The sequence below is a fragment of the Oncorhynchus masou genome, chromosome 2 (genome assembly GCF_036934945.1).
Source record: "Oncorhynchus masou masou isolate Uvic2021 chromosome 2, UVic_Omas_1.1, whole genome shotgun sequence".
Lineage (NCBI taxonomy): Eukaryota > Metazoa > Chordata > Actinopteri > Salmoniformes > Salmonidae > Oncorhynchus > Oncorhynchus masou.
The window spans coordinates 7,133,346-7,266,626 of record NC_088213.1 but is presented as its reverse complement, the minus strand read 5'-3'; the positions used below and the strand labels follow the sequence as shown (position 1 = coordinate 7,266,626).

General features: G+C 47.5%; 3 protein-coding genes and 1 pseudogene across 3 annotated transcripts in view; 2 read left to right on the top strand and 2 right to left on the bottom strand.

Moving 5' to 3' along the window:
• The window catches only part of LOC135552370 (centrosomal protein of 89 kDa-like), a 205,842-nt gene extending 198,105 nt beyond the window's left edge, over positions 1-7,737 (top strand). Inside the window, exon 22 of the mRNA XM_064983947.1 lies at positions 7,278-7,737. Within this exon, the coding sequence (XP_064840019.1) occupies positions 7,278-7,635 (358 nt within the window). The 3' untranslated portion in view covers positions 7,636-7,737. The remainder of the gene's footprint in view (positions 1-7,277) is intronic.
• A 10,477-nt stretch (positions 7,738-18,214) lies between these two features.
• Positions 18,215-95,587, bottom strand: LOC135554770 (b(0,+)-type amino acid transporter 1-like). Its single transcript, XM_064987205.1, has 14 exons — positions 95,507-95,587; positions 84,192-84,264; positions 72,061-72,189; positions 54,880-55,027; positions 44,870-45,112; positions 44,086-44,211; positions 32,738-32,837; positions 31,155-31,199; positions 28,251-28,374; positions 27,775-27,878; positions 27,428-27,524; positions 22,480-22,629; positions 20,575-20,749; positions 18,215-20,094 (listed from the first exon to the last, which is right to left on the bottom strand). The coding sequence occupies exons 3-14, from the start codon at positions 72,181-72,183 to the stop codon at positions 20,033-20,035; spliced, it is 1,497 nt and encodes a 498-aa protein (XP_064843277.1). The 5' UTR covers positions 72,184-72,189; positions 84,192-84,264; positions 95,507-95,587; the 3' UTR covers positions 18,215-20,032.
• Positions 84,208-129,384, bottom strand: LOC135552364 (basic proline-rich protein-like; annotated as a pseudogene).
• Positions 129,385-131,811: 2,427 nt separating this feature from the next.
• The window catches only part of LOC135552353 (b(0,+)-type amino acid transporter 1-like), a 7,412-nt gene continuing 5,942 nt past the window's right edge, over positions 131,812-133,281 (top strand). The window contains exon 1 of the mRNA XM_064983924.1: positions 131,812-131,849. Within this exon, the coding sequence (XP_064839996.1) occupies positions 131,812-131,849 (38 nt within the window). The remainder of the gene's footprint in view (positions 131,850-133,281) is intronic.

The following is a 133,281-nucleotide window of genomic DNA, read 5'->3' as shown; positions in this document are numbered from 1 at the left end:
TCTTTCCCTGCCTTTTCTCTCTCTCTCCTCTTTCCCTGCCTTTTCTCTCTCTCTCCTCTTTCCCTGCCTTTTCTCTCTCTCTCCTCTTTCCCTGCCTTTTCTCTCTCTCTCTCTCTCTCCTCTTTCCCTGCCTTTTCTCTCTCTCTCCTCTTTCCCTGCCTTTTCTCTCTCTCTCCTCCTTCCCTGCCTTTTCTCTCTCTCCTCTTTCCCTGCCTTTTCTCTCTCTCTCCTCTTTCCCTCCCCTTTCTCTCTCTCTCTCTCTCTCTCCTCTTTCCCTGCCTTTTCTCTCTCTCTCCTCTTTCCCTGCCTTTTCTCTCTCTCTCCTCTTTCCCTGCCTTTTCTCTCTCTCTCCTCCTTCCCTGCCTTTTCTCTCTTTCTCCTCTTTCCCTGCCCTTTCTCTCTCTCTCCTCTCTCCCTGCCTTTCTCTCTCTCTCCTCTTTCCCTGCCTTTTCTCTCTCTCTCCTCTTTCCCTGCCTTTTCTCTCCTCTTTCCCTGCCTTTTCTCTCTCTCTCCTCTTTCCCTGCCTTTTCTCTCTCTCTCCTCTTTCCCTGCCTTTTCTCTCGCTCTCCTCTTTCCCTGCCTTTTCTCTCTCTCCTCCTTCCCTACCTTTTCTCTCTCTCTCCTCTTTCCCTGCCTTTTCTCTCTCTCTCCTCTTTCCCTGCCCTTTCTCTCTCTCTCCTCTTTCCCTGCCTTTTCTCTCTCTCTCCTCTTTCCCTGCCTTTTCTCTCTCTCCCCTTTCCCTGCCTTTTCTCTCCCTCTCCTCTTTCCCTGCCTTTTCTCTCTCTCCTCTTTCCCTGCCTTTTCTCTCTCTCTCCTCTTTCCCTGCCTTTTCTCTCTCTCTCCTCTTTCCATGCCTTTTCTCTCTCTCTCCTCTTTCCCTGCCCTTTTCTCTCTCTCTCCTCTTTCCCTGCCCTTTTCTCTCTCTCTCCTCTTTCTCTGCCTTTTCTCTCTCTCTCCTCTTTCCCTGCCCTTTTCTCTCTCTCTCCTCTTTCCCTGCCCTTTTCTCTCTCTCTCCTCTTTCCCTGCCCTTTCTCTCTCTCTCCTCTTTCCCTGCCTTTTCTCTCTCTCTCCTCTTTCCCTGCCTTTTCTCTCTCTCTCCTCTTTCCCTGCCTTTTCTCTCTCTCTCCTCTTTCCCTGCCTTTTCTCTCTCTCTCCTCTTTCCCTCCCCTCTCTCTCTCTCTCTCTCTCTCTCTCTCTCTCTCTCTCTCTCTCTCTCTCCTCTTTCCCTGCCTTTCACTCTCTCCTCTTTCCCTGCCTTTTCTCTCTCTCCTCTTTCCCTGCCCTTTCTCTCTCTCTCCTCTTTCCCTGCCTTTTCTCTCTCTCCTCTTTCCCTGCCTTTTCTCTCTCTCTCCTCTTTCCCTGCCTTTTCTCTCTCTCTCCTCCTTCCCTGCCTTTTCTCTCTCTCTCTCCTCTTTCCCTGCCCTTTCTCTCTCTCTCCTCTTTCCCTCCCCCCTCTCTCTCTCTCTCTCTCTCTCTCTCTCTCTCTCTCTCTCTCTCTCTCTCTCTCTCTCCTCTTTCCCTGCCTTTCACTCTCTCCTCTTTCCCTGCCTTTTCTCTCTCTCCTCTTTCCCTGCCCTTTCGCTCTCTCTCCTCTTTCCCTGCCTTTTCTCTCTCTCTCCTCTTTCCCTGCCTTCTCTCTCTCTCCTCTTTCCCTGCCTTTTCTCTCTCTCTCCTCTTTCCATGCCTTTTCTCTCTCTCTCCTCTTTCCCTGCCCTTTTCTCTCTCTCTCCTCTTTCCCTGCCCTTTTCTCTCTCTCTCCTCTTTCTCTGCCTTTTCTCTCTCTCTCCTCTTTCCCTGCCCTTTTCTCTCTCTCTCCTCTTTCCCTGCCCTTTTCTCTCTCTCTCCTCTTTCCCTGCCTTTTCTCTCTCTCTCCTCTTTCCCTGCCTTTTCTCTCTCTCTCCTCTTTCCCTGCCTTTTCTCTCTCTCTCCTCTTTCCCTGCCCTTTCTCTCTCTCTCCTCTTTCCCTGCCCTTTCTCTCTCTCTCCTCTTTCCCTGCCTTTTCTCTCTCTCTCTCCTCTTTCCCTGCCTTTTCTCTCTCTCTCTCCTCTTTCCCTGCCTTTTCTCTCTCTCTCCTCTTTCCCTGCCTTTTCTCTCTCTCTCTCTCTCTCTCTCTCTCTCCTCTTTCCCTGCCTTTTTTCTCTCTCTCTCTCTCTCTCTCTCTCTCTCTCCTCTTCCCTGCCTTTTTCTCTCTCTCTCTCTCTGTATCTCTCTCTCTGTATCTCTCTCTCTCTCCTCTTTCCCTGCCCTTTCTCTCTCTCTCCTCTCTCCCCGCCTTTTCTCTCCTCTTTCTCTGCCCTTTCTCTCCGTGTCTCTCTCTCTCTCCTTAGCTCATACTATTTTTGATTTGGGCGATTCTGAGAGCAGTCAATCATATTGTGTATGTCGATTTGGCTTGATCAATTTCTCCCTGAGATGTAGTTGCCCTGTCTGTCTGTGATTGTTTGTCCGTCTATCAAGTCGGTCGAGCTGTCTGCCTGTCCATCGGTCTGGCTGTCTGCCCATTTGTCTGTCTGTCTTTCTATCTATAGGGAGATACCTTTAGTCTAGAATGCTCTCTGCTGACATCTGTAGTAGTTTATATTTGAATAATTGTTTATTTCGGATGTTATTTATTACATTTGTAAATGATGACTTTTCTAGTAGTGGTGTGACAGAGACCAGGTCATTTCACAGGACCACAGGTAGTTAACTACTGACGACAGCACTAGTCTCTGTGACTGTGTGTGACGGTGTGTGTGTGTGTGTGTGTGACGGTGTGTGTGTGTGAGGCTACAGAGACCAGGTCATGTCACAGGACCACAGGTAGTTAACTACTGACGACAGCACTAGTCTGTGTGACTGTGTGTGTGTGTGTGACGGTGTGTGTGTGTGTGTGTGTGTGTGTGTGTGTGTGTGTGTGTGTGTGTGTGTGTGTGTGTGTGTGTGTGTGTGTGTGTGTGAGGCTACAGAGACCAGGTCATGTCACCAGACCACAGGTAGTTAACTTCTGACGACAGCACGTGTGTGTGACTGTGTGTGTGTGTGTGTGAGGCTACAGAGACCAGGTCACATCACCAGACCACAGGTAGTTAACTACTGACGACAGCACGTGTGTGTGTGTGTGAGGCTACAGAGACCAGGTCACATCACCAGACCACAGGACAGAACACGGGTAATTTGCTAATGTGATGGACGTCATGCTGCTGTCTTAACAATAGACCTTCCTATTCCCCCCTCACAGCCAGACTGGATCAATAGGCCTTCCTATTCCCCCCTCACAGCCAGACTGGATCAATAGACCTTCCTATTCCCCCCTCACAGCCAGACTGGATCAATAGACCTTCCTATTCCTCCCTCACAGCCAGACTGGATCAATAGGCCTTCCTATTCCCCCCTCACAGCCAGACTGGATCAATAGACCTTCCTATTCCTCCCTCACAGCCAGACTGGATCAATAGACCTTCCTATTCCTCCCTCTCAGCCAGACTGGATCAATAGACCTTCCTATTCCTCCCTCACAGCCAGACTGGATCAATAGGCCTTCCTATTCCTCCCTCACAGCCAGACTGGATCAATAGGCCTTCCTATTCCCCCCTCACAGCCAGACTGGATCAATAGACCTTCCTATTCCTCCCTCACAGCCAGACTGGATCAATAGACCTTCCTATTCCCCCCTCACAGCCAGACTGGATCAATAGACCTTCCTATTCCCCCCTCACAGCCAGACTGGATCAATAGACCTTCCTATTCCCCCCTCACAGCCAGACTGGATCAATATGCCTTCCTATTCCTCCCTCACAGCCAGACTGGATCAATAGGCCTTCATATTCCTCCCTCACAGCCAGACTGGATCAATAGGCCTTCCTATTCCTCCCTCTCAGCCAGACTGGATCAATAGGCCTTCCTATTCCCCCCTCACAGCCAGACTGGATCAATAGACCTTCCTATTCCCCCCTCACAGCCAGACTGGATCAATAGACCTTCCTATTCTTCCCTCACAGCCAGACTGGATCAATAGACCTTCCTATTCCCCCCTCACAGCCAGACTGGGTCAATATGCCTTCCTATTCCCCCCTCACAGCCAGACTGGATCATTATGCCTTCCTATTCCCCCCTCTCAGCCAGACTGGATCATTATGCCTTCCTATTCCCCCTCCAGTGAAAGGGTACCAATCCCCACGGGTTACACCAACAGCAGCAAGGGGATAGGGGTGTTTCAGCCTCGTATTCAGCAGCTCAGTCCACTCTCAAAAAACCTGGAGTTTCACTCCAGGATGAGGGAGAGGAGGAAAGGACAAGGGAGAGGAAGAAAGGAGGAGAAGGAGTGAGGAGGAAACGAGTGAGGAGGAAACGAGGGGGAGGAGGGAAAGGAGTGAAGAGGGAGGGGGAGGAGGGAAAGGAGTGAAGATGGAGGGAGAAGGGGAGAGGAGGAAAGGAGGGGGAGGAAGGAAGGAAGGAAGGAAGGGGAGAGGAAAGGGAAGGGAAGGAAGGCATGAAGGAGGGAGGGAGGGAGACACATCCTGGTTCAGTGGCAGCTGGTGAAATGGAGAGGCTCCTTGTTGTGCAACAAGAACACACTACTTGTGACAGGTCCTTCATTGGTTTTTGTCAGATGAAGGGGAAATGCACCCTATTCCCTATGTAGTGCACTACTATTGACCAAGGGGAAATGCACCCTATTCCCTATGTAGTGCACTACTATTGACCAAGTGGAAATGCACCCTATTCCCTATGTGGTGCACTACTATTGACCAAGGGGAAATGCGCCCTATTCCCTATGTAGTGCACTACTATTGACCAAGGGGAAATGCGCCCTATTCCCTATGTAGTGCACTACTATTGACCAAGGTGAAATGCGCCCTATTCCCTATGTAGTGCACTACTATTGACCAAGGGGAAATGCACCCTTTTCCCTATGTAGTGCACTAATATTGACCAAGGGGAAATGCACCCTTTTCCCTATGTAGTGCACTACTATTGACCAAGGCCCACATGTAAAATGATGCCATTTGGGATGCACCCTATAACAACCCACAGCAGCAATTACCTTCTCTGCTCCAAGAGCTTCACTTCTCTATCCCTTATTCTCCGTTCTCTCCCTTCTCCTCTCCCTTCTCCTCTCCCTTCTCCTCTCCCTTCTCCTCTCCCTTCTCCCTTCTCTCTCCTCTCCCTTCTCCTCTCCCTTCTCCTCTCCCTTCTCCTCTCCCTTCTCCTCTCCTTTCTTCTCTCCTCTCCCTTCTTCTCTCCCTCTCTCCTCTCCTTTCTTCTCTCCTCTCCCTTCTTCTCTCCTCTCCCTCTTTCTCTTCTCCCTTTTCCTCTCCTCTCCCTTCTTCTCTCCCTCTCTCCTCTCCTTTCTTCTCTCCTCTCCCTCTCTCTCCTCTCCCTTCTTCTCTCCTCTCCCTCTTTCTCTTCTCCCTTTTCCTCTCCTCTCCCTTCTTCTCTCCCTCTCTTCTCCCTTTTCCTCTCCTCTCCCTTCTTCTCTCCCTCTCTCCTCTCCCTTCTCCTCGCCCTTCTCTCCCTCTCTCTCCTCTCCATTCTCTCTCCTCTCCCTTCTCCTCTCCTCTCCCTTCTCCTCTCCCTCTCTCCTCTCCCTTCTCCTCTCCCTTCTTCTCTCCCTTCTCCTCGCCCTTCTCTCCCTCTCTCTCCTCTCCCTTCTCCTCTCCCTTCTCCTCTCCCTCTCTCCTCTCCCTTCTCCTCTCCCTTCTTCTCTCCCTTCTCCTCGCCCTTCTCTCCTCTCCCTTCTTCTCTCCTCTCCCTCTCTCTCCTCTCCCTTCTTCTCTCCTCTTTCTCTTCTCCCTTCTCCTCTCCTCTCCCTTCTTCTCTCCCTCTCTCCTCTCCCTTCTCTCCTCTCCCTTCTTCTCTCCTCTCCCTTCTTCTCTCCTCTCCCTCTCTCTCCTCTCCCTTCTTCTCTCCCTCTCTCCTCTCCCTTCTCTCCTCTCCCTTCTTCTCTCCTCTCCCTCTCTCTCCTCTCCCTTCTCCTCTCCTCTCCCTTCTTCTCTCCCTCTCTCCTCTCCCTTATCCTCTCCTCCCCCTTCTTCTCTCCTCTCCCTTCTTCTCTCCTCTCCCTCTTTCTCCTCTCCCTTCTCTCTCCTCCCCCTTCTTCTCTCCTCTCCCTCTTTCTCCTCTCCCTCTTTCTCCTCTCCCTCTTTTTCCTCTCCCTCTTTTTCCTCTCCCTCCTCTCCCTCTTTCTCTTCTCCCTCTTTCTCCTCTCCCTCTTTCTCTTCTCCCTCTTTCTCCTCTCCCTCTTTCTCCTCTCCCTCTTTCTCCTCTCCTCTCCCTTCTTCTCTCTCTCTCGTCTCTCTTTTTCTCCCCCTATCCCTTCTCTCCCTCTTCCCTTCTCTCCATTTCTCTCATCTCCTTTCCTCTCTTTTCTCCCTCTCTCTCCCTGTGGTGCTGAGACATAAGGTCTGGTTCCTGGGCACACCATGGTGCTGAGACATAAGGCCTGGTTACTGGGTCCACTAATGTAATATACTTTAGGGTGTGTTGACTCACTCATCAGTATTGCCACTGAGATTCTGTGACATTTTGCCGTTAGTGTCTGAATCGCCTTAGTGTCTGAATCACCTTAGTGTCTGAATCGTCTTAGTGCCTGTATCGTCTTATTGTCTGAATCACTTTAGTGTCTGAATCGTCTTAGTGTCTGAATCACCTTAGTGTCTGAATCACCTTAGTGTCTGAATCACCTTAGTGTCTGAATCACCTTAGTGTCTGAATCGCCTTAGTGTCTGAATCGTCTTAGTGTCTGAATCACCTTAGTGTCTGAATCACCTTAGTGTCTGAATCATCTTAGTGTCTGAATCACCTTAGTGCCTGAATCGTCTTATTGCCTGAATCGTCTTATTGTCTGAATTGTCTTAGTGCCTGAATTGTCTTAGTGCCTGAATCGTCTTAGTGCCTGAATCGTCTTAGTGCCTGAATCGTCTTAGTGCCTGAATCGTCTTAGTGTCTGAATCGTCTTAGTGCCTGAATCACCTTAGTGCCTGAATCGTCTTATTGCCTGAATTGTCTTAGTGCCTGAATTGCCTTAATGTCTGAATCGTCTTAGTGCCTGAATCACCTTAGTGCCTGAATCAAAGGTTTGAATATGCAGGTTTTGTCTGTTTTCTGTGATAATGATTTTTGACTAATGGGAACATTTTTTTGTGTAATCACATTTGTGTGACTGTTTGTATCTGTCTCTCAACTGTCAATAACACAATAGATAAAACGTTCATTCTCACACTCTCTCTCTTGCTCTTTCTCTCTCTTCTCTCGCTCTCGCTCTCAATTCAATTAATTCTCTCTCTCTCCTCCAGAGAGGTGGAAGGTGAATTGGAGGTGGTGTGGGAGGCAGCGACCAGAGAGAACCAAAGAATTAGGGAGACCCTTCAGGACTCCAGCCCATCTCTCCCCTCCCTCAGCCCAGCCAGAGTGCACCATGGCAGGGGTCTGAGCGATGGACCCTCCCCCAGCTGGCTCTCCAACCGCCAGGATGAGGTGTTCTACCCCCGTCCGCACCCTGACAGCGCTGACCCGCCTCCCTGCACCTCCTCTCCCCAGAGCGGCGGCAGGGCCGGCCTCCACCACAGCCCTATGTTCGAGTCTGACTCGGACCAGCACCAGAACCCCTCCTCAGATGAGAGCGAGAAGAACGGCATGGACTTCTATTCTTAGTGTCCTGTTTTGTATTGGTCTTACAGAAGACAAGTAGCCTGGTCCCAGATCTGTTTTAGTAGCCTGGTCCCTGATCTGTTTTAGCAGCCTGGTCTCAGATCTGTTTTAGTAGGCTGGTCCCTGATCTGTTTTAGTAGCCTGGTCCCTGATCTGTTTTAGTAGCCTGGTCCCAGATCTGTTTTAGTAGCCTGGTCCCTGATCTGTTTTAGTAGCCTGGTCCCAGGTCTGTTTTAGCAGCCTGGTCTCAGATCTGTTTTAGTAGCCTGTTTTAGTAGCCTGGTTCCAGATCTGTTTTAGTAGCCTGGTCCCTGATCTGTTTTAGTAGCCTGGTCCCTGATCTGTTTTAGTAGCCTGGTCCCTGATCTGTTTTAGTAGCCTGGTCCCTGATCTGTTTTAGTAGCCTGGTCCCAGGTCTGTTTTAGTAGCCTGTTTTAGTAGCCTGGTCCCTGATCTGTTTTAGTGGCCTGGTCCCTGATCTGTTTTAGTAGGCTGGTCCCAGGTCTGTTTTAGCAGCCTGGTCTCAGATCTGTTTTAGTAGCCTGTTTTAGTAGCCTGGTTCCAGATCTGTTTTAGTAGCCTGGTCCCTGATCTGTTTTAGTAGCCTGGTCCCTGATCTGTTTTAGTAGCCTGGTCCCTGATCTGTTTTAGTAGCCTGGTCCCTGATCTGTTTTAGTAGCCTGGTCCCAGGTCTGTTTTAGTAGCCTGTTTTAGTAGCCTGGTCCCTGATCTGTTTTAGTGGCCTGGTCCCTGATCTGTTTTAGTAGCCTGGTCCCAGATCTGTTTTAGTAGCCTGGTCCCAGATCTGTTTTAGTAGCCTGGTCCCAGGTCTGTTTTAGTAGCCTGGTCCCTGATCTGTTTTAGCAGCCTGGTCTCAGATCTGTTTTAGTAGCTTGTTTTAGTAGCCTGGTTCCAGATCTGTTTTAGTAGCCTGGTCCCAGATCTGTTTTAGTAGCCTGGTCCCAGATCTGTTTTAGTAGCCTGGTCCCTGATCTGTTTTAGTAGCCTGGTCCCAGATCTGTTTTAGTAGCCTGGTCCCTGATCTGTTTTAGTAGCCTGGTCCAAGATCTGTTTTAGTAGCCTGGTCCCAGATCTGTTTTAGTAGCCTGGTCCCTGATCTGTTTTAGTAGCCTGGTCCCAGATCTGTTTTAGTAGCCTGTTTTAGTAGCCTGGTAGCCTGACATGACACTTCCATAAAGAGTTGGCAGGAGAGTAGAACCACCCTGACACCAGGCTAGAAGACCAGGTCTGCATTGGTCAGACTAGAACCACCCAGATACCAGGTCTGTTTTGGTCAGACTAGAACCACCCTGACACCAGGTCTGTTTTGGTCAGACTAGAACCACCCTGACACCAGGTCTGTATTGGTCAGACTAGAACCACCCTGACACCAGGTCTGTATTGGTCAGACTAGAACCACCCTGACACCAGGTCTGTATTGGTCAGACTAGAACCACCCTGACACCAGGTCTGTATTGGTCAGACTAGAACCACCCTGACACCAGGCTAGAAGACCGGGTCTGTATAGGTCAGACTAGAACCACCCTGACACCAGGCTAGAAGACCAGGTCTGTATTGGTCAGACTAGAACCACCCTGACACCAGGTCTGTATTGGTCAGACTAGAACCACCCTGACACCAGGCTAGAAGACCAGGTCTGTATTGGTCAGACTAGAACCACCCTGACACCAGGTCTGTTTTGGTCAGACTAGAACCACCCTGACACCAGGTCTGTTTTGGTCAGACTAGAACCACCCTGACACCAGGCTAGAAGACCAGGTCTGTATTGGTCAGACTAGAACCACCCTGACACCAGGCTAGAAGACCAGGTCTGTTTTGGTCAGACTAGAACCACCCTGACAGCAGGTTAGAAGACCAGGTCTGTTTTGGTCAGACTAGAACCACCCTGACACCAGGTCTGTATTGGTCAGACTAGAACCACCCTGACACCAGGTCTGTATTGGTCAGACTAGAACCACCCTGACACCAGGCTAGAAGACCAGGTCTGTTTTGGTCAGACTAGAACCACCCTGACACCAGGTCTGTTTTGGTCAGACTAGAACCACCCTGACACCAGGTCTGTATTGGTCAGACTAGAACCACCCTGACACCAGGTCTGTTTTAGTCAGACTAGAACCACCCTGACACCAGGTCTGTTTTAGTCAGACTAGAACCACCCTGACACCAGGCTAGAAGACCAGGTCTGTTTTGGTCAGACTAGAACCACCCTGACACCAGGCTAGAAGACCAGGTCTGTATTGGTCAGACTAGAACCACCCTGACACCAGGTCTGTTTTGGTCAGACTAGAACCACCCTGACACCAGGCTAGAAGACCAGGTCTGTTTTGGTCAGACTAGAACCACCCTGACACCAGGTCTGTTTTGGTCAGACTAGAACCACCCTGACACCAGGTCTGTATTGGTCAGACTAGAACCACCCTGACACCAGGTCTGTTTTAGTCAGACTAGAACCACCCTGACACCAGGTCTGTTTTAGTCAGACTAGAACCACCCTGACACCAGGCTAGAAGACCAGGTCTGTTTTGGTCAGACTAGAACCACCCTGACACCAGGCTAGAAGACCAGGTCTGTTTTGGTCAGACTAGAACCACCCTGACACCAGGCTAGAAGACCAGGTCTGTTTTGGTCAGACTAGAACCACCCTGACACCAGGTCTGTATTGGTCAGACTAGAACCACCCAGATACCAGGTCTGTATTGGTCAGACTAGAACCACCCTGACACCAGGTCTGTATTGGTCAGACTAGAACCACCCTGACACCAGGCTAGAAGACCAGGTCTGTATTGGTCAGACTAGAACCACCCTGACACCAGGTCTGTTTTGGTCAGACTAGAACCACCCAGATACCAGGTCTGTTTTGGTCAGACTAGAACCACCCTGACACCAGGTCTGTATTGGTCAGACTAGAACCACCCTGACACCAGGTCTGTATTGGTCAGACTAGAACCACCCTGACACCAGGTCTGTTTTGGTCAGACTAGAACCACCCTGACACCAGGTCTGTTTTGGTCAGACTAGAACCACCCTGACACCAGGTCTGTATTGGTCAGACTAGAACCACCCAGATACCAGGCTAGAAGACCAGGTCTGTATTGGTCAGACTAGAACCACCCTGACACCAGGTCTGTATTGGTCAGACTAGAACCAACCTGACACCAGGCTAGAAGACCAGGTCTGTTTTGGTCAGACTAGAACCACCCAGATACCAGGCTAGAAGACCAGGTCTGTATTGGTCAGACTAGAACCACCCTGACACCAGGTCTGTTTTGGTCAGACTAGAACCACCCTGACACCAGGCTAGAAGACCAGGTCTGTTTTGGTCAGACTAGAACCACCCTGACACCAGGTCTGTTTTGGTCAGACTAGAACCACCCTGACACCAGGCTAAAAGACCAGGTCTGTTTTGGTCAGACTAGAACCACCCTGACCCCAGGCTAGAAGACCAGGTCTGTTTTAGTCAGACTAGAACCACCCTGACACCAGGCTAGAAGACCAGGTCTGTTTTGGTCAGACTAGAACCACCCTGACACCAGGCTAGAAGACCAGGTCTGTTTTGGTCAGACTAGAACCACCCTGACACCAGGCTAGAAGACCAGGTCTGTTTTGGTCAGACTAGAACCACCCAGATACCAGGTCTGTATTGGTCAGACTAGAACCACCCTGACACCAGGTCTGTTTTAGTCAGACTAGAACCACCCTGACACCAGGCTAGAAGACCAGGTCTGTTTTGGTCAGACTAGAACCACCCTGACACCAGGCTAGAAGACCAGGTCTGTTTTGGTCAGACTAGAACCACCCTGACACCAGGCTAGAAGACCAGGTCTGTTTTGGTCAGACTAGAACCACCCTGACACCAGGCTAGAAGACCAGGTCTGTTTTGGTCAGACTAGAACCACCCTGACACCAGGTCTGTATTGGTCAGACTAGAACCACCCTGACACCAGGTCTGTTTTGGTCAGACTAGAACCACCCTGACACCAGGTCTGTTTTAGTCAGACTAGAACCACCCTGACACCAGGCTAGAAGACCAGGTCTGTTTTGGTCAGACTAGAACCACCCTGACACCAGGCTAGAAGACCGGGTCTGTATTGGTCAGACTAGAACCACCCTGACACCAGGTCTGTTTTGGTCAGACTAGAACCACCCTGACACCAGGTCTGTTTTGGTCAGACTAGAACCACCCTGACACCAGGTCTGTATTGGTCAGACTAGAACCACCCAGATACCAGGCTAGAAGACCAGGTCTGTTTTGGTCAGACTAGAACCACCCTGACACCAGGTCTGTATTGGTCAGACTGTTCAAACATTTACCAAGGCATTAATTAACTTGATTTACACAGTTAAAATCAAAGTAGTTTATTTACAAAAGCTCTATTTTGAATGTTGTATTGATTTTTTTGTTATTAATTAGATTTGATACGTGTGACTGACTGTGTCTCAATCAAACTGTTTTACTGTGCGTCTATTCGCCAATTTAGCTTTAAAAACATTCTATTGAAATAACAATCAACTTCATATGTGTTACAGTAATGATTGTATGTCACAATCTCGCTCTTTACAAATAAATGTGTTTTCTTCTGTTCACCACTGTCCTCTTGTTCATCCATTTAACCACAATTACCAGGGTTGTGTCCCAAATGACCCCCTAGTCCCTAGGTAGTTAACTACGACCAGGACCCATAGTGAATAGGGTGCCCTAGGTAGTTAACTACGACCAGGACCCATAGTGAATAGGGTACCCTAGGTAGTTAACTACAACCAGGACCCATAGTGAATAGAGTACCCTAGGTAGTTAACTACGACCAGGACCCATAGTGAATAGGGTACCCTAGGTAGTTAACTACGACCAGGACCCATAGTGAATAGAGTACCCTAGGTAGTTAACTACGACCAGGACCCATAGTGAATAGGGTACCCTAGGTAGTTAACTACGACCAGGACCCATAGTGAATAGGGTACCCTCGGTAGTTAACTACGACCAGGACCCATAGTGAATAGAGTGCCATTTGAGACAAGCCAGATTAGAGGTCGGCCGATTAATTGGGGCCGATCTCAAGTGTTCATAACAATCGGCATTATGGCCGATTACATTGCAAACCACTAGGAGGAGCCTGCTGACGACCTGTTACGAGAGTACAGCAAGGAGCCAAGGTAAGTTGCTAGCTAGCATTAAACTTATCTTATAAAAAACAATCAATCTTAACATAACCACGAGTTAACCACACATGGTTGAGGATATTACTAGTTTAACAAGCTCGTCATGCGTTGCATATAATCAATGCGGTGCCTGTTCATTTATCATCGAATCACAGCCTACTTCTCCAAATGGGGGGTGATTTAACAAAAGCACAATCGTTGCACCAATGAACCTAAACATAAACATCAATGATTTTCTTAAGATCAATAGACAAGTAAAAAAATTTAAACCTGCATATTTAGTTAAAATAAATTCATGCTAGCTGGCAAAATTAACTAGGAAAATTGTGTTGCTTCTCTTGCTTTCAGTGCAAGCAGAGTCAGGGTATGTAGCAGTTTGGGCTGCCTGGCTCGTTGTGAAATGTGTGAAGATAATTTATTCTATTTGCCAGAGAACACCAAGATTGACAAATTCGCCACTGGCGCCCTGTGCTCTTCACAGATGAAAGCAGGTTCACACTGAGCACATGTGACAGACGTGACAGAGTCTTGGAGACGCCGTGGAGAACGTTCTGCTGCCTGCAACATCCTCCAGCATGACCGGTTTGGCGGTGGGTCAGTCATGGTGTGGGGTGGCATTTCTTTGGGGGGCAGCACAGTCCTCCATGTGCTCGCCAGAGGTATCAGGAGACATGTAGGAGGGCAACAACCCAGCAGCAGGACCGCTACCTCCGCCTTTGTGCAAGGAGGAGCAGGAGGAGCACTGCCAGAGCCCTGCAAAATGACCTCCAGCAGGCCACAAATGTGCATATGGGGTGGCATTTGTTTGGGGGGCCGCACAGCCCTCCATGTGCTCACCAGAGGTAGCCTGACTGCCATTAGGTACCGAGATGAGATCCTCAGACCACTTGTGAGACGATATGCTGGTGCGGTTGGCCCTGGGTTCCTCCTAATGCAAGACCATGCTAGACCTCATGTGGCTGGAGTGTGTCAGCAGTTCCTGCAAGAGGAAGGCATTGATGCTATGGACTGGCCCGCCCGTTCCCCAGACCTGAATCCAATTGAGCACATCTGGGACATCATGTCTCGCTCCATCCACCAATGCCACGTTGCACCACAGACTGTCCAGGAGTTGGTGGATGCTTTAGTCCAGGTCTGGGAGGAGATCCCTCAGGAGACCATCCGCCACCTCATCAGGAGCATGCCCAGGCATTGTAGGGAGGTCATACAGGCACGTGGAGGCCACACACACTACTGAGCCTCATTTTGACTTGTTTTAAAGACATTACATCAAAGTTGGATCAGCCTGTAGTGTGGTTGTCCACTTTAATTTTGAGTGTGCCTCCAAATCCAGACCTCCATGGGTTGATAAATTTGATTTCCATTGATCATTTTTGTATGATTTTGTTGTCAGCACATTCAAGTATGTGAAGAAAAAGTATTTAATAAGAATGTTTCATTCATTCAGATCTAGGATGTGTTATTTTAGTGTTCCCACACACACACAGAGAGACATGGGCTATGGTCATTCTCATTCAAACAAACAGACCCTCACTCACAATGACTAGTGTACTTTACCCATTTCATTACGTCTTTATATATTGCAAATAAAATGTAAAAACAATCACAAATAATATTTTATATTCATTTCAAACAACGGCATTAGCATGAGAGCAACTCCTCCAAAATTGTTTCTACATTTCTACATTTCGTATATCCAGTCTTAGAATTAGCTTTCCTTGACTTATTCGCCATGATGTTGGATAAATAAACAGCTGAAGATGCAAGTCACCGAAATACTGCTGTGCGTAATAAGCGTTGATAACCCTGTGTTACAAACAAACCGTTGATTGCAAGGAAACCAAACATGACTGGATAAAGTCAGGGAAATGACTGGATGAAGTCAGGGAAATGACTGGATGAAGTCAGGGAAATGACTGGATGAAGTCAGGGAAATGACTGGATGAAGTCAGGGAAATGACTGGATGAAGTCAGGGAAATGACTGGATGAAGTCAGGGAAATGACTGGATGAAGTCAGGGAAAAGACTGGATGAAGTCAGGGAAATGACTGGATGAAGTCAGGGAAATGACTGGATGAAGTCAGGGAAATGACTGGATGAAGTCAGGGAAATGACTGGATGAAGTCAGGGAAATGACTGGATGAAGTCAGGGAAATGATTGGATGAAGTCAGGGAAATGATTGGATGAAGTCAGGGAAATGACTGGATGAAGTCAGGGAAATGACTGGATGAAGTCAGGGAAAGTCTGTCTATGTTACGTTGGATGTTAAGTCGAAAATTGAGTTACACGAGAGCAAAATGTTTCGTGTTAGGCTATAAAAAATGGATTTAACCGAACAAAAGACCATTCATTGTGTAACAATGAGCCTTGGGATTGCAACCAGAGCAAGATCTTCAAAGGTAAACGATTTATTTCAATGCAATCTGTGATTTTGTTACGCAAGTGCTGGCTGAATAAGTAGTTTGATATGGGGGTCTGTGCTCAGATAATCGCAGCGTATTCTTTCGCAATAAATCATTTTTTAAATCTGACAACGCAGTTGGATTAGCAAGATTCTAGGCTTTCGAACCATGTGAGATATTTTCATGAATATTTAATATGACTATTTATGTAGCGATCACCGTATGTTGTCAAATTTAATCCCGCTAACGGGTTTGGTGCGCAGAGAGGTTAAAACCTAATGACGTCATTTTCAGTTTATAACCTGTTGTAAATTGTATCATGTTCAGTACTCTCCAGAATAAATGCTAGTGCTTGATTTTGAGACTGGTCTCCGCCCATTTTATGCAAATGAGTATCTTACAAATCCTTAGAAATGGGCGGAGTGTATTCATTGAATTGGGTAATAAACATATAGGAATTTAATTCCTCTAACAATTGGTCCTTCGAACGCTGGGTCTAAATAACTGTCTCTGTCATCTGAAGGTCGTACGCCGAAAACCACGGGCGGGCGGGTCTAGTCCCGTTATTGTAAGACCTGGCCTCTGAATTGAGGTTAAAGAACAGGCCGGTGTACACCCCCGACCAACAGGGACGGGGACTAGATCCAACGATCAGCTTTTCCCAGTCGGCGACAAGGTCAGTGGCCTTTATTCTCGATTCTGGGGGGAATGATTTAAGTTATCTTTGATTTAATGTTCTAAAATGTTCAGAATTGATCAAGAATAGGAGCTTTGCTATTCCAAACAGATCCAATGGGTTGTGTATGACCGATATACACTGGGTTATTTATAACCCTGGCAGGTTCGAGATAACCTGGGGTAAGTGCACACCATAAATAAACCAGCTTAATGGATTCGGGTGCCTTGGAGGCCAGAGGTGTTATTAAGATGGGACAGGCAGTCCAAATGAGGAGAGGGAAGCCTAAATCTAGAGGTATGGGATAAAAGCCAAATCTATAGACAAGAGGTTCCAGGAGAGAGGGAAGCCTAAATCTAGAGGTATGGGATAAAAGCCAAATCTATAGACAAGAGGTTCCAGGAGAGAGGGAAGACAAAATCTAGAGGAATGGGATCAAAGCCCAATCTATAGACAAGAGGTTCCAGGAGAGAGGGAAGACAAAATCTAGAGGAATGGGATCAAAGCCAAATCTATAGACAAGAGGTTCCAGGAGAGAGGGAAGCCTAATATAGCGAAGTGAGACAAGATATTGGTGTCCTTTAAAAGTCCTATGAGGCAACATGAAATAGGAGGTTAACTAGGGATTTGCGACCCTCTGGGTAATAGCTTATAGCTGTAAGGGTGAGACATGGTATCTGATCGAGAGTCAACGCTATAGACAACGTTTCCACAAAGGAGAAAACAAAGGAGAGAACTAGGTAATGGTAAACACATACATAGAACATAGAAATACATACACATAGATAGTGATGAATACCACGCTATAGACAACATTTCCACAAAGGAGAAAAAGAAGGAGAAAACTAGGTAAGGGTAAACAACACATACATAGAACATAGAAATACATACACATAGATAGTAAGTAGGAACATTGCTACTAGGAGCGGCAGGGATTTATTAAACATGAGTAGTAAATCCTCAGAGGAGGAAATGAACGGGAGATGAGAAATATATGCAGGAAGAAGATGAGGAACACCTATTTTAGCCAGACATGGAGGAGTAAGTACGAATTTGATGGACGTTTAAATAAAGAAAAACTGGAATCAATGATAGCCCCTCTGTCCGTTGTTTATTTGTTCTAACAGAGAGTGGTAACTCCCACAGCTCCTCTGGAGGGCTCTCATAAGCCTAAATTATACCCAACCCTGGTAGATTGCAAACTTCCGGTTACTAGTCCAACGCTCTAACCACGAGGCTACCCTGCCGCCCGATGATGGGGTCGTGGTGGTGAGACGACGGCAGCCAGAAAAAGAGTCAAGGCTGAGAAAGGAGAAGAGGTCAGTCAATATCCCCTAATTGCCTTACTGAACCCACGGGCAGGGGAAGAAGGACAAGAATCCATTTTAGAAGTATATAGGGTCAGTCAAGAGAATAAGAAAGATGAGTTCTTAATGGCAGTGCTAGAAGACAGAGCAACGGGAGGTAGAAACAGAAAGGACGAGAGAAAGAGGGGGCTAAAATGTTACAATTGTAATAAAAACGGACTTTTCGCTAGGGAATGCGAGGCTCCATGTGGATAAAAAAAATCAGCGCTGCGATTGTAAACAGAAACTCCAGGGAAAGATGGGCAAAAAGGGAAGATGGCGTCTGACTCAGACAAAGACGATGATGAACCCTGAATGGAAGCTGATACTGCTAAAATAGTCGGGAAGGGTTTAAATTAGGACTATTTTCTGGGAATTCTCGGTGCCGGAGTTGGCGACTACAGACAATTATAATAACATCGTTATTGGCGAGGAAACTTTCAATAGCGTTGGTGGTTCAGCGGTAAAGTTTTTGACGACAACGTGGGAGACTGAGGTTCGTATCTCAGCCTTGAGACCGATAGACTAAAATTGATTTTAGATTGTAATTCAACTATTTGTATGTTTTGCCTGGAAAAATACAGTCGCTAGTGTTTGTATAAGATATGAACTGAAAGTTTTTAATCGGTTGTTTAGGTTGAATTGAGAGAATAATTCATTTAAAAAATATTGGCGAGGCAATTTCAATGTAATACGTTGTGTTGCCCAAAATGATCTGCTGGAATAATATATTGAGATGGGAGTCGTATTTAAATAAATGTATCATAGAAGAGAAACCTAAACCGGATGAATTCTAAGGAATAACAGAGAAATACGAGTTTTGTGCAATCAGGATTTTACATGTTTAATGAATCGACAGACATACGATATAAATTTAGCGGAGCACATGGTACGTTTACATTTTGGAGACGGTTGGGAAGTTCGGATGGTTTAACTTTTTCGATAGAATTCAATGATGCTGTTGGAGTAGAAGAGAAAGTTAATTGAAGGGTAAACTGTTTTATTCACAAACACAACAACTCACTATCTACTTTTCAACTCGGAGAAGAGAAGATGTTTTGAAACTGTTGAAGTCAGTAGTATAAAATCTCCATTGAGTTTAGAGTGACACGAATACATCACACAATAGGCACTATAAGATGAACCGTGTCCCCAGGTTCAACTGGCAGCTGGTGGAGAGATAGAAGACAACAAGGGACAAATGTCTTTTAACTTGTCAAATACAATTTAAACCTTAGATTATATACAAGTGCTTGAACAGCGCAAACATGAGGGATTTTTAACAATGTCGAGGACAAATAAAAAGCAAGAAAATATGACATCATTTTGGTCTCTTATGTTCTCACTAGTCATGTACAAGAACAGCATATTGTCAGGGTCTCCAATGGCACCCCGTTCCCTAGGGCATAGGGTGTGATTTGAGATGGCACCCCGTTCCCTAGGGCATAGGGTGTGATTTGAGATGGCGCCTCGTTCCCTGGGGCATAGGGTGTGATTTGAGATGGCACCCCGTTCCCTAGGGCATAGGGTGTGATTTGAGATGGCACCCCGTTCCCTAGGGCATAGGGTGTGATTTGAGATGGCACCCCGTTCCCTAGGGCATAGGGTGTGATTTGAGATGGCGCCCCGTTCCCTAGGGCATAGGGTGTGATTTGAGATGGCACCTCGTTCCCTAGGGCATAGGGTGTGATTTGAGATGGCGCCCCGTTCCCTAGGGCATAGGGTGTGATTTGAGATGGCGCCCCGTTCCCTAGGGTGTGATTTGAGATGGCGCCCCGTTCCCTAGAGCATAGGGTGTGATTTGAGACACAGACCAATGGCGCCCCGTTCCCTAGGGCATAGGGTGTGATTTGAGATGGCGCCCCGTTCCCTAGAGCATAGGGTGTGATTTGAGATGGCGCCCCGTTCCCTAGGGCATAGGGTGTGATTTGAGATGGCGCCCCGTTCCCTAGGGCATAGGGTGTGATTTGAGACACAGACCAATGGCGCCCCGTTCCCTAGGGTGTGATTTGAGATGGCGCCCCGTTCCCTAGAGCATAGGGTGTGATTTGAGACACAGACCAATGGCGCCCCGTTCCCTCGGGCATAGGGTGTGATTTGAGATGGCGCCCCGTTCCCTGGGGCATAGGGTGTGATTTGAGACACAGACCAATGGCGCCTCGTTCCCTAGGGCATAGGGTGTGATTTGAGATGGCGCCCCGTTCCCTAGAGCATAGGGTGTGATTTGAGATGGCGCCCCGTTCCCTAGGGCATAGGGTGTGATTTGAGAAGCAGCCATTGACCTCCTATATCCAGTCAATTAGTTTGGGATCCAGACCATGTAGACGGCTGATGCCAACCTGCTAAGCAGAGCCTCTATGTCTTCAATATAAATTGGCAGTATCCTAAAAGCAAATATGTCCTCCTAAGCAGAGTTTAAACACAGAGGGGCATTAAATAGACAATCTATATTGGCGAAAGTCTCATGGGAGAGAAACAGACAGGATTCCAGCATTATGACACAGTACAGAATGTTCATTATGAGACAGGACAGTACCTTCATTATGACACAGTACAGAACGTTCATTATGACACAGTACAGAACGTTCATTATGAGACAGTACAGAACGTTCATTATGACACAGGACAGAACCTTAATTTCTAAGTCTGTGTCTCAATTGGCACCCTATTCCCTAAGTAGTGCACTACTTTTGACTAGGGCCTATGGGGTAGTGCACCACATAGGGAAAAGGGTACCATTTGGGATGCACCATACATTTGTCCACATCAGTCAGTTTAGGCTGTTTATTATCTTCCTCTATTCGTTTTTCTCAGGAGGAACAACCTCCATCAGCAGCTGGAGATGCATGGTGATTGGCCCTGCAGGGGAGGTGAGAGGTTAAAGGTCAGATTGGACCAATCAGGCTAATTAAAAGGTGAATAATAAATAAATAAACTTTAATAAAAAGGTTGATAAAGGTGACATCAGCCCAATCACAGCATGATCTATAGGCTCTGTGACCTTCTGAGTTGAACTCCACAATGACTGTAGTTATGTAAAGGGAAGAACTCCACTAAGGCTCACTGAGGAATACAACATTTTGATACATAAAGACCCAAGTTGCAGAAGATAATAGTGTCTGCTTCCCAAATGGCACCCTATCCCCTATATTATAGTGCACTACCTTTCACCAGGGCCCATAGGGTAGTGCACTACACAGGGAATAAGGGGCCAATTTAGGGACATAAGCCAGCGTTGTCTTCGAGTGCACTCCAAAGGGAATAGGCGGCCATTTTGAGATAAATGCTCTCTCTCAACACTCGAGTGTCAACAACTCTGAGCAGTGGGTAGTTACTCACTCATGACCCTGTGTGTCCAGCTGAACCTGCGATGAACGAAGGGGAAGTAGAGCAGCAGACCGCTGAGGATGAAGATGGTACAGTACAGATACTCCAGCTCTGGCTTGTCTATGATCGGTGCTAGGACCAGGTAGCAGGACACGATCACCACCAGCACTGCTATGGGCATGGGACACTGTTGGGGGACAACCAGGACATAACCACCTGTCAGTCTCACAGGAGGGATCTGGGACAGTATTGCTCTAAAAACAGGTTACCACCCCATTTGTTGTGGTAACCAGCTGAGGGATGTGACTGGAGAAATGGAACCACTCTAAAATGTATAGACAGAGCTATGGATGTAACGACTGACTGTCCACGAGCTCAACATGATATTTTTAACCTGTTGAAACTCTGGGGGCGCTATATCATTTTTGGATAAAAAGACGTGCCCGTTTTAAGCGCAATATTTTGTCACAAAAAGATAATATAATAATAATAATAATAATAAAAAAAAGATGCTCGACTATGCATATAATTGGTAGCTTTGGAAAGAAAACACTCTGACGTGTCCAGAACTGCAAAGATATTTTCTGTGCGTGCCCTAGAACGTGAGCTACAGGCAAAACCAAGATGAAACGGCATCCAGGAAATCAGCAGGATTTTTGAGGCTCTGTTTTCCATTGTCTCCTTATATGGCTGTGAATGCGAGAGGAGTAAGTCTGTCCTTTCTGCCATTTCTCCAAGGTGTCTGCAGCATTGTGACGTATTTGTAGGCATATCATTGGAAGATTGACCATAAGAGACCACATTTACCAGGTGTCCGCCCGGTGTCCTGCGCCGAAATTGGTGCGCAAAAGTCAGCTGCAAGTATTTTTCCATGGAATTCAGAGAAGAATGCAGGCTTCCACGAACGATATATCAATGAAGAGATATTTGAAAAAACACCTTGAGGATTGATTCCAAACAACGTTTGCCATGTTTCGGTCGATATTATGGAGTTAATTCGGAAAAAGTTTGACGTTGTAGGTGACTGAATTTTCGGTTCGTTTCAGTAGCCAAATGTGATGTACAAAACGGAGCGATTTCTCTTACACAAAGACGCTTTCAGGAAAAACTGCACATTTGCTATGTAACTGAGAGTCTCCTCATTGAAAACATCCGAAGCTCTTCAAAGGTAAATGATTTTATTTATTTGGTTATCTGGTTTTTGTGAAAATGTTGCGTGCTAAATGCTACTCAAAATGCTAAGCTAGCTTAGCATACTCTTACACAAATTAGTGAATTGCTATGGTTCAAAAGCATATTTTGAAAATCTGAGATGAAAGTGTTGTTAAGAAAAGGCTAAGCTTGAGAGTAGGCGCATTATTTTCATTTGATTTGCGATTTTCAGAAATCGTTAACGTTGCGTTATGCTAATGAGCCTGAGGCTTTAGTCACGATCCCGGATCCGGGATGGGGAGTTTCAAGAAATTAACTATGTTCTTCCAATAGCCAAGAGATGAGGGGCTGCAGGTAGCCTACTGGTTAGAGCTTTGGGCCAGTAACTGAAAGGTTTCTAGATCGAATCCCTGAGCTGACAAGGTAAAAAAATATGTCGTTCTGCCCCTGAACAAGGCAGTTAACCCACTGTTCCCCTGAGCAAGGCAGTTAACCCACTGTTCCCCTGAACAAGGCAGTTAACCCACTGTTCCCCTGAACAAGGCAGTTAACCCACTGTTCCCCTGAACAAGGCAGTTAACCCACTGTTCCCCTGAACAAGGCAGTTAACCCACTGTTCCCCTAAACAGGCAGTCAACCCACTGTTCCTAGGCTATCATTGAAAATAATAATTTGTTCTTATCTGACTTGCCCAGTTAAATAAAGGCTGAATACAAAAATTAATATACAGGACTTGGATGTATGACAATGTGAATCTAGTCTTACCTTGACGGGCCTCTTGAGTTCCTTCCTGGTGAAGCGCATGACGATGAGAGCGAGAGCTGTGAGTCCGTAGATAGCCCACTGGGCGAAACTGAAGTAGTTGATCAGGGTGTTGATGTCTGCCGGGATAATGTAGAGTACGGCCAGAATACCCTACAATCACAACAACCACCACAACAGGGTAAACTGAAGTAGTTGATCAGGGTGTTGATGTCTGCTGTGATAATGTAGAGTACGGCCAGAATACCCTACAATCACAACAACCACCACAACAGGGTAAACTGAAGTAGTTGATCAGGGTGTTGATGTCTGCTGTGATAATGTAGAGTACGGCCAGAATACCCTACAATCACAACAACCACCACAACAGGGTAAACTGAAGTAGTTGATCAGGGTGTTGATGTCTGCTGTGATAATGTAGAGTACGGCCAGAATACCCTACAATCACAACAACCACCACAACAGGGTAAACTGAAGTAGTTGATCAGGGTGTTGATGTCTGCTGTGATAATGTAGAGTACGGCCAGAATACCCTACAATCACAACAACCACCACAACAGGGTAAACTGAAGTAGTTGATCAGGGTGTTGATGTCTGCTGTGATAATGTAGAGTACGGCCAGAATACCCTACAATCACAACAGCCACCACAACAGGGTAAACTGAAGCAGCACATTTAAGGAACTTGAGAAAAAAAAAGGTCACTGGGGGGGTCAGTAATGTATAAAGTGATGGGTCAGGTTATAGGTTAGGCCACTGGGGGGCAGTAATGTATAAAGTGATGGGTCAGGTTATAGGTTAGGCCACTGGGGGGCATTAATGTATAAAGTGATGGGTCAGGTTATAGGTTAGACCACTGGGGGGCAGTAATGTATAAAGTGATGGGTCAGGTTATAGGTTAGGCCACTGGGGGGCATTAATGTATAAAGTGATGGGTCAGGTTATAGGTTAGGCCACTGGGGGGCAGTAATGTATAAAGTGATGGGTCAGGTTATAGGTTAGACCACTGGGGGGCAGTAATGTATAAAGTGATGGGTCAGGTTATAGGTTAGACCACTGGGGGGGGGCAGTAATCTATAAAGTGATGGGTCAGGTTATAGGTTAGACCACTGGGGGGCAGTAATGTATAAAGTGATGGGTCAGGTTATAGGTTAGACCACTGGGGGGCAGTAATGTATAAAGTGATGGGTCAGGTTATAGGTTAGACCACTGGGTGGCAGTAATGTATAAAGTGATGGGTCAGGTTATAGGTTAGACCACTGGGGGGCAGTAATGTATAAAGTGTTGGGTCAGGTTATAGGTTAGACCACTGGGGGGGCAGTAATGTATAAAGTGATGGGTCAGGTTATAGGTTAGACCACTGGGGGGCAGTAATGTATAAAGTGATGGGTCAGGTTATAGGTTAGACCACTGGGGGCAGTAATGTATAAAGTGATGGGTCAGGTTATAGGTTAGACCACTGGGGGGCAGTAATGTATAAAGTGATGGGTCGGGTTATAGGTTAGTCCACTGGGGGGGGGGCAGTAATGTATAAAGTGATGGGTCAGGTTATAGGTTAGACCACTGGGGGGCAGTAATGTATAAAGTGATAGGTCAGGTTATAGGTTAGACCACTGGGGGGGGGCAGTAATGTATAAAGTGATGGGTCAGGTTATAGGTTAGACCACTGGGGGGCAGTAATGTATAAAGTGATGGGTCAGGTTATAGGTTAGACCACTGGGGGGCAGTAATGTATAAAGTGATGGGTCAGGTTATAGGTTAGGCCACTGGGGGGCAGTAATGTATAAAGTAATGGGTCAGGTTATAGGTTAGAACACTGGGGGGCAGTAATGTATAAAGTGATAGGTCAGGTTATAGGTTAGACCACTGGGGGGCAGTAATGTATAAAGTGATGGGTCAGGTTATAGGTTAGGCCACTGGGGGGCAGTAATGTATAAAGTGATGGGTCAGGTTATAGGTTAGGCCACTGGGGGGCAGTAATGTATAAAGTGATGGGTCAGGTTATAGGTTAGACCACTGGGGGGCAGTAATGTATAAAGTGATGGGTCAGGTTATAGGTTTGGCCACTGGGGGGCATTAATGTATAAAGTGATGGGTCAGGTTATAGGTTAGGCCACTGGGGGGTCAGTAATGTATAAAGTGATGGGTCAGGTTATAGGTTAGACCACTGGGGGGCAGTAATGTATAAAGTGATGGGTCAGGTTATAGGTTAGGCCACTGGGGGGCAGTAATGTATAAAATGATGGGTCAGGTTATAGGTTAGACCACTGGGGGGCAGTAATGTATAAAGTGATGGGTCAGGTTATAGGTTAGGCCACTGGGGACCAGTAATGTATAAAGTGATGGGTCAGGTTATAGGTTAGGCCACTAGGGGGCAGTAATGTATAAAGTGATAGGTCAGGTTATAGGTTAGGCCACTGGGGACCAGTAATGTATAAAGTGATGGGTCAGGTTATAGGTTAGACCACTGGGGGGGCAGTAATGTATAAAGTGATGGGTCAGGTTATAGGTTAGACCACTGGGGGGCAGTAATGTATAAAGTGATAGGTCAGGTTATAGGTTAGGCCACTGGGGGGCAGTAATGTATAAAGTGATGAGTCAGGTTATAGGTTAGACCACTGGGGGGCAGTAATGTATAAAGTGATGGGTCAGGTTATAGGTTAGGCCACTGGGGACCAGTAATGTATAAAGTGATGGGTCAGGTTATAGGTTAGGCCACTAGGGGGCAGTAATGTATAAAGTGATGGGTCAGGTTATAGGTTAGGCCACTGGGGGGCAGTAATGTATAAAGTGATGTGTCAGGTTATAGGTTAGGCCATTGGGGGGCAGTAATGTATAAAGTGATGGGTCAGGTTATAGGTTAGGCCACTGGGGGGCAGTAATGTATAAAGTGATGGGTCAGGTTATAGGTTAGACCACTGGGGGGCAGTAATGTATAAAGTGATGGGTCAGGTTATAGGTTAGACCACTGGGGGGGGGTAATGTATAAAGTGATGGGTCAGGTTATAGGTTAGACCACTGGGGGGCAGTAATGTATAAAGTGATGGGTCAGGTTATAGGTTAGACCACTGGGGGGCAGTAATGTATAAAGTGATTGGTCAGGTTATAGGTTAGACCACTGGGGGCAGTAATGTATAAAGTGATGGGTCAGGTTATAGGTTAGACCACTGGGGGGCAGTAATGTATAAAGTGATGGGTCAGGTTATAGGTTAGACCACTGGGGGGCAGTAATGTATAAAGTGATGGGTCAGGTTATAGGTTAGACCACTGGGGGGCAGTAATGTATAAAGTGATGGGTCAGGTTATAGGTTAGACCACTGGGGGGCAGTAATGTATAAAGTGATGGGTCAGGTTATAGGTTAGACCACTGGGGGGCAGTAATGTATAAAGTGATGGGTCAGGTTATAGGTTAGACCACTGGGGGGCAGTAATGTATAAAGTGATGGGTCAGGTTATAGGTTAGACCACTGGGGGGCAGTAATGTATAAAGTGATGGGTCAGGTTATAGGTTAGGCCACTGGGGGGCAGTAATGTATAAAGTGATGGGTCAGGTTATAGGTTAGGCCACTGGGGGGCAGTAATGTGTTAGTTGGTAGTTGATCATTGCTATAATATATAATGTAATTTATCAGACACTTTTATCCAAAGCGACTTACAGTCATTCATGCAGACATTTTCTGTTTGTTTCTTCCTGGTAATTAAACCTACTGTCTTTACACTGCAAGCACCATGCTCTACCAACTGATGTGCAGAGATTCTCAACACGATTTAAGTCCAAACTGTAACTAGGCCACTCAGGAACATTCAAAGTCTTCTTGTTAACAACATCTTAAGGGTCCGCCCCTTTTTGTTCAATGTTTTGCCTAAAACCACATACCCAAATCTAACTGCCTGTAACTCAGGCCTTGGAGCAAGCATATGCATATTCTTGGTACCATTTGAAAGGAAACACTTTGTAGTTTATGTAAATGTGAAAGGACTGTTGGAGAATATAACACAGTAGGTCTGGCAAAAGATAATACAAAGAAAAAATACCCTTTCTTTTTTCTTTTTTTTTGACCATCATCTTGGAAATGCAAGAGAAAACCCATAATGAAATATTCCAGCCCAGCTGCAATTTAGATTTTGGCCACTAGTCAGCAGCAGTGTGTGTGCAAAGTCAGACTGATCAAATGAACCTTTGCATTTCTGTTCAAAATTTGTCCTGGCAAATTTTCTTGTTTACTTACAACCTCATGCAAATCACATTAGCCTACGTTAGCTCACCCGTCCCCTGAAAGGATAAATGATGATGCAGCGACCACCATGCTGGAAAATATGAAGGCTGGTGCTCAGTCATGTGACGTGTTCAATTTGCCCCAAACATAACGCTTTGTATTCAGGACAAAAAGTTAAGTTCCTAGCCACATTTTTTTCAGTTTTACTTTAGTGCCTTATTGCAAACAGGATGATTCCATACATAGTTTGACATGTTTCTCAAGGACTGTAACAGAATTGTTCTAGTTTTTGTCTGGACAAAGTGCCTGCGCCTCATGAAGATGGATTACTGGGCTGAACACGCTAACAACAAGTGGCTATTTGGACATAAATGATTGACTTTATGGAACAAATCAGTCATTTATTGTGGAACTGGGATTCCTGGGAGTGCATTCTGATGAAGATCAAAGGTAAGTGAATATTTATGGTGTTATTTCTATCTTTGTTGACTCCAAAATGGCGGACATTCCACTGGTTGTTTTGGGTTCTGAGCGCCGTTCTCAGATCATGCTTTTTCCTTAAAGTTTTTTTGAAAGGTTTCAAAATAAGAGATTCACCAATTTGTACTATTTTGTGTATGTCCATTACATGAAATCCAAATAAAAATATATTTAAATTAGAGGTTATAATGCAACAAAATAGGAAAAACACACACCAAGTGTGATGAATACTTTTGCACTGTATCTCCGACTTACATTGAAGATGATGGCGGGGGAAGGAGTGTAACGCTTCAGACTGATGTAGGACAATATCTTTACCATGTGACCCTCTCTTCCTGCCACATAGGTCAACCTGAGGTGGGACAGAGCACAAACATGTTAGTTCAGCATAATATTGGCAATATGTTGAACCTGAATTTGGTTTTCTTTCTTTCTTCTCACCATTTTTAACTCTGCTTGTGCTCTGTTCTTTTAGAAAAGCAGATTCAATCTGTTAAACACTTTGTGACAACTGCTGATGTAAAAAGGGTTTTATAAAATACATTTGTTTTGATTAAATTTGATGAGCAAAAAACAATGTCTTCCTGAAGTTGTCCCTTTACCTGCCGGCTGTGAAGCAGCTCCCATTGGCCGCTCCGAAGGTGGAGAAGACGACAAACACAGGGACTACCCACGACAGGGGGTACAGCACTCTGTCACCAAAAGTCTAAGGGGCAGAAGACGACAAACACAGGGACTACCCACGACAGGGGGTACAGCACTCTGTCACCAAAAGTCTAAGGGGCAGAAGACGACAAACACAGGGACTACCCACGACAGGGGGTACAGCACTCTCTCACCAAAAGTCTAAGGGGCAGAAGACGACAAACACAGGGACTACCCACGACAGGGGGTACAGCACTCTGTCACCAAAAGTCTAAGGGGCACAAACAAGTCCCTCCGAGGACACGGTGGGGGGGGGACAATAAATAAAATGTAACTGTTTGTTATTGAAAGAATGTGTCTTGTTCTTGCTAAGGGAGATATGATGAGCCACACCAATGGCTTCCTCTGTCTATCTCCATGACGACCCTCTTACCACAGCAACAGCGGGAGACTGCAGTAGTTCCGTAGTGGTCATGGCGCTGAAGTAGGCAATGTTGACCAGCACATAGCTCACAGACACCAAGGGAATACCAATGATAATGGCCAGGGGAAGGTTTCTGTTAGAGTGAGATAGAGAGAGAGAGATATATATATATAGAGAGTGATATAGAGAGAGAGATATAGAGAGAGTGTTAGTGTGAGATAGAGAGGATTATGTAGCACACAGATGGAGACAGAGACAGAGAGTTAGTGTGAGATAGAGAGACTACAACCAACACATGTTACACAGAGACCAGTGTTAGTGGATTATATAGCACACAGATAGAGACAGAGTTGATTAAACTCTTGTTGTCTCCCCACCAGGAAAGGCAGTGGTGTGTGAATGCCAAGGGAACCCAGGCTTCCCCGAAAATCAGACCAATAAAACAAATACAATTATTAAATCAATTTATCTGTGGCTGAATCAATTGAAGTGGCTGAATCAATTGAAGTGGCTGAATCAATTGAAGTGGCTGAATCAATTGAGGTGGCTGAATCAATTGAAGTGGCTGAATCAATTGAGGTGGCTGAATCAATTGAAGTGGCTGAATCAATTGAGATGGCTGAATCAATTGAAGTGGCTGAATCAATTCTTAAGTGGCTGAATCAATTGAAGTGGCTGAATCAATTGAGATGGCTGAATCAATTGAAGTGGCTGAATCAATTCTTAAGTGGCTGAATCAATTGAGGTGGCTGAATCAATTGAAGTGGCTGAATCAATTGTGATGGCTGAATCAATTGAGATGATTGAATCAATTGAGATGGCTGAATCAATTGAGATGATTGAATCAATTGAAGTGGCTGAATCAATTGAAGTGGCTGAATCAAACATTCTCACAACCTCAAGTGGCTGAATCTATCTCATCAGAGAAATCATGAGAGCGAGGGAAACAGCGCCCCTCTGTCTCAGTATGTGTAGCAGATGTATCTGATGCTGTCTGGCCAAAATGAGTATGACATGTTACCGCAGGAGCATTTGATTGATTGATGCCAGCGAGCATTTGACTTCCTTTGATATTTTTTAAAATAAAATAATTAACCAATCATCATTGAGATGAGCTCAACTGTGGATAGTCCTGGTGCAGCAAAACCACCCCACAAGGGAGGCCACTTTGGATTTGGCTTCACACCAATCAAATCACATCCTAGGCAAAATGTAATCATTGTCAGAAAAACTTGTCTGTTTCTGGTTTTCTTCCGTCGAAAGAGAGGAGGACCAAAATGCAGTTATTTGTATACATCTTTAATAAACACAAACAGTATACAAAAACAATAACCGTGAAAACCCAAAACAGCCCTATCTGGTGCAAACAAACAGAGACAGGAACAATCACCCACGAAACACTCAAAGAATATGGCTGCCTAAATATTGTTCCCGATCAGAGACAACGATAATCACCTGCCTCTGATTGAGAACCACTCCAGGCAACCATAGACTTTTCTAGACAACCCCACTAACCACAATCCCATAACCTACAAAAAAAACCTAGACAAAACACACCACATAAATAATCCATGTCACACCCTGGCCTGACCAAAATAATAAAGAAAACACAAAATACTAAGACCAGGGCGTGACAGTGTCCTGCAGTAGCTAGTTAGCTAAATCAGCCCTTTCCTAAACCATGGATAGATGGACACGGAGATTTGGACTGGTTTTTACTTAATTCTCTGTACAGGCCAAAGATGATAACAGCGATTCTGATCAAGCCATAAATGCACAGGTTGTGCCACTGGCCTGAGACGATGTTCAATATGTAGCCTAGATATTACATTACATTAACTAGCTAAATAACGTAGCTGGTTCATTGTTGCCCAGCGAGGAAGCTAGTCTAGTAAGTTTTTTAGCCAGGTTGCCTCGTCTACAAACTAAAAGCGAACATGAAAGAGAGGAGGATGGCACTGGTGTTCAACTCGTCTACAAATAGGGTGAGTCAACAAGTTTTTTTATACTTGAACACACACACAAGTACTTTGGATAGTCACATGATATTTAGCTATGTTGATTGTACTAATTTGTTTAATGGCTTTTAAACTGGCTTGGCTTCCTCAGTGATATTACCCACACTTGGCTTCCCCAGTGATATTACCCACGTTTGGCTTCCCCAGTGATATTACCCACACTTGGCTTCCCCAGTGATATTACCCACACTTGGCTTCTTCAGTGATATTACCCACGCTTGGCTTCCTCAGTGATATTACCCACACTTGGGCCGTCATTGAAAATAAGAATGTGTTCTTAACTGACTTGCCTGGTTAAATAAAGGTAAAATTAAAATTAAAATTGGCTTCCCCAGTGATATTACCCACACTTGGCTTCCCCAGTGATATTACCCACACTTGGCTTCCCCAGTGATATTACCCACACTTGGCTTCCCCAGTGATATTACCCACACTTGGCTTCCTCAGTGATATTACCCACACTTGGCTTCCCCAGTGATATTACCCACACTTGGCTTCCCCAGTGATATTACCCACACTTGGCTTCCTCAGTGATATTACCCACACTTGGCTTCCCCAGTGATATAACCCACACTTGGCTTCCTCAGTGATATTAGCCACACTTGGCTTCCCCAGTGATATTACCCACACTTGGCTTCTTCAGTGATATTACCCACGCTTGGCTTCCTCAGTGATATTACCCACACTTGGCTTCCCTAGTGATATTACCCACGCACTGCTACTAGTGAGCAGTATATGATGCACTCACTGCACTGGTAGTCACTTTGGAGACTCTGATGAATGAGTGGAAATCCAGTCTAAGTCCCAAATGGCACCCTGTTCCTTACATAGTTCACTACTGTTGACCAGGGCCCATCGTGGACGCACCCTAAATGTCAGCTGTATGGACACTCACCTGTATGGGTTTTCCAGCTCCTCTGTTATAAAGTTCAGCTGATTCCTGAGAGACAACACGTGTTTATAGAACCATATATAAACAGATTGGGTTGACATTCAAAACAGAAATCTCAAAACCATAAAACTGTTTTATTGAGGAAGTGATAAGAACAGAGAGATAGGATACATCCCCAATGGTACCCGTCCCCCTACTTAGTGGACTACTTTAGGCTAAAGCTCTATGGGCCTTGACTAGAACGCTACGGGCCCTCCTGACGAGAGCGCTACGGGCCCCCCTGACTAGAGCGCTACGGGGCCCCCTGACTAGAGCGCTACGGGGCCCCCCTGACTAGAGCGCTATGGGCCCCCCTGACTAGAGCGCTACGGGGCCCCCTGACGAGAGCGCTACGGGCCCCCCTGACGAGAGCGCTACGGGCCCCCCTGACTAGAGCGCTATGGGCTCCCCTGACTAGAGCGCTACGGGGCCCCCTGACTAGAGCGCTATGGGCCCCCCTGACTAGAGCGCTACGGGCCCTGACTAGAGCGCTACGGGCCCCCCTGACTAGAGCGCTATGGGTCCCCCTGACGAGAGCGCTACGGGCCCCCCTGACTAGAGCGCTACGGGGCCCCCTGACTAGAGCTCTACAGGCCCCCCTGACTAGAGCGCTACGGGGCCCCCTGACTAGAGCTCTACGGGCCCTCCTGACGAGAGCGCTACGGGCCCCCCTGACTAGAGCGCTACGGGGCCCCCTGACTAGAGTGCTATGGGCCCCCCTGACTAGAGCGCCACGAGCACTGACTAGAACGCTACAGGCCTCCCCTGACTAGAACGCTACGGACCCCCCTGACTAGAGCGCCACGGGCCTCCCTGATTAGAGCACTACAGGCCCCCCTGACTAGAGCGCTATGGGCCCTGACTAGAGCACTCCGGGCCCCTCTGACTAGAGTGCTATGGGCCCTGACTAGAGCACTATGGGCCCCTCCTGACTAGAGCGCTACGGGCCCCCCTGACTAGAGAGCTACGGGCCCCCCTGACTAGAGAGCTACGGGCCCCCCCTGACTAGAGCGCTACGGGCCCCCCCTGACTAGAGCACCACGGGCCCCCCTGACTAGAGCACCACGGGCCCCCCTGACTAGAGCACCACGGGCCCCCCTGACTAGAGCACTATGGGCCCCCCTGACTAGAGCGCCACGGGCCCCCCTGAATAGAGCACTATGGGCCCTAACTAGAGAGCCATGGGCCCCCCTGACTAGAGCACTATGGGCCCTGACTAGAGAGCCATGGACCCCCCTGACTAGAGCGCTATGGGCCCTGACTAGAGAGCCATGGGCCCCCCTGACTAGAGCGCTGTGGGCCCCCCTGACTAGAGCACTACGGCCCCCTGACTAGAGCATTACCGGCCCCTGTGACTAGAATGCTATGGGCCTTCCTGACTAGAGCGCTACGGGCCCACCTGACTAGAGCACTACGGGCCCTGACGAGAGCGCTACGGGCCCTGACTAGAGAGTTACGGGCCCTGACTAGAGTGCTACGGGCCCTGGTCAAAAGTATTGACCTATTTAGGAAGTAGGGCGCCATTTGGGATGCAGATGTAGTCTTACCACCCATCGTAGGCCCAGAGCCCATTGTAAAACGCCAGTCCAATGGATCCAAAGGAGGTTGAGGCTCCTTCAAATGGGTTGGACAGATTCTCAGTGTTTCCTGGACACAAACGTGACAGTATATACATTTTAATATTCATTCTTCTGACCAGGGCCCATAGGGTGTACCCAAAAGTAGTACACTACACAGTGATGAAACTTCTGCATGATAACACAGGGTGGGGACTGGAATAAATGGAAAGGATTTCATCCCAAATGGTACCCTATTCTATACAGAAGTGTCCTACATTTGACCAGGATCCATAGGGCTCTGAGGGATATATACTGGGCGGCAGGATAGCCTAGCTATTAGAGTGTTGGACTAGTAACCGAAAGGTTTGCAAGATCGAATCACCAAGCTGACAAGGTAAAAACCTGTTGTTCTGCCTTTGAACAAGGCAGCTATCCCACTGTTCCTAAGCCATCATTGAAAGTAAGAATATGTTCTTAGCTGAATTACCTAGTTGAATAAAGGCGAAATACAATTAAAATCAATATACGGCTCTGAGGGATCTGTGGGGCTCTGAGGGATGTCTGGTTGGATTCTAGAGGATCTTACAGGGCTCTGGGGGAATCTACAGTATAGGGCTCTGGGGGATGTCTGGTTGGATTCTAGGGGATCTTACAGGGCTCTGGGGGATGTCTGGTTGGATTCTAGGGGATCTTACAGGGCTCTGGGGGAATCTACAGTATAGGGCTCTGGGGGATGTCTGGTTGGATTCTAGGGGATCTTACAGGGCTCTGGGGGATGTCTGGTTGGATTCTAGGGGATCTTACAGGGCTCTGGGGGATCTACAGTATAGGGCTCTGAGGGTTCTATAGCGATCTGAGGGCTCTGATAAATCTGAGGGATGTATAGGGCTCTGGGGGATCCGTTGGGATCTATAGGGCTATCGGCGATCCGTAGGGCTCTGGGGGATCTGAGGCATGTATAGAGCTCTGATGGATCTATTGGGCTCTAATGGATCTATAGGGCTCAGAAATCTGAGGGAAGTATAGGGGTCCGTAGGGCTCTGGGAGATCCGTAGGGCTCTTAGGGGATATATTGGGATCTATAGGGCTCAGAGATCTGAGGGATCTGGTAGGATCTGGGGGATCCGTTGGGCTCTGGGGGATCTGTTGGGCTCTGTAGTGCTCTGATGGCTCTGGGAGATACATTCTGCTCTGGGGGATCCATAGGGCTCTGGGGGATCCGGGGGACCTATAGGGATCTGTCGGGCTCAGAAATCTGAGGAGTTTTTAGGGCTCTGATGAATCTATAAGGCTCTGATGGATCTATAAGGCTCTGATGGATCTATAGGGCTCTGATGGATCTATAGGGCTCTGATGAATCTATAAGGCTCTGATGGATCTATAGGGCTCTGATGGATCTATAGGGCTCTGATGGATCTATAGGGCTCTGATGGATCTATAGGGCTCTGATGGATCTATAGGGCTCTGATGGATCTATAGGGCTCTGATGGATCTATAGTGTTCTGATGGATCTATAAGGCTCTGATGGATCTATAGTGCTCTGATGGATCTATAGGGCTCTGATGGATCTATAGGGCTCTGATGGATCTATAGTGCTCTGATGGATCTATAGGGCTCTGATGGATCTATAGGGCTCTGATGGATCTATAGGGCTCTGATGGATCTATAGGGCTCTGATGGATCTATAGTGCTCTGATGGATCTATAAGGCTCTGATGGATCTATAGTGCTCTGATGGATCTACAGGGCTCTGATGGATCTATAGGGCTCTGATGGATCTATAGTGATCTGATGGATCTATAGGGCTCTGATGGATCTATAGGGCTCTGATGGATCTATAGGGCTCTGATGGATCTATAGGGCTCTGATGAATCTATAGGGCTCTGATGGATCTATAGGGCTCTGATGAATCTATAAGGCTCTGATGGATCTATAGGGCTCTGATGGATCTATAGGGCTCTGATGGATCTATAGGGCTCTGATGGATCTATAGGGCTCTGATGGATCTATAGGGCTCTGATGGATCTATAGTGCTCTGATGAATCTATAAGGCTCTGATGGATCTATAGGGCTCTGATATCTGAGGAGTTTTTAGGGCTCTGATGAATCTATAAGGCTCTGATGGATCTATAGGGCTCTGATGGATCTATAGGGCTCTGATGGATCTATAGGGCTCTGATGGATCTATAGGGCTCTGATGGATCTATAGGGCTCTGATGGATCTATAGTGCTCTGATGAATCTATAAGGCTCTGATGGATCTATAGGGCTCTGATATCTGAGGAGTTTTTAGGGCTCTGATGAATCTATAAGGCTCTGATGGATCTATAGGGCTCTGATGGATCTATAAGGCTCTGATGGATCTATAGGGCTCTGATGGATCTATAGGGCTCTGATGGATCTATAGGGCTCTGATGGATCTATAGGGCTCTGATGAATCTATAAGGCTCTGATATCTGAGGAGTTTTTAGGGCTCTGATGAATCTATAAGGCTCTGATGGATCTATAGGGCTCTGATGGATCGATAGGGCTCTGATATCTGAGGAGTTTTTAGGGCTCTGATGAATCTATAAGGCTCTGATGGATCTATAGGGCTCTGATGGATCTATAGGGCTCTGATGGATCTATAGGGCTCTGATGGATCTATAAGGCTCTGATGGATCTATAAGGCTCTGATGGATCTATAGGGCTCTGATGGATCTATAGGGCTCTGATGGATCTATAGGGCTCTGATGGATCTATAGGGCTCTGATGGATCTATAAGGCTCTGATGGATCTATAGGGCTCTGATGGATCTATAGTGCTCTGATGGATCTATAAGGCTCTGATGGATCTATAGGGCTCTGATGGATCTATAGGGCTCTGATGGATCTATAAGGCTCTGATGGATCTATAGGGCTCTGATGGATCTATAAGGCTCTGATGGATCTATAGGGCTCTGATGGATCTATAGTGCTCTGATGGATCTATAGGGCTCTGATGGATCTATAGTGCTCTGATGGATCTATAGGGCTCTGATGGATCTATAGTGCTCTGATATCTGAGGAATGTATAGGGCTCTGATGGATCTATAAGGCTCTGATGGATCTATAGGGCTCTGATGGATCTATAGGGCTCTGATGGATCTATAGGGCTCTGATGGATCTATAAGGCTCTGATGGATCTATAGGGCTCTGATGGATCTATAGTGCTCTGATGGATCTATAGGGCTCTGATGGATCTATAGGGCTCTGATGGATCTATAAGGCTCTGATGGATCTATAGGGCTCTGATGGATCTATAGTGCTCTGATGGATCTATAGTGCTCTGATGAATCTATAAGGCTCTGATGGATCTATAGGGCTCTGATGGATCTATAGGGCTCTGATGGATCTATAGTGCTCTGATGGATCTATAGTGCTCTGATATCTGAGGAATGTATAGGGCTCTGGGGGATCTACAGCATAGGGCTCTGGGGGATCTACAGCATAGGGCTCTGGGGGGGATCTACAGCGTAGGGCTCTGGAGGGGGATCTACAGCATAGGGCTCTGGGGGAGTTGTAGGGCTCTGGGGGATCTACAGCATAGGGCTCTGTGGGATCCGTAGCACTCTGGGGGAGTTGTAGGGCTCTGGGGGATCTACAGCATAGGGCTCTGGGGGATCTACAGCATAGGGCTCTGGGGGATCTACAGCATAGGGCTCTGATGGATCTATAGGGCTCTGATGGATCTATAGGGCTCTGATGGATCTATAGGGCTCTGATGGATCTATAGTGCTCTGATGGATCTATAAGGCTCTGATGGATCTATAGTGCTCTGATGGATCTACAGGGCTCTGATGGATCTATAGGGCTCTGATGGATCTATAGTGATCTGATGGATCTATAGGGCTCTGATGGATCTATAGGGCTCTGATGGATCTATAGGGCTCTGATGGATCTATAGGGCTCTGATGAATCTATAGGGCTCTGATGGATCTATAGGGCTCTGATGAATCTATAAGGCTCTGATGGATCTATAGGGCTCTGATGGATCTATAGGGCTCTGATGGATCTATAGGGCTCTGATGGATCTATAGGGCTCTGATGGATCTATAGGGCTCTGATGGATCTATAGGGCTCTGATGGATCTATAGTGCTCTGATGAATCTATAAGGCTCTGATGGATCTATAGGGCTCTGATATCTGAGGAGTTTTTAGGGCTCTGATGAATCTATAAGGCTCTGATGGATCTATAGGGCTCTGATGGATCTATAGGGCTCTGATGGATCTATAGGGCTCTGATGGATCTATAGGGCTCTGATGGATCTATAGGGCTCTGATGGATCTATAGTGCTCTGATGAATCTATAAGGCTCTGATGGATCTATAGGGCTCTGATATCTGAGGAGTTTTTAGGGCTCTGATGAATCTATAAGGCTCTGATGGATCTATAGGGCTCTGATGAATCTATAAGGCTCTGATGGATCTATAGGGCTCTGATGGATCTATAGGGCTCTGATGGATCTATAGGGCTCTGATGGATCTATAGGGCTCTGATGAATCTATAAGGCTCTGATATCTGAGGAGTTTTTAGGGCTCTGATGAATCTATAAGGCTCTGATGGATCTATAGGGCTCTGATGGATCGATAGGGCTCTGATATCTGAGGAGTTTTTAGGGCTCTGATGAATCTATAAGGCTCTGATGGATCTATAGGGCTCTGATGGATCTATAGGGCTCTGATGGATCTATAGGGCTCTGATGGATCTATAAGGCTCTGATGGATCTATAAGGCTCTGATGGATCTATAGGGCTCTGATGGATCTATAGGGCTCTGATGGATCTATAGGGCTCTGATGGATCTATAGGGCTCTGATGGATCTATAAGGCTCTGATGGATCTATAGGGCTCTGATGGATCTATAGTGCTCTGATGGATCTATAAGGCTCTGATGGATCTATAGGGCTCTGATGGATCTATAGGGCTCTGATGGATCTATAAGGCTCTGATGGATCTATAGGGCTCTGATGGATCTATAAGGCTCTGATGGATCTATAGGGCTCTGATTGATCTATAGTGCTCTGATGGATCTATAGGGCTCTGATGGATCTATAGTGCTCTGATGGATCTATAGGGCTCTGATGGATCTATAGTGCTCTGATATCTGAGGAATGTATAGGGCTCTGATGGATCTATAAGGCTCTGATGGATCTATAGGGCTCTGATGGATCTATAGGGCTCTGATGGATCTATAGGGCTCTGATGGATCTATAGGGCTCTGATGGATCTATAAGGCTCTGATGGATCTATAGGGCTCTGATGGATCTATAGTGCTCTGATGGATCTATAGGGCTCTGATGGATCTATAGGGCTCTGATGGATCTATAAGGCTCTGATGGATCTATAGGGCTCTGATGGATCTATAGTGCTCTGATGGATCTATAGTGCTCTGATGAATCTATAAGGCTCTGATGGATCTATAGGGCTCTGATGGATCTATAGGGCTCTGATGGATCTATAGTGCTCTGATGGATCTATAGTGCTCTGATATCTGAGGAATGTATAGGGCTCTGGGGGATCTACAGCATAGGGCTCTGGGGGATCTACAGCATAGGGCTCTGGGGGATCTACAGCGTAGGGCTCTGGAGGGGATCTACAGCATAGGGCTCTGGGGGAGTTGTAGGGCTCTGGGGGATCTACAGCATAGGGCTCTGTGGGATCCGTAGCACTCTGGGGGAGTTGTAGGGCTCTGGGGGATCTACAGCATAGGGCTCTGGGGGATCTACAGCATAGGGCTCTGGGGGATCTACAGCGTAGGGCTCTGGGGGATCTACAGCGTAGGGCTCTGCGGGATCTACAGCGTAGGGCTCTGGGGGGGGATCTACAGCGTAGGGCTCTGGAGGGGGATCTACAGCATAGGGCTCTGGGGGAGTTGTAGGGCTCTGGGGGATCTACAGCATAGGGCTCTGGGGGATCTACAGCATAGGGCTCTGGGGGATCTACAGCGTAGGGCTCTGGGGGATCTACAGCGTAGGGCTCTGGGGGGGGATCTACAGCGTAGGGCTATGGGGGATTTACAGCGTAGGGCTCTGGGGGGGGATCTACAGCGTAGGGCTATGGGGGATTTACAGTAGAGGGCTCTGGGGGATCTACAGCATAGGGCTCTGGGGGATCTACAGCATAGGGCTCTGGGGGATCTACAGCATAGGGCTCTGGTGGGGATCTACAGTGTAGGGCTCTGGGGGATCTACAGCATAGGGCTCTGGGGGATCTACAGCATAGGGCTCTGGGGGGATCTACAGCGTAGGGCTCTGGGGGGGATCTACAGCGTAGGGCTCTGGGGGGATCTACAGCGTAGGGCTCTGGGGGGGGATCTACAGCATAGGGCTCTGGGGGATCTACAGCGTAGGGCTCTGGGGGGGGATCTACAGCGTAGGGCTATGGGGGATTTACAGTAGAGGGCTCTGGGGGAGGTATACAGTATAGAGCTATGGGGGGAGATCTGCACTTTCGGGCTCTGGGGGATCTAGAGTATAGGGCACTGGGGGATCTACAGTATAGGGCTCTGGGGGAGGTCTACAGTATAGGGCTCTGGGGGGGTCTACAGTATAGGGCTCAGAGGGATCTGTGGGGCCCTGGGGGATCCATAGGGCTCTGGGGGGATCCAATAGGCTCTGGGGGTTCCATAGGGCTCTGGGGGTTCCATAGGGCTCTGGGGGTTCCATAGGGCTCTGGGGGATCCATTGGGCTCTGGGGGATCCATTGGGCTCTGGGGGATCCATTGGGCTCTGATGGATCTATAGGGCTCTGATGGATCTATAGGGCTCTGATGGATCCATAGGGCTATGTGGGATCCATTGGGCTCTGGGGGATCTATTGGGCTCTGGGGGATCTATTGGGCTCTGGGGGATCTATTGGGCTCTGGGGATCCATTCTGATCCGATGGATCTATAGGGCTCCGATGGATCTATAGGGCTCTGATATCTGAGGGATGTATAGGGCTCTGGGGGAACTGTAGGGCTCTGGGGGAGGCGTAGTGCTCTGAGGAATGTATAGGGCTCAGAGATCTGAGGGATGTATATGGCTCTGAAGGATCTGAAAGGCTCTGTGAGATCCATAGAGCTCTGGGGGAGTCGTAGCGCTCTGGGGGGTCTACAGTATAGGGCTCTGGGGGATCTGTAGGGCTCTGGGGGATCTACAGCGTAGGGTTCTGGGGGATCTACAGTGTAGAGCTCAGATGGATCTGTCGGGATCTGGGGGATCTACAGGATAGGGCTCTGGGGGATCCGTAGGGCTCTGGGGGATGTACAGTATAGGGCTCTGGGGGATCCATAGGGCTCTGGGGGATCCATTGGGCTCTGGGGGATCCGTAGGGCTCTGGGGGATGTACAGTATAGGGCTCTGGGGGATCCATAGGGCTCTGGGGGATCCATTGGGCTCTGGGGGATCCGTAGGGCTCTGGGGGATGTACAGTATAGGGCTCTGGGGGATCCATAGGGCTCTGGGGGATCTATAAGGCTCAGATATCTGAGGGATGTATAGGGCTCTGGGGGATCCGTAGGGCTCTGGGGGATCCGTAGTGCTTTGAGGGATCCGTAGTGCTTTGAGGAATGTATAGGGATATAGATATCTGAGGGATGTATATTCCTTTGATGGATCTGTAATGCTCTGTGAGATCCGTAGCGCTCTGGGGAAGTCGTAGGGCTCTGATGGATCTGTAGTGCTCTGGGGGATCTACAGCGTGGGGCTCTAGGGGGATCTACAGTGTAGGGCTCTGGGGGGGGAATCTACAGTATGGGGCTCTAGGGGATCTACAGTGTAGGTCACTGGGGGATCTACAGCGTAGGGCTCTGGGGGATCTGCAGTGTAGGGCTCAGATGGATCTGTCGGGCTCTGGGGGATCTACAGGATAGGGCTCTGGGGGATCCGTAGGGCTCTGGGGGATGTACAGTATAGGGCTCTGGGGGATCCATAGGGCACTGGGGGATCCATTGGGCTCTGGGGGATCCGTAGGGCTCTGGGGGATGTACAGTATAGGGCTCTGGGGGATCCATAGGGCTCTGGGGGATCCATTGGGCTCTGGGGGATCCGTAGGGCTCTGGGGGATGTACAGTATAGGGCTCTGGGGGATCCATAGGGCTCTGGGGGATCTATAAGGCTCAGATATCTGAGGGATGTATAGGGCTCTGGGGGATCCGTAGGGCTCTGGGGGATCCGTAGTGCTTTGAGGAATGTATAGGGATATAGATATCTGAGGGATGTATATTCCTTTGATGGATCTGTAATGCTCTGTGAGATCCGTAGCGCTCTGGGGAAGTCGTAGGGCTCTGATGGATCTGTAGTGCTCTGGGGGATCTACAGCGTGGGGCTCTAGGGGGATCTACAGTGTAGGGCTCTGGGGGGAATCTACAGTATGGGGCTCTAGGGGATCTACAGTGTAGGTCACTGGGGGATCTACAGCGTAGGGCTCTGGGGGATCTGCAGTGTAGGGCTCTGGGGGGGATCTACAGCGTATGGCTCTGGGGGATCTACAGTGTAGAGCTCAGATGGATCTGTCGGGCTCAGATGGATCTCAGATGGATTTCAGATGGGCTATGGGGGGGATCTACAGTATAGGGTTCTGGGGGAGGTATACAGTATAGCGCTATGGGGGGAGATCTGCACTTTAGGGCTCTGGGGGATCTAGAGTATAGGGCACTGGGGGATCTACAGTATAGGGCTCTGGGGGAGGTCTACAGTATAGGGCTCTGGGGGGGGGGGTCTACAGTATAGGGCTCAGAGGGATCTGTGGGGCCCTGGGGGATCCATAGGGCTCTGGGGGATCCATTGGGCTCTGGGGGATCCATTTGGCTCTGGGGGATCCATTTGGCTATGGGGGATCCATTGGGCTCTGGGGGATCCATTTGGCTATGGGGGATCCATTGGGCTCTGATGGATCTATAGGGCTCTGATGGATATATAGAGCTCAGATATCTGAGGGATGTATAGGGCTCTGGGGGATACGTAGGGCTCTGGGGGATCTGTAGTGCTTTGAAGAATGTATAGGGCTTAGAGATCTGAGGGATGTATATTCAGATCTGTAATGCTCTGTGAGATCTTTAGCGCCTTGGGGGAGTCGTAGGGCTATGATGGATCTGTAGGGCTCTGGGGGATCTACAGTATGGGGCTCTGGGGGGGATCTACAGCGTAGGGCTCTGGGGGATCTACAGCGTAGGGGCTCTGGGGGATATACAGTGTAGAGCTCAGATGGATCTGTCAGGCTCAAATGTATCTGTCGGGCTCAGATGGATCTGTCGGGCTCTGAGGGATCTATTGGGCTCTGAGGGATCTATTGGGCTCTGGGGGATCCATAGGGCTCTGGGAGATCCATAGGGCTCTGGGGGATCTATCGGGCTCTGGGGGATCCATAGGGCTCTGGGAGATCCATAGGGCTCTGGGGGATCTATCGGGCTCTGGTCTACAGACCAGTAGCCTGTTCTATAGTGTTCTACCCTATTCCCCTATATTTGCCATGCAAATGAACTGAATCGCCAAACATTTCCACTGCGTTTCAGTCCTGCCACAGAAGGACCAGCTGACATCATGTCAGTATTTATCTCATTAACACAGGTGTGAGTGTTGACAAGGCTGGAGATCACTCTGTCATGCTGATTGAGTTTGAATAACAGACTGGAAGCTTCAAACGGAAGGTGGTGCTTGGAATCATTGTTCATCCTCTGTCAACCATGGTTACCTGCAAAGAAACACGTGCCGTCTTCATTGCTTTGCACAAAAAGGGCTTCACAGGCAAGGATATTACTGCCAGTAAGATTGCACCTAAATCAACCATTTATCGGATCATCAAGAACATCAAGGAGAGCGGTTCAATTGTTGTGAAGAAGGCTTCAGGGCGCCAAAGAAAGTCCAACAAGCGCCAGGACCATCTCCTAAAGTTGATTCAGCTGCAGGATTGTGACACCACCAGTACAGAGCTGCTCAGAAATGGCAGCAGGCAGGTGTGAATGCATCTGCATGCACAGTGAGGCGAAGACTTCTGGAGGATGGCCTGGTGTCAAGAAGGGCAGCAACGAAGTCACTCCTCTCCAGGAAAAACATCGGGGACAAACTGATATTCTGCAAAAGGTACAGGGATTGGACTGCTGAGGACTGGGGTAAAGTCATTTTCTCTGATGAATCCCCTTTCCGATTGTTTGGGGCATCCAGAAAAAGTTTGTCCGGGGAATATAAGATGAGCGCTACTATCAGTCCTGTGTCATGCCAACAGTAAATCATCCTGTGACCATTCATGTGTGGGGTTGCTTCTCAGCCAAGGGAGTCGGCTCTCTCACAATTTTGCCTAAGAACACAGCCATGAATAAAGAATGGTACCTACACATCCTCCGAGAGCAACTTCTCCCAACCATCCAGGAACAGTGTGGTGACTAACCATGCCTTTTCTAGCATGATGGACACCTTTCCATAAGGCAATAGTGATAACTAAGTGTCTCGGGGAACAAAACATCAATATTTTGTGTCCATGGCCAGGGAACTCCACAGACCTTAATCCCAATTGAGGTGGTCAATCTTTAAGAGGCGGGTGGACAAACCAAAACCCACAAATTCTGACAAACTCCAAGCATTGATTAGGCAAGAATGGGCTGCCATCAGTCAGGATGTGGCCCAGAAGTTAATTGACAGCATGCCAGGACGGATTGCAGAGTTCTTGAAAAAGAAGGTTCAACACTGCAAATATTGACTTTTTGCATCAACTTCATGTAATTGTCAATAAAAGCCTTTGACACTTATGAAATGCTTGTAATTATACTTCAGTTTTCCATAGTAACATCTGACAATATTATCTGAAGACACTGAAGCAGCAAACTTTGTGAAAAGTAATATTTGTTTAATTCTCTAAACTTTTGGCCATGACTGTACTATACAGGGAATAGGATGACATAGGGCTATGCACTATGTAGGGAATAGGGATCTGGTCTAAAGTAGTGCACTATATATAGGGAATAGGGTTCTGGTCTAAAGTAGTGCACTATGTAGGGAATAGGGTTCTGGTCTAAAGTAGTGCACTATATAGGGAATAGGGCTCTGGTCTAAAGTAGTGCACTATATAGGGAATAGGGTCCCATAGGGCTCTGGTCTAATGTAGTGGACTATATAGGGAATAGGGTTCCATAGGGCTCTGGTCTAAAGTAGTGCACTATATAGGGAATAGGGTGCCATAGGGCTCTGGTCTAATGTAGTGCACTATATAGGGAATAGGGTGCCATAGGGCTCTGGTCTAAAGTAGTGCACTATATAGGGAATAGGGCTCTGGTCTGAAGTAGTGCACTATATATAGGGAATAGGGTGTCATTTGGCAGGCAGACAGAATGTGTAAAGTACCAACCTTGTGCCAAGAGGACGATGCCTGCCACTATGATGACCAGGATGATGAGAAGCTTGGCTGCAGTGAAGAAGTTCTGGACATAGTTGGCTAGCTTCACACTGAGACAGTTCACCGACACGATCATCACTGTCGGGGGAGGAAGAGGAAGGAAGAAGAGAAGGAATATTTAATTAATCCATACGAGACAGAAGTTGGTCTTCTGCTGTAGCCAACCCCTCCGACACACACACACACACACACACACACACACACACACACACACACACACACACACACACACACACACACACACACACACACACACACGAGGCTGGAGCAATGGGCAGTACAGAACTAGTGTACTGCTAGTGTAGTGCCTTGGGATCAGTTTAGGGGTTGAAAGCCTCGTGAGCAGTTTAGGGTTTAAGAGCATGGTGAGCAGTCTAGGGGTTAACTGAACAACAACAGTTGATGGTATCTATGATACTAGAGGAGCAGGAGGCGGAGGAGGCGGGAGGAAGAGAAGGAGGAGGAGGAGAAAAGGGGAAGAGGAGGAGGAGGAGGAGGAGAACACAAGGCAGGAAGAGGACGGTGGGGGCCAAGTCATGTTACTCGATCCCAGGCATCCTCTCTTCTCAAAAGGCATTGGAGAAGAAGGTCAGAGGGGAGGGACCTTGGATCTTCTCCTCCAATAAGATTGGAAAGAAAATTGAGATTTTGAGGTTTTAATTAAGTCCATTCAGGAAGTGCATGCCAATTGTTTTCTATTGGGATTTTTCATAATTCTAGAAGTATTTACACTCACATATGCACGCTGCAGCCAGGCACTTGGTGACCACAATGGGAGGAGTGCATCCTGGGTAGAACGGCGTGGAGGCATACTCTGCGAAGCTTAGGGCGATGATGGCGAAGGCGGAGGGCTTTAGGACCATGATGGTGCTCCATGAGTAGAGGTAGGCCATCACTGACCCAAAGGCCTCCATCAGGTAAGAGTATTCCCCTCCAGACTTAGTGATCATGGTGCCCAGCTCCGCGTAGCACAGCGCCCCTGCAGGCAGACAGGCAGGCTCAGAGACAGGCAGTTAGCTGACACTAGTCCTGCTTCAGGGGATTTCCTTCAGGGGATTTCCTTTCACCTGGTTATCTAGGTCTTATTTGACTAGTTAGGAACTCACCTGGTTGTCTAGGTCTTAATTGACTAGTTAGGAACTCACCTGGTTGTCTAGGTCTTAATTGACTAGTTAGGAACTCACCTGGTTGTCTAGGTCTTAATTGACTAGTTAGGAACTCACCTGGTTATCTAGGTCTTAATTGACTAGTTAGGAACTCACCTGGTTGTCTAGGTCTTAATTGACTAGTTAGGAACTCACCTGGTTATCTAGGTCTTAATTGACTAGTTAGGAACTCACCTGGTTATCTAGGTCTTAATTGACTAGTTAGGAACTCACCTGGTTGTCTAGGTCTTAATTGACTAGTTAGGAACGCACCTGGTTATCTAGGTCTTAATTGACTAGTTAGGAACTCACCTGGTTGTCTAGGTCTTAATTGACTAGTTAGGAACTCACCTGGTTATCTAGGTCTTATTTGACTAGTTAGGAACTCACCTGGTTGTCTAGGTCTTAATTGATCAATCAAATCAAATGTTATTAGTCACATGCACAGTGAAAGCTTTACTTACGAGCCCCTAACCGACAGTGCAGTTTAAAAAAAAAATGGTGTGGAGAGGGGGGGGGGGGGGCGGGGGTTCAATGCAGATAGTCTGGGTAGCCATTTGATTAGATGTTCAGGAGTCTTATGGCTTGGGGGGTAGAAGCTGTTTAGAAGCCTCTTGGACCTAGACTTTGTGCTCCGGTACCGCTTGCCATGTGGTAGCAGAGAGAACAGTCTGACTCGGGTGGTGGAGTCTTTGACGATTTTCAGGGCCTTCCTCTGACACCGCCTGGTATAGAGGTCCTGGATGGCAGGAAGCTTGGCCCCAGTGATGTACTGGGCCTTCCTCTGACACCGCCTGGTATAGAGGTCCTGGATGGCAGGAAGCTTGGCCCCAGTGATGTACTGGGCCTTCCTCTGACACCGCCTGGTATAGAGGTCCTGGATGGCAGGAAGCTTGGCCCCAGTGATGTACTGGGCCTTCCTCTGACACCGCCTGGTATAGAGGTCCTGGATGGCAGGAAGCTTGGCCCCAGTGATGTACTGGGCCTTCCTCTGACACCGCCTGGTATAGAGGTCCTGGATGGCAGGAAGCTTGGCCACAGTGATGTACTGGGCCTTCCTCTGACAAAGCCTGGTATAGAGGTCCTGGATGGCAGGAAGCTTGGCCCCAGTGATGTACTGGGCCTTCCTCTGACACCGCCTGGTATAGAGGTCCTGGATGGCAGGAAGCTTGGCCCCAGTGATGTACTGGGCCGTTCGCACTACCCTCTGTACCAGGCAGTGATGCAACCAGTCAGGATGCTTTCAATGGTGCAGATGTAGAACTTTTTGAGGATCTGAGGACCCATGCCAAATCTTTTCTGTCCACTGAGGGGGAATGGATTTTTTCGTGCCCGCCTCACGACGGTCATGGTGTACTTGGACCATGTTAGTTTGTTGGTGATGTGGACGCCAAGGAACTTGAAGCTCTCAACCTGTTCAACTGCAGCCCTGTTGATGAGAATGGGGGCATGCTCGGTCCTGTTTTTCCTGTAGTCCACAATCATCTCCATCTCCTTGATCATGCTGAGGGAGAGGTTGTTGTCCTGGCACCACATGGCCAGGTCTCTGATTTCCTCCCTAATAGGCTGTCTCGTTGTTGTCGGTGATCAGGCCTACCACTGTTGTGTCAGTGGCCCTATGGCACCCTATTCCCTATACAGTGCACTACTTTATACCAGAGCCCTATGGCACCCTATTCCCTATATATAGTGCACTACTTTAGACCAGAGCCCTATGGCACCCTATTCCCTATATAGTGCACTACATTAGACCAAAGCCCTATGGCACCCATAGGGTTAGGGTGCCATTGGGATGCAGTTCCAGTCCTCCTCACACGGGGCCCTTCTCACACGGAGCCCTTCTCACATGGGGCCCTTCTCACACGGGGCCCTTCTCACACGGGGCCCTTCGCCCTTCTCACACGGAGCCTTCTCACACGGGGCCCTTCTCACACGGGGCCCTTCTCACACGGGGCCCTTCTCACACGAAGCCCTTCTCACACGGAGCCCTTCTCACACGGAGCCCTTCTCACACGGGGCCCTTCTCACACGGGGCCCTTCTCACATGGGGCCCTCCTCACACGGAGCCCTCCTCACACGGAGCCCTCCTCACACAGAGTCCTTCTCACACGGGGCCCTTCTCACACGGAGCCCTTCTCACACGGAGCCCTTCTCACACGGAGCCCTTCTCACACGGAGCCCTTCTCACACGGAGCCCTTCTCACACGGAGTCCTTCTCACTTTGGTCATTCCTGATTTAGGAGATTCCTATCATTCTTTCCGACCACTACTGACTGGTTAGAGATTACCTAGGATAGGGTTAGTCAAGGAAATCTATCTCAGTTTATGGTGTCATTTAGTGTCTGGTTAGAGACTAATAATAATAATAATAATATATCCCATTTAGCAGACGCTTTTGTCCAAAGCGACTTACAAGTCGGCTGGGGCCACTACTTTTACATATGGGTGGTCCCAGCGGGAATCGAACCCACGACGCTTGGCGTTGCAAGCGCCATGCTCTACCGACTGAGCCACACAGGACTACCTAGGATAGGGTTAATCACTTAATCTATCTCAGTTTATGGTGTCATTTAGTGTCTGGTTAGAGATTACCCAGGTCAGATCAGGTTATGTGTGTGTCCTCACCCAGTGTAGCCTGTGTGTGTGTCCTCACCCAGTGTAGCCTGTGTGTGTGTCTCCTCACCCAGTGTAGCCTGAGTGTGTGTCTCCTCACCCAGTGTAGCCTGTGTGTGTGTCTCCTCACCCAGTGTAGCCTGTGTGTGTGTCCTCACCCAGTGGAGCCTGTGTGTGTGTGTCTCCTCACCCAGTGTAGCCTGTGTGTGTGTCTCCTCACCAAGTGTAGCCTGTGTGTGTGTGTCTCCTCACCCAGTGTAGCCTGTGTGTGTGTCTCCTCACCCAGTGTAGCCTGTGTGTGTGTCTCCTCACCCAGTGTAGCCTGTGTGTGTGTCTCCTCACCCAGTGTAGCCTGTGTGTGTGTCTCCTCACCCAGTGTAGCCTGTGTGTGTGTCTCCTCACCCAGTGTAGCCTGTGTGTGTGTCTCCTCACCCAGTGTAGCCTGTGTGTGTGTCTCCTCACCCAGTGTAGCCTGTGTGTGTGTCTCCTCACCCAGTGTAGCCTGTGTGTGTCTCCTCACCCAGTGTAGCCTGTGTGTGTCTCCTCACCCAGTGTAGCCTGTGTGTGTGTGTCTCCTCACCCAGTGTAGCCTGTGTGTGTGTCTCCTCACCCAGTGTAGCCTGTGTGTGTGTCTCCTCACCCAGTGTAGCCTGTGTGTGTGTGTCCTCACCCAGTGTAGCCTGTGTGTGTGTCTCCTCACCCAGTGTAGCCTGTGTGTGTATCTCCTCACCCAGTGTAGCCTCTGTGTGTGTGTCCTCACCCAGTGTAGCCTGTGTGTGTGTGTCTCCTCACCCAGTGTAGCCTGTGTGTGTATCTCCTCACCCAGTGTAGCCTCTGTGTGTGTGTCCTCACCCAGTGAGGCCTGTGTGTGTGTCTCCTCGCCCAGTGTAGCCTGTGTGTGTGTGTCTCCTCACCCAGTGTAGCCTGTGTGTGTGTCTCCTCACCCAGTGTAGCCTCTGTGTGTGTGTCCTCACCCAGTGTAGCCTGTGTGTGTGTCTCCTCACCCAGTGTAGCCTGTGTGTGTCTCCTCACCCAGTGTAGCCTGTGTGTGTCTCCTCACCCAGTGTAGCCTGTGTGTGTTTCTCCTCACCCAGTGTAGCCTGTGTGTGTGTCTCCTCACCCAGTGTAGCCTGTGTGTGTGTCTCCTCACCCAGTGTAGCCTGTGTGTGTGTGTCCTCACCCAGTGTAGCCTGTGTGTGTGTCTCCTCACCCAGTGTAGCCTGTGTGTGTATCTCCTCACCCAGTGTAGCCTCTGTGTGTGTGTCCTCACCCAGTGTAGCCTGTGTGTGTGTCTCCTCACCCAGTGTAGCCTGTGTGTGTATCTCCTCACCCAGTGTAGCCTCTGTGTGTGTGTCCTCACCCAGTGTAGCCTGTGTGTGTGTCTCCTCACCCAGTGTAGCCTGTGTGTGTGTGTGTCCTCACCCAGTGTAGCCTGTGTGTGTGTCTCCTCACCCAGTGTAGCCTGTGTGTGTATCTCCTCACCCAGTGTAGCCTGTGTGTGTGTCTCCTCACCCAGTGTAGCCTGTGTGTGTGTCTCCTCACCCAGTGTAGCCTGTGTGTGTATCTCCTCACCCAGTGTAGCCTGTGTGTGTGTCTCCTCACCCAGTGTAGCCTCTGTGTGTGTGTCCTCACCCAGTGTAGCCTGTGTGTGTGTCTCCTCACCCAGTGTAGCCTGTGTGTGTGTCTCCTCACCCAGTGTAGCCTGTGTGTGTGTCTCCTCACCCAGTGTAGCCTGTGTGTGTCTCCTCACCCAGTGTAGCCTGTGTGTGTATCTCCTCACCCAGTGGAGCCTGTGTGTGTGTCTCCTCACCCAGTGTAGCCTGTGTGTGTATCTCCTCACCCAGTGTAGCCTCTGTGTGTGTGTCCTCACCCAGTGAGGCCTGTGTGTGTGTCTCCTCGCCCAGTGTAGCCTGTGTGTGTGTGTCTCCTCACCCAGTGTAGCCTGTGTGTGTGTCTCCTCACCCAGTGTAGCCTGTGTGTGTGTCTCCTCACCCAGTGTAGCCTCTGTGTGTGTGTCCTCACCCAGTGTAGCCTGTGTGTGTGTCTCCTGACCCATTGTAGCCTGTGTGTGTCTCCTCACCCAGTGTAGCCTGTGTGTGTATCTCCTCACCCAGTGTAGCCTCTGTGTGTGTGTCCTCACCCAGTGAGGCCTGTGTGTGTGTCTCCTCGCCCAGTGTAGCCTGTGTGTGTGTGTCTCCTCACCCAGTGTAGCCTGTGTGTGTGTCTCCTCACCCAGTGTAGCCTCTGTGTGTGTGTCCTCACCCAGTGTAGCCTGTGTGTGTGTCTCCTCACCCAGTGTAGCCTGTGTGTGTCTCCTCACCCAGTGTAGCCTGTGTGTGTCTCCTCACCCAGTGTAGCCTGTGTGTGTTTCTCCTCACCCAGTGTAGCCTGTGTGTGTGTCTCCTCACCCAGTGTAGCCTGTGTGTGTGTCTCCTCACCCAGTGTAGCCTGTGTGTGTGTGTCCTCACCCAGTGTAGCCTGTGTGTGTGTCTCCTCACCCAGTGTAGCCTGTGTGTGTATCTCCTCACCCAGTGTAGCCTCTGTGTGTGTGTCCTCACCCAGTGTAGCCTGTGTGTGTGTCTCCTCACCCAGTGTAGCCTGTGTGTGTATCTCCTCACCCAGTGTAGCCTCTGTGTGTGTGTGTCCTCACCCAGTGTAGCCTGTGTGTGTGTCTCCTCACCCAGTGTAGCCTGTGTGTGTGTGTGTCCTCACCCAGTGTAGCCTGTGTGTGTGTCTCCTCACCCAGTGTAGCCTGTGTGTGTATCTCCTCACCCAGTGTAGCCTGTGTGTGTGTCTCCTCACCCAGTGTAGCCTGTGTGTGTGTCTCCTCACCCAGTGTAGCCTGTGTGTGTATCTCCTCACCCAGTGTAGCCTGTGTGTGTGTCTCCTCACCCAGTGTAGCCTCTGTGTGTGTGTCCTCACCCAGTGTAGCCTGTGTGTGTGTCTCCTCACCCAGTGTAGCCTGTGTGTGTGTCTCCTCACCCAGTGTAGCCTGTGTGTGTGTCTCCTCACCCAGTGTAGCCTGTGTGTGTCTCCTCACCCAGTGTAGCCTGTGTGTGTATCTCCTCACCCAGTGGAGCCTGTGTGTGTGTCTCCTCACCCAGTGTAGCCTGTGTGTGTATCTCCTCACCCAGTGTAGCCTCTGTGTGTGTGTCCTCACCCAGTGAGGCCTGTGTGTGTGTCTCCTCGCCCAGTGTAGCCTGTGTGTGTGTGTCTCCTCACCCAGTGTAGCCTGTGTGTGTGTCTCCTCACCCAGTGTAGCCTGTGTGTGTGTCTCCTCACCCAGTGTAGCCTCTGTGTGTGTGTCCTCACCCAGTGTAGCCTGTGTGTGTGTCTCCTGACCCAGTGTAGCCTGTTTGTGTCTCCTCACCCAGTGTAGCCTGTGTGTGTCTCCTCACCCAGTGTAGCCTGTGTGTGTGTCTCCTCACCCAGTGTAGCCTGTGTGTGTGTCTCCTCACCCAGTGTAGCCTGTGTGTGTGTCTCCTCACCCAGTGTAGCCTGTGTGTGTGTGTCCTCACCCAGTGTAGCCTGTGTGTGTGTCTCCTCACCCAGTGTAGCCTGTGTGTGTATCTCCTCACCCAGTGTAGCCTGTGTGTGTGTCCTCACCCAGTGTAGCCTGTGTGTGTGTCTCCTCACCCAGTGTAGCCTGTGTGTGTGTCTCCTCACCAAGTGTAGCCTGTGTGTGTGTGTCTCCTCACCCAGTGTAGCCTGTGTGTGTGTCTCCTCACCCAGTGTAGCCTGTGTGTGTGTCTCCTCACCCAGTGTAGCCTGTGTGTGTGTCTCCTCACCCAGTGTAGCCTGTGTGTGTGTCTCCTCACCCAGTGTAGCCTGTGTGTGTGTCTCCTCACCCAGTGTAGCCTGTGTGTGTCTCCTCACCCAGTGTAGCCTCTGTGTGTGTGTCCTCACCCAGTGTAGCCTGTGTGTGTGTCTCCTCACCCAGTGTAGCCTGTGTGTGTCTCCTCACCCAGTGTAGCCTGTGTGTGTCTCCTCACCCAGTGTAGCCTGTGTGTGTTTCTCCTCACCCAGTGTAGCCTGTGTGTGTGTCTCCTCACCCAGTGTAGCCTGTGTGTGTGTCTCCTCACCCAGTGTAGCCTGTGTGTGTGTGTCCTCACCCAGTGTAGCCTGTGTGTGTGTCTCCTCACCCAGTGTAGCCTGTGTGTGTATCTCCTCACCCAGTGTAGCCTCTGTGTGTGTGTCCTCACCCAGTGTAGCCTGTGTGTGTGTCTCCTCACCCAGTGTAGCCTGTGTGTGTATCTCCTCACCCAGTGTAGCCTCTGTGTGTGTGTCCTCACCCAGTGTAGCCTGTGTGTGTGTCTCCTCACCCAGTGTAGCCTGTGTGTGTGTGTGTCCTCACCCAGTGTAGCCTGTGTGTGTGTCTCCTCACCCAGTGTAGCCTGTGTGTGTATCTCCTCACCCAGTGTAGCCTGTGTGTGTGTCTCCTCACCCAGTGTAGCCTGTGTGTGTGTCTCCTCACCCAGTGTAGCCTGTGTGTGTATCTCCTCACCCAGTGTAGCCTGTGTGTGTGTCTCCTCACCCAGTGTAGCCTCTGTGTGTGTGTCCTCACCCAGTGTAGCCTGTGTGTGTGTCTCCTCACCCAGTGTAGCCTGTGTGTGTGTCTCCTCACCCAGTGTAGCCTGTGTGTGTGTCTCCTCACCCAGTGTAGCCTGTGTGTGTCTCCTCACCCAGTGTAGCCTGTGTGTGTATCTCCTCACCCAGTGGAGCCTGTGTGTGTGTCTCCTCACCCAGTGTAGCCTGTGTGTGTATCTCCTCACCCAGTGTAGCCTCTGTGTGTGTGTCCTCACCCAGTGAGGCCTGTGTGTGTGTCTCCTCGCCCAGTGTAGCCTGTGTGTGTGTGTCTCCTCACCCAGTGTAGCCTGTGTGTGTGTCTCCTCACCCAGTGTAGCCTGTGTGTGTGTCTCCTCACCCAGTGTAGCCTGTGTGTGTGTCTCCTCACCCAGTGTAGCCTCTGTGTGTGTGTCCTCACCCAGTGTAGCCTGTGTGTGTGTCTCCTGACCCAGTGTAGCCTGTGTGTGTCTCCTCACCCAGTGTAGCCTGTGTGTGTCTCCTCACCCAGTGTAGCCTGTGTGTGTGTCTCCTCACCCAGTGTAGCCTGTGTGTGTGTCTCCTCACCCAGTGTAGCCTGTGTGTGTGTCTCCTCACCCAGTGTAGCCTGTGTGTGTGTGTCCTCACCCAGTGTAGCCTGTGTGTGTGTCTCCTCACCCAGTGTAGCCTGTGTGTGTGTGTCTCCTCACCCAGTGTAGCCTGTGTGTGTGTGTCCTCACCCAGTGTAGCCTGTGTGTGTGTCTCCTCACCCAGTGTAGCCTGTGTGTGTGTGTGTCCTCACCCAGTGTAGCCTGTGTGTGTGTCTCCTCAACCAGTGTAGCCTGTGTGTGTATCTCCTCACCCAGTGTAGCCTCTGTGTGTGTGTCCTCACCCAGTGTAGCCTGTGTGTGTGTCTCCTCACCCAGTGTAGCCTGTGTGTGTATCTCCTCACCCAGTGTGGCCTCTGTGTGTGTGTCCTCACCCAGTGAGGCCTGTGTGTGTGTCTCCTCGCCCAGTGTAGCCTGTGTGTGTGTGTCTCCTCACCCAGTGTAGCCTGTGTGTGTGTCTCCTCACCCAGTGTAGCCTCTGTGTGTGTGTCCTCACCCAGTGTAGCCTGTGTGTGTGTCTCCTCACCCAGTGTAGCCTGTGTGTGTCTCCTCACCCAGTGTAGCCTGTGTGTGTCTCCTCACCCAGTGTAGCCTGTGTGTGTTTCTCCTCACCCAGTGTAGCCTGTGTGTGTGTCTCCTCACCCAGTGTAGCCTGTGTGTGTGTGTCCTCACCCAGTGTAGCCTGTGTGTGTGTCTCCTCACCCAGTGTAGCCTGTGTGTGTATCTCCTCACCCAGTGTAGCCTCTGTGTGTGTGTCCTCACCCAGTGTAGCCTGTGTGTGTGTCTCCTCACCCAGTGTAGCCTGTGTGTGTATCTCCTCACCCAGTGTAGCCTCTGTGTGTGTGTCCTCACCCAGTGTAGCCTGTGTGTGTGTCTCCTCACCCAGTGTAGCCTGTGTGTGTGTGTGTCCTCACCCAGTGTAGCCTGTGTGTGTGTCTCCTCACCCAGTGTAGCCTGTGTGTGTATCTCCTCACCCAGTGTAGCCTGTGTGTGTGTCTCCTCACCCAGTGTAGCCTGTGTGTGTGTCTCCTCACCCAGTGTAGCCTGTGTGTGTATCTCCTCACCCAGTGTAGCCTGTGTGTGTGTCTCCTCACCCAGTGTAGCCTCTGTGTGTGTGTCCTCACCCAGTGTAGCCTGTGTGTGTGTCTCCTCACCCAGTGTAGCCTGTGTGTGTGTCTCCTCACCCAGTGTAGCCTGTGTGTGTGTCTCCTCACCCAGTGTAGCCTGTGTGTGTGTCTCCTCACCCAGTGTAGCCTGTGTGTGTCTCCTCACCCAGTGTAGCCTGTGTGTGTGTCTCCTCACCCAGTGTAGCCTGTGTGTGTATCTCCTCACCCAGTGTAGCCTGTGTGTGTGTCTCCTCACCCAGTGTAGCCTGTGTGTGTGTCTCCTCACCCAGTGTAGCCTGTGTGTGTATCTCCTCACCCAGTGTAGCCTGTGTGTGTGTCTCCTCACCCAGTGTAGCCTCTGTGTGTGTGTCCTCACCCAGTGTAGCCTGTGTGTGTGTCTCCTCACCCAGTGTAGCCTGTGTGTGTGTCCTCACCCAGTGTAGCCTGTGTGTGTGTCTCCTCACCCAGTGTAGCCTGTGTGTGTCTCCTCACCCAGTGTAGCCTGTGTGTGTGTCTCCTCACCCAGTGTAGCCTGTGTGTGTATCTCCTCACCCAGTGGAGCCTGTGTGTGTGTCTCCTCACCCAGTGTAGCCTCTGTGTGTGTCTCCTCACCCAGTGTAGCCTGTGTGTGTGTCCTCACCCAGTGTAGCCTGTGTGTGTGTCTCCTCACCCAGTGTAGCCTGTGTGTGTGTGTCTCCTCACCCAGTGTAGCCTGTGTGTGTGTGTCCTCACCCAGTGTAGCTAGCACCCCGCAGGCGGCCCAGACACACAGACATGGTCCTACGGCTCCCGTTTCCAGCAGCACTGCCTTCGGGGAGATGAAGATGCCGGAGCCGATCATGGTTCCTACAATCAGACAGATCCCACTCAAAAGGCCCACCTGCAGAGAGAGACAGGAAGTGGTTATGACAACTTCCTGAGAGGGTGATACAGGCGGTAGATATTGTAGAAAAGGCCCATAGAGTTGGTGGAATAATCCTTTAATTCATGTCCATTTACTCAGCTGGGCCAGGGGCGCTTTAATTAGGTCAGGTGGAAATGTCCGACAGATCTCAACTCCATAAAAGGAGGAAATGGCCATCGCCTGATCTCACTGCTTTCTCTTCCTGAACTCCATCTGATCCAGAAGTTCTGTGCGTCCATGAATCCAAACTACTCAGTAAATATACCACTTTATGGTTAAAGGAATTCCTGCCTCAGTCTCACAGATTCCACTAATCTTTCAGATATATATATATATTATTTTCTTGGGATAAAATATGTCCTGTGTCCCCACTCAATCAATGACTGACAGGCCCATGATAGTGTTTATAAACACAGTGTAGTGTGAGTTAGTGAGTAGTTAACTCAATAAGTCCCACTGTCACGCCGGCGGAATTTAGGACCTCTGAACCCCTTTTAAACATGGTGTGTTTCTTCTGAGTCCGTTGATACCAACCATTTGTCTGTGTGTGAACGGGGAAGGAGCTAGAGGGGGATTTGTAAGACAAGCACAGATCCCCCGAAGATCGCAGGGGACGTATTTTCACACAGTCTATAGAGTCGGAATGACGCACACAAAGCCAGACAAAAAGGGGAACATGTGACAATTAATCTACACTGGAATATTCCTCAATAAACTATTGAGGTACTGACCCTGGGTTGCCGAGAGCCTCCCGGTGTAAACTACAGAATGAAGCAGTAGTTCTATTGAGAGGTACTGACCCTGGGTTCCCGGTGTAAACTACAGAATGAAGCAGTAGTTCTATTGAGAGGTACAGACCCTGGGTTGCTGAGAGCCTCCCGGTGTAAACTACAGAATGAAGCAGTAGTTCTATTGAGAGGTACTGACCCTGGGTTCCCGGTGTAAACTACAGAATGAAGCAGTAGTTCTATTGAGAGGTACTGACCCGTAAACAGCTTCCTAACATTCCTCAGTCAGTCAGATACTGTTTTCAGAGTCACTCAGTAACCCTGTACAATGTAACAGCACTATACATTTACAGCTACCATACAAAGGCCGTGTACACAAAGCCAGGATGATTGATGTTGGTCACTCGAGTAGCTTATGTACTTGTAGCAAGCGAGAACACGAATGGAACCAGAATGCAATGTCATACTTGGTCAGTTATCACACGAATGGAACCAGAATGCAATGTCATACTTGGTCAGTTATCACACGAATGGAACTAGAATGCAATGTCATAATTGGTCAGTTATCACACGAATGGAACCAGAATGCAATGTCATAATTGGTCAGTTATCACACGAATGGAACCAGAATGCAATGTCATAATTGGTCAGTTATCACACGAATGGAACCAGAATGCAATGTCATAATTGGTCAGTTATCACACGAATGGAACCAGAATGCAATGTCATACTTGGTCAGTTATCACACGAATGGAACCAGAATGCAATGTCATAATTGGTCAGTTATCACACGAACGGAACCAGAATGCAATGTCATAATTGGTCAGTTATCACACGAATGGAACCAGAATGCAATGTCATAATTGGTCAGTTATCACACAAATGGAACCAGAATGCAATGTCATAATTGGTCAGTTATCACACGAATGGAACCAGAATTCAATGTCATAATTGGTCAGTTATCACACAAATGGAACCAGAATGCAATGTCATAATTGGTCAGTTATCACACAAATGGAACCAGAATGCAATGTCATACTTGGTCAGTTATCACACGAATGGAACCGGAATGCAATGTCATACTTCATTTGTGGTATTGTTATATTTGAAGAGCAAAATAATGGTTTTAACTTCACGTCCAAAGATTTATCAAACAGACAATTGGGTGTTTTTGGTAAAGGTCCCAGCTTGATCTAGTCTGGTTTATTATTATCTGATGTGGTAAAGGTCCCAGATTGATCTAGTCTGGTTTATTATTATCTGATGTGGTAAAGGTCCCAGATTGATCTAGTCTGGTTTATTATTATCTGATGTGGTAAAGGTCCCAGATTGATCTAGTCTGGTTTATTATTATCTGATGTGGTAAAGGTCCCAGCTTGATCTAGTCTGGTTTATTATTATCTGATGTGGTAAAGGTCCCAGATTGATCTAGTCTGGTTTATTATTATCTGATGTGGTAAAGGTCCCAGATTGATCTAGTCTGGTTTATTATTGTCTAATGTGGTAAAAGTCCCAGATTGATCTAGTCTGGCTTATTATTATCTGATGTGGTAAAAGTCCCAGATTGATCTAGTCTGGTTTATTATTATCTGATGTGGTAAAAGTCCCAGATTGATCTAGTCTGGTTTATTATTATCTGATGTGGTAAAGGTCCCAGATTGATCTAGTCTGGTTTATTATTATCTGATGTGGTAAAGGTCCCAGATTGATCTAGTCTGGTTTATTATTGTCTAATGTGGTAAAGGTCCCAGCTTGATCTAGTCTGGTTTATTATTATCTGATGTGGTAAAGGTCCCAGATTGATCTAGTCTGGTTTATTATTATCTGATGTGGTAAAGGTCCCAGATTGATCTAGTCTGGTTTATTATTATCTGATGTGGTAAAGGTCCCAGATTGCTGTTCTGAGAGGAATAATGTTGACAGAGAGAGCCAGTGAGACAGAGTCTGCGTATGAAATGGCTCCCTATTTTCCACACGGGGATTAGGGTTCCACTTGGGACATACTGGGATCAGTGAGTTTAGTGAGTGTGGAACAGACTACAGCAGGGTTAAAACGGGGGGGGATAGAGGTTGGTACCAGCTGACACTGTAGTTAAAGCTGTCTGCTCTGGGCTGGCTGGCTGGCTGGCGGATTACATTAATGATCGTGAGAGCCATTGGAGATCCTATGCTGTGAAACTCTACTCAGGCTCCCTCTCTGTCAGACACACACATTAGGGTGACCACATAAACATAAATTACAATGTTGAAGCTCATTTACTGCATTTCTATACGATTTAAAATCTCTAAAATGCTATTTGGAGAACAGCAAACAAGCAAAAATGACCTCGGCCATTATCACCTTGGCTGCTGTAGGTTCATTCACCTCAGTCCATCTACAAACACACAGCCTGTTAGCTATACAATCTACCTACCTCAGTCCATCTACAAACACACAGCCTGTTAGCGATACAATCTACCTACCTCAGTCCATCTACTACACACAGCCTGTTAGCGATACAATCTACCTACCTCAGTCCATCTACTACACACAGCCTGTTAGCGATACAATCTACCTACCTCAGTCCATCTACTACACACAGCCTGTTAGCGATACAATCTACCTACCTCAGTCCATCTACAAACACACAGCCTGTTAGCGATACAATCTACCTACCTCAGTCCATCTACAAACACACAGCCTGTTAGCTATACAATCTACCTACCTCAGTCCATCTACAAACACACAGCCTGTTAGCGATACAATCTACCTACCTCAGTCCATCTACTACACACAGCCTGTTAGCGATACAATCTACCTACCTCAGTCCATCTACTACACACAGCCTGTTAGCGATACAATCTACCTACCTCAGTCCATCTACTACACACAGCCTGTTAGCGATACAATCTACCTACCTCAGTCCATCTACAAACACACAGCCTGTTAGCGATACAATCTACCTACCTCAGTCCATCTACAAACACACAGCCTGTTAGCTATACAATCTACCTCCCTCAGTCCATCTACAAACACACAGCCTGTTAGCTGTTCAATCTACCTACCTCAGTCCATCTACAAACACACAGCCTGTTAGCTATACAATCTACCTACCTCAGTCTATCTACAAGCACACAGCCTGTTAGCGATACAATCTACCTACCTCAGTCCATCTACAAACACACAGCCTGTTAGCTATACAATCTACCTACCTCAGTCCATCTACAAGCACACAGCCTGTTAGCTATACAATCTCCCTACCTCAGTCCATCTACAAACACACAGCCTGTTAGCTGTTCAATCTACCTACCTCAGTCCATCTACAAACACACAGCCTGTTGGATATACAATCTCCCTACCTCAGTCCATCTACAAGCACACAGCGTGTTAGCTATACAATCTACCTACCTCAGTCCATCTACAAGCACAGCCTGTTAGCTATACAATCTACCTCCCTCAGTCCATCTACAAACACACAGCCTGTTAGCTATACAATCTACCTACCTCAGTCCATCTACAAACACACAGCCTGTTAGCTATAAAATCTACCTACCTCAGTCCATCTACAAACACACAGCCTGTTAGCTGTTCAATCTACCTACCTCAGTCCATCTACAAACACACAGCCTGTTAGCTATACAATCTACCTACCTCAGTCCATCTACTACACACAGCCTGTTAGCGATACAATCTACCTACCTCAGTCCATCTACAAGCACATAGCCTGTTAGCTATACAATCTACCTACCTCAGTCCATCTACAAACACACAGCCTGTTAGCTGTTCAATCTACCTACCTCAGTCCATCTACAAACACACAGCCTGTTGGATATACAATCTCCCTACCTCAGTCCATCTACAAGCACACAGCCTGTTAGCTATACAATCTACCTACCTCAGTCCATCTACAAACACAGCCTGTTAGCTATACAATCTACCTCCCTCAGTCCATCTACAAACACACAGCCTGTTAGCTGTTCAATCTACCTACCTCAGTCCATCTACAAACACACAGCCTGTTAGCTATACAATCTACCTACCTCAGTCCATCTATAAACACACAGCCTGTTAGCTGTTCAATCTACCTACCTCAGTCCATCTACAAACACACAGCCTGTTAGCTATACAATCTACCTACCTCAGTCCATCTACTACACACAGCCTGTTAGCGATACAATCTACCTACCTCAGTCCATCTACAAGCACATAGCCTGTTAGCTATACAATCTACCTACCTCAGTCCATCTACAAACACACAGCCTGTTAGCTATACAATCTACCTACCTCAGTCCATCTACAAGCACATAGCCTGTTAGCTATACAATCTACCTACCTCAGTCCATCTACAAACACACAGCCTGTTAGCTATACAATCTACCTACCTCAGTCCATCTACAAACACACAGCCTGTTAGCTATAAAATCTACCTACCTCAGTCCATCTACAAACACACAGCCTGTTAGCTGTTCAATCTACCTACCTCAGTCCATCTACAAACACACAGCCTGTTAGCTATACAATCTACCTACCTCAGTCCATCTACTACACACAGCCTGTTAGCGATACAATCTACCTACCTCAGTCCATCTACAAGCACATAGCCTGTTAGCTATACAATCTACCTACCTCAGTCCATCTACAAACACACAGCCTGTTAGCTGTTCAATCTACCTACCTCAGTCCATCTACAAACACACAGCCTGTTAGCTATACAATCTACCTACCTCAGTCCATCTACAAACACACAGCCTGTTAGCGATACAATCTACCTACCTCAGTCCATCTACTACACACAGCCTGTTAGCGATACAATCTACCTACCTCAGTCCATCTACTACACACAGCCTGTTAGCGATACAATCTACCTACCTCAGTCCATCTACAAGCACACAGCCTGTTAGCTATACAATCTACCTACCTCAGTCCATCTACAAACACACAGCCTGTTAGCTATACAATCTCCCTACCTCAGTCCATCTACAAGCACACAGCCTGTTAGCTATACAATCTACCTACCTCAGTCCATCTACAAACACAGCCTGTTAGCGATACAATCTACCTACCTCAGTCCATCTACAAGCACACAGCCTGTTAGCTATACAATCTACCTACCTCAGTCCATCTACAAACACACAGCCTGTTAGCTATACAATCTACCTACCTCAGTCCATCTACAAGCACATAGCCTGTTAGCTATACAATCTACCTACCTCAGTCCATCTACAAACACACAGCCTGTTAGCTATACAATCTACCTACCTCAGTCCATCTACAAACACACAGCCTGTTAGCTATAAAATCTACCTACCTCAGTCCATCTACAAACACACAGCCTGTTAGCTGTTCAATCTACCTACCTCAGTCCATCTACAAACACACAGCCTGTTAGCTATACAATCTACCTACCTCAGTCCATCTACTACACACAGCCTGTTAGCGATACAATCTACCTACCTCAGTCCATCTACAAGCACATAGCCTGTTAGCTATACAATCTACCTACCTCAGTCCATCTACAAACACACAGCCTGTTAGCTGTTCAATCTACCTACCTCAGTCCATCTACAAACACACAGCCTGTTAGCTATACAATCTACCTACCTCAGTCCATCTACAAACACACAGCCTGTTAGCGATACAATCTACCTACCTCAGTCCATCTACTACACACAGCCTGTTAGCGATACAATCTACCTACCTCAGTCCATCTACTACACACAGCCTGTTAGCGATACAATCTACCTACCTCAGTCCATCTACAAGCACACAGCCTGTTAGCTATACAATCTACCTACCTCAGTCCATCTACAAACACACAGCCTGTTAGCTATACAATCTCCCTACCTCAGTCCATCTACAAGCACACAGCCTGTTAGCTATACAATCTACCTACCTCAGTCCATCTACAAACACAGCCTGTTAGCGATACAATCTACCTACCTCAGTCCATCTACAAGCACACAGCCTGTTAGCTATACAATCTACCTACCTCAGTCCATCTACAAACACACAGCCTGTTAGCTATACAATCTACCTACCTCAGTCCATCTACAAGCACATAGCCTGTTAGCTATACAATCTACCTACCTCAGTCCATCTACAAACACACAGCCTGTTAGCTATACAATCTACCTACCTCAGTCCATCTACAAACACACAGCCTGTTAGCTATAAAATCTACCTACCTCAGTCCATCTACAAACACACAGCCTGTTAGCTGTTCAATCTACCTACCTCAGTCCATCTACAAACACACAGCCTGTTAGCTATACAATCTACCTACCTCAGTCCATCTACTACACACAGCCTGTTAGCGATACAATCTACCTACCTCAGTCCATCTACAAGCACAAAGCCTGTTAGCTATACAATCTACCTACCTCAGTCCATCTACAAACACACAGCCTGTTAGCTGTTCAATCTACCTACCTCAGTCCATCTACAAACACACAGCCTGTTAGCTATACAATCTACCTACCTCAGTCCATCTACAAACACACAGCCTGTTAGCGATACAATCTACCTACCTCAGTCCATCTACTACACACAGCCTGTTAGCGATACAATCTACCTACCTCAGTCCATCTACTACACACAGCCTGTTAGCGATACAATCTACCTACCTCAGTCCATCTACAAGCACATAGCCTGTTAGCTATACAATCTACCTACCTCAGTCCATCTACAAACACACAGCCTGTTAGCTATACAATCTCCCTACCTCAGTCCATCTACAAGCACACAGCCTGTTAGCTATACAATCTACCTACCTCAGTCCATCTACAAACACAGCCTGTTAGCTATACAATCTACCTCCCTCAGTCCATCTACAAACACACAGCCTGTTAGCTGTTCAATCTACCTACCTCAGTCCATCTACAAACACACAGCCTGTTAGCTATACAATCTACCTACCTCAGTCCATCTATAAACACACAGCCTGTTAGCTGTTCAATCTACCTACCTCAGTCCATCTACAAACACACAGCCTGTTAGCTATACAATCTACCTACCTCAGTCCATCTACTACACACAGCCTGTTAGCGATACAATCTACCTACCTCAGTCCATCTACAAGCACACAGCCTGTTAGCTATACAATCTACCTACCTCAGTCCATCTACAAACACACAGCCTGTTAGCTATAAAATCTACCTACCTCAGTCCATCTACAAACACACAGCCTGTTAGCTGTTCAATCTACCTACCTCAGTCCATCTACAAACACACAGCCTGTTAGCTATACAATCTACCTACCTCAGTCCATCTACTAAACACAGCCTGTTAGCGATACAATCTACCTACCTCAGTCCATCTACAAGCACATAGCCTGTTAGCTATACAATCTACCTACCTCAGTCCATCTACAAACACACAGCCTGTTAGCTATAAAATCTACCTACCTCAGTCCATCTACAAACACACAGCCTGTTAGCTGTTCAATCTACCTACCTCAGTCCATCTACAAACACACAGCCTGTTAGCTATACAATCTACCTACCTCAGTCCATCTACTACACACAGCCTGTTAGCGATACAATCTACCTACCTCAGTCCATCTACAAGCACATAGCCTGTTAGCTATACAATCTACCTACCTCAGTCCATCTACAAACACACAGCCTGTTAGCGATACAATCTACCTACCTCAGTCCATCTACTACACACAGCCTGTTAGCGATACAATCTACCTACTTCAGTCCATCTACTACACACAGCCTGTTAGCGATACAATCTACCTACCTCAGTCCATCTACAAACACACAGCCTGTTAGCTATACAATTTACCTACCTCAGTCCATCTACAAGCACATAGCCTGTTAGCTATACAATCTACCTACCTCAGTCCATCTACAAACACACAGCCTGTTAGCTATACAATCTACCTACCTCAGTCCATCTACAAACACACAGCCTGTTAGCTATACAATCTACCTACCTCAGTCCATCTACTACACACAGCCTGTTAGCGATACAATCTACCTACCTCAGTCCATCTACAAGCACATAGCCTGTTAGCTATACAATCTACCTACCTCAGTCCATCTACAAACACACAGCCTGTTAGCTGTTCAATCTACCTACCTCAGTCCATCTACTACACACAGCCTGTTAGCTATACAATCTACCTACCTCAGTCCATCTACAAACACACAGCCTGTTAGCTGTTCAATCTACCTACCTCAGTCCATCTACAAGCACACAGCCTGTTAGCTATACAATCTACCTACCTCAGTCCATCTACAAACACACAGCCTGTTAGCGATACAATCTACCTACCTCAGTCCATCTACTACACACAGCCTGTTAGCGATACAATCTACCTACCTCAGTCCATCTACAAACACACAGCCTTTTAGCGATACAATCTACCTACCTCAGTCCATCTACAAGCACATAGTTTGATTGTTCCTAGGTTCATTCACCTAGCCTATTAGTTATACAATGACCCCAGCCATTATCACCTTGGCTGCTGTAGGTTCATTCACCTAGCCTATTAGTTATACAATGACCCCTGCCATTATCACCTTGGCTGCTGTAGGTTCATTCACATAGCCTATTAGTTATACAATGACCCCAGCCATGATCACCTTGGCTGCTGTAGGTTCATTCACCTAGCCTATTAGTTATACAATGACCCCAGCCATGATCACCTTGGCTGCTGTAGGTTCATTCACCTAGCCTATTAGTTATACAATGACCCCAGCCATGATCACCTTGGCTGCTGTAGGTTCATTCACCTAGCCTATTAGTTATACAATGACCCCAGCCATTATCACCTTGGCTGCTGTAGGTTCATTCACAGAGCCTATTAGTTATACAATGACCCCAGCCATGATCACCTTGGCTGCTGTAGGTTCATTCACCTAGCCTATTAGTTATACATTGACCCCAGCCATGATCACCTTGGCTGCTGTAGGTTCATTCACCTAGCCTATTAGTTATACAATGACCCCAGCCATGATCACCTTGGCTGCTGTAGGTTCATTCACAGAGCCTATGAGTTATACAATGACCCCAGCCATTATCACCTTGGCTGCTGTAGGTTCATTCACAGAGCCTATGAGTTATACAATGACCCCAGCCATTATCACCTTGGCTGCTGTAGGTTCATTCATGTAGCCTATGAGTTATACAATGACCTCAGCCATTATCACCTTGGCTACTGTAGGTTCATTCATGTAGCCTATTAGTTATACAATGACCCCAGCCATTATCACCTTGGCTACTGTAGGTTCATTCATGTAGCCTATTAGTTATACAATGACCCCAGCCATTATCACCTTGGCTGCTGTAGGTTCATTCACATAGCCTATTAGTTATACAATGACCCCAGCCATGATCACCTTGGCTGCTGTAGGTTCATTCACCTAGCCTATTAGTTATACAATGACCCCAGCCATTATCACCTTGGCTGCTGTAGGTTCATTCACCTAGCCTATTAGTTATACAATGACCCCAGCCATTATCACCTTGGCTGCTGTAGGTTCATTCACCTAGCCTATTAGTTATACAATGACCCCAGCCATTATCACCTTGGCTGCTGTAGGTTCATTCACCTAGCCTATTAGTTATACAATGACCCCAGCCATGATCACCTTGGCTGCTGTAGGTTCATTCACCTAGCCTATTAGTTATACAATGACCCCAGCCATGATCACCTTGGCTGCTGTAGGTTAATTCACCTAGCCTATTAGTTATACAATGACCCCAGCCATGATCACCTTGGCTGCTGTAGGTTCATTCACCTAGCCTATTAGTTATACAATGACCCCAGCCATTATCACCTTGGCTGCTGTAGGTTCATTCACGTAGCCTATTAGTTATACAATGACCCCAGCCATGATCACCTTGGCTACTGTAGGTTCATTCACCTAGCCTATTAGTTATACAATGACCCCAGCCATTATCACCTTGGCTGCTGTAGGTTCATTCATGTAGCCTATTAGTTATACAATGACCCCAGCCATTATCACCTTGGCTGCTGTAGGTTCATTCACCTAGCCTATTAGTTATACAATGACCCCAGCCATGATCACCTTGGCTGCTGTAGGTTCATTCACCTAGCCTATTAGTTATACAATGACCCCAGCCATTATCACCTTGGCTGCTGTAGGTTCATTCACGGAGCCTATTAGTTAAACACGGCGCATTCGGAAAGTGTTCCGCCCCCTTTGTCTTTTTCAACATTTAGTTAGGTTACAGCCTTATTCCCAGAATGGATTTAAATAAAACAAGTTCCTCATCAATCTGTTGTACCCACTTCCATACACTGGTCAACACAGCTGGAAATCGGTGGTATTTATACTTTAGTTTAATCAACCTAAAAGATAGAAATGTGATTTGCTAAAAACAGCACATCATGCTCTCTTGACCTTGATTTGACTTCGCTAGACGTTGCTGGAGCAGGACGGGATGTGGAAACCACTGTGTTGTTCTTCAAACATAAAAATACCACATATTTACAGCAAGGCACAGACGCAGTGTATATTTTAAAGACGTGGGGATTTTCTCTACTGAATGTCACTAAAGCCTGGTTTACAAACCACTGTGGTACTCTGAATACTTTATTACGTTCTCTGTCATCTATTGGAAAAAAACATTTAGTCTTTGTCTGTCGTTCCGGGATACTGTGGCCCAGATTGATCTAGTCTGGTTTATTATTATCTGATGTGGTAAAGGTCCCAGATTGATCTAGTCTGGGTTATTATTATCTAATGTTGTAAAGGGCCCAGATTCAGTGATTGTATTTTAATGTCGGTCTATAGGGAGGATAGGTCCTGTTGAGATGTTCATATTGTAATGTAGGTCTACAGGGAGGATAGGTCCTGTTGAGATGTTCATATTGAAACATACAGTGGTTGTATTGTAATGTAGGTCTATAGGGAGGATAGGTCCTGTTGAGATGTTCATATTGTAACATACAGTGGTTGTATTATAATGTAGGTCTATAGGGAGGATATGTCCTGTTGAGATGTTCATATTGAAACATAAAGTGGTTGTATTGTAATGTAGGTCTATAGGGAGGATAGGTCCTGTTGAGATGTTCATATTGAAACATACAGTGGTTGTATTGTAGGTCTACAGGGAGGATAGGTCCTGTTGAGGTGTTCATATTGTAATGTAGGTCTGTAGGGAGGATAGGTCCTGTTGATATGTTCATATTATAACATAAAGTGGTTGTATTGTAATGTAGGTCTATAGGGAGGATAGGTCCTGTTGAGATGTTCATATTGTAACATACAGTGGTTGTATTGTAATGTAGGTCTACAGGGAGGATAGGTCCTGTTGAGGTGTTCATATTGAAACATACAGTGGTTGTATTGTAATGTAGGTCTATAGGGAGGATAGGTCCTGTTGAGATGTTCATATTGTAACATACAGTGGTTGTATTGTAATGTAGGTCTACAGGGAGGATAGGTCCTGTTGAGATGTTCATATTGAAACATACAGTGGTTGTATTGTAATGTAGGTCTATAGGGAGGATAGGTCCTGTTGAGGTGTTCATATTGAAACATACAGTGGTTGTATTGTAATGTAGGTCTGTAGGGAGGATAGGTCCTGTTGAGGTGTTCATATTGTAATGTAGGTCTGTAGGGAGGATAGGTCCTGTTGAGATGTTCATATTATAACATAAAGTGGTTGTATTGTAATGTAGGTCTATAGGGAGGATAGGTCCTGTTGAGATGTTCATATTGTAACATACAGTGGTTGTATTGTAATGTAGGTCTACAGGGAGGATAGGTCCTGTTGAGGTGTTTATATTGTAACATACAGTGGTTGTATTGTAATGTAGGTCTATAGGGAGGATATGTCCTGTTGAGGTGTTTATATTGTAACATACAGTGGTTGTATTGTAATGTAGGTCTGTAGGGAGGATAGGTGTTGTGGAGATATTCGTATTGAAACATACAATGGTTGTATTGTTATGTAGGTCTATAGGGAGGATAGGTCCTGTTGAGGTGTTCATGTTGAAAAATACAGTGGTTGTATTGTAATGTAGGTCTATAGGGAGGATAGGTGTTGTGCACCACATCACTGTCTGTCTCAGCCTCACCACTGAGCACCACATCACTGTCTGTCTCAGCCTCACCACTGAGCACCACATCACTGTCTGTCTCAGCCTCCCCACTGAGCACCACATCACTGTCTGTCTCAGCCTCACCACTGAGCACCACATCACTGTCTGTCTCAGCCTCCCCACTGAGCACCACATCACTGTCTGTCTCAGCCTCACCACTGAGCACCACATCACTGTCTGTCTCAGTCGCCTACTTTCTGTAAGGTCAGTGGTGGAAAGAACTTCAGTAGTACTTCAATACTTAAGTATTTTTAATTCAATTCTGTCACGACTTCCGCCGACTTCTCCTTGTTTGGGCGGTCGACGTCACCACGCCAATCCACTTTTCATTTTCCATTTGTTTTGTCTTTGTCTTACACACCTGGTTTCAATTCCCCCATGACATGTTCATAATTTAACCCTCTGTTTTCCCCATGGCTTTTGTGCGTGATTGTTTTATTGTAAGTTCGGTCCGATGTTTGTGGGCTTGTTGTTACTTCATGTATTTGGAAATGTTGAGTAAAGTTCTTTGTGTTACTCATCTCTGCTGTCCTGCGCCTGAGTCCTCTGCACCAGCTACACCCAGAGCCTTACAGTATCTGTCATTTTTGGCAACTTTTACTTCACTACATTCCTAAAAAAAATAATGTACTTTTTACTCCATACATTTTCCCTAACACCTTAAAGCACTCGTTACATTTTGAATGCTTAGCATTTCAGGAAAACGGTCCAATTCACACACTTATCAAGATAACGTCCCTGGTCATCCCTACTACCTCTGATCTGGAGGACTCACTAAACGAAGAACATCCCTGGTCATCCCTACTGCCTCTGATCTGGAGGACTCACTAAACAAAGAACATCCCTGGTCATCCCTACTGCCTCTGATCTGGAGGACTCACTAAACGAAGAACATCCCTGGTCATCACTACTGCCTCTGATCTGGAGGACTCACTAAACAGAGAACATCCCTGGTCATCCCTACTGGCTCTGATCTGGTGGACTCACTAAACAGAGAACATCCCTGGTCATCCCTACTACCTCTGATCTGGAGGACTCACTAAACAGAGAACATCCCTGGATGTCCCTACTGCCTCTGATCTGGAGGACTCACTAAACAGAGAACATCCCTGGTTGTTCCTATTGCCTCTGATCTGGAGGACTTACTAAACAGAGAACATCCCTGGTCATCCCTACTGCCTCTGATCTGGAGGACTCACTAAACAGAGAACATCCCTGGTCATCCCTACTGTCTCTGACTCACTAAACAGAGAACATCCCTGGTCATCTCTACTGCCTCTGATCTGGAGGACTCACTAAACAGAGAACATCCCTGGTTGTTCCTACTGCCTCTGATCTGGAGGACTCACTAAACAGAGAACATCCCTGGTCATCTCTACTGCCTCTGATCTGGAGGACTCACTAAACAGAGAACATCCCTGGTCGTTCCTACTGCCTCTGATCTGGAGGAATCACTAAACAGAGAACATCCCTGGTCATCCCTACTGCCTCTGATCTAGAGGACTCTCTAAACAGAGAACATCCCTGGTCATCCCTACTGTCTTTGACTCACTAAGCAGAGAACATCACTGGTCATCCCTACTGTCTCTGACTCACTAAACAGAGAACATCCCTGGTCGTCCCTACTGTCTCTGACTCACTAAACAGAGAACATCCCTGGTCGTCCCTACTGCCTCTGACTCACTAAACAGAGAACATCCCTGGTCATCCCTACTGTCTCTGACTCACTAAACAGAGAACATCCCTGGTTGTCCCTACTGTCTCTGACTCACTAAACAGAGAACATCCCTGGTCATCCCTACTGCCTCCGACCTGGAGGACACATAAATACATTTGGTTTGTAAATGATGTCTGAGTGTTGGAGTGTGCCCCTGGCTATCCATATATTTATAATAATGAAGCTATCTAGTTTGCTTAATATAAATAATTTGTAAAAAATTATACTTTCACTTTTGATCCTAAACGTCTTATGGCTGCAGGGGTATTATTGAGTAGCTTGGATGAAAGGTGCACAGAGGTGCCCATATTCAATGGCCTGCTCCTCAGTCATAGTTGCTCATATTTGCATATTATTATTAGTATTGAATAGAAAACAATCTGAAGTTTCTAAAACTGTTTGAATTATGTCTGTGAGGTTAACAGAACTCATATAGCAAAAGCCTGAGAAATTCCACTTCCTGTTTTTCTTTTTCTGGGGATGGCAGATTTTCAACCAAATTACAGCGAGATATGGATGAGTTTTCACTTCCTACACCTTCCACTAGATGGCAGCAGTCAATAGAACTTCGTCTGATGATTCTAATGTGAAGGGGGGTGGAATGACACAGGAAGTAGTCACCACTGCCAGGAGTTGACCATCGTTGACATGTTTCTACTGTTATGGAACGTTTGGACATTTCATCACGTTATAGTGGACGCGCTTTGGACTTTGGAATTGTTTACCAAACGTGCTAACCAAAGTAGCTAATTGGACAAAAATAACTGACATTTACGAACAAATCAAGCATTTTTTGTGGACCTGGGATTCCTAGGACGGCATTCTGATGAAGTTCATCAAAGGTAAGGAAACATTTATCATGTATTTTCTGGTTTCTGTTGACTCCAACATGGAGGCTAATTTGGCCTCTGTTCTGAGCGCCGTCTCAGATTATTGCATGTGTTGCTTTTTCCATAAACTTTTTTTTAAAATCTGACACAGCGGTTATAATTCCATGTGTATAACTTACTTGTATTATCTTCTACAAGGGCGGCAGGGTACCCTAGTGATTAGAGCGTTGGACTGGTAACCGAAAGGTTGCAAGTTCAAATCCCCGAGCTGACAAGGTACAAATCTGTCGTTCTGCCCCTGAACAGGCTGTCATTGAAAATAAGAATTTGTTCTGAACTGACTTGCCTAGTAAAATAAATAAAAGTAACGATGTGGCTATGCAAAATCACTTTCTGTTTTTGGAACTTGTGAATCTAATAAACCAATGTAAACTCAGATTATTTTATATTAATATGAACTTTATCAAACAAAACATGCATGTATTGTGTAACATGAAGTCCTATGAGTGTCATCTGATGAAGATAATTCAAGGTTAGTGATTCATTTTATCTATATTTCGCTGGATAATGGCTGTGCGTATTGTGGTTTGGTGAAGACCTAACATAATCGTTTGTAGTGCTTTCGCTGTAAAGCCTATTTGAAATCGGACACTTTGGTGGGATTAACAACAAGATTACCTTTAAAATGATATACAACACATGTATGTTTTAGGAATTGTAATTATGAGATTTCTGTGGTTTGAATTTGGCGCCCTCTATTTTCACTGGCAGTTGTCATATCGATCCCGGTTTTGGGATTGGAGCCATAACAAGTCAAGTATATTTTAGAAATTACATTTACTTTTGATACTTAAGTACATTTAAAACGAAATAGTTTTATTTAAGTAGTATTTGACTTGAGTCATTTTCTATGAAGGTATCTTAACTTTGTATGACAATTGGGAACTTTTTCCAATTACTGAAGTTATGAGAACATTTGAGTAACGCATGCTTTCGCTCCTGCTGAGGTAGACTCCGTTTAACGTCATCTTCATCCTTCAAGCTGGCTCAGTAATACCGGCCAGAGCCCTTCAACGTTGCTGCACTAGAAGTCTCTGCCGGCAGCCACCTGACTGACTGACATGTCTGAAAGGAGACTATTTACCAGTTGTGCATCTCCCTCCGAGAGTCGCTTTTTGTTTGTTTGGGGGATGTCTGTAGACACGGCATGAGCAGTGGGACGGTTTTAAAATGGTCTTTTGTCAGGCATTACACACATTACTCACACAGAGAGAGAGAGACAGACTAACACACATACTGTCCTCTACATTCCTCGCACACACAGAGAGAGAGAGAGACAGACTAACACACATACTGTCCTCTACATTCCTCGCACACACACACAGAGAGAGAGAGACAGACTAACATACATGCTGTCCTCTACATTCCTCGCACACACAGAGAGAGAGAGAGAGAGACAGACTAACACACATACTGTCCTCTACATTCCTCGCACACACACAGAGAGAGAGAGAGACAGACTAACACACATACTGTCCTCTACATTCCTCGCACACACAGAGAGAGAGAGAGACAGACTAACACACATACTGTCCTCTACATTCCTCGCACACACACACACAGAGAGAGAGAGAGACAGACTAACACACATACTGTCCTCTACATTACTCACATCCTTCTGTAGCACGGTAGCCTTCACGTCTTCCTCAGCAGGCTTGGAGGCAGACATATTGGAGGTTGGGCCGGGGCCTCCATTAAACATGTCCTTCCTCTTCCTCACACTGCCCTCGTCCATGTTACCCTACTTACACACGCACACACACACACACACACACACACACACACACACACACACACACACACACACACACACACACACACACACACACACACACACACACACACACACACACACACACACACACACACACACGTAAGAGGACATTGTAAAGATGAGTCAGTTCTCTTCCTGGTTTCATCAATTCCCCGTCATTCAAAGACTCAATCATAAACACAAACTGACAGTTAATGGCTGCTTCGCATGATGTATTGTTGTGTCTACCTTCTTGCCCTTTGTGTTGTAGTCTGTGCCCAATGTTTGAACCATGTTTTGTGCTGCTACCATGTTGTGTTGCTGCCATGCTGTGTTGCTGCCATGTTGTGTTTCTGCCATGCTGTGTTGCTGCCATGCTGTGTTGCTACCATGTTTTGTGCTGCTACCATGTTGTGTTGCTGCCATGCTGTGTTGCTGCCATGTTGTGTTGCTGCCATGCTGTGTTGCTGCCATGCTGTGTTGCTGTCTTAGGTCTCTCTTTATGTAGTGTCATGTACAGTACCAGTCAAAAGTTTGGACACACCAATTTATTCAAGGGAGTTTTTATTTTTACTATTTTCTACAATGTAGAATAATAGTGAGGACATCAAAACTATGGAATACAACGTATGGAATCATATAGTAACCAAAAAAAGTGTAAAACAAGTCAAAGTATATTTTATATTTGAGATTCTTCAAAATAGCCACCCTTTGCCTTGACAGCTCCACTCTTGGCATTCTCTCAACCAGCTTTATTTGGAAAGCTTTTCAAACAGTCTTGAATGAGTTCCCACATATGCTGAGCACTTATTGGCTGCTTTTCCTTCACTCTGCGGTCCAACTCATCACAAACCATCTCAATTGGGTTGAGGTTGGGTGATTGTGGAGGCCAGGTCATCTGATGCAGCACTCCATCACTCTCCTTGTTGGTCAAATAGCCCTTAGAGCCTGGAGGTTTTGTTGGGTCATTGTCCTGTTGAAAAACACCACTAAGCGCAAACCAGATGGGATGGCATTTCACTGTAGAATGCTGTGGTAGAAATTAAGTGTGCCTTGAATTCTAAATAAATCACTGACAGCGTCACCAGCAAAGCACCCCCACACCATCACACCTCCTCCTCCATGCTTCACGGTGGGAACCACACATGCGGAGATCATCCGTTCACCTACTCTGCGTCTCACAAAGACATGGCGGTGGGAACCAAACATTTCACATTTTGACTCATCAGACCAAAGGACAGATTTTCACCGGTCTAATGTCCATTGGGTCGTGTTTCTTGACCCAAGCAAGTCTCTTCTTTTTATTGGTGTCCTTTTAGTAGTGGTTTCTTTGTAGAAATTAAACCACGAAGGCCTGATTCACCCAGTCACCTCTGAACTCTAATGAACTTAACCTCTGCAGCAGAGGTATCTCCGGGTCGTCCTTTCCTGAGGCGGTCCTCATGAGAGCCAGTTTCATCATAGCGCTTGACGGTTTTCGCGACTGAACTTGAAGACACTTTCAAAGTTCTTGAAATGTTTCATATTGACTGACCGTCATGTCTTAAAGTAATGATGTACTGTCGTTTCTAATTGCTTATTTGAGCTGTTCTTGACATAATATGGACTTGGTCTTTTACCAAATAGGGCTATCTTCTGTATACCACCCCTACCTTGTCACAACACAACTGATTGGCTCAAACACATTAATAAGGAAAGAAATTCCACAAATGAACTTTTAACAAGGCACACTTGTTAATTGAAATCCATTCCTGGTGACTACATCGTGAAGCTGGTTGAGAGGATCAGGATGTCACCCTACTATCTGTCTGTCTCTCTATCTGACTGTCTGATGTCACACTACTACCTGTCCTGGTAACTGTAGCCACAACTCAGGGTCTGTATCCTAAAAGACACCCTATTCCCTATAGGCCCTGGTCTAAAGACTGAGGGTCTGTATCCTAAAAGACACCCTATTCCCTATAGGCCCTGGTCTAAAGACTGAGGGTCTGTATCCTAAAAGACACCCTATTCCCTATAGGCCCTGGTCTAAAGACTGAGGGTCTGTATCCTAAAAGACACCCTATTCCCTATAGGCCCTGGTCTAAAGACTGAGGGTCTGTATCCTAAAAGACACCCTATTCCCTATAGGCCCTGGTCTAAAGACTGAGGGTCTGTATCCTAAAAGACACCCTATTCCCTATAGGCCCTGGTCTAAAGACTGAGGGTCTGTATCCTAAAAGACACCCTATTCCCTATAGGCCCTGGTCTAAAGACTGAGGGTCTGTATCCTAAAAGACACCCTATTCCCTATAGGCCCTGGTCTAAAGACTGAGGGCCTGTATCCTAAAAGACACCCTATTCCCTAGAGGCCCTGGTCTAAAGACTGAGGGTCTGTATCCTAAAAGACACCCTATTCCCTATAGGCCCTGGTCTAAAGACTGAGGGTCTGTATCCTAAAAGACACCCTATTCCCTATAGGCCCTGGTCTAAAGACTGAGGGTCTGTATCCTAAAAGACACCCTATTCCCTATAGGCCCTGGTCTAAAGACTGAGGGTCTGTATCCTAAAAGACACCCTATTCCCTATAGGCCCTGGTCTAAAGACTGAGGGTCTGTATCCTAAAAGACACCCTATTCCCTATAGGCCCTGGTCTAAAGACTGAGGGTCTGTATCCTAAAAGACACCCTATTCCCTATAGGCCCTGGTCTAAAGACTGAGGGTCTGTATCCTAAAAGACACCCTATTCCCTATAGGCCCTGGTCTAAAGACTGAGGGTCTGTATCCTAAAAGACACCCTATTCCCTATAGGCCCTGGTCTAAAGACTGAGGGTCTGTATCCTAAAAGACACCCAGATAAAAGGTTGCTCCTGGATCAAATGTTTCAGATGCCAGTTAATCAGTCAGCGGGAGTCCAAACTACTTCAGTAGCCAATCAAACTGATCCAAATTAAGCGTCATTCAGAAAAAAAAAACATTCCAAAGCTACGAATCCCTTTGACTCGTATGGTTTTATTCCTAAAATACCTGTTATCTGTTGTGACTGAACCGATGTGGCCTGTCCTTCAGTAGCCAATCAAACTGTTACGTACCTGCATATGACTGTCAGATAACAGCTGTGTGAACAGTGTTCTAGCCAATGAGAGACAGCGGGTAGACCTGTCCCTATTCTAATAGGTTACGGGTGGCACCTTCAAAATTCAGATGCTTGTTAATTAAATTGCTTTCCCAATGTCACATTTTTGCCTTTATTAGTTGAGTGACAACCGATGAAAACTTGGTTGTCCATTGTTACCAAAAGCTAATGGTGATCCCCCCCACACACACGGACCACTCAGTTAGAGAAGTGATCTCAGACAGGCCCAGCTCAGAGAGGTCCAGCTCAGAGAGGCCCAGCTCAGAGAGGCCCAGCTCAGAGAGGCCCAGCTCAGAGAGGCCCAGCTCAGACAGGCCCAGCTCAGAGAGGCCCAGCTCAGAGAGGCCCAGCTCAGAGAGGTCCAGCTCAGACAGGCCCAGCTCAGAGAGGCCCAGCTCAGAGAGGCCCAGCTCAGAGAGGCCCAGCTCAGACAGGCCCAGCTCAGAGAGGCCCAGCTCTTGAGCTCCCATCAGCAGCAGATATTCATGTTAAATGGAAAATGTGTGTACATGCAAGCAAAAATGTTGTTCATTGAACCGAATCACATTGATTTGTTCCTCTAACAAATCGAGATGTGTATAAAATCGCCTTGAGATGGAAAGATGCACATTCCTATTAGACCACATAACACTCAAATCACATAAGTCCGGTTCTGATGAGGTATGCTCTGGTAAACAGCTCACAGGCTGGATCCCAAATGGCTCCCTACTCTCTATATAGGGCACTACTGTTGACCAGAGCCAAATGGCACCCTATTCTCTATATAGGGCACTACTGTTGACCAGAGCCAAATGGCTCCCTATTCTCTATATAGGGCACTACACTGTTGACCAGAGCCAAATGGCACCCTATATAGGGCACTACTGTTGACCAGAGCCAAATGGCTCCCTATATAGGGCACTACACTGTTGACCAGAGCCAAATGGCACCCTATATAGGGCACTACTGTTGACCAGAGCCAAATGGCACTCTATATAGAGCACTACTGTTGACCAGAGCCAAATGGCTCCCTATATAGGGCACTACTGTTGACCAGAGCCAAATGGCACCCTATATAGGGCACTACTGTTGACCAGAGCCAAATGGCACCCTATATAGGGCACTACTGTTGACCAGAGCCAAAAGGCATCCTATTCCCGATCTCTATAGATAAACATTGGCAGTAGAATGGCCAGAACTGAAAAGCTCAGCGACTTTCAACGTGGCACCATCAAAGGAGACACCTTTCAACAAGTCAGTTGGTGAAAGTGAAATGGTTGGAGACTCAAAAAAAACACTCAAGCATTCTTCTCTTTTGCTCTATGCATCCAGGTGAGTGGGGCTTGGTCACTGATGAGGGTGAAGTGGCTCCCCAGCAGGTAGTATTTCACGCCTTTCTAGAGCCCACTTTACTGCCAGAGCCTCTTTCTCAACGACTGAGTAGTTGGTCTCCCGTGGTTCCAGCTTCCTGCTTAAAAACAGGACGGGGTGTTCCACCCCTTCTACCTCTTGGTAGAGCACGGCTCCCAAGCCGACCTCTGAGGCATCCGTCTGAACCACAAAGAGCAGAGAGCCTCGTGTAATGTCTGGTACCACCAACACTGGATTACAGCAGAGCCTCCTGTAATGTCTGGTACCACCAACACTGGATTACAGCAGAGCCTCGTGTAATGTCTGGTACCACCAACACTGGATTACAGCAGAGCCTCCTGTAATGTCTGGTACCACCAACACTGGATTACAGCAGAGCCTCCTGTAATGTCTGGTACCACCAACACTGGATTACAGCAGAGCCTCGTGTAATGTCTGGTACCACCAACACTGGATTACAGCAGAGCCTCGTGTAATGTCTGGTACCACCAACACTGGATTACAGCAGAGCCTCCTGTAATGTCTGGTACCACCAACACTGGATTACAGCAGAGAGCCTCGTGTAATGTCTGGTACCACCAACACTGGATTACAGCAGAGAGCCTCCTGTAATGTCTGGTACCACCAACACTGGATTACAGCAGAGCCTCCTGTAATGTCTGGTACCACCAACACTGGATTACAGCAGAGCCTCCTGTAATGTCTGGTACCACCAACACTGGATTACAGCAGAGAGCTTCCTGTAATGTCTGGTACCACCAACACTGGATTACAGCAGAGCCTCGTGTAATGTCTGGTACCACCAACACTGGATTACAGCAGAGCCTCGTGTAATGTCTGGTACCACCAACACTGGATTACAGCAGAGCCTCCTGTAATGTCTGGTACCACCAACACTGGATTACAGCAGAGAGCCTCCTGTAATGTCCTAAATGCTTTGGTGGCCCTTTCATCCCATTTGACCATGTTTTGCCCTCTGGCTATAGTCATGTCGGTAAGTGGGGAGGCCACTGTGGCATAACTTGGGATGAACTTCCGGTAGTAACCGGTCAACCCTAGGAAGGCTCGAACCTGCTTCTTATTTACTGGTCTCGGCCATCCTCTAATTGCCTCCACCATCTTCAGTTGGGATTTGATCTTCCCATGGCGTATCCCAGATACTTGGTTTCCTCTAACCCCACGTACCATTTGGCAGGGTTTGCCGTGAGCTCCCCTTTCTAAGGGCGTCTAGCGCTGCCTGTACCTGGGGTAAGGGAGATTCCCAATCTGGGCTGTAGATCCCCACGTCATCTGAATGGGTTGCAGCGTAAGATCTGTGCGGGTTTTAGGACTTGGTCCATTGGCCGTTGAAAGGTGGGCCCCGCGTAAGCCAAATGGCTTGACGGTGTATTGAAACAAACCGTCAGGGGTTACAAAGGCTGTCTTTTCTTTGGCTCGGGGGGTCAAAGGAATTTTGACCCCATAATGAGAGTTATTTCGAACAGGACAGAGCTGTATGTTGGTTTCTCCGTCCTGGTCTTCCCAGGCCACAGGTGTGGTCAAGGATAGCAGGGTTCGGTACACAAATCGGGTTCTCAGTAGGTCCAGGTCCAAACGCCAACAGGTCCAAACAGTTCAGGTCATACACAGTAAATCCAGCCAATATATATTGTCACTTCCTCTTTCTCTATAGTTAACAGATCCCCCAGCCCCTTCCTCTTTCTCTTCCTGGTTTGTCTTGACCCCTTATCTGTGGGTCGGCCCCACCTTCCGATCGTTCCCCTTGCTTCTGGGAATTTGAGTGTTTAACGGTCGGCCATTTTGTGATCTGTAGTTCTGATCAGGATGGCCATTTTAGTGATCGGGCAGAGCCCGTTTATTAGTTCTGCTCCCACATATCTGCCATTTATCACTCAACCCCCTTCTTTGCCACAATATACGGTAAATATATATATATTTTAATATAGTGAGGTACCAGGGGCGTCCAAAATGGCACTCAATTCCCTATATAGTGCACTGGTCAGTCTGTCCTCTCTATGGTGTTAGCCTGGTCAGTCTGTCCTCTATATGCTGTTAGCCCGGTCAGTCTGTCCTCTATATGGTGTTAGCCTGGTCAGTCTGTCCTCCATATGGTGTTAGCCTGGTCAGTCTGTCCTCTATATGCTGTTAGCCCGGTCAGTCTGTCCTCTATATGGTGTTAGCCTGGTCAGTCTGTCCTCTATATGCTGTTAGCCTGGTCAGTCTGTCCTCAATATGGTGTTAGCCTGGTCAGTCTGTCCTCTATATGCTGGTAGCCTGGTCAATCTGTCCTCTATATGGTATTAGCCTTGTCAGTCTGTCCTCTATATGGTGTTAGCCTGGTCAGTCTGTCCTCTATATGCTGTTAGCCTGGTCAGTCTGTCCTCTATATGGTATTAGCCTTGTCAGTCTGTCCTCTATATGGTGTTAGCCTGGTCAGTCTGTTTGTCTGTCCTCTATATGGTGTTAGCCTGGTCAGTCTGTCCTCTATATGGTGTTAGCCTGATCAGTCTGTCCTCTATATGGTGTTAGCCTGGTCAGTATGTCCTCTATATGGTGTTAGACTGGTCAGTCCGTTTGTCTGTCCTCTATATGGTGTTAGCCTGGTCAGTCTGTTTGTCTGTCCTCTATATGGTGTTAGTCTGGTCAGTCTGTTTGTCTGTCCTCTATATGGTGTTAGCCTGGTCAGTCTGTTTGTCTGTCCTCTATATGGTGTTAGCCTGGTGAGTCTGTTTGTCTGTCTTCTATATGGTAATAGCCTGGTCAGTCTGTTTGTGGTGTTAGCCTGGTCAGTCTGTCCTCTATATGGTGTTAGCAAGGTCAGTATGTCCTCTATATGGTGTTAGCCTGGTCAGTCCGTTTGTCTGTCCTCTATATGGTGTTAGCCTGGTCAGTCTGTTTGTCTGTCCTCTATATGGTGTTAGTCTGGTCAGTCTGTTTGTCTGTCCTCTATATGGTGTTAGCCTGGTCAGTCTGTTTGTCTGTCCTCTATATGGTGTTAGCCTGGTCAGTCTGTCCTCTATATGGTGTTATCCAGGTCAGTCTGTCCTCTATATGGTGTTAGCCTGGTCAGTCTGTCCTCTATATGGTGTTATCCAGGTCAGTCTGTCCTCTATATGGTGTTAGTCTGGTCAGTCTGTTCTCTATATGGTGTTAGACTGGTCAGTATGTCCTCAATACGGTGTTAGCCTGGTCAGTCTGTTATTCTGTCCTCCTTCTGGTGTTAGCCTGGTCAGTCTGTCCTCTATATGGTGTTAGCCTGGTCAGTCTGTTCTCTATATGGTGTTAGGCTGGTCAGTCTGTTCTCTATATGGTGTTAGACTGGTCAGTCTGTCCTCTATATGGTGTTAGCCTGGTCAGTCTGTCCTCTTTCTGGTGTTAGCCTGGTCAGTCTGTCCTCTATATGGTGTTAGCCTGGTCAGTCTGTCCTCTATATGGTGTTAGCCTGTTCAGTCTGTCCTCTATATGGTGTTAGTGTGGTCAGTCTGTCCTCTATATGGTGTTAGCCTGGTCAGTCTGTCCTCTATATGGTGTTAGTCCGGTCAGTCTATCCTCTATATGGTGTTAGCCTGGTCAGTCTGTCCTCTATATGGTGTTAGCCTGGTCAGTCTGTCCTCTATATGGTGTTAGCCTGGTCAGTCTGTCCTCTATATGGTATTAGCCTGGTGAGTCTGTCCTCTATATGGTGTTAGCCTGGTCAGTCTGTCCTCTATATGGTATTAGCCTGGTCAGTCTGTCCTCTATATGGTGTTAGCCTGGTCAGTCTGTCCTCTATATGGTGTTAGCCTGGTCAGTCTGTCCTCTATATAGTGTTAGTGTGGTCAGTCTCTCCTCTATATGGTGTTAGTCTGGTCAGTCTGTCCTCTATATAGTGATAGCCTGGTCAGTCTGTCCTCTATATGGTGTTAGTGTGGTCAGTCTCTCCTCTATATGGTGTTAGTCTGGTCAGTCTGTCCTCTATATAGTGATAGCCTGGTCAGTCTGTCCTCTATATGGTGTTAGTGTGGTCAGTCTGTCCTCTATATGGTGTTAGCCTGGTCAGTCTGTCCTCTATATGGTGTTAGCCTGGTCAGTATGTTTGTCTGTCCTCTATATGGTGTTAGCCTGGTCAGTCTGTTTGTCTGTCCTCTATATGGTGTTAGCCTGGTCAGTCTGTCCTCTATATGTTGTTAGCCTGGTCAGTATGTTTGTCTGTCCTCTATATGGTGTTAGCCTGGTCAGTCTGTTTGTCTGTCCTCTATATGGTGTTAGCCTGGTCAGTATGTTAGTCTGTCCTCTATATGGTGTTAGACTGGTCAGTCTGTCATCTATATGGTGTTAGCCTGGTCAGTCTGTTTGTCTGTCCTCTATACGGTGTTAGCCTGGTCAGTCTGTCCTCTATATGGTGTTAGCCGGGTCAGTCTGTCCTCTATATGGTGTTAGCCTGGTCAGTATGTTTGTCTGTCCTCTATATGGTGTTAGACTGGTCAGTCTGTCCTCTATATGGTGTTAGCCTGGTCAGTCTGTTATTCTGTCCTCTATATGGTGTTAGACTGGTCAGTCTGTCCTCTATATGGTGTTAGACTGGTCAGTCTGTCCTCTATATGGTGTTAGACTGGTCAGTCTGTCCTCTATATGGTGTTAGACTGGTCAGTCTGTTTGTCTGTCCTCTATATGGTGTTAGCCTGGTCAGTCTGTTATTCTGTCCTCTATATGGTGTTAGACTGGTCAGTCTGTCCTCTATATGGTGTTAGCCTGGTCAGTCTGTCCTCTATATGGTGTTAGCCTGGTCAGTCTGTCCTCTATATGGTGTTAGCCTGGTCAGTCTGTCCTCTATATGGTGTTAGCCTGGTCAGTCTGTTTGTCTGTCCTCTATATGGTGTTAGACTGGTCAGTCTGTCCTCTATATGGTGTTAGCCTGGTCAGTCTGTCCTCTATACGGTGTTAGCCTGGTCAGTCTGTTTGTCTGTCCTCTATATGGTGTTAGACTGGTCAGTCTGTCCTCTATATGGTGTTAGACTGGTCAGTCTGTCCTCTACATGGGTTTTCTCTCTACATAACAGATCTGTGACCAGGCTAATATTGGATGCTCTCTAGAATCTTAGATAGGATCTTAGATACCCACCTCCTGTATAGAAATGATACCCACCTCCTGTATAGAAATGGTACCCACCTCCTGTATAGAAATGATACTTACCTCCTGTATAGAAATGATACCCACCTCCTGTATAGAAATGGTACCCACCTCCTGTATAGAAATGATACCCACCTCCTGTGTAGAAATGATACCCACCTCCTGTATAGAAATGATACTCACCTCCTGTATAGATATGATACCCACCTCCTGTATAGATATGATACCCACCTCCTGTATAGAAATGATACCCACCTCCTGTATAGAAATGATACCCACCTCCGGTATAGGAATGATACCCACCTCCTGTATAGAAATGATACCCACCTCCTGTGTAGGAATGATACCCACCTCCTGTATAGAAATGATACCCACCTCCTGTATAGAAATGATACTCACCTCCTGTGTAGGAATGATACCCACCTCCTGTATAGAAATGATACCCACCTCCTGTATAGAAATGATACCCACCTGCTGTATAGAAATGATACCCACCTCCTGTATAGAAATGATACCCACCTCCTGTATAGAAATGATACCCACCTCCTGTATAGAAATGATACCCACCTCCTGTATAGAAATGATACCCACCTCCTGTATAGATATGATACCCACCTCCTGTATATAAATGATACCCACCTCCTGTATAGAAATGATACCCACCTCCTGTATAGATATGATACCCACCTCCTGTATAGATATGATACCCACCTCCTGTATAGAAATGATACCCACCTCCTGTATAGAAATGATACCCACCTCCTGTATAGAAATGATACCCACCTCCTGTATAGAAATGATACCTACCTCCTGTATAGAAATGATACCCACCTCCTGTATAGAAATGATACCCACCTCCTGTATAGAAATGATACCCACCTCCTGTATAGAAATGATACTCACCTCCTGTATAGAAATGATACCCACCTCCTGTATAGATATGATACCCACCTCCTGTATAGAAATGATACCCACCTCCTGTATAGAAATGATACCCACCTCCTGTATAGAAATGATACCCACCTCCTGTATAGAAATGATACCCACCTCCTGTATAGAAATGATACCCACCTCCTGTATAGATATGATACCCACCTCCTGTATATAAATGATACCCACCTCCTGTATATAAATGATACCCACCTCCTGTATAGATATGATACCCACCTCCTGTATAGATATGATACCCACCTCCTGTATAGAAATGATACCCACCTCCTGTATAGAAATGATACCCACCTCCTGTATAGAAATGATACCCACCTCCTGTATAGAAATGATACCCACCTCCTGTATAGAAATGATACCCACCTCCGGTATAGGAATGATACCCACCTCCTGTATAGAAATGATACCCACCTCCTGTGTAGGAATGATACCCACCTCCTGTATAGAAATGATACCCACCTCCTGTATAGAAATGATACTCACCTCCTGTGTAGGAATGATACCCACCTCCTGTATAGAAATGATACCCACCTCCTGTATAGAAATGATACCCACCTGCTGTATAGAAATGATACCCACCTCCTGTATAGAAATGATACCCACCTCCTGTATAGAAATGATACCCACCTCCTGTATAGAAATGATACCCACCTCCTGTATAGAAATGATACCCACCTCCTGTATAGAAATGATACCCACCTCCTGTATAGATATGATACCCACCTCCTGTATATAAATGATACCCACCTCCTGTATAGAAATGATACCCACCTCCTGTATAGATATGATACCCACCTCCTGTATAGATATGATACCCACCTCCTGTATAGAAATGATACCCACCTCCTGTATAGAAATGATACCCACCTCCTGTATAGAAATGATACCCACCTCCTGTATAGAAATGATACCTACCTCCTGTATAGAAATGATACCCACCTCCTGTATAGAAATGATACCCACCTCCTGTATAGAAATGATACCCACCTCCTGTATAGAAATGATACTCACCTCCTGTATAGAAATGATACCCACCTCCTGTATAGATATGATACCCACCTCCTGTATAGAAATGATACCCATCTCCTGTATAGAAATGATACCCACCTCCTGTATAGAAATGATACCCACCTCCTGTATAGAAATGATACCCACCTCCTGTATAGAAATGATACCCACCTCCTGTATAGATATGATACCCACCTCCTGTATATAAATGATACCCACCTCCTGTATAGAAATGATACCCACCTCCTGTATAGATATGATACCCACCTCCTGTATAGATATGATACCCACCTCCTGTATAGAAATGATACCCACCTCCTGTATAGAAATGATACCCACCTCCTGTATAGAAATGATACCCACCTCCTGTATAGAAATGATACCCACCTCCTGTATAGAAATGATACCCACCTCCTGTATAGAAATGATACCCACCTCCTGTATAGAAATGATACCCACCTCCTGTATAGAAATGCTAGTAGTTGTGTTTGATGCAGGAACCCAGGGACGTCTTCAGATAGCTCTCTGGAAGCTGAAACAAAGATGCACATATTGGAAATGCTTACACACACACACACACACACACACACACACACACACACACACACACACACACACACACACACACACACACACATGACCTGACCAAGATAAAGCAAAGCAATGTGATATTAACGACAGAGTTACACGTGCAATTAACAAAAGTAGTCAATAACACAATAGAAAGATCTATGTACAGTTTGTGCAAATGAAATACGATGATGGAGGTAAAGGCAATAAATAGGCCATAGTGGCGAAATAGATTGTGAGTTAAACACTGGAGTGATAGATGTGCAGAAGATGAACGTACAAGTAGAGATACTGGGGTGCAAAGGAGCAAAAATAAATAAATAACAATATGGGGATGAGGTAGTTGGGTGGGCAATTTACAGATGAGCTGTGTACAGTTGCAGTGATTGGTAAGCTGCTCTGACAGCTGATGCATAAAGTTAGTGAGGGAGATATAAGACTCCAGTGATTTTTGCAATTCGTTCCAGTCATTGGCAGCAGAGAACTGGAAGGAAAGGCAGCCAAATGAGGAGTTGGCTTTGGGGATGACAAGCTAAATATACCTGCTGGAGCGCGTGCTACAGGTGGGTGCTGCTATGGTGACCAGTGAGCTGAGATAAGATGGGGCTTTACCTAACAAACACTTACACAGTCCTGGCCAAAAGTTTAGAGAATTAAACAAATATTACTTTCCACAAAGTTTTCTGTTTCAGTGTCTTTAGATAATATTGTCAGATGTTACTATGGAAAACTGAAGAATAATTACAAGCATTTCATAAGTGTCAAAGGCTTTTATTGACAATTACATGAAGTTGATGCAAAGAGTCAATATCTGCTGTGTTGACCCTTCTTTTTCAAGAACTCTGCAATCCGTCCTGGGATGCTGTCAATTAACTTCTGGGCCACATCCTGACTGATGGCAGCCCATTCTTGCATGATCAATGCTTGTAGTTTGTCAGAATTTGTGGGGTTTTGTTTGTCCACCCGCCTCTTAAAGATTGACCACCTCAATTGGGATTAAGGTCTGGGGAGTTTCCTGGCCATGGACCCAAAATATCAATGTTTTGTTCCCCGAGCCACTTAGTTATCACTTTTGCCTTATGGCAAGGTGCTCCATCATGCTGGAAATGGCATGGTTAGTCACCAAACTGTTCCTGGATGGTTGGGAGATGTTGCTCTCGGAGGACGTTTTGGAACCATTCTTTATTCATGGCTGTGTTCTTAGGCAACATTGTGAGTGAGCCCACTCCCTTGACTGAGAAGCAACCCCACACATGGTCTCAGGATGCTTTACTGTTGGCATGACACAGGACTGATAGTAGCGATCACCTTGTCTTCTTCTGACAAGCTTTTTCCAGAGATTCATTAGAGAAAATGACTTTACCCCAGTCCTCAACAGTCCAATCCCTGTACCTTTTGCAGAATATCAGTTTGTCCCTGATGTTTTTCCTGGAGAGAAGTGGCTTCTTTGCTGCCCTTCTCAACACCAGTCCATCCTCCAAAAGTCTTCGCCTCACTGTGCGTGTAGATGCATTCACACCTGCCTGCTGCCATTCCTGATCAGATCTGTACTGGTGATGCCCCGATCCCACAGCTGAATAAGGTTTAGGAGATGGTTCTGGCGCTTGCTGGACTTTCTTTGGCGCCCTGAAGCCTCTTCACAACAATTGATGATCCAATAAATGGTTGATTTAGGTGCAATCTTACTGGCAGCAATATCCTTGCCTGTGAAGCCCTTTTTGTGCAATTCAATGATGACGGCATGTGTTTCCTTGCAGATAACCATGGTTGATGGATAACCAGACAGACAGACAAGTACAATGATTCCCAGCACCACCCTCCTTTTGAAGCTTCCAGTCTGTTATTCAAACTCAATCAGCATGACAGAGTGATCTCCAGCCTTGCCAACACTCACACCTGTGTTAACGAGAGAAGCACTGACATGATGTCAGCTGGTCCTTTCATGGCAGGGCTGAAATGCAGTCAAAATGTTTTTTGGGCGATTCAGTGCATGGCATTAATTGCAATTCATCTGATCACTCTTCATAACATTCTGGAGCATATGCAAATTGCCATCATACAAACTGAGGCAGCAGACTTTGTGAAAATTAATATTCGTGTCATTGTCAATACTTTTGGCCACGACTGTAAATGACCAGGAACCAGTGGGTTTGGCGACGAATATGAATCGAGGGCCAGTCAATGAGAGCATGCAGGTCTCAGTGGTGGGTAGTATATGAGGATTTGGTGACATAACAGATGGCACGGTGATAGACTACATACAATTTGTTGAGTAGAGTGTTGGAGGCTAATTTGCAAATTACATCGCCGAAGTCAAGAATTGGAAGGATGGTCAGTTTTAAGAGGGTATGTTTAGCAGCATGAGTGAAGGATAGTTTGTTGCGAAATAGGAAGCCTATTCTATAATTCATTTTGGATTGGAGATGCTTAATGTGAGTCTAGAAGGAGAGTTTACAGTCTAACAAGACACCTAGGTTTTTGCAGTTGTCCACACATTCTAAGTCCAGAGTAGTGATGCTAGATGGGTAGGTGGGTGTGGGCAGCGATCGGTTGAAGAGCATGCATTTAGTTTTTCATGCATGTAAGAGCTGTTGGAGGCCACGGAAGGAGTGGTGTATGGCATTGAAGCTCGTCTGGAGGTTTGTTACCACATTGTCCAAAGAAGGGCCAGAAGTATGCAGAATGGAGTTGTCTGCATAGAGGTGTATCAGAGAATCACCAGCAGCAAGAGCAACATCATTGATGTATACAGAGAAAAGAGTCAGCCTGAGAACTGAACCCTGTGTTACCCCCATAGAGTCTGCCAGAGGTCCAGACAACAGGCCATCCGATTTGACACACTGAACTCTATCTGAGAAGTAGCTGGTGAACCAGGCGAGACAGTCATTTGAGAAACCAAGGCTGTTGAGTCTGCCGATAAGAATGTGGTGATTGACAGAGTAAGAATGAATACGGCTGCATAGTATTGTCTTTTATCAATGGCGGTTATGATATCGTTTAGGACCTTGAGCGTGGCTGAGGTGCACCCATGACCAGCTCAGAAAACAGATTGCATAGCAGAGAAGGTACGGTGGGATTCGAAATGGTCGGTTATCTGTTTGTTAACTAGGCTTTCGAAGACTTTAGAAAGGCATGGTAGGATTGATATAGGTCTGTATCAGCTTGGGTATAGAGTGTCTCCCCCTTTGAAGAGGGGGATGACCGCGGCAGCATTCTAATCTTTGGGGATCTTCGACAATACAAAAGAGAGGTTGAACAGGCTAGTAATAGGGGTTGCAACAATTGCGGCGGATCATTTTAGAAAGAGAGGGTCCAGAACGTCTAGCCATGCTGATTTGTAGGGGTCCAGATTTTGCAGCTCTTTCAGAACACCAGCTGGATTTGGCTGAAGGAGAAATGGTGCTTGGGCAAGTCGCTGTGGGGGTACAGAGCTGTTGACCGGGGTAGGGGTAGCCAGGTGGAAAGCATGGCCAGCCGTAGAGAAATGCTTATTGAAATTCTCGATTATCGTAGATTTATCAGTGGTGACAGTGTTTCCTAGCCTCAGTGCAGCAGGCAGCTGGGAGGAGGTGCTCTTTTTCTCCATGGACTTTACAGTGTCCCAGAACTTTTTGGAGTTTGTGCTACAGGATGCACATTTCTGTTTGAAAAAGCTAGCTTACTGCCCGTTTCTATTGGTTCCTGACTTCCCTGAAAAGTTGCATATCTCGGGGGCTATTCGATGCTAATGCAGTACGCCACAGGATGTTTTTGTGCTGGTCAAGGGTAATCAAGTCTGGAGTGAACAAAGGGCTATATCTGTTCTTAGTCCTACATTTTTTGAATGGGGCATGCTTTTTTAAGATTGTGAGCAAGGCAGTTTTAAAGAATAACCAGTCATCCTCTACTGATGGAATGAGGTCAATATCCTTCGAGGATACCTGAGCCAGGTTGATTAGAAAGGCCTGCTCACTGAAGTGTTTTAAGGAGCATTTGACAGTGATGAGGGGTGCTCGTTTGTCCGTGGACCCATTACGGACACAGGCAATGAGGCCATGATCGCTGAGTCCCTGGTTGAAGACAGCAGAGGTGTATTTAGAGGGCAGGTTGGTCAGGTTGATATCTATGAGGAAGCCCGTGTTTACGGATTTAGGGTTGTACCTGGTAGGTTCCTTTATAATTTGTATGAGATTGAGGGAATCTATCTTAGATTGTAGGACAGCTGGGGTGTTAAACATATCCCAGTTTAGGTTACCTAACAGTACAAACTCTGAAGATAAATGGGGGACAATTAATCCACATATGGTGTCCAGGGCACAGCTGGGGGCAGAGGGGCGTCTCAAGTGGCAACATTGAGAGACTTATTTCTGGGAAGGTGGATTTTTAAAAGTAGAAGCTCAAACTGTTTGTGCACAGACCTGGCTTTACGGAAGAGTGGCCAGAAAAAAAAGCCATTGCTTAAAGACAAAAATAAGCAAAATAAGCAAACACTTTTGGTGTTCGCCAAAAGATATGTGGGAGACTCCCCAAACATATGGAAGAATGTACTCTGGTCAAATGTAGCTTTTTGGCCATCAAGGAAAACGTTATGTCTGGTGCAAACCCAACACCTCCCATCACCCTGAGAACACCATCCCCACAGATTAGCATGGTGGTGGCAGCATCATGCTGTGGGGATGTTTTTCATCAGCAGGGAAACTGGTCAGAATTGAAGGAATGAGATTCACCATCCAGCATGACAATGACCCTAAGCATACTGCTAAAGCAACTCTGGAGTGGTTTAAGGGGTAACTGTACATGTCTTGGAATGGTCTAGTCAAAGCCCAGACCTCAATCCAATTGAGAATCTGTGGTATGACTTAAAATTGCTGTACACCATCGGAACCCTTCCAACTTGAAGGAGCTGGAGAAGTTTTGCCTTGAAGAATGGGCAAAGAATCACAGTGGCTTGATGTGCCAAGCTTATAGAGACATACCCCAAGAGACTTGCAGCTGTAATTGCAGGAAAGGTGGCTCTACAAAGTATTGACTTTGGGAGGGGGGGGTTGAATAGTTATGCACGCTCAAGTTATCAGTTTATTTGTCTTATTTCTTGTTTGTTTCACAATAAAAACTCTTTTGCATCTTCAAAATGGTAGGCATGTTGTGTAAATCAAAGGATACAAACCCCCAAGAAATCCATTTTAATTCCAGGATGTAAGGCAACACGTCCTTGACAACACCACACACACACTGTAACAGCTCTCCTGATGGGCAGCCAGCCTGACAACTACGAGGGTTAAGGTTTAATGTAGTGAAGCAGAGGGACCACTTTGTGAACTACTGTCATTGGTTTACAACTTTATATGACCTGGTTCTGTTAATGCTTGATCTGTTACAGCCTCTATGACAGACAGGCAGGCAGGCAGGCAGCCAGGCAGGCAGCCAGGAAGGCAGGCAGGCAGGCAGGCAGGCAGGCAGCCAGGCAGGCAGGCAGGCAGCCAGGAAGACTGACACATAATGACAGACAGAGACAGACAGGAAGACACAGACAGAAATATACATATGGACAGACGGACAGATACATGAGGACAGACAGAAAGAGACAGACAGACAGACAGATACATAAGGACAGGCACAGACAGACAGACAGACAGACAGACAGACAGACAGACAGACAGACAGACAGACAGATACATAAGGACAGACAGACAGACAGACAGACAGACAGACAAAAAAGATACATAGTGACAGACACAGACAGACAGACAGACAGATACATGAGCACAGACAGATACATAGACAGACAGACAGACAGACAGACAGACAGATACATAAGGACAGATACATACAGACAGACATACAGACATACAGACAGACAGATACATAAGGACAGATACAGACAGACAGACAGACAGACAGACAGACAGACAGACAGACAGACAGATACATAAGGACAGACAGACAGACAGACAGACAGACAGACAGACAGACAGACAGACAGATACATAAGGACAGACAGACAGACAGACAGACAGACAGACAGACAGACAGACAGACAGATACATAAGGACAGACACAGACAGACAGACAGACAGATACATAAGGACAGACACAGACAGACAGATACATAGGACGGATTGGCGGACAAACAGAAATAAAGATGCATAAGGACAGACAGACAGACAGATAGGCAGACAGACAGACAGACAGACAGACAGAAAGATACAAAAGGACAGACAGACAGACAGACAGACAGACAGACAGACAGACAGACAGACAGAAAGATACAAAAGGACAGACAGACAGACAGACAGACAGACAGACAGACAGACAGACACATACAGACAGACAGACAGACAGACAGACAGACAGACAGACAGACAGACAGACAGACAGACAGACAGATACATACATAAGGACAGACACAGACAGACAGACAGACAGATACATAAGGACAGACACAGACAGACAGATACATAGGACGGATTGGCGGACAAACAGAAATAAAGATGCATAAGGACAGACAGACAGGCAGACAGACAGACAGACAGACAGACAGACAGACAGACAGACAGACAGACAGAAAGATACAAAAGGACAGACAGACAGACAGACAGACAGTAAGATACAAAAGGACAGACAGACAGACAGACAGACAGACAGACAGACAGACAGACAGACAGATACATAAGGACAGACAGACAGACAGACAGACAGACAGACAGACAGACAGACAGACAGACAGACAGACAGATACATAAGGACAGACAGACAGACAGACAGACAGACAGACAGACAGACAGACAGACAGACAGACAGACAGATACATAAGGACAGACACAGACAGACAGACAGACAGATACATAAGGACAGACACAGACAGACAGATACATAGGACGGATTGGCGGACAAACAGAAATAAAGATGCATAAGGACAGACAGACAGACAGATAGGCAGACAGACAGACAGACAGACAGACAGAAAGATACAAAAGGACAGACAGACAGACAGACAGACAGACAGACAGACAGACAGACAGACAGACAGACAGAAAGATACAAAAGGACAGACAGACAGACAGACAGACAGACAGACAGACAGACAGACAGACACATACAGACAGACAGACAGACAGACAGACAGACAGACAGACAGACAGACAGACAGACAGACAGACAGATACATACATAAGGACAGACACAGACAGACAGACAGACAGATACATAAGGACAGACACAGACAGACAGATACATAGGACGGATTGGCGGACAAACAGAAATAAAGATGCATAAGGACAGACAGACAGGCAGACAGACAGACAGACAGACAGACAGACAGACAGACAGACAGACAGACAGAAAGATACAAAAGGACAGACAGACAGACAGACAGACAGGAAGATACAAAAGGACAGACAGACAGACAGACAGACAGACAGACAGACAGACAGACAGACAGACAGACAGACAAAAAAGATACATAGTGACAGACACAGACAGACAGACAGATACATGAGCACAGACAGATACATAGACAGACAGACATACAGACGGACAGATACATACAGACAGACATACAGACAGACAGATACATAAGGACAGATACAGACAGACAGACAGACAGACAGACAGACAGACAGACAGACAGACAGACAGACAGACAGACAGACAGACAGATACATAAGGACAGACAGACAGACAGACAGATACATAAGGACAGACAGACAGACAGACAGACAGACAGACAGACAGACAGACAGACAGACAGACAGACAGATACATAAGGACAGACACAGACAGACAGATACATAGGACGGATTGGGGGACAAACAGAAATAAAGATGCATAAGGACAGGCAGACAGACAGACAGACAGACAGACAGACAGAAAGATACAAAAGGACAGACAGACAGACAGACAGACAGACAGACAAAAAAGATACATAGTGACAGACACAGACAGACAGACAGATACATGAGCACAGACAGATACATAGACAGACAGACAGACAGACAGACAGACAGACAGACAGATACATAAGGACAGATACATACAGACAGACATACAGACATACAGACAGACAGATACATAAGGACAGATACAGACAGACAGACAGACAGACAGACAGACAGACAGACAGACAGACAGACAGATACATAAGGACAGACAGACAGACAGACAGACAGACAGACAGACAGACAGACAGACAGACAGACAGATACATAAGGACAGACACAGACAGACAGACAGACAGATACATAAGGACAGACACAGACAGACAGATACATAGGACGGATTGGCGGACAAACAGAAATAAAGATGCATAAGGACAGACAGACAGACAGACAGACAGACAGACAGACAGACAGACAGACAGACAGAAAGATACAAAAGGACAGACAGACATACCACAGTCAGGCCACCACAGGTCTGTGTCCCAAATGGCACCCTATTCCCTGTCTAATTCCCTACATGGCTCCCTATTCCCTATCTAATTCACTACATGACACTCTATTCCCTATCTAATTCACTACATGGCTCCCTATTCCCTATGTAATTCCCTACATGGCTCCCTATTCCCTATCTAATTCCCTACATGACACTCTATTCCCTATCTAATTCACTACATGACACTCTATTCCCTATCTAATTCACTACATGACTCCCTATTCCCTATCTAATTCCCTACATGGCTCCCTATTCCCTATCTAATTCCCTACATGGCTCCCTATTCCCTATCTAATTCACTACATGGCTCCCTATTCCCTATCTAATTCACTACATGACACTCTATTCCCTATCTAATTCACTACATGACACCCTGTTCCCTATCTAATTCACTACATGGCACTCTATTCCCTATCTAATTCACTACATGGCACTCTATTCCCTATCTAATTCACTACTTGACACCCTATTCCCTATCTAATTCACTACATGGCACCATATTCCCTATCTAATTCCCTACATGGCTCCCTATTCCCTATCTAATTCACTACATGACACCCTATTCCCTATCTAATTCACTACATGGCACCATATTCCCTATCTAATTCACTACATGGCTCCCTATTCCCTATCTAATTCACTACATGGCTCCCTATTCCCCATCTAATTCACTACATGGCTCCCTATTCCCTATCTAATTCCCTACATGGCTCCCTATTCCCTATCTAATTCACTACATGGCTCCCTATTCCCTATCTAATTCACTACATGGCACTCTATTCCCTATCTAATTCACGACATGGCTCCCTATTCCCTATCTAATTCACTATTCCCTATCTAAATCACTACATGGCACTCTATTCCCTATCTAATTCACTACTTGACACCCTATTCCCTATCTAATTCACTACATGGCACCATATTCCCTATCTAATTCCCTACATGGCTCCCTATTCCCTATCTAATTCACTACATGACACTCTATTCCCTATCTAATTCACTACATGGCACTCTATTCCCTATCTAATTCACTACATGGCTCCCTATTCCCTATCTAATTCACTACATGGCACTATATTCCCTATCTAATTCACTACATGGCACCATATTCCCTATCTAATTCACTACATGGCTCCCTATTCCCTATCTAATTCACTACATGGCTCCCTATTCCCCATCTAATTCACTACATGGCTCCCTATTCCCTATCTAATTCCCTACATGGCTCCCTATTCCTATCTAATTCACTACATGGCTCCCTATTCCCTATCTAATTCACTACATGGCTCCCTATTCCCTATCTAATTCACTATTCCCTATCTAATTCACTACATGGCACTCTATTCCCTATCTAATTCACTACTTGACACCCTATTCCCTATCTAATTCACTACATGGCACCATATTCCCTATCTAATTCCCTACATGGCTCCCTATTCCCTATCTAATTCACTACATGACACCCTATTCCCTATCTAATTCACTACATGGCACCATATTCCCTATCTAATTCACTACATGGCTCCCTATTCCCTATCTAATTCACTACATGGCTCCCTATTCCCCATCTAATTCACTACATGGCTCCCTATTCCCTATCTAATTCCCTACATGGCTCCCTATTCCCTATCTAATTCACTACATGGCTCCCTATTCCCTATCTAATTCACTACATGGCACTCTATTCCCTATCTAATTCACGACATGGCTCCCTATTCCCTATCTAATTCACTATTCCCTATCTAAATCACTACATGGCACTCTATTCCCTATCTAATTCACTACTTGACACCCTATTCCCTATCTAATTCACTACATGGCACCATATTCCCTATCTAATTCCCTACATGGCTCCCTATTCCCTATCTAATTCACTACATGACACTCTATTCCCTATCTAATTCACTACATGGCACTCTATTCCCTATCTAATTCACTACATGGCTCCCTATTCCCTATCTAATTCACTACATGGCACTATATTCCCTATCTAATTCACTACATGGCTCCCTATTCCCTATCTAATTCACTACATGGCTCCCTATTCCCTATCTAATTCACTACATGACACTCTATTCCCTATCTAATTCACTACATGACACTCTATTCCCTATCTAATTCACTACATGGCTCCCTATTCCCTATCTAATTCACTACATGGCACCCTATTCCCTATCTAATTCACTACATGGCACCCTATTCCCTATCTAATTCACTACATGGCACCCTATTCCCTATCTAATTCACTACATGACACTCTATTCCCTATCTAATTCACTACATGATACTCTATTCCCTATCAGTGCAACAAACACACACACACCTGTCCTGTTCTGTTCTGTACTGTACTACTGTTCTCTACTGTTCTCTCCTGTTCTACTGTTCTGTTCTACTGTTCTCTACAGTTTTCTGTTCTGTTCTACTGTTCTACTGTTCTCTACTGTTCTACTGTCCTCTACTGTTCTGTTCTACTGTTCTACTGTCCTCTACTGTTCTGCTCTACTGTTCTGTTCTACTGTCCTGTTCTGTTCTATTCTACTGTCCTCTTCTGTTCTGTTCTACTGTCCTCTTCTGTTCTGTTCTACTGTTCTACTGTCCTCTTCTGTTCTGTTCTACTGTCCTGTTCTGTTCTACTGTCCTCTTCTGTTCTGTTCTACTGTTCTACTGTTCTGTTCTACTGTTCTACCGTCTCTCATAATAACACACCATTTCCAGACCCACTGACTAAACTTGAAACCCCCAGACATAAATTCCTCTCCTCTCTGACACAGCTGGCGTCAACACCGCAGACTCACCTGATAGCAGCAGGAGACAGATCTACTACGATGCACAACACATGCCTCTGTGGGTCTCAACTACTCCTGACTGTCTCCCTGAGACAAAGAACACATTATGGGAGGAGGAACAGAGACTCAACAGTCCGTCTGATTGGAGGACACAGGGGCTGAAGAACAGGGAGGTGGGGCTGGAGAACAGGGAGGTGGGGGGAGGCAGGGGCTGGAGAACAGGGAGGTGGGGGGAGGCAGGGGCTGGAGAACAGGGAGGTGGGGGGAGAACAGGGAGGTACGGGGAGGCAGGGGCTGGAGAACAGGAAGGTACGGGGGAGGCAGGGGCTGGAGAACTGGGAGGTATGGGGGAGGCAGGGGCTGGAGAACAGGGAGGTGGGGGGAGGCAGGGGCTGGAGAACTGGGAGGTACGGGGGAGGCAGGGGCTGGAGAACAGGGAGGTGGGGGGAGGCAGGGGCTGGAGAACAGGGAGGTGGGGGGAGGCAGGGGCTGGAGAACAGGGAGGTACGGGGGAGGCAGGGGCTGGAGAACAGGGAGGTATGGGGGAGGCAGGGGCTGGAGAACAGGGAGGTGGGGGGAGGCAGGGGCTGGAGAACAGGGAGGTGGGGGGAGGCAGGGGCTGGAGAACAGGGAGGTGGGGGGGAGAACAGGGAGGTACGGGGGAGGCAGGGGCTGGAGAACAGGAAGGTACGGGGAGGCAGGGGCTGGAGAACTGGGAGGTATGGGGGAGGCAGGGGCTGGAGAACAGGGAGGTGGGGGAGGCAGGGGCTGGAGAACTGGGAGGTACGGGGGAGGCAGGGGCTGGAGAACAGGGAGGTGGGGGAGGCAGGGGCTGGAGAACAGGGAGGTGGGGGAGGCAGGGGCTGGAGAACAGGGAGGTACGGGGGAGGCAGGGGCTGGAGAACAGGGAGGTATGGGGGAGGCAGGGGCTGGAGAACAGGGAGGTAGGGGGAGGCAGGGGCTGGAGAACAGGGAGTTATGGGGGAGGCAGGGGCTGGAGAACTGGGAGGTATGGGGGAGGCAGGGGCTGGAGAACAGGGAGGTGGGGGAGGCAGGGGCTGGAGAACAGGGAGGTATGGGGGAGGCAGGGGCTGGAGAATAGGGAGGTACGGGGGAGGCAGGGGCTGGAGAACAGGGAGGTACGGGGGAGGAAGGGGCTGGAGAACTGGGAGGTACGGGGGAGGCAGGGGCTGGAGAACAGGGAGGTACGGGGGAGGCAGGGGCTGGAGAACTGGGAGGTGGGGGGAGGCAGGGGCTGGAGAACAGGGAGGTGGGGGGAGGCAGGGGCTGGAGAACTGGGAGGTACGGGGGAGGCAGGGGCTGGAGAACAGGGAGTTGGGGGGAGGCAGGGGCTGGAGAACAGGGAGTTGGGGGGAGGCAGGGGCTGGAGAACAGGGAGTTGGGGGAGGCAGGGGCTGGAGAACAGGGAGTTGGGGGGAGGCAGGGGCTGGAGAACAGGGAGTTGGGGGGAGGCAGGGGCTGGAGAACAGGGAGGTGGGGGGAGGCAGGGAATGGAGAACAGGGAGGTACGGGGGAGGCAGGGGCTGGAGAACAGGGAGGTGGGGGGAGGCAGGGGCTGGAGAACAGGGAGTTGGGGGGAGGCAGGGGCTGGAGAACAGGGAGTTGGGGGGAGGCAGGGGCTGGAGAACAGGGAGGTACGGGGGAGGCAGGGGCTGGAGAACAGGGAGGTGGGGGGAGGCAGGGGCTGGAGAACAGGGAGGTGGGGGGGAGAACAGGGAGGTACGGGGGAGGCAGGGGCTGGAGAACTGGGAGGTACGGGGGAGGCAGGGGCTGGAGAACAGGGAGGTGGGGGGAGGCAGGGGCTGGAGAACAGGGAGGTGGGGGGAGGCAGGGGCTGGAGAACAGGGAGGTATGGGGGAGGCAGGGGCTGGAGAACAGGGAGGTATGGGGGAGGCAGGGGCTGGAGAACTGGGAGGTATGGGGGAGGCAGGGGCTGGAGAACAGGGAGGTGGGGCTGGAGAACAGGGAGGTGGGGGAGGCAGGGGCTGGAGAACAGGGAGGTGGGGGAGGCAGGGGCTGGAGAACAGGGAGGTATGGGGGAGGAAGGGGCTGGAGAACTGGGAGGTACGGGGGAGGCAGGGGCTGGAGAACTGGGAGGTGGGGGAGGCAGGGGCTGGAGAACAGGGAGGTGGGGGAGGCAGGGGCTGGAGAACAGGGAGGTATGGGGGAGGAAGGGGCTGGAGAACTGGGAGGTACGGGGGAGGCAGGGGCTGGAGAACTGGGAGGTACGGGGAGGCAGGGGCTGGAGAACAGGGAGGTATGGGGGAGGCAGGGGCTGGAGAACTGGGAGGTACGGGGGAGGCAGGGGCTGGAGAACAGGGAGGTATGGGGGAGGCAGGGGCTGGAGAACTGGGAGGTGGGGGGAGGCAGGGGCTGGAGAACAGGGAGGTATGGGGGAGGCAGGGGCTGGAGAACAGGGAGGTATGGGGGAGGCAGGGGCTGGAGAACAGGGAGGTGGGGGGAGGCAGGGGCTGGAGAACAGGGAGGTACGGGGGGAGGCAGGGGCTGGAGAACAGGGAGGTGGGGGGAGGCAGGGGCTGGAGAACTGGGAGGTGGGGGGAGGCAGGGGCTGGAGAACACGGAGTTGGGGGGAGGCAGGGGCTGGAGAACAGGGAGTTGGGGGAGGCAGGGGCTGGAGAACAGGGAGGTGGGGGAGGCAGGGGCTGGAGAACAGGGAGTTGGGGGAGGCAGGGGCTGGAGAACAGGGAGTTGGGGGAGGCAGGGGCTGGAGAACAGGGAGGTACGGGGGAGGCAGGGGCTGGAGAACAGGGAGTTGGGGGAGGCAGGGGCTGGAGAACAGGGAGGTGGGGGAGGCAGGGGCTGGAGAACAGGGAGGTGGGGGGAGGCAGGGGCTGGAGAACAGGGAGGTGGGGGAGGCAGGGGCTGGAGAACAGGGAGGTACGGGGGAGGCAGGGGCTGGAGAACAGGGAGGTGGGGGAGGCAGGGGCTGGAGAACAGGGAGTTGGGGGGAGGCAGGGGCTGGAGAACAGGGAGTTGGGGGGAGGCAGGGGCTGGAGAACAGGGAGGTAGGGGGGAGGCAGGGGCTGGAGAACAGGGAGGTGGGGGAGGCAGGGGCTGGAGAACAGGGAGGTATGGGGGAGGCAGGGGCTGGAGAACAGGGAGGTATGGGGGAGGCAGGGGCTGGAGAACAGGGAGGTGGGGGAGAACAGGGAGGTACGGGGGAGGCAGGGGCTGGAGAACTGGGAGGTACGGGGGAGGCAGGGGCTGGAGACCAGGGAGGTATGGGGGAGGCAGGGGCTGGAGAACAGGGAGGTGGGGGAGAACAGGGAGGTACGGGGGAGGCAGGGGCTGGAGAACAGGGAGGTGGGGGGAGGCAGGGGCTGGAGAACAGGGAGGTATGGGGGAGGCAGGGGCTGGAGAACAGGGAGGTATGGGGGAGGCAGGGGCTGGAGAACAGGGAGGTGGGGGAGAACAGGGAGGTACGGGGGAGGCAGGGGCTGGAGAACTGGGAGGTACGGGGGAGGCAGGGGCTGGAGAACAGGGGGAGGTACGGGGGAGGCAGGGGCTGGAGAACAGGGAGGTGGGGGAGGCAGGGGCTGGAGAACAGGGAGGTATGGGGGAGGCAGGGGCTGGAGAACTGGGAGGTATGGGGGAGGCAGGGGCTGGAGAACAGGGAGGTGGGGCTGGAGAACAGGGAGGTGGGGGGAGGCAGGGGCTGGAGAACAGGGAGGTGGGGGGAGGCAGGGGCTGGAGAACAGGGAGGTACGGGGGAGGCAGGGGCTGGAGAACTGGGAGGTGGGGGAGGCAGGGGCTGGAGAACAGGGAGGTATGGGGGAGGCAGGGGCTGGAGAACAGGGAGGTGGGGGGAGGCAGGGGCTGGAGAACTGGGAGGTACGGGGGAGGCAGGGGCTGGAGAACAGGGAGGTGGGGGGAGGCAGGGGCTGGAGAACTGGGAGGTACGGGGGAGGCAGGGGCTGGAGAACAGGGAGGTACGGGGGAGGCAGGGGCTGGAGAACTGGGAGGTACGGGGAGGCAGGGGCTGGAGAACAGGGAGGTGGGGGGAGGCAGGGGCTGGAGAACAGGGAGGTGGGGGGAGGCAGGGGCTGGAGAACTGGGAGGTACGGGGGAGGCAGGGGCTGGAGAACTGGGAGGTATGGGGGAGGCAGGGGCTGGAGAACTGGGAGGTGGGGGAGGCAGGGGCTGGAGAACAGGGAGGTGGGGGAGGCAGGGGCTGGAGAACAAGGGAGGTAGGGGGAGGCAGGGGCTGGAGAACAGGGAGGTATGGGGGAGGCAGGGGCTGGAGAACAGGGAGGTACGGGGAGGCAGGGGCTGGAGAACAGGGAGGTGGGGGAGGCAGGGGCTGGAGAACAGGGAGGTGGGGGAGGCAGGGGCTGGAGAACAGGGAGGTGGGGGGGAGGCAGGGGCTGGAGAACAGGGAGGTGGGGGGAGGCAGGGGCTGGAGAACAGGGAGGTACGGGGGAGACAGGGGCTGGAGAACAGGGAGGTGGGTGGAGGCAGGGGCTGGAGAACAGGGAGGTACGGGGAGGCAGGGGCTGGAGAACAGGGAGGTACGGGGGAGGCAGGGGCTGGAGACCAGGGAGGTATGGGGGAGGAAGGGGCTGGAGAACAGGGAGGGAGGGGAGGCGGGGGCTGGAGACCGGGGAGGTGGGGTCTGGTCATCCCTTGCCAGGAGAACAGGTAGGTGGGGGCTGGAGAACAGGGAGGTAGTGTAATTTCTGGCCTTTGAGAGTGCACTTATCTAGGCTACGTTCCAAATGGCACCTAATGCTTATATACTGCACTACTTTTGACAAGCACCCACCTATATAGGGAATGTTGCGCAATCTAGGACACAGCCCCAGTCAGCCAGTCAGCACCCTGCTACGTATATAGTAAACAGGGTGACATCTAGGACACAGCCCCAGTCAGCCAGTCAGCACCCTGCTACGTATATAGTAAACAGGGTGACATCTAGGACACAGCCCCAGTCAGCACCCTGCTACGTATATAGTAAACAGGGTGACATCTAGGACACAGCCCCAGTCAGCCAGTCAGCACCCTGCTACGTATATAGTAAACAGGGTGACGTCTAGGACACGGCCCCAGTCAGCCAGTCAGCACCCTGCTACGTATATAGTAAACAGGGTGACATCTAGGACACGGCCCCAGTCTGCACCCTGCTACGTATATAGTAAACAGGGTGACGTCTAGGACACAGCCCCAGTCAGCCAGTCAGCACCCTGCTACGTATATAGTAAACAGGGTGACATCTAGGACACAGCCCCAGTCAGCCAGTCAGCACCCTGCTACGTATATAGTAAACAGGGTGACGTCTAGGACACGGCCCCAGTCAGCCAGTCAGCACCCTGCTACGTATATAGTAAACAGGGTGACATCTAGGACACAGCCCCAGTCAGCCAGTCAGCACCCTGCTACGTATATAGTAAACAGGGTGACATCTAGGACACGGCCCCAGTCAGCCAGTCAGCACCCTGCTACGTATATAGTAAACAGGGTGACGTCTAGGACACGGCCCCAGTCAGCCAGTCAGCACCCTGCTACGTATATAGTAAACAGGGTGACGTCTAGGACACAGCCCCAGTCAGCACCCTGCTACGTATATAGTAAACAGGGTGACGTCTAGGACACAGCCCCAGTCAGCACCCTGCTACGTATATAGTAAACAGGGTGACGTCTAGGACACAGCCCCAGTCAGCACCCTGCTACGTATATAGTAAACAGGGTGACGTCTAGGACACAGCCCCAGTCAGCACCCTGCTACGTATATAGTAAACAGGGTGACGTCTAGGACACAGCCCCAGTCAGCCAGTCATCACCCTGCTACGTATATAGTAAACAGGGTGACATCTAGGACACAGCCCCAGTCAGCCAGTCAGCACCCTGCTACGTATATAGTAAACAGGGTGACGTCTAGGACACAGCCCCAGTCAGCACCCTGCTACGTATATAGTAAACAGGGTGACATCTAGGACACAGCCCCAGTCAGCCAGTCAGCACCCTGCTACGTATATAGTAAACAGGGTGACGTCTAGGACACAGCCCCAGTCAGCCAGTCAGCACCCTGCTACGTATATAGTAAACAGGGTGACGTCTAGGACACAGCCCCAGTCAGCCAGTCAGCACCCTGCTACGCATATAGTAAACAGGGTGACATCTAGGACACAGCCCCAGTCAGCCAGTCAGCACCCTGCTACGTATATAGTAAACAGGGTGACGTCTAGGACACAGCCCCAGTCAGCCAGTCAGCACCCTGCTACGTATGTAGTAAACAGGGTGACATCTAGGACACAGCCCCAGTCAGCACCCTGCTACGTATGTAGTAAACAGGGTGACATCTAGGACACAGCCCCAGTCAGCCAGTCAGCACCCTGCTACGTATGTAGTAAACAGGGTGACATCTAGGACACAGCCCCAGTCAGCCAGTCAGCACCCTGCTACGTATATAGTAAACAGGGTGACATCTAGGACACAGCCCCAGTCAGCCAGTCAGCACCCTGCTACGTATATAGTAAACAGGGTGACATCTAGGACACAGCCCCAGTCAGCACCCTGCTACGTATATAGTAAACAGGGTGACATCTAGGACACAGCCCCAGTCAGCCAGTCAGCACCCTGCTACGTATATAGTAAACAGGGTGACATCTAGGACACAGCCCCAGTCAGCACCCTGCTACGTATATAGTAAACAGGGTGACATCTAGGACACGGCCCCAGTCAGCACCCTGCTACGTATATAGTAAACAGGGTGACATCTAGGACACGGCCCCAGTCAGCCAGTCAGCACCCTGCTACGTATATAGTAAACAGGGTGACGTCTAGGACACAGCCCCAGTCAGCCAGTCAGCACCCTGCTACGTATATAGTAAACAGGGTGACGTCTAGGACACAGCCCCAGTCAGCCAGTCAGCACCCTGCTACGTATATAGTAAACAGGGTGACATCTAGGACACAGCCCCAGTCAGCACCCTGCTACGTATATAGTAAACAGGGTGTCATCTAGGACACAGCCCCAGTCAGCACCCTGCTACGTATATAGTAAACAGGGTGACATCTAGGACACGGCCCCAGTCAGCCAGTCAGCACCCTGCTACGTATATAGTAAACAGGGTGACATCTAGGACACAGCCCCAGTCAGCCAGTCAGCACCCTGCTACGTATATAGTAAACAGGGTGACATCTAGGACACAGCCCCAGTCAGCCAGTCAGCACCCTGCTACGTATATAGTAAACAGGGTGACATCTAGGACACAGCCCCAGTCAGCCAGTCAGCACCCTCCTACGTATATAGTAAACAGGGTGACATCTAGGACACAGCCCCAGTCAGCCAGTCAGCACCCTGCTACGTATATAGTAAACAGGGTGACATCTAGGACACAGCCCCAGTCAGCCAGTCAGCACCCTGCTACGTATATAGTAAACAGGGTGACATCTAGGACACAGCCCCAGTCAGCCAGTCAGCACCCTGCTACGTATATAGTAAACAGGGTGACATCTAGGACACAGCCCCAGTCAGCACCCTGCTACGTATATAGTAAACAGGGTGACATCTAGGACACAGCCCCAGTCAGCACCCTGCTACGTATAGAGTAAACAGGGTGACGTCTAGGACACAGCCCCAGTCAGCCAGTCAGCACCCTGCTACGTATATAGTAACCAGGGTGACATCTAGGACACAGCCCCAGTCAGCCAGTCAGCACCCTGCTACGTATATAGTAAACAGGGTGACATCTAGGACACAGCCCCAGTCAGCACCCTGCTACGCATATAGTAAACAGGGTGACGTCTAGGACACAGCCCCAGTCAGCCAGTCAGCACCCTGCTACGTATATAGTAAACAGGGTGACGTCTAGGACACGGCCCCAGTCAGCCAGTCAGCACCCTGCTACGTATATAGTAAACAGGGTGACGTCTAGGACACAGCCCCAGTCAGCCAGTCAGCACCCTGCTACGTATATAGTAAACAGGGTGACATCTAGGACACAGCCCCAGTCAGCCAGTCAGCACCCTGCTACGTATATAGTAAACAGGGTGACGTCTAGGACACGGCCCCAGTCAGCCAGTCAGCACCCTGCTACGTATATAGTAAACAGGGTGACGTCTAGGACACGGCCCCAGTCAGCCAGTCAGCACCCTGCTACGTATATAGTAAACAGGGTGATGTCTAGGACACGGCCCCAGTCAGCCAGTCAGCACCCTGCTACGTATATAGTAAACAGGGTGACATCTAGGACACAGCCCCAGTCAGCCAGTCAGCACCCTGCTACGTATATAGTAAACAGGGTGACGTCTAGGACACAGCCCCAGTCAGCACCCTGCTACGTATATAGTAAACAGGGTGACGTCTAGGACACGGCCCCAGTCAGCCAGTCAGCACCCTGCTACGTATATAGTAAACAGGGTGACGTCTAGGACACGGCCCCAGTCAGCCAGTCAGCACCCTGCTACGTATATAGTAAACAGGGTGATGTCTAGGACACGGCCCCAGTCAGCCAGTCAGCACCCTGCTACGTATATAGTAAACAGGGTGACATCTAGGACACAGCCCCAGTCAGCCAGTCAGCACCCTGCTACGTATATAGTAAACAGGGTGACATCTAGGACACAGCCCCAGTCAGCCAGTCAGCACCCTGCTACGTATATAGTAAACAGGGTGACATCTAGGACACAGCCCCAGTCAGCCAGTCAGCACCCTGCTACGTATATAGTAAACAGGGTGACGTCTAGGACACGGCCCCAGTCAGCCAGTCAGCACCCAGCTACGTATATAGTAAACAGGGTGACATCTAGGACACAGCCCCAGTCAGCCAGTCAGCACCCAGCTATGTATATAGTAAACAGGGTGACATCTAGGACACAGCCCCAGTCAGCACCCTGCTACGTTTATAGTAAACAGGGTGACATCTAGGACACAGCCCCAGTCAGCCAGTCAGCACCCTGCTACGTATATAGTAAACAGGGTGACATCTAGGACACAGCCCCAGTCAGCCAGTCAGCACCCTGCTACGTATATAGTAAACAGGGTGACGTCTAGGACACGGCCCCAGTCAGCCAGTCAGCACCCTGCTACGTATATAGTAAACAGGGTGACGTCTAGGACACAGCCCCAGTCAGCCAGTCAGCACCCTGCTACGTATATAGTAAACAGGGTGACGTCTAGGACACAGCCCCAGTCAGCACCCTGCTACGTATATAGTAAACAGGGTGACATCTAGGACACAGCCCCAGTCAGCCAGTCAGCACCCTGCTACGTATATAGTAAACAGGGTGACATCTAGGACACAGCCCCAGTCAGCCAGTCAGCACCCTGCTACGTATATAGTAAACAGGGTGACATCTAGGACACGGCCCCAGTCAGCACCCTGCTACGTATATAGTAAACAGGGTGACGTCTAGGACACAGCCCCAGTCAGCCAGTCAGCACCCTGCTACGTATATAGTAAACAGGGTGACATCTAGGACACAGCCCCAGTCAGCCAGTCAGCACCCTGCTACGTATATAGTAAACAGGGTGACGTCTAGGACACGGCCCCAGTCAGCCAGTCAGCACCCTGCTACGTATATAGTAAACAGGGTGACATCTAGGACACAGCCCCAGTCAGCCAGTCAGCACCCTGCTACGTATATAGTAAACAGGGTGACATCTAGGACACGGCCCCAGTCAGCCAGTCAGCACCCTGCTACGTATATAGTAAACAGGGTGACATCTAGGACACAGCCCCAGTCAGCCAGTCAGCACCCTGCTACGTATATAGTAAACAGGGTGACGTCTAGGACACAGCCCCAGTCAGCACCCTGCTACGTATATAGTAAACAGGGTGACATCTAGGACACGGCCCCAGTCAGCACCCTGCTACGTATATAGTAAACAGGGTGACATCTAGGACACAGCCCCAGTCAGCCAGTCAGCACCCTGCTACGTATATAGTAAACAGGGTGACATCTAGGACACAGCCCCAGTCAGCCAGTCAGCACCCTGCTACGTATATAGTAAACAGGGTGACATCTAGGACACAGCCCCAGTCAGCCAGTCAGCACCCTGCTACGTATATAGTAAACAGGGTGACATCTAGGACACAGCCCCAGTCAGCCAGTCAGCACCCTGCTACGTATATAGTAAACAGGGTGACATCTAGGACACAGCCCCAGTCAGCCAGTCAGCACCCTGCTACGTATATAGTAAACAGGGTGACGTCTAGGACACAGCCCCAGTCAGCCAGTCAGCACCCTGCTACGTATATAGTAAACAGGGTGACGTCTAGGACACAGCCCCAGTCAGCCAGTCAGCACCCTGCTACGTATATAGTAAACAGGGTGACGTCTAGGACACAGCCCCAGTCAGCCAGTCAGCACCCTGCTACGTATATAGTAAACAGGGTGACATCTAGGACACAGCCCCAGTCAGCACCCTGCTACGTATATAGTAAACAGGGTGACATCTAGGACACAGCCCCAGTCAGCCATTCAGCAGCCTGCTACGTATATAGTAAACAGGGTGACGTCTAGGACACAGCCCCAGTCAGCCAGTCAGCACCCTGCTACGTATATAGTAAACAGGGTGACATCTAGGACACAGCCCCAGTCAGCCAGTCAGCACCCTGCTACGTATATAGTAAACAGGGTGACGTCTAGGACACAGCCCCAGTCAGCCAGTCAGCACCCTGCTACGTATATAGTAAACAGGGTGACGTCTAGGACACGGCCCCAGTCAGCACCCTGCTACGTATATAGTAAACAGGGTGACGTCTAGGACACAGCCCCAGTCAGCACCCTGCTACGTATATAGTAAACAGGGTGACGTCTAGGACACAGCCCCAGTCAGCCAGTCAGCACCCTGCTACGTATATAGTAAACAGGGTGACGTCTAGGACACAGCCCCAGTCAGCCAGTCAGCACCCTGCTACGTATATAGTAAACAGGGTGACGTCTAGGACACAGCCCCAGTCAGCCAGTCAGCACCCTGCTACGTATATAGTAAACAGGGTGACATCTAGGACACGGCCCCAGTCAGCCAGTCAGCACCCTGCTACGTATATAGTAAACAGGGTGACATCTAGGACACAGCCCCAGTCAGCCAGTCAGCACCCTGCTACGTATATAGTAAACAGGGTGACATCTAGGACACAGCCCCAGTCAGCACCCTGCTACGTATATAGTAAACAGGGTGACATCTAGGACACAGCCCCAGTCAGCCAGTCAGCACCCTGCTACGTATATAGTAAACAGGGTGACATCTAGGACACAGCCCCAGTCAGCACCCTGCTACGTATATAGTAAACAGGGTGACATCTAGGACACAGCCCCAGTCAGCACCCTGCTACGTATATAGTAAACAGGGTGACATCTAGGACACGGCCCCAGTCAGCCAGTCAGCACCCTGCTACGTATATAGTAAACAGGGTGACATCTAGGACACAGCCCCAGTCAGCCAGTCAGCACCCTGCTACGTATATAGTAAACAGGGTGACATCTAGGACACAGCCCCAGTCAGCCAGTCAGCACCCTGCTACGTATATAGTAAACAGGGTGACATCTAGGACACAGCCCCAGTCAGCCAGTCAGCACCCTGCTACGTATATAGTAAACAGGGTGACATCTAGGACACAGCCCCAGTCAGCCAGTCAGCACCCTGCTACGTATATAGTAAACAGGGTGACATCTAGGACACAGCCCCAGTCAGCACCCTGCTACGTATATAGTAAACAGGGTGACATCTAGGACACAGCCCCAGTCAGCCAGTCAGCACCCTGCTACGTATATAGTAAACAGGGTGACATCTAGGACACGGCCCCAGTCAGCCAGTCAGCACCCTGCTACGTATATAGTAAACAGGGTGACGTCTAGGACACAGCCCCAGTCAGCCAGTCAGCACCCTGCTACGTATATAGTAAACAGGGTGACGTCTAGGACACAGCCCCAGTCAGCCAGTCAGCACCCTGCTACGTATATAGTAAACAGGGTGACATCTAGGACACAGCCCCAGTCAGCCAGTCAGCACCCTGCTACGTATATAGTAAACAGGGTGACGTCTAGGACACAGCCCCAGTCAGCCAGTCAGCACCCTGCTACGTATATAGTAAACAGGGTGACGTCTAGGACACAGCCCCAGTCAGCCAGTCAGCACCCTGCTACGTATATAGTAAACAGGGTGACATCTAGGACACAGCCCCAGTCAGCACCCTGCTACGTATATAGTAAACAGGGTGACGTCTAGGACACAGCCCCAGTCAGCCAGTCAGCACCCTGCTACGTATATAGTAAACAGGGTGACATCTAGGACACAGCCCCAGTAAGCCAGTCATCACCCTGCTACGTATATAGTAAACAGGGTGACATCTAGGACACAGCCCCAGTCAGCCAGTCAGCACCCTGCTACGTATATAGTAAACAAGGTGACGTCTAGGACACAGCCCCAGTCAGCCAATCAGCACCCTGCTACGTATATAGTAAACAGGGTGACATCTAGGACACAGCCCCAGTCAGCCAGTCATCACCCTGCTACGTATATAGTAAACAGGGTGACATCTAGGACACAGCCCCAGTCAGCCAGTCAGCACCCTGCTACGTATATAGTAAACAGGGTGACGTCTAGGACACAGCCCCAGTCAGCCAGTCAGCACCCTGCTACGTATATAGTAAACAGGGTGACATCTAGGACACAGCCCCAGTCAGCCAGTCAGCACCCTGCTACGTATATAGTAAACAGGGTGACATCTAGGACACGGCCCCAGTCAGCCAGTCAGCACCCTGCTACGTATATAGTAAACAGGGTGACATCTAGGACACAGCCCCAGTCAGCCAGTCAGCACCCTGCTACGTATATAGTAAACAGGGTGACATCTAGGACACAGCCCCAGTCAGCCAGTCAGCACCCTGCTACGTATATAGTAAACAGGGTGACATCTAGGACACAGCCCCAGTCAGCCAGTCAGCACCCTGCTACGTATATAGTAAACAGGGTGACATCTAGGACACAGCCCCAGTCAGCACCCTGCTACGTATATAGTAAACAGGGTGACATCTAGGACACGGCCCCAGTCAGCCAGTCATCACCCTGCTACGTATATAGTAAACAGGGTGACATCTAGGACACGGCCCCAGTCAGCCAGTCAGCACCCTGCTACGTATATAGTAAACAGGGTGACATCTAGGACACGGCCCCAGTCAGCCAGTCATCACCCTGCTACGTATATAGTAAACAGGGTGACATCTAGGACACAGCCCCAGTCAGCCAGTCAGCACCCTGCTACGTATATAGTAAACAGGGTGACATCTAGGACACAGCCCCAGTCAGCCAGTCAGCACCCTGCTACGTATATAGTAAACAGGGTGACATCTAGGACACAGCCCCAGTCAGCCAGTCAGCACCCTGCTACGTATATAGTAAACAGGGTGACGTCTAGGACACGGCCCCAGTCAGCCAGTCAGCACCCTGCTACGTATATAGTAAACAGGGTGACGTCTAGGACACAGCCCCAGTCAGCACCCTGCTACGTATATAGTAAACAGGGTGACGTCTAGGACACAGCCCCAGTCAGCCAGTCAGCACCCTGCTACGTATATAGTAAACAGGGTGACATCTAGGACACGGCCCCAGTCAGCCAGTCAGCACCCTGCTACGTATATAGTAAACAGGGTGACGTCTAGGACACAGCCCCAGTCAGCGAGTCAGCACCCTGCTACGTATATAGTAAACAGGGTGACATCTAGGACACAGCCCCAGTCAGCACCCTGCTACGTATATAGTAAACAGGGTGACGTCTAGGACACAGCCCCAGTCAGCCAGTCAGCACCCTGCTACGTATATAGTAAACAGGGTGACATCTAGGACACAGCCCCAGTCAGCCAGTCAGCACCCTGCTACGTATATAGTAAACAGGGTGACATCTAGGACACAGCCCCAGTCAGCACCCTGCTACGTATATAGTAAACAGGGTGACGTCTAGGACACAGCCCCAGTCAGCCAGTCAGCACCCTGCTACGTATATAGTAAACAGGGTGACGTCTAGGACACAGCCCCAGTCAGCACCCTGCTACGTATATAGTAAACAGGGTGACGTCTAGGACACAGCCCCAGTCAGCCAGTCAGCACCCTGCTACGTATATAGTAAACAGGGTGACATCTAGGACACAGCCCCAGTCAGCCAGTCAGCACACTGCTACGTATATAGTAAACAGGGTGACATCTAGGACACAGACCCAGTCAGCCAGTCAGCACCCTGCTACGTATATAGTAAACAGGGTGACATCTAGGACACAGCCCCAGTCAGCTAGTCATCACCCTGCTACGTATATAGTAAACAGGGTGACGTCTAGGACACAGCCCCAGTCAGCCAGTCAGCACCCTGCTACGTATATAGTAAACAGGGTGACATCTAGGACACAGCCCCAGTCAGCCAGTCAGCACCCTGCTACGTATATAGTAAACAGGGTGACGTCTAGGACACGGCCCCAGTCAGCCAGTCAGCACCCTGCTACGTATATAGTAAACAGGGTGACGTCTAGGACACAGCCCCAGTCAGCCAGTCAGCACCCTGCTACGTATATAGTAAACAGGGTGACATCTAGGACACAGCCCCAGTCAGCCAGTCAGCACCCTGCTACGTATATAGTAAACAGGGTGACATCTAGGACACAGCCCCAGTCAGCCAGTCAGCACCCTGCTACGTATATAGTAAACAGGGTGACATCTAGGACACAGCCCCAGTCAGCTAGTCATCACCCTGCTACGTATATAGTAAACAGGGTGACGTCTAGGACACAGCCCCAGTCAGCCAGTCAGCACCCTGCTACGTATATAGTAAACAGGGTGACATCTAGGACACAGCCCCAGTCAGCCAGTCAGCACCCTGCTACGTATATAGTAAACAGGGTGACGTCTAGGACACGGCCCCAGTCAGCCAGTCAGCACCCTGCTACGTATATAGTAAACAGGGTGACATCTAGGACACGGCCCCAGTCAGCACCCTGCTACGTATATAGTAAACAGGGTGACATCTAGGACACAGCCCCAGTCAGCCAGTCAGCACCCTGCTACGTATATAGTAAACAGGGTGACATCTAGGACACAGCCCCAGTCAGCCAGTCAGCACCCTGCTACGTATATAGTAAACAGGGTGACGTCTAGGACACAGCCCCAGTCAGCCAGTCAGCACCCTGCTACGTATATAGTAAACAGGGTGACGTCTAGGACACAGCCCCAGTCAGCCAGTCAGCACCCTGCTACGTATATAGTAAACAGGGTGACATCTAGGACACAGCCCCAGTCAGCCAGTCAGCACCCTGCTACGTATATAGTAAACAGGGTGACGTCTAGGACACAGCCCCAGTCAGCCAGTCAGCACCCTGCTACGTATATAGTAAACAGGGTGACATCTAGGACACAGCCCCAGTCAGCCAGTCAGCACCCTGCTACGTATATAGTAAACAGGGTGACATCTAGGACACGGCCCCAGTCAGCCAGTCAGCACCCTGCTACGTATATAGTAAACAGGGTGACATCTAGGACACAGCCCCAGTCAGCCAGTCAGCACCCTGCTACGTATATAGTAAACAGGGTGACATCTAGGACACAGCCCCAGTCAGCCAGTCAGCACCCTGCTACGTATATAGTAAACAGGGTGACGTCTAGGACACGGCCCCAGTCAGCCAGTCAGCACCCTGCTACGTATATAGTAAACAGGGTGACATCTAGGACACAGCCCCAGTCAGCACCCTGCTACGTATATAGTAAACAGGGTGACATCTAGGACACAGCCCCAGTCAGCCAGTCAGCACCCTGCTACGTATATAGTAAACAGGGTGACATCTAGGACACAGCCCCAGTCAGCCAGTCAGCACCCTGCTACGTATATAGTAAACAGGGTGACATCTAGGACACAGCCCCAGTCAGCCAGTCAGCACCCTGCTACGTATATAGTAAACAGGGTGACATCTAGGACACGGCCCCAGTCAGCCAGTCAGCACCCTGCTACGTATATAGTAAACAGGGTGACATCTAGGACACAGCCCCAGTCAGCCAGTCAGCACCCTGCTACGTATATAGTAAACAGGGTGACATCTAGGACACAGCCCCAGTCAGCCAGTCAGCACCCTGCTACGTATATAGTAAACAGGGTGACATCTAGGACACAGCCCCAGTCAGCCAGTCAGCACCCTGCTACGTATATAGTAAACAGGGTGACATCTAGGACACATAGGTAGAGTCCATAGTGTAGTGCAGGTAGAACTGTGTCAGGTAGAAGAGGTGATACGTAGAAATGTGTCAGGTAGAAGAGGTGATAGGTGGGGTCTATAGTGCAGGTAGAACTGTGTCAGGTAGAAGAGGTGATAGGTAGAACTGTGTCAGGTAGAAGAGGTGATACGTAGAAATGTGTCAGGTAGAAGAGGTGATAGGTGGGGTCTATAGTGCAGGTAGAACTGTGTCAGGTAGAAGAGGTGATAGGTAGAACTGTGTCAGGTAGAAGAGGTGATAGGTAGAACTGTGTCAGGTAGAAGAGTTGATAGGTGTGGTACCAGATGGGACAGTACACATCAACTTGATAGACGGCAATAAGAATTTCACAGGACATAAAACACAATGTCATTAACCATAAAGTGAATGTCATAAACTTGATTGGCCCATTACATACTGTCTCTACACTCTCCAGTACTCATAGTGCCATAAAAACCAAGCCTGGCAATACAACGTTGTAGAGCAAGTACTTTTGGAAACAAATATAATGACTGTTATAATACACTGTGACAGGAAACCCTATTCCCTACATAGTGTCCTATGGTTGACCAGAGCCCTAAGGGTCCTGGATCAAAACTAGTGCACTATATAGGGGATAGGATGCCATTTAGGACATGGTTCTGTTAGTAACATATATTATGACATCATGACTGTTTAGCCAACAGGACTATTTCAGGAGAGCTAAAAAACGATACGGATTCTGAATAAGGCATTGAAATGAATAGCATGTAGACTCTTATCCTGATAAAGGCATTGAAATGAATAGCATGTAGACTCTTATCCTGATAAAGGCATTGAAATGAATAGCATATAGACTCTTATCCTGATAAAGGCATTGAAATGAATAGCATATAGACTCTTATCCTGATAAAGGCATTGAAATGAATAGCATATAGACTCTTATCCTGATAAAGGCATTGAAATGAATAGCATATAGACTCTTATCCTGATAAAGGCATTGAAATGAATAGAATATAGACACTTATCCTGATAAAGGCATTGAAATGAATAGAATATAGACACTTATCCTGATAAAGGCATTGAAATGAATAGCATATAGACTCTTATCCTAATAAAGGCATTGAAATGAATAGCATATAGACTCTTATCCTGATAAAGGCATTGAAATGAATAGCATATAGATTTATCCTGATAAAGGCATTGAAATGAATAGCATATAGATTTATCCTGATAAAGGCATTGAAATGAATAGCATATAGACTCTTATCCCGATAAAGGCATTGAAATGAATAGCATATAGACTCTTATCCTGATAAAGGCATTGAAATGAATAGCATATAGACTCTTATCCTGATAAAGGCATTGAAATGAATATAATATAGACTCTTATCCTGATAAAGGCATTGAAATGAATAGCATATAGATTTATCCTGATAAAGGCATTGAAATGAATAGCATATAGACTCTTATCCTGATAAAGGCATTGAAATGAATAGCATATAGACTCTTATCGTTATAAAGGCATTGAAATGAATAGCATATAGATTTATCCTGATAAAGGCATTGAAATGAATAGCATATAGACTCTTATCCTGATAAAGGCATTGAAATGAGTTGAAATGTATTCAGAAAGTATTCAGACCCCTTGACTTTTCCCACATCTTGTTACGTTGCCGCCTTATTCTAAAATTTATTAAATAAATACAAATCTAAAATCTACCCCATAATGACAAATGTACACCATAAAAATAAAAATAAAATACTTATTTAAATAATCATTCAGACCCGTTGAGACTCAATATTGAACTCAGGTAAATCCTGTTTCCATTGATCATCCTTGAGATGTTTCTACAACTTTGGAGTCCACCTGTGTTACATTTTTTTGACATGATTTGGAAAGAAACACACTGGTCTATATAAGGTCCCACAGTTGACAGTGCATGTCAGAGCAAAAACCAAGACATGAGGTTGAAGGAATGGTCTCCAGAGCCCCGAGACAGGATTGCGTTGAGGTACAGATCTGGGGAGGGGTACAAAAAAATGTTCTGCAGCATTGAAGTTCACCAAGAACACAGTGGTCTCGATCATTCTTAAATGGAAAAAGTTTGGAATCACCAAGACTCTTCCTAGAGCTGGCCGACAAGCCAAACTGAGCAATCGGGGGAGAAGGGCCTTGGTCAGGGAGGTAACCAAGATCCCGGTGGTCATGCTGTATGAGCTCCAGACTTCCTCTGTGGAGATGGGAGAACCTTCCAGAAGGACAACCCATCTATGCAGCACTCCACCAATCAGGCCTTTATGGTAGAGTTTGCCAGATGGAAGCCACTCCTCAGTAAAAGGCACATGACAGCCTGTTTGGAGTTGGCCGAAAGCCACCTTAAGGACTCTGGCCATGAGAAACAAGATTCTCTGGTCTGATGAAACCAAGATTGAACTCTTTGGCCTGAATGTCAAGTGTCACATCTGGAGGAAACCTGGCACCATCCCTACGGTGAAGCATGATGGTGGCAGCATCATGCTGTGGGGATGTTTTTCAGCAGCAGGGACTGGGAGACTAGTCAGGATCGAGGGAAAGATGAACAGAGCAAAGTACAAAGAGATCCTTGATGAAAACCTGCTCCAGATCGCTCAGGACCTCAGACTGGGGTGAAGGTTCAGCTTCCAAGAGGACAACAACCCTCAACACACAGCCAAGGGACAAGTCTCTGAATGTCCTTGAGTGGCCCAGCCAGAGCCCGGACTTGAACCTGTGCAGGAAAACTCCCCATCCAACCTGACAGAGCTTGAGAGGATCTGCAGAGAAGAATTGGAGAAACACCCCAACTACAGGTGTGCCAAGCTTGTAGCATCATACCCAAGAAGACTCAATGCTGTAATCACTGCCAAAGGGGCTTCAACAAAGTACTGAGTAAAGGGTCTGAAAACTTACATGAATGTGATATTTCCATAATATTTTATACATTTTATAAAAATAAATATTTTTGCTCTGTCATTGTGGGGTATTGTGTGAAGATTGACACTGAGAAAAAACAATTTAATCCACTTTAGTACAAAGCTGTAACGAAGCAAATTGTGAAAAAGTCAAGGGCTCTCAATACTTTGCGAATGCACAACCCAGAAGCTGTTTATTTGTTGTCGCTACAATTCACATTCTTTCACAATGACGGTCAAAGAAAAACATTTCAACCGAGTTGGAAATGGTTTTAATACTCACCCACAATTTGGGATAACTGTATTAATCTCAGATTACAGCATTTTGCAATGTGGAGCGATTATTCCAACAAGACGCCAACTGTCACGCTGTCCACCTTTCCAACTCGGTCCAACCACTCATAGTAATGTATAGCTCTGGTCCAGGGCGTTACAGTTCCTCCACTAATAACTCATAGTAATGTATAGCTCTGGTCCAGAGCGTTACAGTTCCTCCACTAATAACTCATAGTAATGTATAGCTCTGGTCCAGAGCGTTACAGTTCCTCCACTAATAACTCATAGTAATGTATAGCTCTGGTCCAGGGCGTTACAGTTCCTCCACTAATAACTCATAGTAATGTATAGCTCTGGTCCAGAGCGTTACAGTTCCTCCACTAATAACTCATAGCAATGTATAGCTCTGGTCCAGGGCGTTACAGTTCCTCCACTAATAACTCATAGTAATGTATAGCTCTGGTCCAGAGCGTTACAGTTCCTCCACTAATAACTCATAGTAATGTCTAGCTCTGGTCCAGAGCGTTACAGTTCCTCCACTAATAACTCATAGTAATGTATAGCTCTGGTCCAGAGCGTTACAGTTCCTCCACTAATAACTCATAGTAATGTATAGCTCTGGTCCAGAGCGTTACAGTTCCTCCACTAATAACTCATAGTAATGTATAGCTCTGGTCCAGGGCGTTACAGTTCCTCCACTAATAACTCATAGTAATGTATAGCTCTGGTCCAGAGCGTTACAGTTCCTCCCCTAATAACTCATAGTAATGTATAGCTCTGGTCCAGAGCGTTACAGTTCCTCCCCTAATAACTCATAGTAATGTCTAGCTCTGGTCCACAGCGTTACAGTTCCTCCACTAATAACTCATAGTAATGTATAGCTCTGGTCCAGAGCGTTACAGTTCCTCCACTAATAACTCATAGTAATGTATAGCTCTGGTCCAGAGCGTTACAGTTCCTCCACTAATAACTCATAGTAATGTATAGCTCTGGTCCAGAGCGTTACAGTTCCTCCACTAATAACTCATAGTAATGTATAGCTCTGGTCCAGGGCGTTACAGTTCCTCCACTAATAACTCATAGTAATGTATAGCTCTGGTCCAGAGCGTTACAGTTCCTCCACTAATAACTCATAGTAATGTATAGCTCTGGTCCAGAGCGTTACAGTTCATCCCCTAATAACTCATAGTAATGTATAGCTCTGGTCCAGAGCGTTACAGTTCCTCCACTAATAACTCATAGTAATGTCTAGCTCTGGTCCAGAGCGTTACAGTTCCTCCACTAATAACTCATAGTAATGTATAGCTCTGGTCCAGAGCGTTACAGTTCCTCCACTAATAACTCATAGTAATGTATAGCTCTGGTCCAGAGCGTTACAGTTCCTCCACTAATAACTCATAGTAATGTCTAGCTCTGGTCCAGAGCGTTACAGTTCCTCCACTAATAACTCATAGTAATGTATAGCTCTGGTCCAGAGCGTTACAGTTCCTCCACTAATAACTCATAGTAATGTATAGCTCTGGTCCAGAGCGTTACAGTTCCTCCACTAATAACTCATAGTAATGTATAGCTCTGGTCCAGGGCGTTACAGTTCCTCCACTAATAACTCATAGTAATGTATAGCTCTGGTCCAGAGCGTTACAGTTCCTCCACTAATAACTCATAGTAATGTATAGCTCTGGTCCAGAGCGTTACAGTTCCTCCACTAATAACTCATAGTAATGTATAGCTCTGGTCCAGAGCGTTACAGTTCCTCCACTAATAACTCATAGTAATGTATAGCTCTGGTCCAGAGCGTTACAGTTCCTCCACTAATAACTCATAGTAATGTATAGCTCTGGTCCAGAGCGTTACAGTTCCTCCACTAATAACTCATAGTAATGTATAGCTCTGGTCCAGGGCGTTACAGTTCCTCCACTAATAACTCATAGTAATGTATAGCTCTGGTCCAGAGCGTTACAGTTCCTCCACTAATAACTCATAGTAATGTATAGCTCTGGTCCAGAGCGTTACAGTTCCTCCCCTAATAACTCATAGTAATGTATAGCTCTGGTCCAGAGCGTTACAGTTCCTCCACTAATAACTCATAGTAATGTCTAGCTCTGGTCCAGAGCGTTACAGTTCCTCCACTAATAACTCATAGTAATGTATAGCTCTGGTCCAGAGCGTTACAGTTCCTCCACTAATAACTCATAGTAATGTATAGCTCTGGTCCAGAGCGTTACAGTTCCTCCACTAATAACTCATAGTAATGTATAGCTCTGGTCCAGGGTGTTACAGTTCCTCCACTAATAACTCATAGTAATGTATAGCTCTGGTCCAGAGCGTTACAGTTCCTCCACTAATAACTCATAGTAATGTATAGCTCTGGTCCAGGGCGTTACAGTTCCTCCACTAATAACTCATAGTAATGTATAGCTCTGGTCCAGAGCGTTACAGTTCCTCCACTAATAACTCATAGTAATGTATAGCTCTGGTCCAGAGCGTTACAGTTCCTCCACTAATAACTCATAGTAATGTATAGCTCTGGTCCAGGGCGTTACAGTTCCTCCACTAATAACTCATAGTAATGTATAGCTCTGGTCCAGAGCGTTACAGTTCCTCCACTAATAACTCATAGTAATGTATAGCTCTGGTCCAGAGCGTTACAGTTCCTCCACTAATAACTCATAGTAATGTATAGCTCTGGTCCAGAGCGTTACAGTTCCTCCACTAATAACTCATAGTAATGTATAGCTCTGGTCCAGAGCGTTACAGTTCCTCCACTAATAACTCATAGTAATGTATAGCTCTGGTCCAGAGCGTTACAGTTCCTCCACTAATAACTCATAGTAATGTATAGCTCTGGTCCAGAGGGTTACAGGCAAGACAAAAGCTAGAGATTGTTTTACAGGGTTTGTCTTGGCTCCGCGACACGAGGATTGAGTCCCAAATGGCTCACTATTCCTCACAAAGTGCACTACAAAACCCTGGTCAGCAGCAGTGTACTATATAGGCCATAAGGTGCCGATAGGGACGAGGAAGAGAGAGGGAGGCCAGCTAAAGATGAATTACTGTTACTGTGTAATGGATTAGAAAACACAGGAGACATGTTCTCAAAGAAACAGTAAGTTTATATAATGTCCAATATACCCCTGGGGAATCACTAGCATATAAACTACTAGAGTTACACTATAAAACTACTGGAGTTACACTATAAAACTACTGGAGTTACACTATAAACTACTGGAGTTACACTATAAACTACTGGAGTTACACTATAAAACTACTGGAGTTACACTAGGATATAAACTACTGGAGTTACACTAGGATATAAACTACTGGAGTTACACTAGGATATAAACTACTAGAGTTACACTATAAAACTACTGGAGTTACACTATAAACTACTGGAGTTACACTAGGATATAAACTACTAGAGTTACACTATAAAACTACTGGAGTTACACTATAAAACTACTGGAGTTACACTATAAACTACTGGAGTTACACTATAAAACTACTGGAGTTACACTAGGATATAAACTACTGGAGTTACACTAGGATATAAACTACTAGAGTTACACTAGAGTTACACTAGGATATAAACTACTGGAGTTACACTATAAAACTACTGGAGTTACACTAGGATATAAACTACTGAGTTACACTAGGATATAAACTACTGGAGTTACACTAGGATATAAACTACTGGAGTTACACTATAAAACTACTGGAGTTACACTATAAAACTACTGGAGTAACACTATAAAACTACTGGAGTTACACTAGGATATAAACTACTGGAGTTACACTATAAACTACTGGAGTTACACTATAAACTACTGGAGTTACACTAGGATATAAACTACTGGAGTTACACTAGGATATAAACTACTGGAGTTACACTATAAACTACTGGAGTTACACTAGGACATAAACTACTGGAGTTACACTATAAAACTACTGGAGTTACACTAGGATATAAACTACTAGAGTTACACTATAAAACTACTGGAGTTACACTATAAAACTACTGGAGTTACACTAGGATATAAACTACTGGAGTTACACTAGGATATAAACTACTAGAGTTACACTATAAAACTACTGGAGTTACACTATAAACTACTGGAGTTACACTAGGTTATAAACTACTGGAGTTACACTATAAAACTACTGGAGTTACACTATAAACTACTGGAGTTACACTATAAAACTACTGGAGTTACACTAGGATATAAACTACTGGAGTTACACTAGGATATAAACTACTGGAGTTACACTATAAAACTACTGGAGTTACACTATAAACTACTGGAGTTACACTATAAAACTACCGGAGTTACACTATAAACTACTGGAGTTACACTAGGATATAAACTACTGGAGTTACACTATAAACTACTGGAGTTACACTATAAAACTACTGGAGTTACACTATAAACTACTGGAGTTACACTATAAAACTACTGGAGTTACACTAGGATATAAACTACTGGAGTTACACTAGGATATAAACTACTGGAGTTACACTATAAAACTACTGGAGTTACACTATAAACTACTGGAGTTACACTATAAAACTACCGGAGTTACACTATAAACTACTGGAGTTACACTAGGATATAAACTACTGGAGTTACACTATAAAACTACTGGAGTTACACTAGGATATAAACTACTGGAGTTACACTAGGATATAAACTACTGGAGTTACACTATAAAACTACTGGAGTTACACTAGGATATAAACTACTGGAGTTACACTATAAACTACTGGAATTACACTATAAAACTACTGGAGTTACACTAGGATATAAACTACTGGAGTTACACTAGGATATAAACTACTGGAGTTACACTATAAAACTACTGGAGTTACACTAGGTTATAAACTACTGGAGTTACACTAGGATATAAACTACTGGAGTTACACTAGGATATAAACTACTGGAGTTACACTAGGATATAAACTACTGGAGTTACACTATAAAACTACTGGAGTTACACTAGGATATAAACTACTGGAGTTACACTATAAACTACTGGAATTACACTATAAAACTACTGGAGTTACACTAGGATATAAACTACTGGAGTTACACTATAAAACTACTGGAGTTACACTAGGATATAAACTACTGGAGTTACACTAGGATATAAACTACTGGAGTTACACTATAAAACTACTGGAGTTACACTAGGTTATAAACTACTGGAGTTACACTAGGATATAAACTACTGTTGTTACACTATAAAACTACTGGAGTTACACTAGGATATAAACTACTGGAGTTACACTATAAACTACTGGAGTTACACTATAAAACTACTGGAGTTACACTAGGATATAAACTACTGGAGTTACACTATAAACTACTGGAGTTACACTATAAAACTATTGGAGTTACACTAGGATATAAACTACTGGAGTTACACTAGGATATAAACAACTGGAGTTACACTATAAACTACTGGAGTTACACTATAAAACTATTGGAGTTACACTATGATATAAACTACTGGAGTAACACTAGTATATGAACTACTGGAGTTACACTAGGACATAAACTACTGGAGTTACACTAGGATATAAACTACTGGAGTTACACTATAAATCAAATCAAATCAAATTTATTTATATAGCCCTTCGTACATCAGCTGATATCTCAAAGTGCTGTACAGAAACCCAGCCTCAAACCAGAAACAGCAAGCAATGCAGGTGTAGAAGCACGGTGGCTAGGACAAACTCCCTAGAAAGGCCAAAACCTAGGAAGAAACCTAGAGAGGAACCAGGCTATGTGGGGTGGCCAGTCCTCTTCTGGCTGTGCCGGGTAGAGATTATAACAGAACATGGCCAAGATGTCTAATAATAATAAGGCAGAACAGTTGAAACTGGAGCAGCAGCACGGCCAGGTGGACTGGGAACAGCAAGGAGTCATCATGTCAGGTAGTCCTGGGGCATGGTCCTAGGGCTCAGGTCCTCCGAGAGAGAGAAAGAGAGAGAGAAGGAGAGAATTGGAGAACGCACACTTAGATTCACACGGGACACCGAATTGGACAGGAGAAGTACTCCAGATATAACAAACTGACCCTAGCCCCCCGACACATAAACTACTGCAGCATAAATACTGGAGGCTGAGACAGGAGGGGTCAGGAGACACTGTGGCCCCATCCGAGGACACCCCCGGACAGGGCCAAACAGGAAGGATATAACCCCACCCACTTTGCCAAAGCACAGCCCCCACACCACTAGAGGGATATCTTCAACCACCAACTTACCATCCTGAGACAAGGCTGAGTATAGCCCACAAAGATCTCTGCCATGGCACAACCCAAGGGGGGGCGCCAACCCAGACAGGATGACCACATCAGTGAATCAACCCACTCAGGTGACGCACCCCTTCCAGGGACGGCATGAGAGAGCCCAGTAAGCCAGTGACTCAGCCCCTGTAATAGGGTTAGAGCAGAGAATCCCAGTGGAAAGAGGGGAACCGGCCAGGCAGAGACAGCAAGGGTGGTTCGTTGCTCCAGAGCCTTTCCGTTCACCTTCCCACACCTGGGCCAGACGACACTCAATCATATGACCCACTGAAGAGATGAGTCTTCAGTAAAGACTTAAAGGTTGAGACCGAGTTTGCGTCTCTGACATGGGTAGGCAGACCGTTACATAAAAATGGAGCTCTATAGGAGAAAGCCCTATAAAACTACTGGAGTTACACTATAAACTACTACACTACTATAGACCAGAGCCCTATTCCCTATATAGTGGTACTACTATAGACCAGAGCCCTATTCCCTATATAGTGATACTACTATAGACCAGAGCCCTATTCCCTATATAGTGGTACTACTATAGACCAGAGCTCTATTCCCTATATAGTGGTACTACTATAGACCAGAGACCTATATAGTGGTACTACTATAGACCAGAGCCCTATTCCCTATATAGTGGCACTACTATAGACCAGAGCCCTATTCCCTATATAGTGGTACTACTATAGACCAGAGCCCTATTCCCTATATAGTGGTACTACTATAGACCAGAGCCCTATTCCCTATATAGTGGTACTACTATAGACCAGAGCCCTATATAGTGGTACTACTATAGACCAGAGCCCTATTCCCTATATAGTGGTACTACTATAGACCAGAGCCCTATTCCCTATATAGTGGTACTACTATAGACCAGAGCCCTATTCCCTATATAGTGGTACTACTATAGACCAGAGCCCTATTTCCTATATAGTGGTACTACTATAGACCAGAGCCCTATTCCCTATATAGTGGTACTACTATAGACCAGGGCCCTATTCCCTATATAGTGGTACTACTATAGACCAGAGCCCTATTCCCTATATAGTGGTACTACTATAGACCAGAGCCCTATTCCCTATATAGTGGTACTACTATAGACCAGAACCCTATTCCCTATATAGTGGTACTACTATAGACCAGAGCCCTATTTCCTATATAGTGGTACTACTATAGACCAGAGCCCTATTCCCTATATAGTGGTACTACTATAGACCAGAGCCCTATTCCCTTTATAGTGGTAATACTATAGACCAGAGACCTATGTAGTGGTACTACTATAGACCAGAGCCCTCTTCCCTATATAGTGCACTACTTTAGACCAGAGTCCTATTCCCTATATAGTGCACTACTTTAGACCAGAGCCCTATGGCACCCTATTCCCTATATAGTGCACTACATTAGACCAGAGCCCTATGGCACCCTATTCCCTATATAGTGCACTACATTAGACCAGAGCCCTATGGCACCCTATTCCCTATATAGTGCACTACATTAGAAAAGAGCCCTATGGCACCCTATTCCCTATATAGTGCACTACATTAGACCAGAGCCCTATGGCACCCTATTCCCTATGTAGTGCACTACTTTAGACCAGAGCCCTAATCACTATCTAGTGCACTACATTAGACCAGAGCCCTATGGCACCCTATTCCCTATATAGTGCACTACATTAGACCAGAGCCCTATGGCACCCTATTCCCTATATAGTGCACTACATTAGACCAGAGCCCTATGGCACCCTATTCCCTATATAGTGCACTACATTAGACCAGAGCCCTATGGCACCCTATTCCCTATATAGTGCACTACATTAGACCAGAGCCCTATGGCACCCTATTCCCTATATAGTGCACTACATTAGAAAAGAGCCCTATGGCACCCTATTCCCTATATAGTGCACTACATTAGACCAGAGCCCTATGGCACCCTATTCCCTATGTAGTGCACTACTATAGACCAGAGCCCTATTCCCTATATAGTATACTACTTTAGACCAGAGCCCTATTCCCTATATAGTGGTACTACTATAGACCAGAGACCTATATAGTGGTACTACTATAGACCAGAGCCCTATTCCCTATATAGTGGTACTACTATAGACCAGAGCCCTATTCCCTTTATAGTGGTACTACTATAGACCAGAGACCTATATAGTTGTACTACTATAGACCAGAGCCCTATTCCCTATATAGTGGTACTACTATAGACCAGAGCCCTATTCCCTATATAGTGGTACTACTATAGACCAGAGCCCTATTCCCTATATAGTGGTACTACTATAGACCAGAGCCCTATTCCCTATATAGTGGTACTACTATAGACCAGAGCTCTATTCCCTATATAGTGGTACTACTATAGACCAGAGCCCTATTCCCTATATAGTGGTACTACTATAGACCAGAGCCCTATTCCCTATATAGTGGTACTACTATAGACCAGAGCCCTATTCCCTATATAGTGGTACTACTATAGACCAGGGCCCTATTCCCTATATAATGGTACTACTATAGACCAGAGCCCTATTCCCTATATAGTGGTACTACTATAGACCAGAGCCCTATTCCCTTTATAGTGGTACTACTATAGACCAGAGACCTATATAGTGGTACTACTATAGACCAGAGCCCTATTCCCTATATAGTGTTACTACTATAGACCAGAGCCCTATTCCCTTTATAGTGGTAATACTATAGACCAGAGACCTATATAGTGGTACTACTATAGACCAGAGCCCTATTCCCTATATAGTGGCACTACTATAGACCAGAGCCCTATTCCCTATATAGTGGCACTACTATAGACCAGAGCCCTATTCCCTATATAGTGGTACTACTATAGACCAGAGCCCTATTCCCTATATAGTGGTACTACTATAGACCAGAGCCCTATTTCCTATATAGTGGTACTACTATAGACCAGAGTCCTATTCCCTATATAGTGGTACTACTATAGACCAGAACCCTATTCCCTATATAGTGGTACTACTATAGACCAGAGCCCTATTCCCTATATAGTGGTACTACTATAGACCAGAGCTCTATTCCCTATATAGTGGTACTACTATAGACCAGAGCCCTATTCCCTATATAGTGGTACTACTATAGACCAGAGCCCTATTCCCTATATAGTGGTACTACTATAGACCAGAGCTCTATTCCCTATATAGTGGTACTACTATAGACCAGAGCCCTATTCCCTATATAGTGGTACTACTATAGACCAGAGCCCTATTCCCTATATAGTGGTACTACTATAGACCAGAGCCCTATTCCCTATATAGTGGTACTACTATAGACCAGGGCCCTATTCCCTATATAATGGTACTACTATAGACCAGAGCCCTATTCCCTATATAGTGGTACTACTATAGACCAGAGCCCTATTCCCTTTATAGTGGTACTACTATAGACCAGAGACCTATATAGTGGTACTACTATAGACCAGAGCCCTATTCCCTATATAGTGTTACTACTATAGACCAGAGCCCTATTCCCTTTATAGTGGTAATACTATAGACCAGAGACCTATATAGTGGTACTACTATAGACCAGAGCCCTATTCCCTATATAGTGGCACTACTATAGACCAGAGCCCTATTCCCTATATAGTGGCACTACTATAGACCAGAGCCCTATTCCCTATATAGTGGTACTACTATAGACCAGAGCCCTATTCCCTATATAGTGGTACTACTATAGACCAGAGCCCTATTTCCTATATAGTGGTACTACTATAGACCAGAGTCCTATTCCCTATATAGTGGTACTACTATAGACCAGAACCCTATTCCCTATATAGTGGTACTACTATAGACCAGAGCCCTATTCCCTATATAGTGGTACTACTATAGACCAGAGCTCTATTCCCTATATAGTGGTACTACTATAGACCAGAGCCCTATTCCCTATATAGTGGTACTACTATAGACCAGAGCCCTATTCCCTATATAGTGGTACTACTATAGACCAGAGCCCTATTCCCTATATAGTGGTACTACTATAGACCAGGGCCCTATTCCCTATATAGTGGTACTACTATAGACCAGAGCCCTATTCCCTATATAGTGGTACTACTATAGACCAGAGCCCTATTCCCTTTATAGTGGTAATACTATAGACCAGAGACCTATGTAGTGGTACTACTATAGACCAGAGCCCTCTTCCCTATATAGTGCACTACTTTAGACCAGAGTCCTATTCCCTATATAGTGCACTACTTTAGACCAGAGCCCTATGGCACCCTATTCCCTATATAGTGCACTACATTAGACCAGAGCCCTATGGCACCCTATTCCCTATATAGTGCACTACATTAGACCAGAGCCCTATGGCACCCTATTCCCTATATAGTGCACTACATTAGAAAAGAGCCCTATGGCACCCTATTCCCTATATAGTGGTACTACTATAGACCAGAGCCCTATTCCCTATATAGTGGTACTACTATTGACCAGAGCCCTATTCCCTATATAGTGGTACTACTATAGACCAGAGCCCTATTCCCTATATAGTGGTACTACTATAGACCAGAGTCCTATTCCCTATATAGTGGTTCTACTATAGACCAGAGCCCTACTCCCTATATAGTGGTACTACTATAGACCAGAGCCCTATTCCCTTTATAGTGGTACTACTATAGACCAGAGACCTATATAGTGGTACTACTATAGACCGGGGCCCTATTCCCTATATAGTGGTACTACTATAGACCAGAGCCCTATTCCCTATATAGTGGTACTACTATAGACCAGAGCCCTATTCCCTTTATAGTGGTAATACTATAGACCAGAGCCCTCTTCCCTATATAGTGCACTACTTTAGACCAGAGTCCTATTCCCTATATAGTGCACTACTTTAGACCAGAGGCCTATGGCACCCTATTCCCTATATAGTGCACTACATTAGACCAGAGCCCTATGGCACCCTATTCCCTATATAGTGCACTACATTAGACCAGAGCCCTATGGCACCCTATTCCCTATATAGTGCACTACATTAGAAAAGAGCCCTATGGCACCCTATTCCCTATATAGTGCACTACATTAGACCAGAGCCCTATGGCACCCTATTCCCTATGTAGTGCACTACTTTAGACCAGAGCCCTAATCACTATATAGTGCACTACATTAGACCAGAGCCCTATGGCACCCTATTCCCTATATAGTGCACTACATTAGACCAGAGCCCTATGGCACCCTATTCCCTATATAGTGCACTACATTAGACCAGAGCCCTATGGCACCCTATTCCCTATATAGTGCACTACATTAGACCAGAGCCCTATGGCACCCTATTCCCTATATAGTGCACTACATTAGACCAGAGCCCTATGGCACCCTATTCCCTATATAGTGCACTACATTAGAAAAGAGCCCTATGGCACCCTATTCCCTATATAGTGCACTACATTAGACCAGAGCCCTATGGCACCCTATTCCCTATGTAGTGCACTACTTTAGACCAGAGCCCTAATCACTATATAGTGCACTACATTAGACCAGAGCCCTATGGCACCCTATTCCCTATATAGTGCACTACATTAGACCAGAGCCCTATGGCACCCTATTCCCTATATAGTGCACTACATTAGACCAGAGCCCTATGGCACCCTATTCCCTATATAGTGCACTACATTAGACCAGAGCCCTATGGCACCCTATTCCCTTATTTAAGTGTGGCATAACAAAGGGGTTGAATACTTATTGATTCAAGACATTTTAGTTTTTAATTTCTAATTAATTTGTAATAATTTCTAAAAACTTAATACCACTTTGACAATAATGGAGTATTGTTTGTAGGCCAGTAAGACAAAATCTAAATGTAATACATTTGAAAATTCAGGCCGTAACACAACAAAATATTGGAGAAAAAATCTAGGGGCGTGAATACTTTTTGAAGCCAGTGGCAATTCAAACCAGAAACTTTGTTCGGAAGGGAGGGGCCTCAAAACACCAGTCTCAACGTCAACAGTGAAGAGGATACTCCGGGATGATGGCCCTCTCGGCAGAGTTCCTCTGTCCAGTCTCAACGTCAACAGTGAAGAGGAGACTCTGGGATGCTGGCCTTCTAGGCAGAGTTCCTCTGTCCAGTCTCAACGTCAACAGTGAAGAGGAGACTCCGGGATGCTGGCCTTCTAGGCAGAGTTCCTCTGTCCAGTCTCAACGTCAACAGTGAAGAGGAGACTCCGGGATGCTGGCCTTCTAGCCAGAGTTCCTCTGTCCAGTCTCAACATCAACAGTGAAGAGGCGACTCCGGGATGCTGGCCTTCTAGGCAGAGTTCCTCTGTCCAGTCTCAACGTCAACAGTGAAGAGGAGACTCCGGGATGCTGGCCTTCTAGGCAGAGTTCCTCTGTCCAGTCTCAACGTCAACAGTGAAGAGGATACTCCGGGATGCTGGCCTTCTAGCCAGAGTTCCTCTGTCCAGTCTCAACATCAACAGTGAAGAGGAGACTCCGGGATGCTGGCCTTCTAGCCAGAGTTCCTCTGTCCAGTCTCAACGTCAACAGTGAAGAGGATACTCCGGGATGCTGGCCTTCTAGCCAGAGTTCCTCTGTCCAGTCTCAACATCAACAGTGAAGAGGAGACTCCGGGATGCTGGCCTTCTAGGCAGAGTTCCTCTGTCCAGTGTCAATAGTGAAGAGGAGACTCTGGGATGCTGGCCTTCTAGGCAGAGTTCCTCTGTCCAGTCTCAACGTCAACAGTGAAGAGGAGACTCCGGGATGCTGGCCTTCTAGGCAGAGTTCCTCTGTCCAGTCTCAACGTCAACAGTGAAGAGGATACTCCGGGATGCTGGCCTTCTAGCCAGAGTTCCTCTGTCCAGTCTCAACATCAACAGTGAAGAGGAGACTCCGGGATGCTGGCCTTCTAGCCAGAGTTCCTCTGTCCAGTCTCAACGTCAACAGTGAAGAGGATACTCCGGGATGCTGGCCTTCTAGCCAGAGTTCCTCTGTCCAGTCTCAACATCAACAGTGAAGAGGAGACTCCGGGATGCTGGCCTTCTAGGCAGAGTTCCTCTGTCCAGTGTCAATAGTGAAGAGGAGACTCTGGGATGCTGGCCTTCTAGGCAGAGTTCCTCTGTCCGGTATCAACGTCAACAGTGAAGAGGCGACTCTGGGATGCTGGCCTTCTAGCCAGAGTTCCTCTGTCCAGTCTCAACGTCAGCAGTGAAGAGGAGACTGGGATGCTGGCCTTCTAGGCAGAGTTCCTCTGTCCAGTCTCAACGTCAACAGTGAAGAGGAGACTCCGGGATGATGGCCTTCTAGCCAGAGTTCCTCTGTCCAGTCTCAACGTCAACAGTGAAGAGGAGACTCTGGGATGATGGCCTTCTAGGCAGAGTTCCTCTGTTCAGTGTCTGTGTTCTTTTGTCCATTTTAATCTTCTTTGTTTTTATTGGCCAGTCTGAGATATGGCTTTTTCTTTGCAACTCTGCCTAGAAGGCCAGCATCCCGGAGTCGCCTCTTCACTGGTGTTTTGTGGGTACTATTTAATAAAGCTGCCAGTTGAGGACTTGTGAGGCATCTGTTTCTCAAACCAGACACTCTAATGTACTTGTCCTCTTGCCCAGTTGTGCACCGGGGCCTCCCACTCCTCTTTCAATTCTGGTTAGAGACAGTTTTCTAATGATGAATTAGCTTTTTAAAATGATAAACTTGGATTAGCTAACACAACGTGTCATTGGAACACAGGAGTGATGGTTGCTGATAATGAGCCTCTGTACGCCTATGTAGATATTCCATTAAAAATCAGCCGTTTCCAGCTACAATAGTCATTTACAATGTCTACACTGTATTTCTGATCAATTTAATGTTATTTTAATGGACAATAAATGTGATTTTCTTGAAAAAACAAGGACATTTCTAAGTGTCCCCAAACGTTTGAACAGTAGTGTATACACTGTTTGTGTCCAGGAAACACTGAGAATCTGTCCAACCCATTTGAAGGAGCCTCAACCTCCTTTGGATCCATTGGACTGGCGTTTTACAATGGGCTCTGGGTGGTAAGACTACATCTGCATCCCAAATGGCGCCCTGCTTCCTATATAGGTCGTAGCGCTCTAGTCAGGGGGGCCCGTAGAGCTCTAGTTAGGGGGGCCCATAGAGCTCTAGTCAGGGGGGGCCCGTTGCGCTCTTGTCAGTGGGGCCCGTAGTGCTCTTGTCAGGGCCTATAGTGCTCTCGTCAGGGCCCATAGTTCTCTAGTCAAGGGGGCCCGTAGAGCTCTAGTCAGGGGTGCCCGGAGAGCTCTAGTCAGGGGGACACATAGGGCTCTAGTCAGGGGGGCCCGTAGCGCTCTAGTCAAGGGGGCCCGTAGAGCTCTAGCCAGGGGGGGCCCGTAGCGCTCTAGTCAAGGGGGTCCATAGTGCTCTAGTCAAGGGGGCCCATAGCACTCTAGTCAGGGGGGCCCTGTAGAGCTCTAGTCAGGGGGGCCCATAGGGCTCTAGTCAGGGGGCCCGTAGTGCTCTAGTCAGGGGGGCCCATAGAGCTCTAGTCAGGGGGGCCCATAGAGCTCTAGTCAGGGGGGCCCATAGGGCTCTAGTCAGGGGGCCCGTAGCGCTCTAGTCAGGGGGGGCCCGTAGAGCTCTAGCCAGGGGGGGGCCGTAGCGTTCTAGTCAGGGCCCGTAGCGCTCTAGTCAGTGGGGGCCGTAGCGCTCTAGTCAGTGGGGGCCTGTAGCGCTCTAGTCAGGGCCCATAGCGCTCTAGTCAGGGGGGCCCATAGCGCTCTAGTCAGGGGGCCCCGTAGCACTCTAGTCAGGGGGGCCCCGTAGCGCTCTAGTCAGGGGGGCCCGTAGCGCTCTAGTCAGGGGGCCCCGTAGCGCTCTAGTCAAGGGGGCCCGTAGCGCTCTCGTCAGGGCCCATAGAGCTTTAGCCTAAAGTAGTCCACTAAGTAGGGGGTCGGGTACCATTGGGGATGTATCCTATCTCTCTGTTCTTATCACTTCCTCAATAAAACAGTTTTATGGTTTTGAGATTTCTGTTTTGAATGTCAACCCAACCTGTTTATATATGGTTCTATAAACACGTGTTGTCTCTCAGGAATCAGCTGAACTTTATAACAGAGGAGCTGGAAAACCCATACAGGTGAGTGTCCATACAGCTGACATTTAGGGTGCGTCCACGATGGGCCCTGGTCAACAGTAGTGAACTATGTAAGGAACAGGGTGCCATTTGGAACGCACAAACAGTTACATGACCTGCAGTCAAGCAGGTTTCCAACAGTTTACTAAACGAGTGATTTAGAACAGCAGTTACCACAAGTCAGAACAAAGACAACAGGAGCACTGCCTGCGCTCTTCCTGCACCATTTAAACATCTTCAAATCACCTATAATAACCTTAGTCTAACAAACTTAACCATAAACAAATTAGTCCATTCAACATAGCTAAATATCATGTGGCTGTCCATAGTACTTGATCAGAATCGCTGTTATCATCTTTGGCCTATACAGAGAATTAAGTAAAAACCAAAGTCTCCATGTCCATCTATCCATGGTTTAGGAAAGGGCTGATTTAGCTAGCTAGCTACTGCAGGACATCAACACAAGCAGACCAGAAACAGACCATTTTCTTCTGACAATGATGACGTTTTGCCCAGGATGTGATTTGATTGGTGTGAAGCCAAATCCAAAGTGGCCTCCATTGTGGGGTGGTTTTGCTGCACCAGGACTATCCACAGTTGAGCTCATCTCAATGATGATTGGTTAATTATTTTATTTATAAAAATATCAACGGAAGTCAAATGCTCGCTGGCATCAATCAATCAAATGCTTCTGCGGTAACATGTCATACTCATTTTGGCCAGACAGCATCAGATACATCTGCAACACATACTGAGACAGAGGGGCGCTGTTTCCCTCGCTCTTATGATTTCTCTGATGAGATAGATTCAGCCACTTGAGGTTCTGAGAATGTTTGATTCAGCCACTTCAATTGATTCAGACACTTCAATTGATTCAATCATCTCAATTGATTCAGCCATCTCAATTGATTCAATCATCTCAATTGATTCAGCCATCACAATTGATTCAGCCACTTCATTTGATTCAGCCACTTCATTTGATTCAGCCACTTCAATTGATTCAGCCACTTCAATTGATTCAGCCACTTCAATTGATTCAGCCACTTCAATTGATTCAGCCACCTCAATTGATTCAGCCATCTCAATTGATTCAGCCACTTCAATTGATTCAGCCACTTCAATTGATTCAGCCACTTCAATTGATTCAGCCACAGATAAATTGATTTAATAATTGTATTTGTTTTATTGGTCTGATTTTCGGGGAAGCCTGGGTTCCCTTGGCATTCACACACCACTGCCTTTCCTGGTGGGGAGACAACAAGAGTTTAATCAACTCTCTGTCTCTGTCTCCATCTGTGTGCTACATAATCCTCTCTATCTCACACTAACACTCTCTCTATATCTCTCTCTCTATATCACTCTCTCTCTATATATATCTCTCTCTCTCTATCTCACTCTAACAGAAACCTTCCCCTGGCCATTATCATTGGTATTCCCTTGGTGTCTGTGAGCTATGTGCTGGTCAACATTGCCTACTTCAGCGCCATGACCCCTACGGAACTACTGCAGTCTTCCGCTGTTGCTGTGGTAAGAGGGTCGTCATGGAGATAGAGAGGAACATAGACAGAGGAAGCCATTGGTGTGGCACATCATATCTCCCTTAGCAAGAACAAGACGCATTTTTTCAATAACAAACAAATAACAAACAATTACATTTTATTTATTCCCTCCCCCCGATGGCCTAATCTATAACCTGACCCATCACTTTATACATTACTGCCCCCCCCAGTGGCCTAACCTATAACCTGACCCATCACTTTATACATGACTGCCCCCCAGTGGCCTAACCTATAACCTGACCCATCACTTTATACATTACTGCCCCCAGAGGCCTAACCTATAACCTGACCCATCACTTTATACATTACTGCCCCCCCCCAGTGGACTAACCTAAAACCTGACCTATCACTTTATACAATACAGCCCCCCAATGGCCTAACCTATAACCTGACCCATCACTTTATACATTACTGGCCCACAGTGGCCTAACCTACAACCTGACCCATCACTTTATACAGTACTGCCCCCCAGTGGCCTAACCTATAACCTGACCCATCACTTTATACATTACTGCCCCCCAGTGGCCTAACCTATAACCTGACCTATCACTTTATACATTACTGCCCCCCAATGGCCTAACCTATAACCTGACCCATTACTTTATACATCACTGCCCCCCAGTGGCCTAACCTATAACCTGACCCATCACTTTATACATTACTGGCCCCCAGTGGCCTAACCTATAACCTGACCCATCACTTTATACATTACTGCCCCCCAGTGTCCTAACCTATAACCTGACCCATCACTTTATACATTACTGCCCCCCAGAGGCCTAACCTATAACCTGACCCATCACTTTATACATTAATGCCCCCCAGTGGCCTAACCTATAACCTGACCCATCACTTTATACATTACTGCCCCCCCAGTGGCCTAACTAACCTATAACCTGACCTATCACTTTATACATTACTGCCCCCCCCAGTGGCCTAACCTATAACCTGACCTATCACTTTATACATTACTGCCCCCCAATGGCCTAACCTATAACCTGACCAATTACTTTATACATCACTGCCCCCCAGTGGTCTAACCTATAACCTGACCCATCACTTTATACATTACTGGCCCCCAGTGGCCTAACCTATAACCTGACCCATCACTTTATACATTACTGTCCCCCCCAGTGGCCTAACCTATAACCTGACCCATCACTTTATACATTACTGCCCCCCAGTGGCCTAACCTATAACCTGACCCATCACTTTATACATTACTGGCCCACAGTGGTCTAACCTATAACCTGACCCATCACTTTATACATTACTGCCCCCCCCCAGTGGACTAACCTATAACCTGACCCATCACTTTATACATTACTGTCCCCCCCCAGTGGCCTAACCTATAACCTGACCCATCACTTTATACATTACTGTCCCCCCCAGTGGCCTAACCTATAACCTGACCCATCACTTTATACATTACTGGCCCACAGTGGTCTAACCTAT

Bases quoted from the DNA above. Each gene is read 5' to 3' on its own strand.
- LOC135554770 (XM_064987205.1), bottom strand. From the start codon at position 72,183: ATGGACGAGGGCAGTGTGAGGAAGAGGAAGGACATGTTTAATGGAGGC. The intron at 32,838-44,085 runs GTTGGTACTTTA...GTTTGTGTCCAG, and splicing joins CATCGTCCTCTTGGCACAAG to GAAACACTGAGAATCTGTCC. The intron at 22,630-27,427 runs GTAAGTCGGAGA...TTGTGATTGTAG, and splicing joins CCCCCGCCATCATCTTCAAT to GGTATTCTGGCCGTACTCTA.